At 40.3% G+C, this 144,179-nt stretch overlaps 1 long non-coding RNA gene across 1 annotated transcript; it reads right to left on the reverse strand.

Annotated features, from left to right (window-relative positions):
• Window positions 1-1,852: 1,852 nt before the first annotated feature.
• On the reverse strand, window positions 1,853-115,252 carry LOC134141635 (uncharacterized). Its single transcript, XR_009958683.1, has 7 exons — window positions 115,234-115,252; window positions 112,292-112,407; window positions 72,422-72,532; window positions 22,633-22,674; window positions 14,150-14,243; window positions 13,869-13,895; window positions 1,853-1,915 (listed from the first exon to the last, which is right to left on the reverse strand). It is a non-coding gene; the product is annotated as an uncharacterized LOC134141635 (long non-coding RNA).
• Window positions 115,253-144,179: the final 28,927 nt, after the last annotated feature.

Consider the following 144,179-nt stretch of genomic DNA (forward strand, 5'->3'; position numbering starts at 1 on the left):
TCATTAGAATCATTATTTCACCTCCCAGGACCACAGATATAGGCAAAATCACAGCGTGTGAATTAGTTCACTTAAGTCTAAGATTCCTGATATTTTTCTAACAAACATTTCAGACTCATTTTGAACAACACACCCAAGGCAGATTTTCTCTAGTGTCTGCCTGAATGGTACTTTTGCCTCTGCATAAGAACACTGCCCTGCTTTCAGATTCATTCTAATACTTTTCCCAGTGTTTCTCTTTGAACTGAAGAAAATGAGAATTCTGCAGGCGCACCCTTTTAAAAAACCGAGTCACATCAGGTCACAATGATTTGGCTTAGATGGCTACATAAAACAGTGCAGTTGGCACAGATCTATCATAAACAGCTTGGTAGTGATTTTAAATGAAAATGCGGATGCTGGGAAGCCTGCTGAAAGACAGAACATGGAGACATAGATTTCCATTTCTCAGTCCTAGTCTCCATGTTGGCAAAGCACCAGCATGTTGTTATAGGCAAATGCCAAACTCTTTGTTTTGAGGCAAGAGTTTACTCTCTCCTTCTTTTATACCTACTTTCATGAAATTATCATGCAGGCTTTCTTCTCTGTTGATTCTCAGTTTGAGTAGTGTGAGAGCCTCTGGTATTCTGTCCCAACAGCAAATCCTGTTTTCCAAGAGTCTTGCTTCCTGAGAACCACTCTGTAAGATTCATGTACTTCAGAAACTATTTTTAAGGATTAGCTGGCAAACGTGGGGTTCAGAAATTTATGCCAGTATCAGGATTATACCCCAACTTCTCCAAGCAACTCCTAAATGGCTTCCAGATCCCACCTTATGACAGATGGGTCCTGAAAAGGACTGGACCAAAAGTTCAGCGTAGCTCTGTATAAGCAACATATGCAGGAAGAAAGAGGGATGAGGCGCTGTTTTTCTCCAATCTACCCTAGGATAAATTCACTTGAATGGAGTCAATTTGGAGTAGAATTAATACAATATAGTGATAAATCAGGCCTACTGATTCACTGACAGTGCCCTAGTAGGACCTTCCTGAGCAGCCAGCCTACTGAATACTACTCACAGTATGGTCTTCCCAAGCACAGTGCCATGCCATTTCCACAGACAAATTGTTTCCTGACACAGCAGAGACTGGTCTCCATGCTTCTTGCTTCATTAATGCATTAGAACCTCATGCTTTTGCACTGGTCACTCTCCAATCTGTGCGCAAAAGGATTTTGGAGTCAAACACATAGCCCTCAGCTGTGGCAAATTCATGCGGAGTTTTGACTCCTGAAGCATTCAAAGATCACAGGATTTACAGATGCAAAATGTATTTCTCAAACTACTTTTATGATTTGATTATTTGAGAAGCCAGGAGAGAAAAGACTGATGAGACTAGGAGAGCCAAGAATGATTTCTAAGGAGGCAGTGATAGGCAAACTCCTGCTTTGAAATCCAAGGTAGCAAAGGATGCCCTAAGGAAATATTTTCACTTCTCTCGGACTTTCTTGAACTCCTCAAAAAATTTCCACCTTTTGTTTTCAGTCAGATCTTAAACTCAAGAGGCAGCTTCAGACAGTGGAAAATTATGTCTGGTCTTAATTGCTTAATAATTAGCAGTTCTTGGCAGCAGAAAGCCAAATAATAAACCTTTCTTCCAAGTGTATCTAGTCATTGTTTTGATGACACCTTTCCAACTCAAGACTTCTCGTTTCTGGCCAATGTCAAAAGTGCCACAGGGGTGGGACACCGAGAAAATAAAATCAGACTCCTCTTTGGAAATCAGATAGAAGAAAACATACCTTACTAAAAGAAAGTGAAAGAAGCAGGACTGTTTCAGTCTTCTTTCAACAATTTCAGAAGACCTTTGCTGTCGGAAACATTCCTTTATCCTAGAGTTGCAAGATGTCAGAAGAGTATGCGGTGTCCCAGGGAAAGCTACAATAGGAAAAATCAAAATTTATATTCAACAGACATACTTCATGCCTGCCCAGGGAAGTTTTGTCAAAATTCAGACAAAAGAAGGAATGCAACCTGAGAAGGAAGCTGAAATACTGAAAAGCACCTCTGTAAACTGTCTCACCACTGTGACAGAGAACAAGACAAAAAATCTGGGGGTATTCATCTCACCTAACTTCAAACATCTACTACTGATACAGCTACGTAAGTCTCCCACCTAGTCAATGAATAGATATAGGCACTGCCAGGGACAGAGTCCATCTGACATTTTAGATATCTGCTTTAGAATAATCAGAGTTGGCTCATAGAGTCTACTGGACTCCACTGTGGATACTGTCTGCATATCCACAGATTATGAAAGGAACCTTCTGTGACTACCGTAACTGTAGACTGCTACATTTTAGATGCACTTGTATTTAGTTAGATAAATTCGATCCAGATTCTGATCACATAGGCCTACTGATTTTGTAGGCTCAGATAGAGAAATCTCCTTCAGAAGAGAATATCTGCCAGTGAGGGAAAACAACACAGTTGTTTGTCAACAATCTACAGGAAACAGTCTAGGATGCCAGAGGCAGAGAACTATTTGTCAAAAACTCACAAGATACTCCATCTCAAAAAGACATCTCTTCTACAAAGGCAATAGCAGCTGTTACCATACAGACAACTGCCCCACCTTCTTTAATGGGGAGAAAATATCCCTTGCCTACTTTTCCCTTGCTAAGGAAAGGACATTTGATCCAATTGCAAAATGGCTCCTGAATTATTTGAGTATAGTCCAGATGTCCTTCCACAGGGCTAGCAAACCTCAACAAGAAGATAAGGAACGGAGTTAAGAGATGGGGGCAGGGACTTTCTCTTTAAGCATTTCCAGACTTTTCTAGAGCCCTCCACAAAGATGAACAGGATGTTTTCAAGGTTCCATTCGTCTTCTGGTATATACTTCCATTTGTTTGTAAAACAAAGAAACCTCTACAAAGGAGGAAAAAAGAAGGCTAGAGGAAAAGAGGGAAAAATAAGTTCAAAATAACTCAAGAACCTACGTATTTACTTCAGTGCCAGTCATGATCTCCATGTGACTAAAATAAACTAGCACATTGACAAATTAAGCAAGCTTGAAGGGGTAACAAGAATTGAAATTACTGTAATTACACTTCAGTGTGCATAAGAATGCCAAACTGGAAGTATTCTGAATTGTAAATGAGACCTGAAGGTCAGGTTCTGTCCCAGGGAACACAGTAAGCAACCTCATCCAAATAAGTGAAGTAGCACTGACAGTAACAGTGTGGGACTGTGTGTTGTCCCTTCTCCGGGGAACTCCTCCCTCTCTTTGGGCTCCGAATCTTTGACTTCAGAATTAGAAGTGCTGTCCTCTCATAAACTCAGTCATTAAACCTTCTTGCTCATCTACTGTTTGTTTCCTGGAATGAAAACAGAACCACAACAATAAGAACAGAGCAACTTGGAAAGCCTGACCTACCACCTACCGCCTGACTTCTTTACCCAGAGAGAGGTGCCTAAAACACCAAAGGTTTGCTCTGCTTTAAATAACCAGCGGTCTTCCTAGACAGCTCAAGATGGATGCACCTCATATTTTAGTCCAGAGTTTAAAAACAGGATTTAATTTCATTTCTGCTCAAACTGCAGAGTTGATAGGGAGGAGGAAGAATAAGTTACAATCTCCCTTTTCACATTGAAGCACACTTTCACTCTGTCAATGAGAGGGTAGGATTGCATCGCAGAGTGCCAACGGGAGCACAGGGATGCAGAGCAATAATTTCACCATCACATCTGCCATTGATCTGACCCCCAACTGTACCCAGAAAAGGCAACACATACTGGCTCAGCCTAAAGGCAAAACCCAGCCCATTTAGACACAGAAAATTTCCTGGGGTTACAGCACCTTAGGGAGGCTTTCTTGGGTGACTGTCAGTCTGAAATAACCAATGGGCACTTCACATACTCCCCTGTTTTCCCTCTGATTTCCTCTGCTGCTAACCTTTGGCCACTGGGCCATTCTGACATTACTACACACTCTGCACATCAGCAGCATGATGGAGAACAATCATTTCATCTACGTCTTACATCTGCCTGATATGAATGTCGTACAAATTAGAAATACTTATCAAAAAATATAAGTTGGCACAGAACTTACCTGCTGACCTTCCAATAAGGCTTCTTTTACTCCTAAGCTTCACATTAGGTGATAAATTTTGATTCTCTAGCACTTTTTGTGTAACTCACCTGCATTAATTAAGTCAATGGTGACAACATCCCATAGATTTGCAGGGAGACTGTACCTAGTTACACACGACCCTGGAAGCCTTTTTAATGGGATGTCATGTAGTATACTTTGGCAGGCCACTGAAAACAAGTTTATTTTACTTGCAAGATCACATAGCCAGCTCAGCAGTGCTGAAATGTGGCAATGAATTCCTCTCATCGCATAGAGATGATGATCAGCAATACTACCAATAGATGGGAAAAACTAACCAAGTCATCCTAGTCGGTGGATCTTTCTTACATTTACAACTGACACATACAGAGCAATTTGCCTCTGTTCCGCAGCAGCTGCAAACCATTAACTATGACAATGAAGTTGATTTTTAAACCAACAAATATGATAGCTATTATGAAAGTTTTACCATTGTCACATGGTGTGCAGTCTTTAAAGTCATTCCTTGCTGTGTAGCTGAACTTTTATTGATTTTTTTTTTGATTTAAAAGAAGGTTAAGCAAGGACAGAAAATCTTCTTGTCAATCACAGTGTAGCACACGAAACTCTTCAGAACTCATGTAAAAGCCAAGACCAGCATACTGTACTTAAAGCATAGTGTTGCAGAGTTTCTACAATTGTACCTGACAGCTAGAAAAGATAATCTCCCTTTGTCCCCACTGTTTTTCTTCACCTCCAAAATGCCATCACCTTTGCTGTGTTTCCACAGAATCTAGCACTGAATGATCTTGTTGCTGACTGAGTTCCCAATGTAGAAACCTTCAAAATGACACTCATGACCTGAAACATAACAGCTTCGCTATGGTGCACTGGTGGAAGCAAACCAGAAAAAAACAGCTGTCAATCTAAGAGCTATACAGAGAAGGGAAAGACAGATTTTAGATTCTTCTGAAAGCACAGACATTTGAGGAATTTGAGGTGTTATATAGAGTGCCTCTTATTATGAACAATTAAATCCTGGTGAAATTATCCTGTAAAAACAGAGATCTAACCATGAAATCCTTAGATAACATACATCTTTCCCCTATGATCCAAGTGACATAAGACAATAAATATTTGAATGCCAAAAGCCCTTATAACTATTCAGCTGAATATCTGATTCCCCCTGGTTTCTATTTCCATTCATCTTCTTTCTCACCTCATCATATGAGCAACCCTTCTCCTTCAAAAGAACTGTGCAGAAACCCACAAGAGGGCAGGATCATGCGGAGAAGGGGGTGAGCCTCACTATTTTATGTAACAAAATCATATGCACCCAACGCGCGCACACACACACACGCGTGCACACGCGCGCACACACACACACAAACTGCCCAAATATCTGAAGTTAGTTATCCTTCATGTCCTGACAAGTTACACCCACCTTTCCCAGAGGAACTAGCTCACTCAATAACAAGCACCAGACTTGTGTTAAAACAGCAAATAAAGTAGGACCACCCACCGCCCAATTCTGCAAACACTCGCTGGTAGACAATTCAGCATGACTACAGCCATAGAGAACCTCTGAGTCTCAGCAGGACTATCTGTTACCAAGTATTATACCTCCAGCAAATGTTCACAAAGTTATGCTGTATTGATAGGTCAAATCAATCCAATTCTTCCACCCGGGTTCACAGCAGGCCTCAGGCACTGATTTATGATGGAATATCTTACAGGAATTAAACATAAGTTTGAACTTCGGGATAAGGCCTTCAGTCAACTTGTGGGAGCACTCATGTCTCTGTGAGACCTACATTAAAAAATAACTTAAAAGACAGTGTTTCCCTAAGAGTGGCTTGTTTTTTCCATGTTCCAGTTCACACTTTCAAAAAGGCTGGTAAACTGAGATAACAGTCACTATGTAGAAATGACAACATTCAATTAAAACAATAGCAATTTGCAAGTGATGCTTTTTCTTCAATAGATGTATGACATTCCTAGACATTCTATTAATTAACAGGCCCCAGGCAACACATTTGGTAAATAGAACAATCTGGCCTTTGATTTTTAACCAGGCCTTACCCAAGATCACACTGAGGTAACCAGGCTGCTGATAGATCACCCACAAAGAGAATATACCCCCAGCAACCAGCTGTGCTAAGACCCATATGCACTCCACTTTGAAGAATTTTCAGTCTGCACAGAAAAGAGAAATTGATTTATTAATTAAAAAAAAAACTGCTTGTGTTGGACTAGGCAAGTAGAGTCTGTTGAATGGACTTTCCTAATCAGTCTCAAATTTGTTTCCATGTCCTTTTTCCAGTTACCTGTCTCAAACACACTTTAAATGCCATTCCGGTTAAAAATACATATCCTGAATGTTTCTTATATTTCAGACAGGGAATTCAAACAAACTCATTACTTTCAAAGTAAGAAGGCTATTAATATCCTGATGAGCAGTTGAAATTAACAGCTTCTCATGTTCTACACCTACATGATGGTTATCTAGGAAACTGGCATCCTTGTTACATCTCTTCTGGGCAGCTACAGTTACAACTCATCAGAACACTGGATGAAAAACACCGTCTGGATATAAGATGTTGTAAGATTCCAGTTGAAACACTCATGCTTTTGATACTCCCACCTGCATTAATAATTTCTGGTTGCATTGGATAAAGATCTGTGAGTTCCTTCATGTTTAGGAATTTATTAAGGTAACAAAAAATTTGGAATCTTTCTTTCTTGTTGTATTATTCATTTCATCTGTAGATGATAATGGTCCTGTTACATTAAAGATAATTAGAGCCTTAGATGGGCTTTCAGAGACATTTCCACATTTTTCAGTGATGCAGCTATAACTAAAACAGCATCCAAAACGAAAGAAGGAGGAGTGTTCGATCTTGAAAGCAGCCAGACTGTTTAGAGGAGATATAGTTTGAAGGTTTTATTGGTGGCCTTCTGAGAGAGGCAACTATGACCTAAGCTTGAAGGCTAGGAAGGACTATGTGGGTTTGTGTGGGAGGGGGTTAAATCTAATTCATAAATGGTGAGTTATTAGCCCTGACATTTGAGAATAGACATTGCGTTGTGTTGATGATGAGAGCAACCCTAGTTTTCTTATTAATGGCAGTGATTCATTCTATCCTACTCCACTATTGTTCTCATTTACCTGGCAAAGAGAATTGTTCAGATGAGCAAAAGCACGGAAGAAATGCACCAGATAGGCAGAGTTCTGAAAACAGCACTACTGGATCTGAGAAAAGCTATGCTACCAAATAGCCTTTCTTCCTCCTCCACTCCCATTTACACTCAAGGAAGCACTGTTTCTCTTCTGCTTTCCTCAGAGTTTTCAATCTTACTTCCTTTTACTTCAGGATTATTTCCTTAAATTCATGCTTTAGAAAATATTTAAAATATTCTGAGCTGGATAAAGGATCTGGAAGTCTTCACAAGCTTGATGAAGTGTCTATCCTCCAAATGTATGTTTTATCATACATTGGTAACACAGAGCAACCCACTTGGATGGTCCACTTCTGCCTTACCCAAACGCACAAAGCAGTTATACCCACGACTGGCCTCCTACGCTATGTAAGACCACACAGAAACCCCTCATGCAATCTCAGCCAATTACCCTCACAGAAGTCCATGTATTAAGTTTAAAGAAAACTCTCTTAAAGACATGGAATATTAGGATAATAACCAGGAGTAAATCAAGACTCAAGCCTTCACACAGAGCTGTCTTTCCAGCAGCCTGTTTTATAATGTGTCTGGCTACTGCAGTCAGACTCTCTGTCACTCTGCAAAGTGCAAATCCAACTCTTCTCAGACTGCCTCCCCTTTCCCCCAGCAGACTGTCACACTGGTAAACGGGTCTGATCCCTTGCAAATGTGAAGTGGCAAAGCTGCATTGACGTCAGTGGTGATGCTTCAAACAACCACCAATCTGGCCATCCCACTTTTACAAATGCCCCTAAGGGGACTACATGAAACACAAAGCTTGGAAAAGTACAGAGCTAGGACTTGGGAACAGCCCATGGCACAGATTAGGGGACATTAGCCATAAAGAGTTTGAATCCAGATGTGAAATTCCCCAAAGCTAAGACTATTCAGACCCTATCTCATATGTGAAGCAAACAAGTTAAATTAACTATTGGGTCAATTTTGCCCATAAGACACAGTTTTCTCAAAGCAACTCCTCCCAGATATCTTTGGGAGCTATTTACCGTTGGGGCATGCAAACAGTTGTATGTATCTGCCACATTCCAGTCTGCCTTCATGCAGCCAGCCAGGGACACTGCAGCAGGCAGGGCAGTCACACTGATTGACACACTGGGGCTTGGTATGTGCAAGCAATTCTTGTGTGCAGTGAGCACAGGAACTACAGCTGCAACCAACACACAGTGCAAGCCCCAGCGGAGCACAAGGTGTCATGTCCAGAGACAGCAGAGGGCACTCAGTTGACCTCAAACAAACAAAGCTTAAGTGGAATGTGGCATCTTCAGCTCCATCTTGGGTTTCAAATGACTAAGTGAAGAGATACATGAAATTTATATAGAGTTTTCCACCCACTAAGTGCCTGCTGCATGGAGTACCTCTCTCTCTCAGCTGCCATCGCCAGCTATAATGGCAGCTGGGCTTTGGCCATGGAGAATTCCCACAGATTCCAATAGGAATTTCAGTGTTCCAGTCTGGACTCCAAGAATGCAGTGCTGGACCCAGATCTCTGACGGCTGGAGCCGTATTCAATATCAGTGTCTGGCAACACACATTTGTAAAACAGTGACTCATTCACAGGCACAACTTTAGAGGGACAGACAGGATGACTTTAATCATACATTTCCATTTCGTTAACAAAGCTCAGTAAAACCAGATGATCATCCTGGATGATAATAGTTGGTATTAATCTAATGACTGCAGTGATCCACTGCCATAGTTAGGAATAGTTTTATATCCTACACAATATGTTGTTTTAATTTGCTTCAAGAACACAAAGCAACATAGCAATTAATGGACTCCAGAGGCTAAGGACAAAGTAATTGTTTGTCCATGAACTTTATAAAGAAACATTTTTTTTTTGAAAATAATAGACATAGAAATGAATTACAGAAAATCATTTGAAAAAGACACGTCCTCGAAAGGTACCTAAGTGATCTAGAAGTTTGGGACACCAGCTAAACAAGCTGGCATCAGTACTTTCCATTCATTGTAAGCAAGGGAGCAAGTGGTTTGTGCTATGGTCTGTACAGGCAGTGACACGTAATTCAGGGAGATATTGCTGCAAGCCACTCATTTGTCATGACTGCATAGTCCTTCTCACTGACGTGTTGGGTCTTCCATTGAAACATACAGTTTAAAGTCTTTCCCTCTAACATTAGCATGCATCAGGCCTCAAACCTGACATAAAGAATCTGAAAATCACAATTTGTTTGTTGAAACTGGAGTTTGGCACTGGATTTTTACTCAAGGGTGTTTTTCAAAAAGAATGTGCTGTCTTTTGGACACTTTTTCCAGATCACCATGTCCAGCTAGCCCTTCTAGCGTATTCAGGCATATTCCATGGCAGATTGCAGGCAGATGCAAGCTCTGCAAGTGCAGAAGTGCTTCAAGTGGCCCAGATAGAAGCTACCTCTGATCCTAAAGTCATGTAAATGCAGTCTTGTAATGTAGATCCCAAGCTAACATATTCTGCTTCCCAGCAGGACTCTTCAGTTTAGGCTCAGCCACACGCTAATCATGGTTGCACAGCTTCCCATTCTGAGCCAGCTTTCACCCAGACAGCTTGGAGTGCAGACAAAACGAGTGCATATCTGCCTGCCAAGACCTGAGTAGACAGACCTTCAGTGACTCAAGCATTTAAGAGTAGAAATGCACATGAGTCTTGTGCAATACACTCACAGTCCAGTAAAAGTCCAGCCTTTCTCACTACTTTGAAGAGTTAGACTCCATAGTTGTTTCCTTTCCGCTATGGATTGATATGACTATTTGTTACTTTGTGTCCCAAAACGCTTCCCTACCTCAGACTGAGTTTGCTCCACTAAGGCTGAGTACCCTCCTACCTGGAGACACTTGTTCCTCCAAGATTTGCAAACACATGAAAAATTAAACCAACACATGCCACACTGAACTCTTCCTACTAATTAAATCTCCCAAACTCTATAAGGTGACAACTGCCAGTCTAGGCCAAAAGGAAAACCCAGGTATTCACAAGTATTACTGAACTGATAAAATAGATTAAAACCCATAATCTCAGTTTGAAAACCCTTTGGTTAAGGTCATAGCAGTCAGCTGCTGAATGAGAATTTCTACAAATGCATCAGTCCTAGACATCAGATATTCTGACAGAATTCAACCTTCTACAGTTCACACAAATCCTATTGGTACATCTTTCTAAAATAAAAAGCGTAAGTGAGACCTACACACTATTTTACTTCTCTGCATCTAGTCCACCTTTACCTCGAACCATACCACCCTTTGCAGGTCCATGATGTCTCTTAGTTACTTAGGGCTTGGGCTACTTTCCCACCCATCATTTTTCTAGTAAAACATCTAATAGGAAGTTTGTTGACCATCTCCACCCAGTGGATAGCTAGATTAACGCACTAGATTTACTGAAAAATACATGCTTGCAGATCTGCAGCATTTCTGATCTCAACTTGCATCAGAAATGAAGTGTAACACATAAAAAAATTATACAAGCCAAGACTTCTACAACTCATCCATAACAGTGTTCTGTTTTCTCCTCAAACTGTTCACACACACCCAGCAAAAAAGCCCGGCCTTAATAATATAACATCATAGCTACATTATATGATCTGAAAAAATAATTTTTGACATTTAAACAACATAATTCATCTCATTTTGTTGTTTGATGACCCTAACAGACCATTCATTTACCAGATGATCTTTGTAAGCAAACCTTGAGTTTCCAGTAGTATATTCATCCATATTTATTATTATCCACACTATTATCTGTAGTTAATTTATTATTCATATTTTAAAGTTTTAGGGACAATTTCTCCAGGCTCATACAACACCTCCAGTCAGGAAACACCAATATAGCAACACATTCCTCTTCTTTGTGCAGAGACTCTTCCATCATGACTACAACCTCCACATACATTCTAGCTTTTGTATAACCTAGTCTACCAAATCTCCCATGTTCACTTCAATTTGAGTTTTCAATTTCCAGTTTCAATTTCCAGTTTACTTTAAACAGAGCCTGTAGCAGCCCATTCACTTCAGTAAAATCTCAGCAGCTTTTAGGACTAGTCATGGTTTTAAGACATTGTGATTTCCATACTCTTGCTTAATGTGTTTCCTGCCAGTTCTTGATAATGCTTTTCTATCAACCTAGGCAGCAATATGATATCATGTCTTGCTGTAGCAGCATAAAAACATAATTCACTCAGTCTCACACGATCACCATACACCAAGAGGAGGGAAAATCTAGGTGTGCATGCTATTCAAAGAAATTTTTATCTACTTACTTTCCACATTCTATAAGGAAGTCATTTAAGACCCCTAATCACTGTTCAAAAATGTAAAATAAATCCTATTATCCTACAAAATATGTACTTAATGCAGAGGAGATGGCAATACTCCTTACATCTTCACTTTCTTACTTAGTTCTTTCTTTGCTCCAGCTTCGTCCAATACTAAAAGACCCCAAAACATCAACGCATAGAGTTCATAACACCCTTGGCTGCGATCTAAATGCAATATGCACTGATCTCCTGCATGTGACCATGTCTTCCTCTGTTGCAAAGTCTGAGAAACCTTTGAGCCTATGACTACTTAGCCAAAGGAACTTTCTCTTTACTCAGCACCTTGCTTAATAACCATCTGTGATTACAGTTTGCTGTATGTGGTGTATTGTTTATGTGCAGTAAGGTGCTGTAAGGTGGGTGACACACAATGTCATCCACTTTTTTTATAATCTGAACCTAATTAATGGCATTTGGGATAATAAAACAACTGGAAACTATCAACGGGAAAACAGAGCAGTACATGAGCTGTTTTTTCAGTCAGCTGTTTCACTTCCCAAGGCACCATCATGCACAGTCTCTGTTTCCTCTCACAGGTCCAGTTCTACTCTCAAATCTACCACTGTCATTCAGAAGTCAATAGAATTATTCCAGCTTTACAGTGGTATAACAGAAAACAGTCTTTGGTCCATGTATCCTACTGGCACTTGACACATTCATATTTTATCAAAACTTTATACTTAAAGTCTTCTGGGGAGACACACATTCAGGATAAAATGCCAATTAATACAACACTAATTGCCTAAGACTATGTTCAGAAATCCCTTCCAGCTCACAAATAAAAGTCCACAGTCAAGCCACAGGTCTCAGCCTACAGATTCCATCAAAAGATGTATCTTTGTCGTATCTACTGGAGACCAAATACAAGATTTTCCCTAACGATAAAAAACAGAAACAGAGAATTAAGGTTCACTAAAAATGCCATCTTACTGGTCTTCATTTTCTGTGATGGTAATCAGGCCTGGGGACAATTAGCTAGAATATTTCTGCTGACTTAGTTTATGGGATAGCTCATCCTAGCCTAACCCTGAACCTTTCACATACATATGAAGATAAACACTCAAAAGTTCTAAATGCTAAGACTTATGCAAACACATTTGTGCCAGAGGGCATAGGCCAATAACCTGCAAAGATCCACACTCGCACGGAATTGCACAACAGACCACACATATTTTGGAGTATGGCATTTGCCTATCACTAAGAATTATCAAGCACCAGTCATTTCCAGAAACAGTTTGCTGGTCTCAACAGATCAGTTACACTGCATTTATTTTTGCTTTAAGCAATACCTTCTATGCCAGTCATTCATACAAACTTGAGAGCTCACCCAGATCCTTCCCCCACCCTTTTCCAGGTCCTCAAGTTCAGTAACATTAATTTCACCAAGTGGAATTCCTTTGGCTCCTCTCTGCAATCCCAATTTCAACTTTATCCTGAAGAGTTGCCATACACATTGAGAGCATACTCCACAAGGATCCCAAATTCCACAGTCCACCGCAGCCCATCACCACCTGACAGCAAATTTTTCAAAGGAAAAGAGAGACTCTGTAAAACACCGTCAGAGATCTAATGTTTCCAAACAGGAATTCATACCTTAGTCGTTACCTATTCAGCCCTGGACACTCTGCTAGCACACAGGTAGTGACAGCACATCCCACATCTTAGTGTGCTGCAAAGAGTGGGTAAGGAGTCACATCTTCTGAGTCAGTGCACCTCAAAGACTGATCACTTAGGCCTCCCCACTGCCCAAGGTCTGAGGTCAGATCCACTGAATGGCAAGTGGACTGAGTCCAGCAAGACCAGTGTTCCTCGCAGGAGCAACAGAAGAAGGTTTCTCCTAGTTCCACCTCTTGCACTGTAAGTAATACACCATTTCACTGATGTCCTAAATGATTCTTTCAGAATAGATACAAAGGATAGAAGTGAATTTCCAGGAAGTAGTTCTTGAACTCATCAAGAATGTTAAATTACAAGGTATTTTGTAGATTTCCAACTACTGTTGGAAAGGCCCAAATAACAAACCGATAAATCTCAAAACAATGACAGCCCTTATCTAACATATATCAGCAAATTCCTATTTCTCCCTTTTCTAACAAAAATACCAACACTGAAGTCGCCAGTGCATTAACAAGAGCCTATTTCTGCTCCAGAGACTGACTCAAACCTTTGTTCTTCACAGCAAAGGATTAAGAAGGTTGCTATTTTGGTAATGAGATGTGGTAGAGGTACTTACTTTGCAGCTGAGATCCAGGCTGGATGCCTGAGAAGAGAATAAACTCGGTTACCTCAGATGAACTTTATTCTTACAATCAGCATATCAAACTGAGTTAGTGTGATGCATATCATTAACAATAAAAGAGAGACTATTCACAAATAATTACCATTTGATTTACAAATATGCCCTATGTTGTTTCAGCTCATTCACAAAATGTGCCGTATGTTGTAGAGAAATTCATGCATGTAGATTATAAAATAACAACACATGCATAAGAGAAAAGAAGAAAAATCACTTACTTTCAAGGTAGTTTATTGGTCAGCTATTTCCCTTTTTTTTGTGCTATTCTTTCCCAGATATTTCACCTCTTTTAAAGCAAATGATGGAGATAGACTGCCATGAAGTGACACAAGAAAGCAAAAAAAGTGTCAGAAAAACAGTACGTAGACAGGGACAAATTAGAGAATACCCTGAAAAGAAGATCAAATCAAAGGACACAGATCCAAGTGCTGAGGCACCAACTTAGTGCCCAAGATGATTGAGAAAACTGTTTGTGAAGCTGGAAAAGGAAGCAGTGACCTGTGAAAATGAAAGCAACTTCATGAAAACATTAGTCATGTCAAAAATATGTTGTTTATAGTCATCATAACAACATTTTTATTAAACGAACATATCTGGTATATAAAGTTTTTGCAAGTAAAACATTTCCAAAGGACTATGGTAGGTAAGGCAGTGTGGTTAGAATCTGGCAACACTTTAAAATTACATACAGATTAACATTTTGCACTTAGAAATGGAAATATTTGGGGCCCCCACCAGAGGAGGTCCAAATTTCTAAATGAAAAGTGTTATTGTAACAAAATATAGGAGCATCTTCAGATAGAGTAAATGCAAATATAAGTGAATGTAAGCAGAGCCTGAATATTTTACTCACAAACTGCCTATTGGCTGTTGACATGACAAAAGACTCTGAAAATATGACAAAAATGAAACAATTTACTAACTTTCATTTCCAGTCTAACAGGGCAGTGCATTTTAAATGTATATTTTAAATTGTTATATTAAGTGCATATTTTTTAAAGACCCATCAGGATGAAAAGCAATCCTAGAAATTGGCAGGATGTCACAAGAAAATTAGGCTATTGGTCATTTATAATATCCTGTGGGAACACTGTTCTACATCTGCTGAAACTCTCTTATCTCTTCTTCTCTAATGCACAGTAAGAATAGAACAATAACAATCCACAGGGGCTCCAATATCTCAGGCAGTACAGGTGCCAGATTTCCTAGGGAAACAAACCTTCTGCAGTCAAGCTTTGCCTGTATGCATGTTCACACACACATTATTCCTTCAATAATTTTTTTGACTCAATGACCAATTCAGACCATATCTGATAGAAGCAGACGCCTCAAAAATAATTAAATTCCTAACACGTTTCAGGAAAATGGTTGGATGAGTGAATAGAATGACTTTATTACTCTTCCCACTAAATCAAAGGCTGCAGTGTGAACATACTCTACTAGACTTCAGAGAACCCACTAGTATTGAGCTGTTATGAATGTCCTAGCCACTGGAATAACTCCAATTGGAGCTTGTGTCTTGTAAAAAACCAGAAAATCCAGTGCCACAAGAAACCAGACTTTATTCATTCGTAGCTCAGGGAGCCACAGTTTTTCTAAATGAATCACAGTGGAAAAGAAATTGTGCTCACAAGTTTATATTTGCAGGTAACATTTTAATCAAACAGACAAGGAACTGGGCTCAATGCAGACGTAACAGAGTAATGTTTTTTGGTCTGTAGTATGTAGGAGGTCAGAATGTACAAATAAACAGTTCCCACTCTTTGAGTCTACAGAACATGTTGATTCCCTTTTAAATCCTCCAGCAGGTTAGGTAAACAAAATATCTATTTACAGCATAAAAGGGGATGGAGTTCTTCAAGGACAGCCAACTGAATATCAGTGCAAAGTTTGACAGGAGAACCTACTCACTGCATCTTCCCACATTTATTCTCTCCAGTAACACTAGTAATGAAGATACTTGCAGATTATAAAGTAAATTCCTCTTTGGGTACTTTAAGCATTTTTAGTGTGGTTTCATTTTCATATCATAAATAGAAACATTTTGTACTTCAAATGGTAACATTCTCTAAAAAATCCTAAAAGCCTTGACCCTGCAGTTCAATCCATGTAGGTGCAACTCTGAAATATCTCCAAGAGGGATACATTTGCAAAGAAAGGATCTCATCCACGCAAGACTGGGAATTCAAATTTCATTCCAACATGTCAGCAAGTACCAGGTCCCAGATTATGCATATGCATCCCTAGCACATAGATATTCAGCCACCTAAAGGACTGATCTCTAAGAGGAAAAGGCATTGAACAAAAAATTCTGGATGTGGCAGTTTCACACCAAAAAAAATGCATCTTTGAAAATTATTTGAAGAAAGTATGGCTGCAATTTTAATATGGAGAACTCCCACGGAAAATGATTCCTTCCATACTAAGGTATGTTAGCTTAGTACTGTTAACTAGTTAACTTAGCTGAGTTCTCTTTGATACTGAAACCCCAGCTGATAATGAATGCACAACTCCAAGAAGAAAGAAATGTTCAGTTGGATAAAGGCTGCAACATGTGGCTTCAATTTCTAAAAACACAGTCTGAGTTCTGATGGATGGATGGATGGATGTACACATGTACACACATTTTTTCTCAGTTTTATAATATAAAAGTCTTCTTACAGTTACTTGAATGATCTCTCTCACTCTATGCATAATATAGCTTTGGGCATAAGTGCTGAAAGAACACTCCTATGACAATAACCTCCTATGCTTTAATTATATATTAACTCAGGCTTGAATATTTTTCAGAAACTTAAAAAAATCAAGCTCTGGACTGAAATGAAAGAATTTATGCAACATCGGTAGCCGCACTACACAGCTAGGCAAATCTCTCAAGTCTCTTCTTCCGCAATGTACAGGACACTGCCATATTAAGTCATGAGTCAGGCAATATGCCTGCTGAGTCATTTCAAGGAAGAGTCAGGATGACAAGATGGTAGCTAGTGGTTATGCTACTTTAAGAACAACAAAACGCCAGTTGGTCATGCAACAACCATGGCCTTTCTCTGGCTTTGTGATCTGCCATAGGACCTGCAGAGAGGATGTAGTCATGCTCAGAGAGTCATTACAGAGGAAGAGAGACAGACCAAGGCACTTAGTACTCCCCACTCCGTCCACCATGTGCATTTATAGTATGTTGGAAGACTGGAAGGAGACAGACATCCTTCCCTTGAACAGCCACAGTAAAATCAACAGGTGCTAAGAGTGCCCAGACTTGCTGAAAATGGCTGTCTCCACTTGGGCAATCAGACCTAAAGCAATTTTTGAAAGCTGGAGCCTGCAGGGAAATGAGGGCTAGAACGAAGCTGTCCTAGCTCCCAGGCCTCACACGGAGGCAGCTCTTTGACTACAGGACTCCTTTTTCTCTCACTTCCCCTAGCCCTTTGCAATGAGCTGGGGCCAGAGGGAGGCATTTTCAGCCTTCAGAGGACCTTTATACTGTATTAAAAAATATGGTTTCTTTAATGTTTCCTTTTTCAAAAGTAGTAATATAAACTAACTGAGTGTGCTCTTAGGAGAGCTTTTGGCAAGGGTATGGGACAATCCCCTGCCAAACCTCATCTTTGGCATGAAGAAATAAACAGACTGTGGTTCTGCATAAAGACAAAACTTTTGGAAAGGCTTTAGAATATTTCTCATAATGAAACAGTGAGGGGGTAGTTTTCTTGAAATTCAGAATACTCTCCAGAATATGAATCCAACCTCGAAATGTTTTGGTCTCCTCAATTATGAACTGAGTTCCTTCATTAAAAAAAAATGAAATTGAAACAATTAAATGATGAATGATGGATATACTCTGATTTTGACCAATCCTCCGTAAAGCCATTTCCATACCATTTCATCTGTCTATAGGAAATAAATATGCCATGTCAGATAGGAATGTGATTATTATTATCATCCTATATTACAGAAAGGGAAACTGAGATTGAAAGATCATGTGTGCTGCCTAAAGCCACAAAAGATCCACTGCCCATAACAGCAGTGCCAGAATCAGCTTGCTCTAGATGCTGGCTGTTGAGCCCTATGCTCCTTGATCATGTTCCCTTTCAAGATATCAAAACAATAATATTGTCAAAGATATGGGAAAGAAAGGCTCAGTCTTTGGATTTTATTTCTGGATGCTCCCACTAGTGTTCCATAGAAATCTGAATGGCAATGCAGATTGCATAGAAGATTTAGAAGAAACGCAATCACAGTGTTTCAGAAACACTTCAGTAATAGAGTCCTGACACTGAAATTTCTCATTACCATTGCACTTCTGAGAAATGCAGCAAGGTAACTGGGAGCCAAGATGCCTGACAGCTTTATATCATTTTGTTTTACTACTTTATGGCCATGTTATAGAGCAAATCAACCTCCCACATTTAACAAATGAAGTTTATCACACATAGATTTGAAACATACTTAGATGCAGATTAAATATCCAAAAGGCTACTCTGCTTTGCCAATACACACAGAATGAGGTTTGACTGCTCAATGTATCATGAGTGTTATTAAAAGAAACTAAATACTTTAAGAACATTTTAATAGTGTTCTTTTTTGATTTTGGGTGGAAAGGGAGGTTGTTCTCTTCCTTTTCAGGATTATTTTTTCTAAGTACTTTTCTAAATCCTGCTTAGCTTTGTTTAACTCCAAACTTTTAAACCCTCTGTGTGTTTCCTCCTCTTTCAAGTCTCCTTAAGCATTCTTACATCAACCCTTCCAACAGGGATTTTGCTATAATATACCTTTCTGTTCTCTTGAGAAATAAAGTCGCTTTGCCCACAATTTGGAGAGCTTCTCCTGTACACACCCAAGTCCACTGCTATAGGCAGCACAAAGATTTCAGAATTAATAACTTATGAAAAATGTATGAGGCAATACTCAACTCACAAAGCTATTGAGTTCTCTGCTTACTCCAGCAGATATCTCGTTACTAGATTCACTCATGCCAAATCTTCAGCTTTTGTCTGTAGTTAAGAAGAAAAAATGTTTAAATCTGCATGCCAAAATTCTGATGTCACCATAGGACTGTTCAAGCTGCAGCCAAGTCCCTGCCTCAGTCTAAACCTTGACACCAGTCTGTCACTTTGAGGAAAAGGATGTACCTCAACTGCACTGCCCTCCAGTACAGCTACATAGTTGACATTTTTTCAAGTATATCACTGCAAGGAGCAGTGGTTAAACTCAAAGCTTCAAGAATTTCACTAAAGAATGTACCAGTATCTGGTTATGTAAAGTCCTTTGGTTAAAGAATACATAAACTCCAAATACCACTGGGGCTTGTGGGTTGGATTTTTGGGGGTTTTGAGTTTAGGAATTTAAGTTACATCTTACTGTGAGAAAAGAGAAAGCAAAAACAACTGAGAAATGGTATTAGTCCACTAAAAATTCAGAGCCATATGCTGTCACGTCACAGTAATAAATAGGAAGTTTGTGTAGGAAAGGCAGGCTGTGACCTCCTTTCCACTAATTACCAGAAAGCCATTTTCCTGCATTTTTATAAATACTTTCCATCTTCATATTTATCATGTTCTGTCCCAATGTAGCTCTCTCATTACCTAGGCCCAAGCCTGACAACTGACCAGTCCAAGTTCTGATGGTGTTTCCCATCAGACTTTTGTCTCATGTGCAAGAAGGTGAGATGCTTTTCTTTAAAAAAAATCCTCCTGATTTTCATCACAATTCACTGCATTGTCAATACAGGTGGTGCTAATATACAGAATAAGTCAGGATAGGGTCCTTTAAGTTCTAGATGCATATGGCAACCATTTACTCCAGAAATTATTCAGAGGCATTGCTGGAGAGCTACTTCCTGTAAGTAGCACCATAAAAGAAGAGGTTATTTAAAAGAGATTAACAAAACAACAGAATGGAAGTGGCTGGCCTACTGGGAGGTGTAACATGAAGATGGCACAAAGCCAGGAGCAGAAGACAGCTGCACAGCACACTAGGAAGCAGAAAACTGAGGAGCAAGCTGGGTTTATATAGCAGAGTAAAGGCTTAGTTGCAAAGAACTTCTACAGCATGGGTGAGAAAGCTCAACATAGTATGGAACTGAATACACAGTAGCTGAGGAATGCCAAGGCCTGATCCAATGCCCAGTAAGCTAAACCAGGCTCCGTGTGACAAGATGAAGAAACCAAGCCCTACAGTGAAACTCGACCCCAAAAGAATCAAGTAAACCCTGCTGATATTAATACAAGTGCTGCTATTGTTCAATTAAAATGGAAGTGAACACCTAAACATGCAAGGGATTTTCCTTTCACAAAAACTTCTTAAAGAAAGCCTCATGATCTATCATGCACATGCATGGAAATAAACAGGCAAATACAGACATCCAGAGGGTAAACTCCATGCATGCACATGGGGTATATCTTGCATTCACTCCACTGACCTCATTCCTATCCTTCTATGTTTAATTTCGCCCACCATAGCATTTCATTTTTTTAGGTGCTAAATAGACTACTCTGATAAATTTTGGCTTTTTCTAAACTGCTGCAGATGGTAAACACAAAATTTTACAAGAAGAAAAAACGTTTATTTCACGTAAACTTATTTTCTTAGCAGGGGATTGAAAACACATTTGAAATATCTTTGTCTTCTGTTTAAAAAAAATCAGCAGATGCTTTTTGAATGAGCTACACTGTTTGTTATTTTCCCAAGACGTCCAAAACATGAAATTCATTTAACCCCTAAAGGAGTGACATAAAAATGACATGATGTGCAGCACACATCAAATACATGGTCACTCCTGCTGCTCTTTAGACATCTGAGGCTTAATTTGCAGTTATTTGCATTAATAGAGCAAAGCTATACAATAGAAATGTGTAATTTAATGGGAACAAATCTCCTACTTTGATGAGGAATTAATTTTCAAAGGGTGATATGCACCATAAATCCTATTGCGTGATTACTGTAAACATGCAAACAAAAGAATGAGGAACAACGTTGTCTGCTAATGGATGTGCAGTTATGAATTTCAATTGTTACAACATGCAATTAATTTACACGTTCAAATTAAGTCTCCATTTTTGCATGTTTAATTATGAAGTATTTAAAAGGGTGGATGGGTGTGTTTGATCATAAGTAGCATTTAGAGAAGAGCATGGCATTTGCAATTTGGTTTTCCTGGTTTAAAGTGTTCTCATTACATCTTAGAATGAAAAAGTTAGAGAAAGGAATGTCTCTTTTCTCAGCTAACAATACACACAAGCCAAGAACTCTCCTCTTTCTAGCAGTTCGCATAAACATGTACATCAAAGGTATTTTTGACAAGCAAATGATAGACAGAACCTGTGAAAACAATAGAGCGTTTTTGAAGAGTCTGGTAGTAATACATACTGCAGATGCCATCATTTAGTCCTGTTTTAGAGCTCCTGCACTTCCAAAACTTCAGACATCCCCAAATTTTAGTGGGATTTCCATTTCATGCCCCTGTGCTATGGACAGGCAGCTCCAGGGACTAATGACTATGTCACAATTTTCCTAGTAAAATGCAGGGGCCAACAGCAAAGGAGCGCATAGGACTGTGAAAATAACTGTTTTTTTGGTTCAGCTCCCAAGCCTAACAGTTGAAAAAGAATGTTGGTTCAAATTGAACCAAATTCACAATTTTTGCAGATTTTCACACAAAAAGCACTACCACCCCTACCCAGCCCATTTCATGGCTTTTAACCTGAAATGTTCCATAAATCTTAGGGAAAAATATTTTTGGAAAATGCAAGTATTTGGCAAATGCAAACATAAAAGGCAAGGAAACACAGCGCTAGCTTTACAAAATCATTGCAAACATTGTTCCCCATGACACTTCATATACAATTAACTCCTTTGCTATGCTGAGGTACTCTCTTCCGGTGATATTATTCCACACTGTGTTGAGTATAACACAGACTGCCCTAGCTTCCCAAGTGAGAACCATTAACATCAGGCTGGAGAGTCATTCTTACCTTACTGCTCATGGACTTTCAACTATTACTGAAGTAGTTTATATGAAGTGTCTTACTGGAGCTGTTCCATTTTTGAATGATATGAAGAATAGTTGCTAGGAGATTCATATGAGAGTCAGAGACACAAATTTAAACCTCTGCCTTGATCAGACACAGTGTGGGTTTGAACTCTGATCCAGCATCCCTCACGTGACTGGGTACTAGCATATGGAGAGCTTGCATTGAAACTGGTCCACTTTGTATGCAGTGCTTAAGTGGCCACCATCCAGACTGAGAACAACTTTAAAGCTTGGCAATTAGCATTCTGACCTAGCTGAATGGGCATCTGCCCTACCAACTGCTCCTCTGGTTATCTGAAGTGAAAAAGTATCAAGAGGAACTATATCAAGAGGAACTACTGAGAGCCCACTGTGGTAGACCTCCCTGCTGCTGGTAGGCCAGCCTGGATTTAAATCTTCAAAGCAGAGGACAGAATTAAATCTCAGTCTCCTCCATTCCAGATGAACAGCTTTAACCATCAAGAGGAGGTAGAAGAGACACAGCCCTGGTGAGTCCTGCCTCCTTCCCATCACTATCAATATTCACCTCAGTTGATTTTTTTTTTTTTTTGGGGGGGGGGGGGTAAGTAAGGATCAAATTGCCCAAATAATTTGTTTCATGTCAGAAGTGATTTTTTTTGACACTACAATTTTTTCTCTTACTGTCCTAGGTACTAGAAGCTGTGTACATACCTTGAAGCCAGGAAGCTTCTTCAGATAGGAATATCTTGATATCTAGAAATGCAAAAAGTCTAGTAAATGTAATAGCAAATTCTTCTAGACAGAAAATATATTAGATATTATGAATGGAATTGATCACATGTACACTCACGGCAATATAAAGATTTGAAAATCTTTATATAATTGAAGGTTTAAGGCACCTCATCTCAGGAGACCAGCTTTCCAATTAGCAAAAAAGTCACAGAGAAAATCCTGGCATACAGCAGCCTTCAGGCCATTCTCATTTCTACTACATATATAGCATTTTCTGCATTTTGCCACTAGTTGTCCTTACGGAGCTGCAGGACAAGCCAAACCAAGTTTCAGATGTCTGAATTCACGAAGTTTTGTGAAGAAACGGTCTTTCTGTTTGGCAAGCATTATACTTCTATAGAGATGCCATAATGGCAATGAAAGCAAAAAGAAAATATATTCTAAATATATTTATCAGAAGCAATGATTTCTAATGTGATGTGTAAGCACTACAGAACATTGCTAAGTAATACTAGTAACTCATGCTTGCTGAATAACTGGATGAATCAAAGTAGTCCCTGCCCCAAAAGACACAGATCCTCACTTAGAAAAAGATGCAGAATGTAGGCATACAACTGAACTAGTTGCAATTTTAATTCCAGAACGTGTTTTATATATTCTGAGTCTCTGAAGGCATAAAGAAAAATTGATCATCTGAGAAACACTTAAAGACAGATGTCTTCTCCTATCTTGCTTTCCCCTGGTTGAGAAATCAAAATTGAAAAATATTTGGTTGATTGGGATTTGGGTCACAATTCTGGAGCATTTGCAAATTTTAGCAAAAGGAAAACCAGTTTAAAGACAGCACAAATAGCTATATATTTTGGCAATATTTTCTTTAATTATAACGTAACAATTAACTAGGAGGGGAGAGCCTACTGTAAGCATTGTAAGTTGGAAGTACAACAGATAGAAAACTTATGCATTAGAAAAGTTTTCTTAACAAAATAATTTTTTTAAACGAGAAACTGGATTAAACCAAAAGTGATATTTTTACCAGTCTTCTTTCTAGTCTAGCTTGAAGTGTAGTACATTCCTTCTCTTTTTTCTTTAACAAAAAAAATAGTAGAAAAATAAGAAGAAAATAAAATTACATAGGAGAGTAGGCAGGACAGAGGAGAAAGAAGATTATGAGAAAAAGAAAAAATGAAAATGGTGTTATATTTTGTTTGAAATTACTAATACACAAAATTGTTGCTTTTCAAATTGCACAGAATTAAAATTACTTTTAAAATGTTATTGAAGATACTTTACTTTTCTTTTTTTTCTCTTTTTGCCCAGGCTTAACGAAAATCTTCTGCAGTTACCATTATGGTTGATACCTGTATAGCATCTACAGCTCTAGGAAAAGTTGAAGCTTATTAGTTTTATTACTAAACAGTACCTGAATTAAAAAAAATCTATGGCTTTGAAAGAACAAGGCCTGGCATACAGATAACATTTAGGATTGAGTAAATTCCACTAATATTTCCCTAAATAATTGTTCTCTCCTCTGTCATGTTTTTGTGATTTATTAATGAACATTTCACTTCTTCTAAATATTGCTGCACTCAAGATTTACTAGGCATTTTCTTCACTGAGGATGAATTTTAATTTCCAGATTGTCCACAGGCAACTAGTATTCTCACCACCTTTTTACGTTACCCAGGAGCTCACCTATGGCTAAAAACACAGTTTACAGCAGCCAATACAAGACCAGGACTGTGCAGAACTTCAACCAAGCTATTGGGGTAACTGGCAACAGTAAATAGGCTTGTTGCAACACCACATTGATGAAGCTATATTAGTTCTTACTCCAGTGCTACCTTGTTGAGTGCCATCTGAGGACACTCTGCCTCTCATTCAGCTGTGACACACTGACCTGCCCAAAAAAACCAAACAGACTATTAGCATGGCTTGAAATGCAGCCGGATCCCTGAAAGGCAGAGTAAAACACTCACTAAGCATTACAAGATCTCTAGCTTGCAGTGTTACTGTGGGAGGGCTTTAGTAGGAGCTTTTAAATATTAGCTAAGGAAAAGGGCCATTTATATAATTGCAGCACAACTCTTCATTCATTCCATTTGGATTTTTAAAAGTTGTGTCGCTCTAGTTCAAGTAGGAGGTCATCAGAAATTTGCAATGTTCTGGACATTTTCAAACATTTCACATACTTTTGTGTCAGAACTGTGGTGGGTCACATGACATGCAGCTGTGTTAACATATTTAGGGTTTGGATACTTATAAACTCTTGCATTCTGGAGTATTATTTTTCTTCTTGTTTACATTTGAGGATTACTGGATTTTGTTGGGTTTTTTAACCACAAGGTTAGAATTTATTGGAAAAAATTAAGCAATAAATAGGCACAGTGTCTTACCTTCATTTTTTGTTTCCTGCCTGCCAGCAGAAGGATTAGGAGATAAAGCTGGTTTTCTTCTACAAAACTGCAACTAGTCCAGTTACAAGCTCACAAACACTCCCTTCCATGTCAGCTATACTTTGACCACACAAGTGTGGTTTACAGATTACTGGAGTCACAAAAACACATGGTAAAGAGCTCTAAGCAGCCTCACTTATGTATCAGCAGGAAGAGCTTCCAAGGGACCTCTCCATCCCTGCAGTGCTGAAAAATTTCCAGGGAAAATCTTCCTGGGTACTCATGATCCGCTTTAACTCAGACATCACTGTATTCATTATGGCAGTGTACCAGTTCACAGAAAAACTACTTGTAACACAGAGCTTTACCTACATAACTTCTGATAACAAAAACAAGTCTATACAAGCAGACTACAGACAATTTAATCATACAGACAGATGAAGAGACACCACAATTTTTTCTAAAGGTGCTTGACAGCAACCATAAATAAATTAAATGTGCAGCACTTTATTTGAGTCATCATTCAGTGCCTTGAACATTTTATTTGACTTTTGTTCTTTCCTAGCTCTGCAGCTTTTAAAAACTATCAACAGCCTCAATGGTAGAATGCAGTCCAAGGTATATCTGATATTATATGGTCTGGGTAACATGATCTTTACAGATAAATTTGCAATTAGACATATAAAGCAGACTGGATAAACTAATTTTGAAGAAAATATCTGAAATTATATATAACAGCACTTCATAATGAGAAACATAATATTGGAATCTGTTCATAAAGATTGTTGAAAATGATCTAATAAAAACAAGATGAGTCAGTCAGTTGGCTGCAGATGACTTAGTGGATAGTTCTTCATAGTCAGTGTTGAGAAGTTTGGAGAACTCGAAGTACAAGCCTTTAGCTTCAACATAGGGATGGTAAAGTCTATGATTGGAAGACTAGGAAGATAATTAGGTCACTTGCAGTTCTATAGCAGAAATGCTTCAGCACAGTTACAGTAAAGAAACATACTCCACCTGTTCTTCAGCCGCAGCTACAGAAAGTTATGTGTCTCTCATAGATGCTAGCTCATACCTTCACTAAACTTAACAGGATTGGCAGAAGTCATTGCTCTTAATACTGTCGCTTCACTGACAAGAAGCACATTTATATTATTGGATAAATCACCTGCATTAGTTAATCTGTTAATGAATACTTAGAGGTAAATTAGAGGAGGTATTAATTCTGAATTCACCTGGCTATTTGTAGGTATCTCAGATACTTTGTTTCCACTTGGGACACCACAGAAAGGTAATTATTGTACATTCATTATTTTGCCTTATAAAAGGAAAAAATATAATTTTAAAAACACAATCATGTCAAAGAACACCAACCTACAAGAAAGGCTGTGAGATGCTCTGCCTGAGTAATGTTGTGATGTCTGTCTCTGTTCCTTAAGATATTCATCTAACACGAAGTCTCCATTGTCAGAAAGTGCCACAGTTCTAAAATGGCTGATAAAAACTTGGACATTCTGTTCTGTGGAGAGGAAATTCCAACATTTCCAAACAAGTCTTCCTTCTAAACAGGAGCAAAAACATGGCATCTCAAAAAATTCATATAAGGAAATTTTTACACATTCAATTTTAGAAAAATAAGTTAATTTCATTGTTTTAGTTGGCTGGGTTTTTTTCCCAAACAAAATTGGGCAAAAAGCTGCTCCAAGGGAATCCTGAGACTGCCCCAAGCCCTAGAAGTGCTTCAGAAACACTGCTTGGGAGCAGGCTGTAATCAGTCAAGGCAGTTTTTCAACATCCATCTGGTTTCACATCGAGCCAGTTTTTATGTGCTTCACATCCTAAATATTATTTGTTTTCTCCTCATACATATTAAATAGAACCTGCATTTAGCTTTTTCCATAGATAGCCTTGCTTATCATTGTTTCCCATGTCCTAGAAAGCACCGTCTGTCTGCACAAAGCCATGTAAAATCTTCATCTTGACCAGATATCACCAACAGGTCTGTTTGGTTGTTTTTTTTTCTGAGCTGATGCAGAGGTCAGTCCAGTTTTTCCTTCAGTCTTGGTGATAACTGGTGACTTCTTTGAAAAGAAAACAGCCCTATATGTTCACATGCACCTAACGCTGAATGGGTTCCCTGACAAATAAAAAGTCTCCATCAGGATCAACACTTTTTCATCAATTGCCATATTGACACAGAATGAGATCGTGTATTCCTGTACTCTTCTCTACCAAGACCTATCCATTCCAAATTGTAGTACCTCAAAAGACCATTTAGTATCAGCTTGCAGCACATTCCTCACCCCAACCTAGAAAAATGAGGGAATGGTAACCTAAACCCCTTCAACATATATTTTCTGATCCTCTACCTGAATTTGTACCCCTTACTATTATTACAACTACCACATATCACAGATTAGGTTCTGGTGGTCACATACAGGTAGAATTCTCATTACATACTCAGCTATGCAGTTAGATTGAATTTGTATCTGCTTTGTACTGTTGCTTCATTGCCTGATGCCTTTTCTGCATCTGGGCAGAAAAGAAAACATCATCATCATCCAATAATAGCAGAAAGCTAATTAACAACAGGAAAAGAGCCAGGAGCTGCCACAGTAACTTAAGCAACTTCTCACTGAACTGGTGAGAAGCTTCATCACCAGAAGCACGGAACTAAGACAGACATACAGAAAGCAAGGAACAGAGAAGCATGAACACAAAAAGCAAGATGAACTCAGGAGAAAGCCAAATGAAAAGTAGCATTATCCAGAATGACTAGCTTCTGTTCAGAAAGAACAAAAGACTTGTCACAATAAAGACTCAGGAAAGACACATTAAATATTTGCTTCCCTAATAATTCTATCCAGTATTTGCCATTGAACGTGGAAAAGGAAACAACACAAGCGCAAATGGACAACAGGACCACAGATGGGAAACAATGATGGAAGCAGCTGCAAACAAAAGGGAGGTGTCCAAAAGAAAGTCTTTCTATTCAGAAAAGGGTCACTCTAAATCCTTACAAACTTTGCAGCAAACTGAAACAATTTCACCCATCCCAGGAATGTCTAACGGCCTGAACAAAACAAAACAATGAACTCCCTGTGGCTGTGGCAGGTCATATAATATCAGTCCTATCTACTTTGAATGGGGCAAGTTATAAAAAGCAGCCTTGATGATGCATTTGCCAGAAATACACTCTCTTGGATGGCAAGTGCCAAAACAAGTGACTAAGTGGGTGTTCAAACTCATCTTTTCCTATGCTATACAAAATTCTATATCCAATATTCATTTCTATACTATCCATTGGCCAACTAGAAGATAACTCAGTGTCAATATAGGTGAGAAACTTGGCACTACCCCCTATATACAGGTTGGAAGAACAGTCATGGCTTGCATAGTCAGTGTACAGACTTGAAGCAATTTGCTTTGCTTTCAGGAAAACAGCCTACTAGAGTCAGCCACCAGAAACAAATTAGTCTGAGTTTTGCAAGTCATTATCTTTACTGATGATTAAAAGTGTTTATGATGTAGTCAAGTCTGCCGATCAATATTCTCCTCTGTAATTTATCTTCACATAATTGCATAATCCTCACCTAGATTCACCATCTCCTGGAAAGCAAAGATTCCTTTTTCACCTGGAAGACATAGCTATTAATATAGCATCTACAATGAGGGAATACAGACAAGTCAGAAACTATAAAACACTATCTCATATTAACAGACACTCTAGTTCAGAGGCCAAATACTGAGCATTTCCATTGCATTAAATGAATCAAATATTCACAAGTCACAACAGCTGCTGAGGACATCAGCCAACACCCTAGCAAATATGCAACTGACATTGCATACTGCCTCAACATATCAGCTATACTGCAGCTTCCTCTCTTCATACCTATACTCTATGCCTCTAGGAGGCACTATACAACTGCAGTCCAGGGCACCTAAGACATTTAGAAAAGCAGCCACAGTCATAAATTCTCTTTTCACGTGTTGTTGTTCAATTGCTCTCCATGAGGAGATGATTTATTTCTGTGGTAGAGAGCTGCCCAAAGGAAAGCCTCAGAACATCCTAACAAGGATAAGTATGACATATGTGTTATGTCAGCCAGCACCCATTAGAAGGCCTGTTTCCTAGAACTGACATAGATGCAAGTATTTTCTGTAAAACAGTCGAAGTGCTGACACCTTCTCTGACATTATGAAGGTCATTGGGAACTAAGAAATGCAACTGCCACAGATCTCTCTGTTTAGTCCAATTTTTTCAGAACATTCTTCCTGAGACATGTGTCATAGCATGTCAGGATACATCATGTCACCTACATGATACACTTATTATGTGATATACATCCTCCATCTCAGTACTCTGGCCCAAGTTCTAATTCATAATCTTGATTCTTCAGGACATTCAGCCCACCTGGCCATAAAAAAGGACTCTCATGAATAGTAATTCTCTTTCCACACTGAAACAGCAGTGTTCACTCTGCTAACCAGAATCTCTTGGTCTATCTGAAGGGATTATGCTAAAGGGCATGTTAACACCTCTTCCCTTCAAACAATATGGGTTGTAGAGCCCTATCTTTGTTCAGTTTAACTGAACTGGTACAGAACTGGAGTAACATGATGGTTAGTCTAGCTCACTATGCTTGCCCATGGAGGATTTCATTGTGTTCTTTTTGTTTGTGGTTCATGCGCATAATCTAAAAGGTTGTTCTACACTGAAAGCATTTGTTTTACTTTTTTAATGGAAAAACAATTCCCCATCCCAAAATCCGTAACAATAAAAATAAGAACAACAAAACCCCACCCACATGAAAGTATCAGCCAGCAAGAACATCCTATTGCATAATATCTCCCAATCTCATAGAAGCCAACTCTTCCAAACTCTCCCTAAATATCTGTTTGAGAAGTTGGTTATAAAACATGCCCTAAAGGTGAACAACTCCAAGGATGCTCGGTCTTTCACTTGATCCAAGCAATTATAGTGACTCATTGTTCTTATCTTATTTGGTGAGTGACTCCAGTTTAAGCTCAATAGGACAATGAGTTCATCATGCTTGGACAATCACTCGAATATCAGCAAATGATATACAGAAAACAGATTTTAACAGGTGTCTGCATACTATTCCCAATTGCCACTAAGTTTTTGTGTTTATTGCACCAAAATTGGACTCTGTCATTGATTTGTCTTGGGAAGTTCCTCTTCAAAATCATTGTGTTGGATCTCCTAGTTCATTGAAACTGGTGATATTAACAAAACTTTAGGGCTTTTTGTAGAAAGGTCAAATAGCCACAAAACAATATACTTTAATTGAGTCTTGTGATGGAAAAAAGAAAGTTTCCCAGTAGATTTTTACAGAAATTTCTTTGTTTCTGACAGTTCTTTTGTAATTTTTCTCCTCTGTTTCGCTTTATTTTTTAACTAAAATTAGTCGCCATTTTTTCAAAAAGGAAAGGCACTAATATCTGGAGGAAAGATGGAAAGTTAAAAAAAAAAGCTCAAATTTCCAGTATTCTTTCTGGTCACCGTTAGCTGGAGACGCTCAAGAAAAAGTTCTAATATATTTTCACTTCTTTCCCTCTAGCCTTCCATTTATGACACTAATGGAGCTGAGATACAACACTGGCAGTCAAGCTTAAATCTCTGGTGAAACACCATGAGTCTTTACCAAAACACTGACAAAGTCAGCACTGTGCCTCCTGTGAGGGAACTCACAGGAGAGAGAGTCAAAGAGGAAGACCAAGCACAGCATGGAAATGACTTTGTGCTGGAAGGCTGAATTACTGTATGTTCACATAGATTTCTGCAGCTCCTTCATAGCATCTCTGTCTCCCTTTCCTCCATCAGGAAGTAACACAAATCAGGCTCCTGAACTCTTCATCGCAAATCAAAAATGAGGACAGCTTAAGGCATGCCATATAATTTAGGCTATGATTTGCAATATTCATTAAGAGAACGGCCAATTCTGGCAAAGAAAAAAAATGCCCTGAGCTACGATAATGAATACAGGGTTTGTTAAAGCCACAAGACGGATGGTCTCATCCATAATGATCTGACAGTGGCTGCCTTTATATGGTACCTTGTTTTGATTTTCATATCAATAATTACATTATGTGCTTCAAAACATCTGGCTGGCTGACTCCATGCATGCTAAAACCATCCTGTCTGTGGATATGCATTGAAATAGGGGCTATTAGAAGATCACATAACAGATGTAGGAGCAGTTATGATTCTTCAAAATTCTGCACTACACCAGGGCCAGAGCGCACTCACTGTGGTCCTTTCTGCCCTTAGACATTATGACTTGATTGTATGAACTGAGCCTCCCAATGCCAGAGGAAAACACTAATGCAAAAATTGTTCTTCATGCTTTTCCCAACAGCTCTCAAAGACAGAGAGTCAACATGTGAGTTAGCATTCAGAGTACTGTGATGCAGGACAGTGCCTGCCAAATGTGTCCCATTGTCACCCAGTACAAAGTAGAGAATGGATTTCTGCTGCACATTATCCTGGCTACTCCTAACCAGTATGGTCATGCTGGGTTTTAATTTCCAAATAAACTGCATGTGTCTCTGGGCTCCAAGGGTGCACATGGCTGCCTGCTTGCAGGAATGCTGCATTTACTGCTTCATGTGGAGCCTTAGACACATGCCAGCCAGTTTTTAACTAGGTTAGCCTGTTTAAAACCCTACCATGGATATGGGTGGCTTTTCTCCCAATGGCAATAAAATGGATTCAAACAGTTTGGGGGAGCTAATGGTTATTTCTCTGACTTGATTTGAAATTATGATACACTGTTTCCTCATACGTACAGCTACAGAATCTCACTGTGAGTTTATGCAAGGTAACTTTAAACAAACATTATGAAGAAAGTTTCTCCTTTCTCCCTTTCCCCTCTCCTTATTTGCTAGAATCCAACCTACTGTCACAAAACAGCCTTTTTTGTTTGACATTTCAGTATTTATCATGTATTTTATTTGCTAGTTCTAGGACCAAAGCACAGCTTTGTCTAAGACCAGCTTTAAGTGCTTCCTAACCTAGTGGTAAAAAAGCAAATTTACAAAACATGGGCCACAAGTGAATCTTTATGTTATTTGCTGCCAGTACCTGTTTCTTCTTAAAATTGTCAAACTGGCCAGACCAATAAGTCTAATTTTCTTAGCATTTTATAGAAGAGCTAGAAAGTGAATGGGGAAGGAGGAAGGAAAATCATCGCTGCCTACTCTAGAAGATACCTTTTAAAGTACCTTGTCTTCTACATTTACACCTAATGTACTCTGAATATGCAACCACATGTCCCTTCTAGCATCTCCACTAATACAAACACAAGTAATTACACAGTTCATTATAATGTATATGCTCATTTGTGTTTGGCCCATATTGTTGGAAAGTAGTTTTGTGGGTGTCTGGCATTCTGCAGCATCTAAGTTACCTTGTGTAAGACACTACCTCAGAGCAGATAATAGCTAGTTCTCTACATTCAAATACACCTTGTGAGACATCAGCCTCCCTGCATGCACAATCTACTTCAGGGACATGGGCAGGGGGAACATACCTTAGGCATCACAGAGGGGATAAGCAGAGGTTGAGGTTGAGTTTGAACTGTTAAGACTTGCAGGACTGAGTTGATACAACGGGTGAGGAGATAGTCTGACCAGCATGTATTCATTCTCTTCTGCAGCAAAAGCAAAATCAGGGCTAAAGACGTAACTTTGGGGATGAGAAATAAATCTCCATCCTGTTTTTTGGGACAATAGCACTGGGTACTCAGAGCATAATTCATTAGCCCTAAAAGGAAGTGAGATTTTTTTTGATTTTTTGTGTGTGTATTTTTAGGGAATTGTTTGGATACTCCATTCACCTGGCAGGTCAACACTCAGGTATCTTTCAAAATAAATGAATTGATAATGATAGGTACTGCTAACGCACCAAAATCTTTGCCTGAGCTATGATTTCCAGAATAACTTTATAACATAAGGCTTGACAAGTTAGTATTTTCTTAAAAGGCAGTTTGTAGCTCACAGATTAAGAAAATGGTTTATGGCCATCCGAGTCAAGATTCTTTCCACAGATTTTTTTTAAACAGACATGTGGGTTTTTGCAAATTCACAAGCTTCTGCCATAGCTCTCTGATCCAGAGCTCAACTACTCCTCTAGTACAGTATTTTCCACTGCCTATCTTCCACCTCTCCCTGTGCCCTAAGGCCAAATTATACAAATGAATGCATTGCTTTTATGACATGGACATTGTTGAGAAATGTTAACAACAAAATCCAAAGTCACATTAAGTTTATCTTCCTTCAAGTTCCCTTAGAAACTTGAAACATAGACTAAGCTTTTCAAAAGCTTTGTTGGGATACAAGGATCTTCCAAATAAACTGTAGTGCAAGTGTAAGGCAAAGCCAAAGCAATGGATGATTTTGTTTTGAGACCTGTGGAAGTTATGGCTTTATGATGACCATTTAATTTTGTATTTTATTATTTTTAATCCTGAAAGGCTCTGGTTGAGCACACTGAGGCAATAAAGATTTTTCATTTCAGCTTCTTGATCATGTCAAATTTGTTAATTGTCATGGATGAAGTCTCAGGGACCTGATTCACTAGTCCCTAAAGTTCTAGGGAAAAGGAAGGGCCTGAGCCAAGAAAGACTAAAAGCAAAAAAAATGGTAAGCCAGCACACTCTAAAGTGAAACTACAGGAGACCAGAGAACACATCATCTTATCAATATTTGCAGGGCTATGTGTTCTCACCTGACTTCATTGTGCAAGTCACCGACAGGCATGCACAACCCCCAGCAGACATCTGCATTTGAAGAAGTGTTTACACACTTACCTGTACATACATCTGCTCAAAAATAATCACACTTGCAGAGCTACAAGAGACTTGGGTATGAAATTTGACAGAAGCCAAACTGAATACACAAGTTATGATTGAACCTTGGCTTCTTCAGAGGCACAATGCTACTGAATTGAGCACTTGTACTGCCTACTGTAGCCCTCTTATTACCATGTTTTTAAATGTGGTTTTCTTTAAAAGGTAGTTTAACTTCCTGAAAGGACTTTCCTTTCCAGCTCTTATTCAGTGAGTAGCCCCACTGAAATTAGCTTGATCTGCATTTGCAGGATTTGGAGCAAGACTGTGTTTCAGTACTGAAATGTAACAAATACCCACACAGAGAACATGATCTTGCTCACCTTTTGAGTACAAGCAGCCTAGAGAGCAACAACAAAACCACAAACACAGCAGAGGCAAGAAGTTCTCACCTGAGTGGAATTAGCAGGAAATTACAGAGAAAAAAAAAAAATTTAGAAAATCCATTCCTAATGCTCAAGATACGAGGCTATTTATGACAATGTCATCAAGACCATTAAGAAAGCATCCAAAGACACCTGATATGCTCTAATTCAATCATAGATTACTGGAGTCCTCATAGGAATCACTGGGTAGTCTGTAATACAAGTCAGGAAAGAAGATCATAAAAGTTCTCTCTAATCTTAAATATAGCTGAACTCTATTGAAATGTTGTGGCCAGTTGTCTTTCTCACAATCTGTATTAGCAATAGCAAATATACTTCAGTTTAACCATTTCTCATGAACATTGTGCCAAATCCTACCTGACTACCTCACAGAAACTGTCTCCTCCTACTACTCTTTAGAGTGCACAAGTAAATAAGGTAAGTAGGAGCTGGCTACAGGTAAGATATCTTCCAATTTCAGGATGCCAAAGAAGGATTGTCACAGAATTTCAGTGATAGACTTAATGTCAAAGTAAATTTTAACTGTCATGTTGTTTCTGTCTGTTGTCTGTGATGGTCAATATTACTTTAATATTGCTTTCTGAAATAAATTTGTTAATATTCTTTCTGGTCACTGTCAGCTGGAGATGCTCAATTAACAGCACTGCTGTTACGGTAAAGCAAAAGCATTTATCACTCTTCCAGGATGAAGGAGGAGAGATTTTTTTATACTTTTTTGGCCTTTTCTAGTCAAATGAATTTGACCTATGATGTAAACACAAGTCAATAATAACAATTCTTTTCCTCATTAGTTCTTGAGTGTAATGTTTTCCGGGATACTCTACTTTGCTGCATTAGGGCAATTTTGTAGTTTTTCTAACGCCAAAGCAGAACAATAATGACAGTAGCATCCAAAAAAAGTTTCTTGTAATTACCTAAATTGTATAGCACCTTACTAGGATGTCAGAAAACAGCTAAAGTATTTCACTTTATACAACTGTGGCTATCATCTGATATAGCAATTTTAAGCACATTTTCAGACTAGCCAGAGTTTACAAACTTTCCTAACTCTAGTTTAGCCAAAAGTCTTCCACGGACCATCTGGATCTAATGAAACAAAACTAGAGTATTTGGCATCCTTTTCATTATGCTACATTAAATTAAAGTTTAAAACATCAGTAAAGCAAAATCCATTCTTTTTATGCTATGGTTTTTAAATTAAACATTAAGTATTTTGGCTAAGTTAATATGTTTATTTTTGTTAAATATACAGTATATACTATATGATACAGTCAGCTGAATCCTCAGTTCAGTTACTCTTACATGCTCCTGGTCCACAGCCCACTAAGGCAAAGGGATTGACATCAATGGGCTCTAAACGAGGCTCCCACTGTGAGTGACACCAGATCCTTACTCATCTTAAAACATGTACGAGGTTTCAATACTTCTCCCAAGGGAAAAGGTTTAAATTATGCTTACAGTAGTTATTCCTTAATTAAGCATTAAAAGGGCCAAACTCTGCATTCCATGCATGTTTACCAACCCAACTGAAATTCAGAGGAATCAAAATGTTAAGGATGTGATAAGAGAGATTTTACAGAAGATAGCCATTGTGAATTATACAGTCTTTGTACGCATGGTAGCTATCTATAGATTGTTTGAGTGTGATTTTCACAAGCACTTGTAAGACTTCATCTTCCAGCAGCTATTGAAAGGTAATGGGTGTTTTGAAAATCCCATACTAAATGTAGCTCATCACTTCTGAACTCAGCCCCAACAGGTTCCAAATTCATACATTCCACCACCATTCTTAACCTTTCCACCTTTTCCTACAGGTCAAGACTTCCAGAAATGTGTAGAAAAAGTCCATTTTTAATCAGAGAAATGCAAAATATCAGTGGGTCCAAGAAAGTCAAACCAGGAGGTCAGACCAATCAATTGGCTGGTCAGAGAGACACTATCTCAAGAAGCTATCATCACACACACGCAGGCAAAGGTCAATTAACAACAGATATTATTTCTTACTTATGACACCCGCATATGTTTTACTGTAGCAAGTAGCCATTTATCTTCATCTACCTGTTTTGGTTTTCTCTGTAGTTTTTAATTACTACAATCTTTACTGCAAAGTTTCATCCTTATCTTAGCAAGCACAACAGCAAAGCTCTCAGTTATTTCACTGAGGTTAACTGAGATACAAGTGTTGTCTGCGGGGGACATCACAGCCTGCTCTGTTCTACACTCTTCACAGATTCCAAATATGTTGATAGGTTAGGCTCCCTTTTGTTTCTCCTTTCTTTGTGCTTTTTTCTTCCCTCTCCATGGTAGCTTCCATTTTGTAGTAATAAAATAAAAAGTTAGAACACATAGTTCTAATTCTGAATTCCTTGCAAAGTACTCTAAACAGGAGTTTTGCTGGAGTAAGGAAAGGACTGAGAGAGGACGGCATGAATTGGCCCATACGGAGTTACATGGTAACTGTTGTTATTGTTCTCAGAGAGTGCATTTAAGGTTTTGGGAACAAACAATAAAACGAACAGCTGAACAATTTTAATCATGGCCCAGTTCCTAGTTACAATTATTTTTAAGCTGTCTCACCATTAGCTAGACTCTGATTTTTTCCCAACAAAAAAATATATTATGTAAACTTAAAGAAATACTGCTACAAAATTACAGTAAAAGTAAAAAAAAAAAAAAATCTCAAATGTGACATGCTATGACTTCTGTTCTTCACTAAGCAATTATGTATAAGTTTCACATAATTTTTTAAAAGTTCCATTCTCTATACACTTCATGTGCCAGCTAATTCTCTAGGAAAGTATACTTTCCTGGATAAGTGAAGAATGGCCTCTGAACTCTACATCCAGACAGAATATCAGATTTTGACCACAGACATGTCTGAGCAAAACCAAGATGCAGAACACATATGTCCCTGCATGGGTGCAGGGGACACATCGAATCAGGTAAGATGACAATTCACATAAGCAAATAAGAACAGGAGAGTAAGATGGCACCAGGATGGTAAGATGTTAGGAGAGACTATTGGCCAAAAATATCCCTTTAAGATCCTTTCTTCATGGATCTTCAAGGCCTGAATCAATTACTTCCACTGGAGTCAACAGGATGTCTTGTGGTCTTCAGTGTTGGTTACTGTAACTCATTACTTGTGTTACAGCAGCACACTGAAGATTCACCTAAGCTCAGGCGCCATCATGCTAGGCGCTATACAAACATGCACAATGTCATAATCCCTTCTTAACAGAGCCTGCATCAAGCAAGACCTTGAGTCACACTGACTAAACAAAGTATGGCAAGGAATCCAAAGGGAGCCCAAGGGATTTAAGCTGGGTTACAAAGACAATCAGTGGAAAGCAAGAAAGACTTTGGTTGTCTGGCTCTACTCAGTGTCCAATCTATTAAATGATGCTCCCTGCTGACAGATGTTGTGTTAAACCCTCACTATACATCATGAATGATATTGAGTGAATGAGGTTAAAAAAAACTACCTGCTAAATACTCTGAACAGCTGCTGCAGTATTTCTACCTCATGAAGCCTGTATGCACTGCAGTAAAATTCATTTGTGTGAGAAGGAAGAAATCACCAGCAATCCTTTTCAACTCTTTTTCTAGTAAGTTCAAAGTTCTACAAGAAAATGCCATACAGAAACACAGAATCACTCCAGAGGTTCCCCATTCCGCCCCCACTCTATGGCAGACTCAGTTATAACCATGTCATTCCTAACAGATGTTTGTTTAATCTGTTGATGGATGCTCCAAGCTATCATTAAGCAATCTCTTCCAGCACTTCACTCCTCTTGCCATTTTAACTGATTTCCTAACTTCTAATCAGAACCTTTCTTGCTGCAACATACGCTATTCTCTTCCTACACAATATGTCCTCTCCTCAGTTTTCTCTACTCTAGGTAATCAACTGCAACACATTCAGATCTCTCCTTAAGTCTTCTGGCTGACTGACCATCAGTTTGAGATCCACCGTAACCCTAGTACTTTTTCTACAGAATTGTTACTTGAGTTCTCCACCCAATATTTATATAGTTGATTATTCCTGCCTAAGTGCAGTAATTTACACTTGCCTTCCAAACACTGTTTGAACTTCATTTGTGACTGTAATTTTGAATTCTAGTGTTCTCCTTCAGTGCATATGCAGTTTGGTGTCAACTGTAAATTTTATAACCCTATTTTCTATACCATCATCAAGGACTACTTAAAATATTGAATCCTCCTTCATTACATCAAAGAGCTACTGAAAATGTTTAGATACAGTTAATCTATTTTTTACCCCATCTACAGTAGTTTCACTGAGTCTATGCTTGCCTCGATCTCCTGTTTGAATATCATGTAAGACAATATCAAAAATCTTACTAAAATCAATAGTTTTATTACTACTTTTCTATTCACAAAGCCTCCTCCTCTGTTGTAGAGGGGTGTTGGATTGGCCTCACACAATGTGACAATTGATGCAATTTGTTCCTGACTGTTATTCATAATATGTTGGCTGTTATTCATCTTTTTATACTCTATGAGTTTAAAAGTTACTTGTTTCCAGAATTTTGGGGGGAACTCTATTTAAACTGATCAGTCCCTTCTTTCTAATTATTCTTTTTTCTCCTTTTTAGAGATAAGCACTATGTTTTCTCTTTCTCCATCTACCTTCAGTGAAGTCTTATTTACTAACTATTCTGCATTTGCTTTTTAAAATCTCTCTAAATGTAGTACATGAAGTCCAGACAATTTGAAACAACTAACTTAGTTAAACAGCATGCAGTTAAAATCTGTACCTTAATGAAAGTGCATAGAGAAGCGTGAAGGTTCATTCTGCAATGTTAATTGCCCTTTCAATAAAATTTGTTTTTTTAAAATACAATTGTGGGAATAGGTTGTTTTTACAAAAACATGGGTTACTGCCTAGGAACAAATCAGGATCATGGAACTCCTCATATACATACTTGCATTCCATGGATAGCAGGAATAAACACTCTGTTTGGCTTCTCTGATTTCTAAAAAGGGATGAAATCACCTCTTTTCTCTCCACATAGTATAGCACTTTGTAGAAATAGTTGCTGGAGTTCTGGAAACATCAGTGAAATGCTGCATCTAAACAATTTAAACCTGTTGGGAGAGTTGGGTTTAGCTCAGTTGGTTAGAGAGTGGTGCTAATAATGCCAAAGGTTGCAGGTTCGATCCTTGTATGGGCCACTCATTTGAGGGTTGGGCTAGATGATCTCCAGAGGTCCCTTCCAACCTTACCAATTCTATGATTCTGTGATTATTCTGCAGAGCTAGTTATTCCAAGCACAAAACCATGTTACAAGAATCAAGGCTTCTAGCTGGATAACTAAGTCCTTCAAAAATAACTCAGGTTTTCTTGCACAATGCTACAGCACTGACTTCGGCCAGGGCCAGATCACACTCAAAAATGTAAATTTCCTACATCTACTGTCCTTCTCTCCAAGATTATATAATATAAAGCTCCAGTTCATCTGGGTTCACTCTTGAAGGCATGAAAATGTTATGTAGACTCTTTTATACAGCCTTCACACCAGATTAACATTAAATCCCATAACTATGCAACTATAAGAGTTCAAAAATTCCTATCCATCTTGTTAATACAACTCATATATTTAATCATGAAAAAAATTCAGTAGAAATACTCACAACCATCCTGATCTTCACCTTATAATCTGTCTGTTCCTTTCTTGCCATACGTTTAACATGGAGAGAGAAATTTGACAGGTCATTTCTAATTATTTATTAATGGCTTTACATTTCCAAGAATTTCAAGAAACAGAAATCGTATTTGGTGTGAAAATATAAATTACAGTCACCACACAGTAAGGATCTGAATGGAAATATTTAGGTAGAATTACCTAGTTTGCTATCTTTTTTTTACCTGTTGATAAACATGCCTTTAGTAGTTCTACGAATCTTTTGCCTACTAAACAACCTTTCAAGGCAAGGCCCAAATTATTTAATAATATCCCTGTAAATACAGTTATTTTGAAAATAAGAGATCATAGTCTAAACTCTGGCAGGAGGACAAACCTATAAACAATTCAAACAGTTCTTTATACAAAGATTGGTTGGAGTATCAAACAAATTGCCAAAAGTTATGCAGCCAGCACTTAAAGTGACTTGTGTACATTAATTCAAGAAAGAATTGGATTATGTTTTGGAAAAGAAGAAAATACTACAGTACAGCAGCCACTATTTGGGGTGGGGGGGGGGGGAGTCTGGGACTATGATGAAACTGTTTCACTAATTAACAAATACGAGTAAGCTTATAACAACTTTAATTTTTAACAATTAGCAAACTTTATCCTTTCATTTGCTGTGATCTGCAAGAAAGTTTCCCATGGGTATACAGGACTGACCACTTGGTTCCCTCTGCAAGACTGCAGTTGTATTTTTACTTGCTGAAGTATACCTGACTTTTTTTGACATAAGGATATTTATCCAGCAATTTAAAAAGAAACTGAAGACTTACAAAATCAATGACAAAGATGAGATAAAATAACTATGACATCTTAACATATACACAAAAGACCTAATGATTCAATGGATACCTGAAGAATAGGAAAACTGAAACAAAAAGCAGCTTTGTCTGTTACATGTTTTTGTCATGTCTGGCCCTTCTGTGGTCATCAAGATGTATTACACAGCAGAAAAGAACAATTAGATACAAGAGAAATAGTTCAGGGAAAAGAAAAACAACATGAAGAATCACATGCAAATTCATTTTTCACCAAACTTCTGTGTCATATGAAAACTGATAAAGAACGGTTTTTGTTGGGGGAAAGTAATTTTTACGGTTTGCCAGAAAAACTAAAATGCCAAGATAATCACCACGACTAAACAGAGGAAAGGAGCAAAAGGAAAAAATATACTACATAAAGCTTTAAGCATTTCATTGCAAATGGAAAGAATAAGAAGGCTCAAAGATTGCTGGTATCAGTAAAGTCCCCTCATTCACCCAAGCTGTCACCCAGCTGTTTTGCCTGGTGCCACAAACAGAAGCAGTAGCAATGATGAACACAGCTGTTGCAACAGAAAAAACAGCAGGGACAATGATGAGGAACTAGACATGGAAGAAAAACACTATAACCCACTCCCTTTCCTTGCGAAAGTATGCTTCTTTGCTGTGGTATATCTTCAAATAGTCTGTCCAGTATATTTTTTAATTTCTCAGAGGATCAAGTTTCTGCTGTCTCTCTTGAAAGATGCTTTCATGACATAGGAGAAACTAGAAATGATACAGCTATGAGATAACGGATAATGTTATCTCGGGTAGACAAACATGAGTAACGTGGATGTCTGTTACAGATCACTTTATCATGAGGAAGTAGTAGATGAGGGCCTCTTCAGACAACCAGAGGAAGCCTCAAGTTTGCAAGCCCTGGTCCTCATGGGGGACTTCAACCACCCTAACATTTGCTGAAAGGAGGACACAGGAGAGCACAAGCAATCCAGGAGGTTTACAGGGTACACTGATGATAGCTTCCTGATACAGGTGAGCAAGGAGCTGAGAGGGGAGATTCTCCACTGGACCTGATACTTACAAACAAGTAAGAACTGGTTGGGGATGTGATTGGCAGGGGGCAGCCTTGACTGCAGAGACCGTGAGATGGCGGAGACGGCTTTTCTCTTCAGGAGAGAAGAGCTTGGCCTGTACAAAGACCTGCTTGGAAGAATCCCATGGAATATGGTCCTGGAGAAAAGAGGGGTCCAGTAGAGCTGGTTTATTTTCAAAGATCATCTCCTCTAAACTCACAAATGGGTCCATCCTCACATGCAGGAAGTCAAGATAGGGAGCAGGAGACCTGTATGGATGAAAAAAAGAGTTCCTGACAAAATTTAAACACAAAAAGATATTATACAGGAAGTGGAAACAGGGTAGGTGAGCAAGGAGGAATACTGCAACACTGTCCAAGCATGTAGGGACGGGGTTAGGAAAGCCAAATCCCACCTGCAGTTGAATCTGTCAAGGGATGTGAAGGGCAACAAGAAGGGCTTCCACAAGTACTTCCACTGGAAAAGGAAAACTAGGGAAAATGTAGACCAGTTGTTGAATGCAGCTGGGGACCTGGTGACAAAGGATATGGAAAAGGACAAGGTACTAAGTGCCATTTTTGCCTCACTCTTTAGTGGTAGATATTTGCCTTCAGGAATCCCAGGCCCCTGAGACTCATGGGAAAGTCTGGAGCAAGGAAGCCTTACCCTTGATAGGGGAGGATCAAGTTATGGAACATTTAAACAAACTGGATACTCAGAAGTCCATGGGGCCTGATGTGATGCACGTTTGAGTGCTGAGGGAGCTGGCTGATGTTGTTACAAGTCTCTGCTCTATTATTTTTGAAAAGTTAGAAGGCCAACAGCCTCTTGGACTGCATTAGAAAGAGCACTGCCAGCACATCAAGAGAGGTGATCCTTTGGCTCTACTCAGCACTGCTAAGGCCACATCTGGAGTGCTGGGTCTTGCTCTGGGTCTCCCAGTGCAAGAAGGATATGGACGTATTGAAGCACGCCCAAGAAAGTGCCACTAAGATGATTAAGAGATGGGAATATCTGACATACCAGGAGAGGCTGAGAGATCTGGAATTACTTAGTCCTTAGAAGATAAGGCTCAGGAAAAATCTTATTAATGTGTATAAATACCTGATGAGAGGGTGTAAAGAAGATGGAGCCAGACTCTTGTCAGTGCTACCCAGTGAAAGAACAAGAGGCAATCAATGGGCACAGATCGAAATACAAGACACAGACAAGACAACATAAGGGAAAACTTTCTTATTTTGAGACCAGTGTTGGTCAAACATCAGAACAGGTTCCCTAGAGAGGCTTTGGAGTCTCCATTCTTGCAGATATTCAAAACTCAGCTGTACTGAACCACCTGCTCTGTTTAACTCTGCTTTCAGTAAGGGGGATGAACTAGATTATCTCCAGAAGTTCCTTCCAACCTCAACCTTTTGTGTTTTTCTGTTCCAGGTAAAGCTCTCGTGAAATTTCACTCAAAATTTAGTAAATAGGAAGATGAAAGTGAAACAAGTATAACCCTACATCAAAAATAGTAAATAATCCAGGATAAGAACAGAACAAAATCTATCATGCAGCTGTATTGCTATATCATCAAATTACATTCCACATGCTGGAGGTAAAATCCATGAGGTTTAAATTAAGACACCGAGCAGATTTACTAGAAAGCTTTTGTTTTCTTGATCCAAACATTTATCATCATTTTAGACTAACAGCTGAAATTCATCTTTTGTAATGAGAAATTATGGCTGGATGAAACTTGTCTGGGCCTGCCTTTTATTTCATTCTTAGATGCATTCCCTCGGTCTTTGAGGAACAACCAGTTGAATTAGGAAGCCCTCTTACAAAATGGTTTGAAAGAAAGCAGGACTATTTCTGTAAACAATGGGAACATTCAATTGTTGAACCTCTGTCCTTGAGACAGAAAAAGAAAATGGGGCTATTTGATCAAAAAAATATACAAAAGGTTTTCACAGTGATGGAGATGCCAGAGGTGACAAGTTGTGATCTCCTTTGGCATGAGGTAAAAAATTATACACTAAAATACCAGGGGGTAAAAGATTCATAGTTGTTCAGGACACTACTAGAAACAGTCTTGGAAGACAGTAAAGATCAAATACTAAACTGTAGACAAAGGTCACAGAGAGAGACAGTGCTTCTAAAAGAGAAAGCCTGAGATAACATATGTAAGCAGTGCTAGTTACAAGGGAGAAAGGGAGGAGAATGGTGCCTGTGCATATTTATTATTGCCAAATAGGCTGAAAAACTCCAAAATCACTGCTATGGTATTTTCTTCACTAGACCTAAAGGACAGCAGCAGTGGAATCTGCTGTTTGTGTTAAAGTGTCTGGAGGGGAAAGAACAAAGACATGGAAACATCTGCTTTTAGAAGCCACTTGAAAAATAATTATGCAATAGCATGTGAAAACCATCTGTTAAAGATGCTGTTCTCCACCCATCACATCAAAAGGAAGCACTTAGGGTAAATATAAGCAAGACCAGGAGAAGACCATGGCACATTTTTCTGTTGGCATACTCACTACCCCTAACCTAAGCTGAAACACAAGTGCAAGTTCAGCAAGAGAAATATGTGACAGAAGCAAGCAGAACGATACAACAGACCCACTGCCGAACAGATGGTAAAACCCACTGTTACATAATCAATACAAACTAAACCAGAAACCATGCTTAGCCTGTGCATTCTTTCTAAATACAAACAAATTGTTTCCTGGGAATTTGCGGCCCTCCCATTCACAGAATCCAAGGGTTTGTAAATAGTCATGGAGCTTTATGTTTTAGCAGAGTAAGGCTATTGCAGCACAGAGCCTCTCTGCCCATCATGCAGAGGAACTCCAGTTTTGTGTAAATCTATTCACAGAACAGGGTCTAAAGCCTGAAGAGTTCTGAGATGGAATATATACTGACACACTAACATAGATAAACTAGACATGTAATGCTGGTTCTCTGAAATCAATGGCAAAATTTCTGTAGATACCAAGGGGACTGGGTAGCAAGGGGAAGGTAAGATTGTATGTAGTGCTAGAGAGTCAGGTAAGAAAGTTTCAGAACTTTATCTTCCAGAGACTCCAGAACAACATGCCTCCATCTGTTAATACCTCCCAAAACTAGGCCCCAACACCCAAAACAACCTAGGTCCCAAATAGCCTACCACAGTGCATTGCCATTTGGGAGTGGGGGAAAAGGGAAAAAGTGCAGTTATAGTATAATACAAGTATTAGGAAACAAATGACATATCCACATGTGAAGTGGTATGCAAGCTTATAGGTGAGATGACTGGTTTAACTTCAAAACTTTTCAAGTGGTTTAGTAAGTCCAATGCAGTGTTGTGTTGACATGATGCAACCTGAACTCTAAAAACTACTATCTCACCTTACCATTGTGATAAGCACTTAATAGCTCATTCATTGCCGGTTTACACGTCCTCATGAAGGTGATTTCATCTAAAACATTTTAACCTGCAATTGAGGCAGATGGAGAGTGTGCATGGTTTGTTTCCATGGCCCTGCTTACAAGCAGAATCTTGTTGAACTACCATGTTTGATCCTATTCTATCTTGTGCCCACACCTTTAGCCATAGGCAAGTAGAGTTCATGTTTTAGGTCTCAAGAGGGCTTACAGGAGCAAAGACACAGCACTTGATGCTTTCCAATTTCTGAATTAAGTATTTAGTATTTAGCACAGCTAACTTCTCCCACAGTTCAAATTACATATTATTCATGAGATGCTATATGCTTGTGAGAGCAGAGGGCTGGATTTGAGGCCCTGCCTCTCCTTTATGTGCAAGTTCATGTTCAAATTCAGTTGCATAAGACATCCTTATTTTCCCATCAAACTACCTGATTCCTTAAGTTAATGGGAAACTCCCCTTAGAACAGGCCCCTTAAATGCACCTCTTCATTGCCAATGTATAGCTGCATTTTGCCTCACAATGAGGTATTTGTCAATAGGGAGCAAAATAATTGCTATAAATATGAAACAGTTAGTAAAATGCTTTGAGATCCTTGGAGGTAAAGGAAAAACTAGAGTAATTTAAGAGGATGTCATTTCTGTATCAGAAAACCAACGACTCTAAAAGACAGCCACCTTGTTGCTTAAGCTGTCACAAGAAAGTGTAATAAAGGGGAAACAATTTTAAGTGTTTCCAAAATAACTGTAAACCAGATTTAATCTCACTGAATATCCCAGGAATTGGCTTTTCAAAACAATGGCTTGTAATAAGCCTTATTTCAGTGTTTCCCCTGCTTATTTTTATAAATAAAAAACTCTTTATGAAACATTCTAGCCCTTGTTAGTCTCAGTCCTTTCCTGAACTATCAACAGTGATTAAAGCAGATGATTTACTAAACGTTTTCTTTTCTTTGTATATTTTTTTTAAAGGAACATTAAATGAGCTCAAAAACTCAACCCCAATCTTGAGAGTTTGGTAAAAGCTGTCCATTCTTTACTGCCTAAAGGGTTTGCAGATGAGGATTGATATCCACAGAATGTGACAGATTTAGGTATTTGTCATGAAATGGGTGGGCACAGGCAGAAAAAACCTATTAGTATGTCCTGGTCTCTTCAAGTGTGTGGTTTTTTTTTTTTGTTTGTTTGTTTTTTGTTTTGTTTTTTTGTTTGTTTTTTGTTTTGTTTTTTTGGTTTTTTTGGTTTTTTTTTGTTTGTTTTTTTTTTGTTTTTTGTTTTTTGTTTTTTTTGAAATCCATAGGCTCCCAGAAGTTTTTCAGAACAAAATCAGTAAGCCATATCTTAAACCTTTTCTTGCAGTAGCATAGAGCTGATCTCTCACTTAAGTCCCATGGAAGAATGTATGTTTTGCAGGTCTGGGTAGGGAATTTTCACAAATACAGCCACACAGCAAGAGCTTTGTATCCCACAGATTAAAATGACATAAAGAAGGAGCTCTGCCTATCACTTTGCTTCAAGTTCACTGGCAAGCACAGGAGATACTGAACTACACTGCTCTCTGAATATTTTGCTCAATTAAAGACTGCAAAATTTGGCTCAAGTAAACCATTTTCAAATTCCTGTCCCTGCAGCTGGAATGCAGTGCAGCCACCAGAATAGAGACCAAGCTAAATATTTTAACTGAGCAAGATACATTCTGGTTTTGTGCTCCAAACTACATGGAAGTCTATATTATGAAATGGGATTATGGGATTAGAGTAGGTTTGCCTCTGGCATCTGGGAAGTGTCGGAATTGGCTTGAATATAGAATTTCTCCAGCTAACACAGGTCATGTGGGTCAGACCGATTTCCATTTCAGTGCAGGACAAGCATACGCATGTAAACGCCATATGGTTGCTGCCTGACTGTAAATGATCTAGTAACAATTCATTACAACGTGCCATTTACTTCTATTGCCAGTTAGTTTAACATTCTACATAATTTAATCAAAACCTTGGGCACCAAAAAATCTGCACTAGAAATAGAAATTGCCCTCTTCAGTGACTATTTTCAAGTGCCTTGGATGGGCTGAAGGAAGAAAGACTATTCAGCTACTTGTAACTATGCTTACTAAAGCCATATATTTTTTAAAAAAGGGAAGTCAAACTAGAAAGAGAAATTCAAGATTCTTGAAAGACATGAAGACTCACTAACAGAGGGAAGATAATTTGGATTAAGATAGGATATGAATTTAAATGCAAATCTTCTTGAATAACCTGTTTTGTTGTTGAGATAGTACCTTCTGGTATCCTTTGTTCTGCATAGACTTACCTCGATAATTGACACAGGAAATTAATCAGGAACAATCTATCAGGAGGAGTCACTCAGGAATAATAGTCCATGAGACAATCCCTGAGACTGATTCAGATGCTGTGAGGCTGTACACTGAAGTCATCCTCTGCATCTGACTGTGCTGTTATCTGTATCAGCTGCTCAGATCTGGACTCTGTTCTGCAAGGTCTCTCATAAAACTCTCATAATGTAGGTTCTACTATTTTACTGTAAGAAAGGTTTCATTATTGCACTAAAGGCAAGCACTGCTGTTACATTCCTAGTCCTACTCATTAAATCGTAACATCCTGATGAACCAATATAAGCACTATCTCAGTATAACCCTGCCTCTCTCCTGCCTGCCTTTTTGTTTTCATACTAATTAGAACTTCAAAAGTCTCATGGATTGTATAGAAAATGCTTGCAAAAAAAAATATTTCTCATGTACATAATAAATGCATAGAGGGTTGAAATCCTGAAGTGTTTCCCTTTAAGTTTTGTAGTATATGTCCAATTTCCTGCAAATACATCTCCTGTCAGTGAGTGAAACACAGGCACCAGACCAGATATTTTTATGTAAGATTTATTTCCCAGACATATTTGTGCCAGCTTCTCCTCTAAACCACTGAAAATAGGCTGAATTTCTATAAAATACCAGCATTCAGAACAGTGAAAATATAATAAGCTGAGACTGCTCATAATACTGCAGAGCAGACTCAACTGGCATTTTGTCATTTATGAGACACATTACTAAAGTTCTGATTCTAAAAAGCAGTTAAAGTCTGATAGCAATCTGTATCTCTTAATTTATTCTAGCACTACATGATGTATTACAGGCTGCCTTACCCATCCCTGAAAAATTCTGCATGCTGAGCCGTCTGGATTGCATTCACTCCCTCTTCTTTGGAAAGCAGGAGATGGGAACACTACCTACTGAAGTTCTAGAATGCAGCAATAGCTTCACATCATTGCACTTTCAAGGATAGGTTGGAAGTGTGGAGGACCATTTCATTCCATTTAAAAAGATCTGAAAACATGGCTAAAAGAAGCAGAGGAACAGAAGGGAAGGGATTCACTATGTCTTTTTTTTTTTTTTTTTTTTTTTTTTTTTTTTTTTTTTTGAAAAGCAGTTGAACATTGCAAGTTAAATATAATCCCTATTGTAAGTGAAGAGGAGGTTCCCAAACCTTGATTAGGGAATTCATTTGGTCCTTCATCTGGTCAGTGGAGTAAAACATTTCATCACAATATTTCACTGTGATGTGCACAGTTCTTCAACCATCTCATGCCTACAGCTGGAAAAAAGGCATAAAAAGAAAAGGCCTTTCTGCAGAGAATTGGAAGTTAAACCAAAACAACAGAAGATAGAAATGGAAGTAAGAAATGATGGATTTATATGTTTTTTGTCAAAAATCAGCAGATAGATGGAATCTTCCATCAAGCTGGACTAGTTCCCATCTGATCTTATTTGCATTAATGAGGAGTAATTCAATTAATTAAACCAGCTAATTAAACCAGTAAAAATACCTGAATATAATCAGCAGATCAAGACAAATGTAGTGACTGGTAGCATACTAAAAATCTGCTACAACAACTTTTAACTGACAAATATTCATCACTGGTATAGCTGGACACTATAGTTCTTATTACTGTTACAGAGATACAGAACATAAATCAATAATAAATGAAGTTGGCAATCCTATTATATTGCTTCAGTGTCATTTTAAATTATTTGGCCATGTTGCTCTGTAGCAGGTGGATTTCTTGAACTAAGACTAGATCAGTTCCGGCAGCAGAATTTGAAGCACCAAATTAGAGGCCTCTATTCTGAATGAAAATGAAGAGGGTGATTGTGTTTTTTGACTTCAACACTACCAGTATGTAGTTGACACACTCGGTCCATAGCAGCTAGATATAGACTCCAGGACAATTAGTTTGTGAATACCGTGTTATTCTTATTATCTGAAATAGGGAAAAGTCAGCCCAGTGTTCAGGTCCACAAAGACAGCAGCTGACCCCTGAGCACATGCGTTACCACAACATTAGGTTCTCAGCAACCTCAGCAGTGCAGAGTCTCAATGACTACACAAGGGATTGGATCACTCACTTGGATTTAGGTACATAAATTCTGCCTAAGTTTCTCTTTAGGCATCTAAGTGCTTTTTTGGATCTCGCTCTAAATTCTTTCTTATTTAGCCTAGAATATTTTCCAAAAACTCCATTAATTTCCCCAGTAATTACCAGAAGACCATGAGATGATTCCACTAATCAACAAAATAAAGAAAGTATTAGATTGCTTTTCTGTTTTTAAATAAACTATAAAAGAAAACACATCTGCAAAATAAACCTTAAAACATTGGGTTATGTGGCTGAACTACTTTATAGTGAAATACATGTATAATCAGTTCTTAGGCCCTCCTGCTGCTGATCATAAAATCTATTGCATAATTATTAACAAAAATATAAATACACATTATTATCCAGTTAAAATGCACACACCTCATCTGTCCATACCAAGAAATAGAAACACTGCACAGAACTCCAAATCTCTGCAATGTCCTCCACACTACAGGGAGATTACTCAGCATCTGTGTGAACACACACTTCCTCTGCATGAGAACTCAGCATTAAATAAAGACTGTGTGATCTGGAAACGGCAGGACTGCTAATCCAGGCAAGTCTGATGACTTTGTTGTGTTATCTTGGGAAAGACAAATACTTAATTTCCCCGCTTTTAGAACTCCAAAATGGAGATAATCAGCATCACTTCACAGGGCTGGTGTAATGATCACAAAAGGAACTAAAAATGTTAAGAACTGCATGCTAATTTTAAATAAACCTGCATGTAGAAACCAGGAGGAATCCATATTCATGTGGTTTAAGTAGGCCAATTCTCTCCTCCTCTCTACTACGTAAAACAAGAGCACTCAAAAGGAAATTGCAATTCATCACCCTTATAGGAGGCGTTTTTTATTCCTCCTGGCAGACTTTTAGTATTCAAGTTGAAAGATGTGGGTTCTACTTTCATCTTCTTTTGATTTATATAATGATCCTGTTTGTTTGTGTAGAGCCCAGATTCTTTATGAGTTCAGTATACTGTCAACAACGATGGGACTCTCAGCTGGGCTCCTGGATGCTGATGCTGAGCTGCAGTAGAATTTATATGGACCTGAAGTGAAATTTGTCTGAATCACAACCTTCAGATTCATGACCAAACTTAGGATGGAATTAGACCCATATTCTGCCCCATCCTTCTTCCACATGATTTTTCTAATGCACTTGCAGCTCTAAGGATAATGGCCCACCGGGGACAGAGAGATACTGTAGTGGTTATCACATCTGCTTTACATGCTGAAGGTCCTGGGTTCAAGCACCAGTAGAACCAACACCAGGAAATCTTTGGGAGGTTGGACTAGATGACCTCCAGAGGTCCCTTCCAACCTTACTGATTCTGTGACTCTCAACCCCAGTCCTGTAAGCAGTAGGACTGACATGAGAGGCTCTCAAGTGCCTTGTATAGTTTACTATGTTCCGGGGTTAGGTTTAGCTCAGTTGGTTAGAGCATGATGCTAGTAATGCCAAGGCTGTGGGCTCAATCCCCATATGAGTCACTTGCTTGAGATGACCTCCAGAGGTCCCTCCCAACCTTACAAGTTCTATGATTCTATACGAATAAAGAGTCTTCAGCATCTTAGGCCTGTAGAGATTGTCATATAGACAATTAACTCTTGATAATATAACCCAAATGATAGCAAGAAAGCAGTCCAAAACGTCTGTAAAGAGAGAGAAGCTTCATTTCTGTCAGCAGCAAAAAGAACTGCTGGGGGAGAGATGCCCCCTGGAGTTCACAAAAGATAACTATATAGACAGTATCAGCCCCACCTCTGTAGGAAAGTAGCAGAGACATTTGAGCATATCAACCCTTTAACTATAAAGCTAATTTTCAATGTCAGCATTTTTTTATCAGTATTCTAACTAAAAGGATGCATAAAAAGGTAAATTTGGAAAGACTGACGGTCACATGCAAAGTTTATAGAACTGTTTTCTTAGAGGAAAATATCCATTAACTCTTTATCTGTTGTGGCTCAGGCAATAACTTTTTAAGATGAAGCTCTGCAAATGTAGAAATGATCTGGAAGAATACCACAGCATTTTGAAAACATACAACATTTGGGCACAGACTTCAGGAACTGTGGCCATAATAACACAGTTTTGCCAGCACAGCTAAACCACTGCTTTTAGTAACTTTCATAGAAGACTTTCAAACACCACATTTCTCACAGAATACTCCTATCAAGGAGATTCCTACACACATTTTAAATAAAATTACCATTGTAATTTAACCTAGTGATAAAGTCAAGGCAGACTTCACTGTGATGATATTAATGCCCGTGCTTAGATTTGTTAAAGGACGAAGCCAAAATACATTTTAAGAGCAAGTGAACCATCAGCAAATGGAGTTCAATACTCTTCCAAGATTGGCATCTGAATACCAAAAAGCTCTTCTCTTTTGCTAAAGGAAATTTCCTGAATAGGTTCAAGCTACATGTCTTTTTTTTAAATTAAGGACCAGTCCCAGAGCCTTCAATAACATCAAGAACCAGACCTTCAAAATGAAAAGAACAGGTTTATTTTTTTCATTACGAAAGACTTCAGTTCTCATAAGATGTTTATGCCCATGTGAAATATGGATCCCAATACCCCAAAACTTTTGTCTCCATTCCCCGTCCAGCTCTGCTATGTCTCTCACAGACTGTGCTTTTCCTCGGGTTCTAAAAAGTATTAATTTTTAAGGGAGAGGGGAAAGGTGTCAGAAAAACAGGGCAGCCAGGCCAAATTAAAATCATAAATCTATGCCCCATTTTCAGCAACAGGCTGATCTCTCATGAACCAGGGTTTCACGCTTTCTTTGGATTTCTTGATAAACAATTCCCAAAAGCTTTCTGTGTATGATGATAGGCAACATCCTTTCGTTTTAATGATTCTTCAGAAAGGGCACAAACTGATTCCTTGGAGAAATAGTGTTTTTTATTTACAGGGACTTTGTAAACAAATTGATCCAGATGTTTTGCTTTGGAAGTCTCCAGACATAGTAAATCATTCCTTACTACATCAACACTTCATTTCCTCTATTTGCAGCTACCATATCAAAACAGACCACTTTTCAAAAGGCAAATAATTGAAATGTTGCATTAGCATTCTGATGCTTTCTTAAATAAAATCTGTCTTCTCTATATGGATGCACTTGGTGCCATAAACAGTTTCCAGAAAGGATCAAGATCAAATATATTAAGAATGTATTTGGATCCTTTTCCTAAGCCACTGAAAATTTATCAAAGAAATCCTCAGATTTTCATTTTTTCTTTTCCTTTGTTACATGATTTGCTGCATTTATCTTTTAAAAACCCCTAGACATGTGGGATTGTAATGGATTCCAAAGTCTGAGTCAAAAACTCAGACAAAAAGTAATCATTTATCCTATTAGGATGAAAATAAAGTGGAGAAAAAAAGAAAAAAAAAGGATTAGGTCTGAGATCCAGGTAAAAGGGTATTTAACAATATTGGACAATACAAGCATTTACACATTCAAAAAATCAATGAAAAGAAATAAATCTGCTCCTTGAGTTTTTTACTGGCATGCCCAATAAACTATTCTCCAGAAATGCCTATATAGGTTTTTAAATAAAAAACAGTAGTATAAAGTGCTAATTGACTTTAAATATATACGGACTTTCAGAGATAAGAACAAGACAAATGCATTATCTGTAGAAAGAGCAGTTACTGACTACTATCAAATATATCCTAGCTAAATGTACTGTATCAAAATACATTTTAGATGATTTTCCTGATTTTCTTTAGCTATTTTACTTTCATTTTACAATTATGTGGCCAGTTTCTCTGTAGCATTGAAGTAATCTTTCATAATTACAGGCTTTCTGAAGGTTACATGCTGACAAATACAGCACCTAATTTTCCATTCTATGCTTCCTGAATTAGAATATTTGCTTTTAAATGAAATCATTGGTAGCTTTCCAGTTACTATAAGGACAGCAGGATCACCCGAGTGCACAACAACAGATTATGAAGCAGGTGGCCTAAGGTTAAATCTAAACAGTTTCCTGACTTAGCATTGTAAAGTGGGGTGCAGATAACCCCTAATGAGTTTTAAGGGCTGTCTGGTCACTTAGTTGCATATGAGGTTCAGACAGGTCAAGGTCTAGGATCAGAGCCTCTAATTACATTCTATTAAATACTTGTTAGTTATAAAAGATGTCACCGGAAGACTCACCAGAACTCTAGTCTCTAAATATTAAGCAGTGGTGCCCTTATAAGACCCTTAGGACTTGAAAAATTGTGATATGATACTGAAAGAGAAAAAGAGACAGCCAAAAAGAGGTGAATTTGAGGACACAGCAGAAATTTGAGGTCATTGTTCTGTATCACATTCCCCATGTAAAACAGGAATTTGAAACTCATCGCCTATTGAATCAGCTGGTATTTGGCAGCATCAATTCTAATGTCAAGTTAAACCATTCAGGAGGCAGATTTGGAGAGCCGTTCACTGCAAAATGAACAAATAATGAAATAAACCTATTTCATAACCTGTATTTGTTACAAACACATCTCACTGAGCTGTTACTCATTCCCTAAAAGCTAATAAAAAGGAAAAATTAATATGGCTAAAGCCAGGGCTTTCTTATTTCCTTTAAATAAAAGCCTCATATAAAAGCTCTTGCGGTTTGGTGATACTGTGCTGTTGCTGACTGACAGGGCAGGATTTGGCAATGCATCCACCTGGAGATTGTTATGCTATGTTTTTTTCTCCCAGTATGAATACTGGGAGAACACATCAAATCATACAGCTAAAAGATAAGCACCTGGTAAGTGTGAATTCTGCAATGACAGATCTTGAACCAGCAATAACCCAAGTGTTTAGTAAAGAGACAACAGGCTCAAGCTCTGGTTAACAGAGGATGGCCACCCACATACACACAGCCAAGAATGCTAGTGCTCAGCTGGGTCATAAGAAAAGGTAAGGCTTATGATTCAAGACAAGGAATGTTATAATGCAGTGTCTTGCCCAGCTGGGAGGAGAATCTCAGGAGGCAGAAGCATGCTCCCTGGAGTTAACAGACAAATTCCCGAGGTTCCTTCTAAAGGCAGCACAGCGGGGCTGGACTAACTCTAAAATATTCTGACATTTCCCTTCTTTTCTTTTATTCTCCTTAAGCACTCCAAAAGAGAGCATAATTCCAACTTTCTGGAACTAAAGAAGGCTTTGGAGAATGAAAGACTCCAGGTTTTTTCATGAACTTTCTGGTGCTTCTCAGCTGACAGCCCCTGAATTACCTGGACTGCAGCCTTCTGTGCAGCATCTTGGCTGCGCAGTTCCCAGTCTGCCTGGACCCAATTAATGCATTAGCAAAAAATGAAAAGGGAATTAATCATCCTTTTCTGAACCTCAAAAGATTCAAATTTTGGACAGGCCTTTATGGAGACATGGGGTAAGATTATCGGAACTGTGTTACACCTTCACAGCTGGCAGAAAGCCTTGTTATCTCCTTTCTTACCAGGTGCCATTCACAGTGAGACTGCATGCATGAGGCTTGCTTCCCTTGCCTCTTGTCTTCTTTAGGACAGTAGAAAAGACTGAAGAAGGGCACCATCTTCTATTCACCCTCTCCCTTCTCCTTTCCCAGCACACAAACCACACAGTTCAAGGTGGTAAAACCCACCCCTTTGTAATCTCATCTTCTGTTGGACCTCTTTGGCCCCACACCTCTACATACCACCACCAACAGGAATCCACAATCCTTTTTACCTCGCTCACGAAGTGATTACCTTCCTTCTGCCAGCCCAGATTCTGCCTATAATCCTAGCTATTCAGAGAAGCACGTTTTTGTCCAATTCTCTTCCTCTGCAACAGTTAACCCACCTTTGCACACTTGTCAAATGAGAGGTAGCACTCCATCCTCCCTGAGACTCAGAACCAATCCTCCTGCCCTGCCAACACTCTCAGACCCTTACCAGACCCTTCCCATAGGCTCAGGATATTCCCACTCCTGACAAGGCCCTGTCTTCTCCTCCCTCTCCTCCTCGTCTGCCTCTCTGGCCTTTGATGAGTAGAAATTGAGGCTGCAGGGAAAGAGTATAAGAGGATCTCAAATCAGGAATGCACCAAATGATACTTTTGCTCTACGAAATCAATCTGAACATGCTCAACAGGGCTGGCATCATTAATAAAGTCCCTTCAGGCCCACAGCAAGCACAGACCAAGCAGGCATGGCAGGATGAGATTCAGTCACACCTGGTGACAGAAATGGGTAGTTCAGCCTCAAACAGCTCTATCCTCCACGCCCTGCAATGCCAGAATGACCAGCTGGCCCTGATTCCAACTATACCTTTTTCTCATTTTTTCTCTATTTAGCAGCTTTCAATTTTGGTCCCCAAACACTTACGTATTTTCTTTTTATCCTTATAAACACTGGTTTTCAAAATTCCATGTAAGCAAGAATGGAGGGGAAATGACACATTAAAGGAGTAAAATGGAACTCTCAGTCCTCTAGCTCACTAATTATTACTGGAAAAATCCAATTCCTGACATCAGTGAGTTAATAAAGAAATGAAAAAAATGTCTGGAAAATTGGAAAAAATGGTATAATTGTCTAAGAAAACTAGCACATCTGCTCATTTCCCCACACATTGTCATTAGCATGGCAATTATTTCAGCAGGAGACAAGCTAGGGAAGAATACAGGACTACTGAAGGAAAGCAGTAGCAGGAAAACCTACCATTCAGATGCTGACTCCTCAGAGAAAGCAGACATGCTGCTGAACAGGCAAGCCTACTTTACCATGTACTTCTTTAAACTGTAATTTATAGTGTTTAAACTGGAGATAATTATTTCCACAAGGGGTAAGATAGCTGCAAAGCTACCCAATTCCTTCTGCACAGTCATTTACACTGGTTCGTAAATTGCTAACATTCCAATTTTTACATGCTTTTCCTATTGGTACGAACGGGAATACAACATTCTGGCAAGAGAAGTCTAATCTCCAGACAGCAATTCATACAGAATGCATGTGAATATGAAGAGGATTCATTTTTACGCTTTTGAGACTCAAATGTTCACCATAAAGATTTCCCAGAGCATACCAGAGAATCTGGTAAGCTATTTGTCCTTTTTTCATAAATGTTTTTATGAGAAAGGCAATAAAAAACTATCCCAGGAAGAATGCCAGTAACAGTTGTGTTTTCCGGATTCCACTTTGAGTTTTTGCTTCTATATTTTTGCATGGTGATATTTCAAGATACGAATATTTTGACAATTTAATGGGGTTCTCTGCACTTCTGCACTTTAATCCTGCAGGAATTTTATACAGAATGAGCCTCTTGCTAACATATCAATTACTATGAACTTTTTCTTTTATAAAATATGCACAAAAATTATTAGCTATGCATCATAATTAAAGTGTGCTAATTTGCACTGTACCTAAATTGGACCAGGATCAGTAAGAAATTTAGATGCTTCAGTGTCAGGCAGGATAACATATATCTTTCAGTCACTTAGACCCCACAGGGAAATCGAAAACGTGAGTGGAGTGTCAGGCTCTCCATACAACGCACAGGACACGTCAGCTCCTCAGAATGCAATTCATGGCAGCTGACACACCATGCAAGCAACTATCTTGTGACAATATGTTCAGTGGGCAACCATCTAGAACTAGCCAACAGCAAATGTTACAAAGAAGAGTATGTCTTAAATTCTGCTCATTCAGGGAGGCAGTTTGATTCACAGAGTATCCAAAGCTCAGAAGCCTCCATTCATACTATATATCTGTTCCAAAAAATGAGTATGGTTCAGTCTTTTCCATTAAAAACAGAGCAGAAAAGGAGATGGATTCCTGTCTTTATATCATCATCCAGTGGTTGCCCAGGCAGTAAAGGATCTCAGTTCTATTCTTCCCTTGGCCCACGAGAGCTTAGAGTCACATTTCCAAAGAAGGTGTCCCATCTTCAAACATGCTCTATGCCTTAAGTGTATTAAGAAGCTCTGGGTCCAAATCAGACATCAAAAACTGAAGCACAGCATGATCAGTAGGCAACTTACTTGGAGGTAAGGAGACACTTCTTTTTCCCCCTTCTCCCAGAACTTTTTCTGTACTGTATCCAGAAGCAATTTCATGTAAAATGCACACTACATCCTGGGAGTATAGACAAGAAATTCAGGCTTCCTCACCTCATCTGAGTGTCTAGGGAGTCCTTTTCCCCACTTGAGCATTTTTCCAGTGACAGAGTGAATATTCAACTACAACCTGCACAGTGGCATAGTTTCATGGGGTAAGATGAAGAATGCCCTGTCATACAAACCAAGACTAGTTTATAGCCTAAAGATTAGGTATAACTCAGTCACTGAAGATGTCAGATTTCATCCCAGTATACAGAGAGACTGAAGCTGCCTCACTCTTCCTAGACAAGTATTCTAAACAGCAGGCTGGATGGAACCACTTGCAGTGGCTTTTAGAAACAAATCAGCAGCTGCAACTCCATTTTGTGAAATGTTTGTTTCTCTCAACATGTGAACACTTCTAATGGATTAAGGCACTCATGAAATCCGCACATTTCCCAGTTCTGCTCTTTACCACACCAACGCATCACCTACTTCTTTAATTTAAATCTCTTCACTAACATTACTCAAATACCAAAGGCTTTATTTCAAAATGTGCTGCTTCAATCCGTTTGTTTCTATGCCTTGAAATTAGCAAAGCATCCATGCCCAAACCCAAGGACGCTCATCTCAACCAAACCCAACTACATTCATCTCAACCTTGCCAAAATTTCAAAGTTAAGCATACCACAGCAACACATTTTCGAGGAGAGGAAGAAACTTTCCTAACGGACTAGCTGTGCTTCAACTGGAAATGCAAAAGAGTAGTAGCTCAAGTTCTAACAACACTTACCTATTTGCTGTTTACATTTACAGCATAATATGTGTGCATAAAGAATGGATCTACTTATTTAATTTTAAATATTGCTATGCCAAGACATAAAGACAAAAATGCTCTGTTGCCAGAACCCAGTCAAGTCAGGATGAGAGTTATATATTGAGCAGCTTTGTTGTGTACAAATTAAGACACAGGTACAAAAGAGAGCTTTCAGACTCCTGGAATGCACTGCCAGAAGCTATGGGTGATGATCCCCAGATGATGGTGAGTTAAAGTGGAATTGCAGAAGCACTCTGTTATCACTGCTCCCTTCTACTCACCTCATTCTTAATTCATGGCTGAACTACCCATGAAGCAGCTCCTCAACTACCACCATTTACTGCCTGGCATGTTTAAGTAACTTGAAGTTTCTGCATGTTTGCTTTGCCAATGACCTTTGGCTCCTCAGCAGAAGTCATCTATGCACTTCAGACATCCCTGCCAGGAGGACAGCGACTTCCGTAAGAAATGTGGAGCATAGGGGGCAGCTGGAGGTGTCTAGCATGTCAACATCTCAGTTTAATTTGTTTTTGCTCATAAATCAACATTCATGAAATGTAGGACTCTCCAGTTTCAGCTGGGGACAGAGGGGAGGACATAGTTAAAAATCTCAGCTTTTGATTTAGCTGTTTCTTACCTAATACTAATTTAAGAACCACAATCCTTTTCTTATAGTACCTAGTCTATTTTAATTACAGTGGGTTTAACTGTTTTTATTTTAATAAAGATCATAAAACAATACAGCATCATTTACCTTAATGTTGGCAGTGCTTATAATTAACTTTTAGTCTCAAATGTAATATAATGTTTTTTGAAGTCCTGAGGCACTAATTACATGATAGTTATGCTACAATTAGTTTGAAATTAAGCTCTTTGAGACACTTAAATACTACAGAATGCTGCCAATAGAGAGTATCCATACAGCTGAATCAACACATTTTAGAGAGAAATTTTTGTTGTTTAGCCTCACAGATGAATGCTGTCCCATTCTGATAAATGTTCACAGAGTCTCATCAACTTATACTAAAAAAACAGCATCACCAATGGTCAGAAATGCACTTTGCCATGCACCCCCTCCTACCATGCCTGCTCTCTGGTTATGGACTGGTTATGGGCCAAGATTTCCAAAACAGATCAGTGATACCTGCTTTCTCAGGAAGCAGATGCGCAACTGATGATATTTCATTTACAAGGTCCTTTAGCAGTCTTTGAAAAGGGGATGTTTTACAGAGACAAGATACTGGTTAGATATCCAGAGCTTCTTATTTGTGTTACTAATAATAAGACAGATTACATAACAGACATCATTTTAAAGTATCAAATTTGCTTTTCCATATCATACCATTTGTTTACTCTGTATTTCACATGCCAGAGAAGGGTAACTGGACAGTGTTGCTTTCACATACAAACAGAGCCAAATACCACTTCTCTGATACACATGAAAAATAACTCAGGAGCCCTATATCTCAGAGCACCCTGAAAAAAAAGTGCAAGTGTTCTCATCCATGCTTTACCTACTGAGAAACTGAGGTGCAAAAGGGTAAAGCGTTCCACAAAGGTCACATGAAAACTTACATGCAGAGCTGGAAGCACAAAAAAACAGCTCCTTTCTCAATGTTAGCCCTCCCTGACTCCTCTCCCCTTTTTTTCCTTTAGTATTAGAAAGTCTGCATCAATGACTCTCTTATGATTGACCACTATATTACAAAAGTCAAGCGAGTGAAAACTAAACAACTGGAAAAAAGCAACTGCAAAGTGAGAAAATTCTATAAAGTCTTTGTTTCTTTTTTTAAATAAATTACTCTTTATTTTCAGCAACTAACAAAGGCTCTGATGAAGATTTTCTTTGTTGAAGAATCAACATTTTCACTCCTGCTGTTCTGTTGAAAAGAAATCAATACCTACCCTCTGAGATATGCAGGAAGTCACCAGGATAATTGTAACAGAGCAAACTTGGCATTTTTTAAATTTCTAAGTAAAAATCAAGCAAGAAAAGTATCATTGAATATTGTTTATAGAACATAAAGCAACAAAAAAGTCCGATGCCAAAGCTTAAAAAAATTCTTTCAAATCTTCCTTAAAAAAGTATGTATGAGGGGAGCATCATTAAGTTGGAATCCATGGAAAGAGAGTTGTTATGCTTTGGGGTTTTTTTGGTTTGGGCTTTTCTTTTTAAGAGCTAAAAGAAATTTCAAGGCTTACACTTGCCTTGGAGCCTTATTGCCAATTTTTGTGGTTTTACAACCACATTTTCTTACTGCTTTTTTTTCTTTCTTTCTTTCTTTTCTTTTTTGGAGAGGAGAGGTTGTTTGTTTGTTTTTCCAAATTATTTCCCTCTTCCCTATTGTCACGTATGATATCCACACACTAAACAAGGGAAACTAACACCAAAGGGAGCGCAGAGAAGCTGGCTATTCAAACCAAATGACATTTTATTTTCCATATCACTGGAGTATACAGGTTCTACAAAGCCAGCCTACAAAAGTGAAATGGAGATGTCATCACTCTTCCCAACTTGATACCCAAATCCTGCAGTACTTTAACTCCTCCACCAGTTTCTTTTCTAGCCCATAGGTTGAGACAGCAACTGTGCCCAGTATTAAGGCCTTAGAAGCCAGTGGTCAAGCTCAAGATTTTGGGCACAGCTTGCTCTGCCCAATAGCAAAGAATTGAGCACGTATATGTCTCCAGTGCAGTCAGGCCGGCAAGCGAGACCTCAAGTGTTTTGGCCTGTCTACCTCATGGAACCCTCAAAGTGCAGACAAGTCAAACACAAGCATCTTTTTAGGAGAACTCCAACACCTTTGGACGATATAGACTGTACAATAAAGCAAAAGCCTATGATGCTGAGAATATATGGTAAGCTGCCAAATCACAGCCAGAGGCATTGTAAGGCTGGCCTCTTGGACACATCAACTGATATTCTCTTCTGGGGCATCCACGGGGCATCCAATCCAGACTTAGGTCCTATTGCCTTGTATGCACAGATTCCTCTATTACATGTAGACGAAATGACTGCATGTCAATCCAGCCATGCCTTCTGCAGAATCCAGTCATTTCCCCCCATTGCTGCTTCATTGCCAGGAAGCAGCTCTACCCAAAATACAGGTAAATAAACAAAGCAAAGAGGTTAAGAGAAAAAAATAGAGTACAAGTTCCCTCTTCCTTCAGTTTCATTCGCGGTCAGTATTCCAGGTCAATGGTCACTACTACAATGGGGAATGGATAGATCATCAGTGCCCTGTTAGAATTCTGTTCACTATTGGCAGGTACTGAGTAAAACCAGACATTTCTGCACATACTTCTCTGGATTCAGCATGGAAAGTCTTCCTATGAGGGCAGTCAAGGAAAAGCCAGGTTCTGACACTGACACTATGAGGTGCTTCATCTACTGTCCTGGCTAGTTTCAGTATTTATGGATTTTATTCTTAAAAACCTCTGTGAAGAAAGAGCAAAGGTTTGAGATTTTCTGACTGCTGTAGGCCCTGCTAGTTTGTCATAGTGTGGTTTATGTTATGGTGAAGGGAAAGAGCATATCCTTGACTGATTTTTATGCTTATGATTTTATGATATAAAATAAACAGTAAATAAGTAACAGCTTCCTAACACTAGCTTGAAATAAACAGTGAGCTTGTCCCTAGCCTGTGTACAGTGTTTCTTTGGTTTTGTAGCAGGCTTTGGCAGAGGGAAGAAGGTGAAAGCAAGATGTTTCCCTCTGCTACGTTTCTTCTTGCACACTGCTAGCAACGCTAGCTCGTCTCATGCCTTATAATGTCAAGGTTGCACAGACTATGCCCAGCTATATTCTGATCATACTAGTGATTCCAAAGCAGGTAAAAAGAAACAGAGACCTAGAAAATAAGGCTTCTGCCATACGCTTACCTCAGATATGAGACCTACCTGGACTCATGCCCCATATTCTTTTTGGCTAAGGCCCTCTAAGACAACCGTCCTTCCCAAAGGCCAGTCAAGGGACAATGTGATTCCACACCACATCGTGTGGACTGTCTGTGATTCAGACTTGCGAGACACAGTCTGCACTGTTCTCACAAGCAACATACCACAAAGGAAAATTTGAATCGTTCCTGGTTTCTAGTGACTAATTTTTGACAACACTATCAAAGCATTTTACTTTTTTTTTTCCTAAGCATTTGACTTTTTATTGTTTAAAATAAATTCTAATACTCTCTATCACAGAAGACATTCAGGGTAATTCAAATGATGTTCACTACATCACAAATGGATAATCTGGTAGAGGTATTAGCTTTCCTCTGTATTGTGAGGACTGATCATGCTTTTCATAGCTTGCTCAAGGTGAGGATCACAGAAGAGTAACATTTACAAATTAGCTGGTTTAAGACTTGTTGTTTACTTCTTAAGACCACGAAGAAATTTACTGCTCTAATAAAAACTGAGTGAAAATAAATAAAAGGAGTTTTAAATTAAAGGATTTTAAGTGTGTTATAAACTAGAAAAAGATGCAAATGCTTTCAGAGTTCTGAGGAAAGGGTATTTTTCTTCTGTATTTTACAGTATTTTTAAATGTGTACAGTATTTTTAAATTCAAATGCTCAAATGTAAGCAATCTGTTGCTCTCCAACATTATATTCATTGTTCCACAATTTGGAAAAACAAATCCCCCTTTAAGCCATTGATTTTCCTGATCATAGGAAAATACAGACAGACAGTAAATTTAAGATTCATGTTTCTGAAGTGGTATACACGTTGTTATGATCTCAAACAGTATGCTACTGCTTGAGAGTTTGCCTATTTATTGTATGTGGAAACAGTGACAACCCCCTAAATTACCCCCTAAAAATAAGGATTTATTAAAAGTGAAAGGGGCTGATTTTCAATAGTTTACCCAAAACATAAGCTCATTATCACAGAATTGAGATGCTATAAATAGACACACTGGAACAGAAAATCTCTCTCATCATCACCCACTCTCCTCTTCAATAACATCTTGACATGTGTGTTCAGGTTTCTGTTTTGCTCCTTCTCTTCAGAAAATCAGTCTCTCAACCCACCAGCTTTCCTGAGTGATATCCTAAATCTTTGGTTTCTTCACCTCAGCATCCTTGGGAAATGCTTGCTGCTCTTAGAATCTCACTTTTTTTCTCCTCCAGATTCCTCCTGAAATCCTTTGCACTACATTTCTTGTATAATTGTCCTTGCATTTCAACTTTTTGAATCAGTTTCTCTCTTAATACTTAAAAGTGCTTTTATGCCTAGGTGATCATTTGTCTGGGTAGTGTAAAACCACCAAAGCTTGTCCTGGAAGCATCTCTTATTTACAAAAAAAAAAAAAAAAAAAAAAAAAAAAAAAGAAAAGAAAAGAAAGAAAAAAAAGAAAAAAAAAAGTTCTTGTACAGATAATATCCTCATTATAAAGTCCTGGAGTCTTTTTCTGCAATTAGGAATACGGAAAAAAAAAACAGAACAAAAGTGGCATCACGTATCTTTAAGGAAGAGACATTTTTCTAGGTTCACTGAAGCATAGCTTGATCTTGCAGCTTACCTTTGTTCTTTTCATGGCACAGATTGTTCATCAGCAAAGTAGTAGCACTCCACAACCATGCTGAGGCTTATCTAATTCTAATTGTAATCTGTTTTTCCTATAGCTGGAATACTTAGCTACACTGTTTTGCAAGATATCTCCAGCAGATCCTGCAGCTTCTGTGAATATTCACAGTATCTCTCTTTCTGAGATATTTTGTAATTTCAAACAGATGCATGTTAGAACCCACAACTCTGTTGTCAGCAGTTTTGTCACAGTATGCTTGCACAGTCCTTTTACATTTCTTTCTATATGTAATGTAAAAGCCTAGTGCTAAAGACAGCTTCCACATAAAACATGTTCAGTGACACACTTACTAATATCCTTCTGACAGAATTTGAGGCAGTAGATTCTTACTGGAGTTCTCTCCAAGCTGATGTGTTCTGTAGGAATATGTGCTCAGTACCAGTGAGGACTGGTACTTTGACACTTCTTCATATGCAGCAGCTTATCAGGAATGAAGACTCCTTCATGCTGGGTGCTGTGATAACATACTAAAAAAGATGTCCCTCTGCCCCCAAAACATTACAGTATGGGCATAGAAAGAGAAAGAGATACAAAAGGCAAAAATACAATACCGCATAGTCCCATTCATGGTGGTCTACCACTAGTAATCTAATGTTTGCCAAGGTTTTCTTTCTTATCACCAAAAAACAAAGAGTTTTTCAGTCTGGAATGAAATTATGGATTTGTTTAGAGGCTGTTTACAGGATATTCTTCTCAAGCATTAGGAGCAGCAGAAGGAAAAACACAAAGATAATTGCTCAAAACTAAAAAATGAGAAATGAAGATAACTGGCTGGCCAATTTACAGATGACATCTCAACAGTAAGACAGAGGAAGAAAATATGAAAGGTCCTGAAGCCAAAGACAAATAGTTCACATTTAATAGGATAAAAACATTGGGAGTTGGGGAGAGATACAAAAAAAAAAAAAAAAAATTATCAGTATACTCAAAACTCTGGAGAAAGATAATGATTTTTCAGAAGCATTCAGAATGAACCTTAAAAGGGTACAGTTGTATTCATTAAACACAGAAAAAAAGATCTTGCAATGTTAAGACACAAATCATTGATCTGGATGAATGCGGATAGACAAGAATGGCTCATCCTAGAGAAGTTACATAAAAAAAGACATCAAGATCTGGAAGTGATGACTTCAAAAAGATTTGAGTTGAATACATCTTCCAAGTCAAAGGCTTGAATAGTAGGCAAGATAGTGATCAAGCAAGGAAGGTAAGGGTTTTAAGAGTAAAGTTTTGGGTGAGAAGCTAAAAGCTCAGGTTTGCTCATACTGAATTTGTGCTGGTGGCCAATACCCATTAGGAATTGTCAGGTGCAGACTAACATCTTAGTTATCAGATTGGGTAGAGAAAAATAGGTACATTAATTGTCAGAATACAAATCAGAAGTCTAATTCACCAATGCTTAAGCAATATGCTCTTCTAATTTCAGTCTGATATATATTATCTTTTATATACTTTTATTTTTCATAACAATCTTTTCTTATGTAAATATATGTAAAGTATATACATTCTAAAATTCTCATTGTTACTACTTTAATTTCATGATAACCTCAAGAGGAAATCAAAAAGAAAAGAATAGTCAGTAAGGGAGATTTTGTAAGATAGGAGCCTGTGCTCTACTGGCATAAATTGGCAGAGCTCCACTGATTCCAAGGGAAATCTGCCAAGACTCATCCAGGCACTAACTTCTTTCAATTTTTCCAAATAAATGAAGTGTTTCTGACCCATAAGTTGACGCTGATCCTTGCAGCATTCATAAAAATGATTGATATCCTGGCTTTCTCCATGTCCAGACATGTATGAGAAATCACAGAAATGTATTACAGATAAGTGGACAGGCAGATAGCATTTGGAGAAACCTGACAGCCCCAGAAGCTTTCATTGGATTCTGTTCTTTATCTCTTTTCAAAATACCTGCCATAACGTATGGTAAGGAACAGAAGCTATTTAGTGTAATGTAGAATAATCTGGGAAAAATCTGGGAGGAGGTGGGGTGTTCCTCTTTAACATCTACAGCTTCAGAGACCAGTGTTCCATATAAATGGAAGAGAAGCAATTAACTTTGATTTTAGTGATGGCATTTCTCCCAACAGCTGTAAAGGTTAGTTTTCCCTGCAGTGTTGGCATTTTGAGGTTAATACCTTGTGAATGATTAATGGAAATTCTCTATATTATAGGGTTTAGGGAATTAAATAAAAATGAGAGATTCTTTTTCACCCATTGTATATTGAGTAGAGAACTGTGTTTCCCTTCAACTTACTTAAATAGAGTTCTTCTACTTAAATAATCCAACTGAACAAGGAGTTAACTGAGGTGTAAGTTTCATTCACCCCTCAGAATTAGTGGCCTAGCCTAGATAGTATCGTGCAGTGGTTGGAGAGTTTGGAAGAAGCACAGCTGAACTATATACATTACTAGCCAAACTCGAAAAGTTGTCAAAAGCATCTCCTAAATGGCAAGTATTATGACAAGGTGCTTTGCAAGACTTTATAAATAATGTGAGCAAGATACTCCACAACCTTGTATGTTCTACAATCGTATGCAAAAAGAAGGCAAAATGTTCAGAGATCATTTTGCACAGATGCCAATTACTATGCAGAAAGTAAAGCATATAATAAAATAATAAAATAAAGCAGAAAATCTAGCCTTCTCACTCCCAGTTATCTACTGTGGATGATCAGTTGATGTTTACTATTAGACTACTCTCCCTACAAGCTTAATACATTTGTAAGAGAATTATATGAAAAACACACTCCTGATGGCATTATATTTTAAAAGGCTTAAAAACAAATAAATAAATTTAGTATGTTATGAAAGAATTAAACAATACCAACATATTTTCACTGTTCCCATAAGGATTACTTTTTTCTTATGGGCCTGTTCTTTTCGTATGGGCCTGCTCTTTGCCTCTTGCCAAAATTCAAGACAGCCCCAGAGAATGGCATGATAAAGCTGCTAGTCATTTAAGTGAATAACCATTGCCATTTCTGAGCTTACATCTGGTACAGTCCACCTTCCTAAAAAGGAAAATATGAAGTGACATTTCTTATCACACAGAGTCCTCTGAGAGTTAACTGCAAACACATTTCCACCTTGTTTTAATACTGCTTTAACAATCAGAAGCAACACTTTAATCTTTTTTTTTAATATATTTATTTAATAAAACTAGAATTGTTTTATGATTGCTCTGGCACTTAAAATAATATCAGCAACTAAAATGAAGTATTTAGATCATCCTACAGGATTTTAAAGGATTTTGTTTCAAAGAACCATGCAACATAATAAAATACAACAGTATTTCTTTTAAAATGATGTAGTGACATGTCACTTAGTTAAGAGAATCTGCATATTCAGGAATATATTCTTAAATTGCTAATCAGCAATTGTAAGATATACCAGATAGCATGATGCATCTTCCTAATTTTATTCTCAGAAAGACCTGCCTGTTCCTATGATCCAGAAAGGAAGTTCCCAATGAGCTGCTCTTGGCCTCCAACAAACATCCTCACCCCAAAGTCCAGAGGGCTCCAGTGCTAGTGGAGAAGAGACCCATTTCCATGGAATATTCTGAGAAAGCAGATTCTAGGACAGTATTGAAGCAATTTTTACAAATGCTGAAGAGATCAGAGTCAACAGCAAAACCATCATTGACTTTAACAGGCTACAATTTTGTCTCATCAAAGTCTTGGCACTGCACAGCAACTTTTCTCATCATCAGAAGTGAATTCATTCTTCTGTTGAGATGGTCAACTTGACTATCATGATCATAAGGGCCTACCTCTTCAGCACTTTGCTCACAGCTGAGTGGACTTCTGGCCTTTCTGAACTATTTGAAACAAGGACAATTAGATTTAAAACAGGCCAGAATGAGTTGGCTTCAGTTGGCTCACTACTGTGTGCTGAAGGGCCTGTGAGTCAACCAGAGAAATATGTTACAATGCAACCTTTCCTGCCCCCCACCTCCTCCTTTCTGCTCAGCATACATACATCAACCAAGTCTCATCCTGGCCTTCCATAAGTACGTAGTAAAATGTGAATTATCTTATGGAAATACCGGTTGCAAACACATTTGTACTTTGTTCTCCAATTCACTTAAGTTTGTCTGTTGTGCTATTGAGAAGACAGCCTTGACATGGTAGTTAAACTTTTACCCAGTGCAATTCTGGTAAACAAAAGGCCTGAGATATACACACATGCACATACACACACACACACACACATATATATGTATCTATGTGTGCATGTGTATATGTATGTATACCTATTTTTTTTAAACTGAAGACAAGTTGGAGTTACATTTGTAATACACTTATTACAAACTAATTGCATTTTCACAGAACCACAGGAAATGAACTGTTCATTATTCATAATTTCAGTATGCCATAAATACTACTTTTTTTTTTTTTTTTTTAACTTTGATTAGAGACAACAGTTGCTTTTGTAGCCAAACACAAATCACAAAGGGAGGAGAGAGGTCAGAAAGGGAAGCATACTAGAAAAGTATATTAGTATGATTTGATACACATGTACTGTAGTTTTTATGAACAGGACTGGTAAAAAGTTGTATTAGATTAACTTTTTTAAGAGCTTTTGGCTTTCAATTGCACTGAGTATAACAATAATGATTAGAATTATGTACATGAATAAAAAGGCTATTACACAGAGACCTGGATTTCTACCAATTAAATTTGAAACATTCCTAAAAGATCATTTCAGTAATAGCAATAAATGTATTTCTTATTATTAAGAAATAAATGTAGTTCTTATACAGATACATATGATGCAGTTAGAAGCAAAACAAAAGCATATAGATACATCTATGTGTATATCTAAAACCAAAATAAGGATATTTACATTCAGAATAGAAATTAAGTACTTTGAGCTACATGCTCATTAAACAATTTCTTTTTACAACAGTAACTGCTACTTTCAGAAAAAAGTTAGAAAACAGATTATTTCTGCACGTTAGGCGCTGAGCTCACCTGAGCTTGTTGTTTTAGACCTTTTACATTTTGTCTCAGACACCATTTCTTCTGACTGATCCAAACCCCAGGGATCCAATTTAAATCCCAAACTGAAATTCCTTTATTTTTCTAGCTCATTACAATGCATAAACATGAAATAAATATTTGCTTTTCTCATTTCTGCAAAGCAAAAGTAGGGATGTCAGGATCTAGCTCAATGAATGCACTTTGCTTTAACCTGTTGTCCTGCTCTAAATACAGCATAGATAAAGCCTGTCCTACATTTGGTAAGTGCCTGCCATACTGGAGAACACACTAACCCAAGTCATAAAATAATAACACATTGATTTACCTGTGGATTCTTAACACAGTGGGAAGCATCAAAAGAAAACAAAGAGCCTGTTCTAATCATAATTTGGGCCAGAAATCCAGAACAATGCTGGTAAAATCAAGGAATAAACTCAGTAACTCATATACATTTGCAAATATGAAAGAACATAGAAATTGGCTAGACAGAGAAAGAAATTGAATGTAGTATATTAGAGTGTCACCTCCTCTCCCAGACATTCCTTCACTACAGAAACAGTAACAGAAAATAGAGAAAGTGCCCTGACTACAGCTGGAGAAAAGGCAGAAAATAGGATGTTTCAAAGATACAAACATCTTCCATCGACACAGGAGATGCAACGTATACCATGTGTTTGGAGACAAGCTTCTCAGATACCACAGATTATTTCTTGCCCAGAGGAAAAAAGAATCTTAACCAATACAACATCATGCTAATACACACAGTAGCAAGATCTGAGCACAAAAGACTTGATAAACACAGAATCAAGATGGATTACAGAGCTAGCATAACCTTTGTATTTGAAGCAAACATACAAGAGGTAACGATTGCACTTTAAGGAAAAACCTGGAGAAACTTTGTAGAACCGTGCAATATGCCAATGCTCAAAGAATTTTATAGAAAACTACTTTCTGAACGTTTTTCACCTGCAATTCTGGATAGCTACATTCATGGCTGCCTCACGAATAGACTCTGTATTGTCGCAACAGATGGTATAAAGCATAGCACAAAAGTGTGTGAAATATATTTTAATAAATTTCAATAATAACTGTAAGGATTCATCTCTGAAACTTCTGAAAATCGAGGTATTTCTGGCCTTTCTAATCTCTGAAAGATGTTACCATCAGAACACTTAATAAAGTTATATTGATTTATATCTTACTAGCTTTTATATATAACTTGAAATAATCCAGTGATAAAAAGTTGGTCACTGAATTAAACAGAAAGTCAATAACTAAACAGAAACAATAGTTTACACCAGCATTTATGTCACTTCCGAAAGAACTCTGCATTAAACTAATCTGGCAGTCTTTACATAGGCAAAATCTAAACTGGCAAAATCATAAATGAAAAAGAAATGTGCATTATGGTATAAAATCCAGGGTCCTGAGCAGGTGAATCCCCATTAAGACAAAGTTTATCATAAGGAGGAAATTTGACCAGCGGTTGGTTAGTAAACACAGAATTATATGTTCAGACAGTTATTGGAAGTCCGTTTTTTCCAACAGTTGCTAAACTTTTGTTACTAATTCAGCAATCCAACCACAGAAAAAGTAAACAATTTAAAGTTTTCTTTTGATAAAGCCATCAGAGATGAGAGATGTGCTAATTATTAAAGACTTCTGCCTCATCCACAGATATGGCTGCATGACTGAATCCAGAATAAGGAAAAATGAAGAATACAAATGAAAAATACACAGGGCTGGCTTCATGCCCACCATCATCATAGTCAAACCCCATTTCCAAGATCCACCACACCACTTTCCTCCTAGGTGTCCTCTGGGTCACTATGACCTTTGTTAAAAACTACAATAAGTGATAAAAATGGAGACTGTGAGTACATTTGCTGCACAGTTTAAATTAAGAGGAACCAGGGGATCTGAACCAGATTGCAGTTATATGTAATATATTGCTCAGCTACGTTCCTCTTTGTTCCAGATGTGTGATTCGTTACTTGTTATAACAATGCAAGCTGTAGAGGCTAAACACAGTACATTACAGAATGCAGAAGCACAATCTATCAATCTAAAAAGAAATTGCACCTGTCTGCAAACTTGTCCTCATTTGACTGAACCTTCATGGCCAGCACAACAGTTTAATGCAAAAGCCCTTCACATTTGAAGGGTATGTGTGGTTCAACTTTGGCTTCACAGAAATGAGTTTAATGGTCCAAATTTAGCAAGCAGTGAAAGTTTATCCATGTGAAAATAAAATGCATCTCCTTCACACAGTTGTGCACATAAATGTCATTTATATATTCTCCTCTGCCACTTCCCCGACACTGACCTGTACTGCTTTTGTTCCTCTTTTGTTCCATCCATTTGTACCTCTTCTGTTCCATCTAATCTCGGATGTCTCAGAGAGAGTGGGTGGCATACACAAGGTTTTGTGCCAATGCCATTCTTCCCTCACCTTCAGAAACACTGACCCCTAAGTTGTGAAAAGGGGTATGGGAGTTTAGCCAGGTAGCTGTAGCCCCAAGTACTGGCCCTGACCACTGCAAAGTAAACAGTCATTTAAAGTTTGTCTGTTAAAACGCTCCGTTTCATCTTAAAGCAAAAATGTAAAGCACAGCTTTGTTTTTATTTGCTTTTTTCAAAAGGCAAAGATAAAGAATGCAGTAAAAATAACAGGACTGCAGAAGGAAACCATGTCATTCACAACATCACTGATAAGAGGGTAACAGGAAGGCTGGAGACTTAGTGGGTAAAACGGTTTCAAATACGAGTGCTGCAGGTGCTGTTACTATTTTCGCTGTTACGTGGTCTCAGTTCCTGAACTACTTTTAGTGATTTAACACAGTCCTCAGTGACATTTTTGTCAGAATAAAATTAATTAAAACAAGTAAGGGCTAAATGGGCAGAGGACTGTACTCTGGTAAACAGGGTTAGTTAGAACAATCTACTGAAATGAATGGGGCTATTTCTGCAGTTCAGGGAGTTGGGTTGGCATATCACTCTGCATCCCCAAGGAAATTTCAAACATATACACTCAAAACACAGCAGGAACTACCTGAGACTCCATCACAGCTAGTTCCGACTCCCCACAGTTGCCCTCCTGCTCTGTGCAGTGCTCCCAACAGGACAGGACCTTCTATTCTGTGTCTCTGTGTGTTGACACTTCACTGGGAGAAGTGCTACATGAAAACACCTGCAGGAACTAAGCAGGAGCCTCTGTCTCGTGCAGTCAAGAGACAGGCTAACAGTGTTGTTTACTCAGTAATTACTTGTACAGTACTCTTGTAGCAGCCTACCTGGCACTTTCTACAGGTGGAGAGATTCAGGAGCAAATGTTCCGGAGCAAACTCAGAGTCAGAGTTTTAATTCCTGCTTTCTTCAGGTGCTGTTGTTTTCCACATGCTTTGCTGTAGGAAGAAACATAGAGCAGATCACATACAAGGACAAGCATTGTGCAGGAACACTATTGCAGATGTAGTTATCATATCAGGGAGCCCCGCTGACAATCCCCAAAGGCAGCTGTCAGAGGTAAAGACATGGAATTGCTTACATCCTACATCGGCCAAATGCTTGAACAGGAAAGAAGAAAAAACACATACACACAATGTGGAAGCCTGTCTTAACTACCAGAGATGCTGACTGGTAACGTCTTGCATTGGTATGAGCCAGGATCACCCAACTCTCATCAAATAAAAATCTCAGCAGGAACAGGCAGGCAGGAACTCCTACTTTGAAGCACAAGACATCATGTCCCATTAAGATCCCACAGGGAGAAGTGGCTGCCTTATATAAGAGCAACTCTGGCTCCTACCTCTGTGCATGATAGGGATTCTCAACTCCCAAGGAGTTCACAACTTGGAGGATCTGAGATGTTGCCTCTGGCCATGGGTGTGGCTTTAGTATTGCCATAATTTCCTGGCTCTACTGTTTCTGTTGCCCATGCCAAGCCCTTTGAAGCAGCATTGCTACGTTTTCCTAAGTGCAGTTGCCACTGACGCTGAACAGTGATCCATTGCTCCTATTGTTGTTTCCGCACTCAGTGGTTCATAAAAACAATGGTTAAGATGCAAGTTCAGCACAGGGAGTCCCAGAAGTGCTGACTGTAAGAAGCTGGGAACATATAAAAGCAGGAAGAATCATTCTGTTCTTGCCCTGTTTCTCATACTTCTCCTTAAGCATATTCCGCTGGCTACTGTGAGAGAGAAGATATTGGGACCTTTGGTATGACAGTGTATTGCTCCCCTTATGCTATTCCTCTAACATTACCCTGATCAACACTAATAGACAAGGCTCAGTCATTTATACTGACAATGCCAATGTCCTGCATACTGTTTTGTAAAAAACACTTTCAAAGTGTAATACTTTGATTTGCAGTGTCAATTTATACCACACCATGGGAGTGAAGCAATCCTTGCTTAACAACCAAGAAAAATGTGAAATACATAATGGGACATTGATATACTCTGTTTTGGCTATAACTACAAAAAAAAATCTATATTTCTATCACCTGGTCCTCACACAGATTTTAAATTTTATCAACATCGAGAATGTTTGGAGAAGGGGAGAAATAGAGATGATGAGGATTTAAATTTCACAAGTGTTTTCGAGTTTTTGATAAAATGTTAAGTTGATGTTTATGTAAGCAATTTTTTTTCCATTTTGAAAATCTAATTTTACCAGCTGTTTTATTTTACTATGAGAGAACATGAAATACATGGGTTTTTTAAATGTAAGAAAGTAGCATTGATTTCCACTAAAAGAATGGCCAAATTCATTAAGAAATTGTAAATCCAAGTGCTTTAAGAAAAAAAAAAACAATTATGTATTTAAAGAACAAGTAAACAGGCATTTTTTCAACACCTGTTACCAACTGAAAGTATGGTGTTCTATACGTGCAATAAAATAATTGCTCATCAAAACTCCACAGCAACTCTGAATTTTGCACACACAGCCGAAGAGTTCATAGATTCCAAAAAGAACTAAAATTTGCTAAAATGGCCTGTTAATTTTGAGGGGAGAGACTTAAGATGATAGAAATCAATACCCACAAGGCACAAACATGCACACCAGACACAGGGAGATCCATGGGAAAAAAGCCTGCACAGTTTTCTACAGGAACTGCTCTTTAAGGCATTAAATAAAAAATCTATTCATCAGATGCCCACATTTCTCTTAAGTAAAAAGTTATTCCTAAGGGAAACCAAGTTAAACAGGATTCAAAATACTCCTGGATTTATATGTTTTGGACATGTAGAGATGGTAAGTTTTCCAAAGAATGGGTAACTTATCTGTAAGAAGCAATTCATAAAATCACAGTATCATTTGTGATCACAATAGATAATGATACAGTATATTCAAATACTTTGTCATAATAATTTCAGTGATATGCCTATAAACTGAAAATAGCATAAAGCATTGGTGGGTTTTATAATTTATTTTATTAATAAAGTAGAAAAGAATGCTCGTTAAAAATATGTGAAGTTATTGACAAACTAAATCCTAAAACTTACATAAAGAAGGAATTCATAAATAGCCTACATTCAATTAGGATTTTTTAACAATAAATTTTGTAAAAAGGTATTTGCAAACAGATACTGCATCCAAGATTATATTTATGAAGCTGTTTCTACATCTTTAAATGCTTGCAGAGGTTTGTTCCTGGCCAACAATTCAAATCATACGTCATACTGGAGTTTTGGATAAACAATGATGGAAACAGGCTAGAAGCGCAATCAAGAAATGGCTAGGCAGAAAGAAAGGAGAATGGTGAAACGGCGATTTGCCCGTTTGTGGCCAGCTTAAGGAACCTGTACAGAGTGGATGTCACTTTTTTTTTTTTTTTTTTAAGCAATGCATGTACCCAAATTTGCTTTTGGCAAACATTGTTTAACTGCTGCTGTTTTTCATGAAGTCAATGAAGACTGAGTTAGATAATGAGCTGGCACACACTTCTGAAGTGTTTACTGTGTTCCTTAAAGTAAGGGGAACATGCTGGTTCTTAAACTAATTTGTTTTTTGGTTGTTGGCTTTCCCCTTCTCTCTCCCACTACTCTGTTCTCCCCATCTTTGGAATAAACACAAGATGCCTGAATCTTCCGACACATTTTTTTTGGGGGGGGGGGGCTTGGAGGGGTTGTTTTGGTTTTTTGTTTTATGTTTTTTTTTTTTTTTTTTTTTTTTTACAATTATATAACTGAAGAATCAGTAGTTTCCAAATGGCAAACAACTGAGCCATGTCAAGAGCCATGTTAATCTCGTGTGTTCAATCTGTTGTTAACAATGAAAGAAGGGGGGTGAGGAGGACAAAATAAAATCTGTCTGTTCTGGCCTAAATGCAGGACATGAACAAGGAAAGTTTCCACAATGTAGTCTTTTTCTTCCGAAGGGGGGGGAGGGAAGAGGGGGGAGAATGACTGCAGCAGCAATTTTGTGGAAGGAGGATCTGCACCCATCTTGCCAGTCAATACAGTATTCAGAAAGTTTACATGGTGGGAAGAATTTCCCACCCATTGTTAACTAGGAACTTGATTTGAAAATGCAGTTTTCTAATTAAAATTGGCACTTCCAGGCATCATGCTGGCATCCACCATCTTGCTAAACACTGAGCTCATTTGTGGTTCCAGCAAACCCACTGTCAGAGGTGACAAACCAATTCCCATCCTGCCACCCTTACTCAGTTCTCAGTCTCCATCCTATCATGAGCAAAAATGGGAAATTTACTCCAGTAAATACAAAGCAAGGACTGTAAGATTTGGCCTCATTTGGCTAGAATCCATAGGTCTCAGTCTTTATCACTTTTAAGGCATTATTAACGGACCAGAATTCTTCAGAAATGTTTGGAGGAAAACAGGGTCAGTTATTTTCGAGGCTTCTACATGCTTCAGTACACTCAGATATCCAAAACCATCATTACAGCGAGAGACCCCACTGCTCAGCTTAAATTTCATTCCCTTCCAACCTATACTCCCAAGAAAGTCATTCAAGCATAGAATTTTTAACATATTACCACAACAACAAATAGCTCTACATAGATAAGATGCAGAATTTGCCTGATCTATGTGAAAAGACAAAAATTACTTGCTTGTTTTGTTTTGTTTCATATTTAATGAATATACTAGCATTTGCAAGTCATTCTGATTTGAAGGAGCTCAAATGAAAAGCCCAGTTACAGCTCTGCTGAAGAAAGTGGCAAAATATCTTCACTGTTGGGAGATCACATTTTATTATTTAGAAACTTTTTCTGGAGATAGTCCTTTGGAAAAAAATGTCTATTTTTTCTAGTATTATATATTCTGAGATCTTGAAGGACAAGCTGGTAGGCTGATTTTTATGGTTTTTTGATTATATTAGGATTGATGCCTTTAAAATGTCTAACATTGTTAGGCTCACAACAAAGGATTTCACTTCATCTTTTCATAGGAGCAAAATATTATGCAAATTAAATAAAGATCTTCACAAGACTATCCAGTTCACATAAATACTAGCTAGCAAAGCATGCTGTTGTTGGCTTTGGAAAAATTTGTCAACAATTAAGCTCATCAAAAGGAAGTTCATAAGTTGATTTAGCAGAAATGTTGCACAAAGCCTCTGCTGTAAGGTACATTCATGTATTCAGTTCTATTCATGAATTAAAGTAATTACCAAAGATTCATATACATGTACGAAAAACTTGCAGAATGCACAAAATCCAAATATAGAAAGAAGCTCAAGATTTCTAAATGACTGCAATTTGGAGTAATTTGCAAAATAATCTTCCAACATGAATAAATCAATGTTCCTAACATTCTCACATTATTCTCAGAAATGTTTTTCAAAATGTAGCATGCAAAAAATAAATATATCCAACACCTACACTCGGTGTCCATTTGTTCACTTTAACCTTACATACAGATCTTACTGCATTTAGAGCATTCTTCATTTGAGGTCTTCATTTAAGCCAGAGGACACGGTCTTAAGAAAGGGATAATTCTATAGAGCACGAGAGTTCTCCAAGCCTTGACACTAAAGTAGGCAAATCAACAAGCAAGTTTAATAGAACATGCCTGTACAGCAGATTGTCTGCCCAACTCCCAAAATCCTGTTACTGGGCACACAAAGCCCCATGAAGAAATGGTATTTCATCCCATGATTTGTACAAACCATAATTAGCAACCTAGAGAAGTCTCCCCAGGAAATTACAGGCTGAATTAAGGAAATTCTCCCTTCACTGCCTGTTAATTTGATTAACAGAATCCAGTTTATTTAGAACTTTGCACGTATACACCACTTGAGCAGATTTGACTCACTACACATGCCCCACGTTGAAGACTTTATTCTGGCTTCTTCCAGTAATGAATTTGTGTTGATTTTGTAAGATCCTGTTCATGACCTTAGAACTAGTTCATAGGGTCAGATTCTTCATTTTAATTCATTTGGCTATTACTTTCTGCCACTGCTCTTTCATTATTCAAGTCTTGCAGGAACTGGAATTCTCTGATACTTATTTGCAAAATTCTTTGCCTTCTGATTTCAGGAATTTTGAAACTCTTTGCTTCAGAGGGTCTGATTACATCTGGATTAGGACTTTTATCTTTAGCCTAGCTTTCAGCAAATGTTTCAGTTTTGGTATGAGTTATCTTATAAAAACAGCACCAAATAAATTCATATTGCATTGGAAGAAATCAGTTGGGGAACTACCACATTACTCTCTCTCCATCTTTCAAGACGACACTCAGTGACTACTGCTTGCTTCCCTTTACATTTGAGCAAACAAAGGGTAGACATTGCCAGAAAAATCCAATGTTGAAATAAATTTAAAGTTGCAAGATGAATTAGCAGTTTTGTAGTGACTGTACTATTACTCCTAAAACAATTAGTTCTAATCTTAACTCTGGAGTATTCTGGGCCAAGTATATTAAAAAAAAAATCTTAATATTTGGGTAAAAACAATATAGGTGTAAAACAAGCTATTTCAACCCCACCCTGTAAAGATGCGACACATTAGCCATATAGCTACGATTAATCATAACATTGTTCATCAGCCCAAATCAGACTGAGTGATTTTAAAGACATCTGTTTTCTTTCACATTTACCACATACATAGATGTAGTGTCATTACAACAGAGATTTGACTCATCCAAAAACATCGTAATTCAACCATTAAATCAGGGAGGAATATGCAGCACACTGGAAGTCATAGAGAGTATAAGATCCATAAGGCCTCAGGGAAAAATACAGAAGTTCCCGGCCAATAAGTTCCGTGTGTACTGCCTTGCCAGAGATGAGGTGATGCTCAGCAAGCAAGCCTTCTGATCAGCGGGCAGTCACAAAGCCCATGGAAGCTGGTGGACATGACAACTATCTTCTACTTAGTCTAGAGGTGAGCAGAAAAACACTCCTTTTGTATAGCAATAAATGCAACAATAGAAGCTACAGGCTAAATCACAAATAAGCATGACAAGGCTGTAGGAGGAGCTGGGTGATGGAGCCTAAGGGATCTTCCCCAGAGCAAATGTAGAAGTGGCAGTTTGATTTTACTCAGTAAAACAACTACATCTTGTCAGAAGCAAAAGCCATGCAAGAGAGGTGGAAGAAAGCACTGAGATAAGTCTACAGAGGCCAGTGAAGACAACAGTATGGCCTTTAAAGAAAAGCAGAAAGCTTTTTGGGCAGAGTGCTGGCTGCTGAAAGACTTACAATTGAATGAAGAAACACTGATGGTGTTCAGAGAAATTGAGACGCATGGAATATTCTCTTAATCAAATAGAATTGTATCAGAAACATATCTAACAGTCCTCAGTTTCTTCCCTGTGGCTGCAACCTGCAAGGCTCCCTCTGAGCTACTAGGCCTACAGGGAAATAATCAGCAGGGTAAAACCATAGAGGTCTTTTCTGCAAAGTTCATAGCATCAGCAGTGGAACGGTGCTTCCTTGCCACATTTTCCTCTAAATGTCCTCTACTATGTTGGGTAAGGCACTCTCCTAGGAGTAGTATTACATGATTGTACCTGCTGTGGCTGAAGAAAACATAGAATGAAGAGGACATTTCGAACTGTTGCAGGAGAGGGCAGAGCACACTCATCCCCAGCCACTGACTTAGGACTCACTATTTTAATGAAGTAATTCCAGAAGGTGAGTAGAAGGCACAAGTGTACAAACTTCCAGAAAGGCAAGATTTAAACACCTACCTGTACTGAGAGTTTACCATCAGTAGCAATCCTACTGATTAGTGCACCCATGTTTGCGAAGTGGGTTGTGCCCACAACAGGACAAACCAGTGCCAAGACTTGAGGAACAAAGGCTGTTCTAATCTGAGCAAGTAACATACTATAGCCAATCCCTGCTGCAGATGGGGACTTTGAGGCTACCCTGGCAGTCACAACAGGGCCAGACTATTTGAGAGCCAGTGGTATAGCAGCTGCTGCTCCAGCCTCTACATTGTTAGCCATTCTCTCATTAGTAGAAAGGGCCTGAGCACCAAGAAAGGGCCACCAAAGATGGTAAATTCATGCCTGATTGCCCTGTCATCCTTCTCATCCTCATGATACCTCTCCATACCATTCTTCCTTATTCAAAACCGCTCTCACGGCAGGGAGGAGTAAGAGGAATCAAGCCTCTTACTGTGACTGCTCAGCTAGGCTCATACCTGAATTTGAAGAAAGGTGAACTCCACCTGTAAAGTACCTTCCTCTCCAGAGAGAGAACGTGGTTATTACAAGTTCAGAGGCAAACTGCCGACATGTAGCAGGTTGGGGTATAAGTATGAATCCCACTTTGGGGCACTGTATCACTTGAGTCTCTCTGTGTGTCTAGCTGTCATTTTGCAGTTTGTGAAACTGAAAGACTCTCAATGACTTTACTAGATTTAGACTAGCCTCTTAACAGAAATTTCATAATAAAAAATGACTAAAGGCTACCAGGATTTGCCAAGTAATTTTATGAGGGAATGTACATTGCTGCCTGCTGCACACCTGAACGCACAACTGAGGTGCTTAAAAGCAGCAAAACAACTTCTAGCTCCAGATCTCTATTTCACCTTTGAATTTAGGTACCTTACCCAAGTGAGAGAAAGCAAGCTTGAATTGCTCTTCTTGAGCTTTTCCTACTGCCTTTTCTCCACACCTCTCTACTATATAACCATGTTCCAGTATCCCTCTCTCTCTCTCCAGTCAGTGTAGAAAACTGAGGAGATGAATTCAGCATTACAAACTCCAGTTACAGAGCTGGATACCTAATATGAATTTGTTACCTGTTGTGCCACTTTAGTGTCATAAGTTTCTTTGCAAATGATTTAGGCTAACATGCTTACATTGGTACAACAGTATGCAATTTTCACAAAATACCTACTTGATATTTAAGCTGCATGCAATTGTTGGCAGCCTTCTGATATACTAGACACACCAGATTGGCAGGAAAATGGTTCTTCCTGTTAATTTTCTAAGAGATATCTCATGCTGAGCATGTTAAAAATCTCTAAACATATAAAAACTTATCACATATAAAGGAAGGGCAAAGAAGACTGAAATAACTAAAGGACACAGAAAAGGCAAGTAATTTGTGCTAAGGCAGTCAGGAAATCATAAGCCTAGAAAGAGCATGTAGAAAACTGGCTGTTTGCTACCACTACTGCTGAACAATACCCCCACTGCACAGCTTTTTAGATATTTTTTAACATTCAGCCCTTTTAAAACAAGTAATTGTGCTGTGGATACTAATTTCCTCAGATCCAAGTATAATTAATCTTCTGGATATTTGGTCCATCTCTATTGTAAGCTCTTCTTAAGAGAGCTACAAATATTGCTAATATTTTTGAGTTAATAGTGTGTTTAGAAGGTCATGTCAGGTTATTGCTGGGAGGATTAAAAGATTTTCTTTCCTCCAGAGCCCCTTTGTTATAAGAAACCAAGGAAATTTAAAACAGGATTTATTCCTTCAAACCAGGACAAACCAACAGAGTACCATGGCAAGAGCATAAAGCAAGAGCACACTGGGCCAGGAGATTTACAAAGAAAGCTTTCTCCAAACTCAAAAGTTAAGCTGAAGTTTTAAAACTCTCAGTGGTTCTACATTAAGGGTAGCAAAGACAACTGGGCTCATAGTTATTCACACCTAGTCCCCTTTCAGAAGTTCCTTTCAAGTCTCCTTTCTTCCCCTACACTTAGTCCCTTTTCAAAAGATCATGGGTAAGGTACAATACTTGGCAAGTTATTTCCTGTCATAACACAGGCAGACATTTTCTGGCACACACGTGCTTGATTTTGTACTTGTTATCTAACCAGAATTTATCCATACCCTGCTGGCTGCCCCACTGTCCCCAGGCAGGAAGAAGACATAGTGATGAGCCTCAGCAACAAACTGCAAGGTTTCCCAGTGGAGATATAGAGAAGACAGGCAGAGAGGGAAAAGAGGAAAAGGAAAACCCAGGAAAGATCGGTCCCAAACATCAAAACAGATCTTCTGCTTAGATATAATGGATTTTATTAATGAGTGTTACTTAGATACAAAGAAAACTCTTAGGTCTTAGGATCTTGACTGTGGAAAAGCTTTAAGTTAAGTCTGCATCTTTCCATGAGTGTTGTCATGGTGTCAGTCAAGGGTTAACATAGAGTAATGATGAGATTTGAGTGAACGGTACTTTGAGTCAAATGGACATGCCCTCCGAATTAGTCGGATCAAAATTGGAATGCCTCAGCTTTATGAAGTGATTGTGTACGTCCCAAAGTTTGTTGCTTAGAAAGCAACTTATTCAAAATATGTGAAAACCCAGTAAATCCTGTCTCTATCAAGGCATTAGATATCATAGTGTTCTGCATTAATTTTTCAGAGTGCTCTCTCAAACATACACAATATAGACCTTATTTTCTACATGCACCTGATCCTGCAGAACATTTACATGTAGAATTTTTTTTTTATGTCTCACAGTCATTCAAGTGGCCTCAACAAGGCATTCATTTCTAAATATTGCATCAAAGCTGCTTTTTGAGCAACTGAAAGCAACAGGACTGATCACACACACACACGCTCTGCTGGAACTGGGCCTGTAAATATTCTGACCCTTTCCAAATGTGAGTGTCATACCATAATGGATATCCTAAAAAAGAACTGATGCAACAGCATCCACAGAAACATTTATATACATTTAAAAAAGACTTCACCAACAGGTGGCTTTCATCTGCTACACAATATTACTAGCTTAGCTACTGCAACATTGTGAACAGATGTTTTTAAGCATCATCAATAAGATTACTGTAGAATTTACTCATCATAAATCAACATACTGCAATGTCCTTTCTGTTGGGCAGTTAATATATCCTGCTTCCATCAGTCCATCTATATAATAGTTCACGTGAGGATGAGTGAGCTCACTTCTATTTGAGAAGACAGCTTGATGCAGCATTTCAAGGCTTAGCCTAACATGCCCTTACTTGAGGTCAGGCAGCAACATGTTTGGAAAACATGTTTGTTAGATGTGACTGAAAATATCTTAGCACTTGTATTAAGGTAGTAATTAAACATGAACAGTTTGTCTTGATGTTGTTTAAATGAATGACACATTCCACGCCCTAAGGAGTTTTCAGCCCAGTTCTGTGACAGAAAAAAACATAACTGATGCAAGAAGAAATTAATGAAAAGAGCACTAAGAGGTTAAGTAGGTGATCGTTCTGATTGAACTGTATTTTAGAGTGCTACTGGGATAACGTACCTCAACAAAGAAGGTGGAGCTTGGTCTAATCCAACATGCTTCCACTAAAACAGCTGGCACAAAACAGCAGAAGGGCCTATTAGCAACTTCCTCTAGAGAACTGTTATATAATCAAAAGGAGAGTAAACAAGAAATAGAGAAAGAAATAGAAAATAGTAAGGTAGACTCTTTAAGAAAAATATTATTTGTACACATCTAACTTTGTAGTTCTAACTTGGACAGAACAAGGAACCTTGATTTTAGGTTGGAGTTCCTCTACGCTATGTAAACACTCTAATTTAAAATAGCTTTTCACAGCAGCTTTCTTTTCTCCACAGTTTTTATCAGCTAGACATTTCCTAGAAATTTAGAGCAATTGATACTGTTGACATCTCTATTCCAAAGTTTCTTTTCTCCCTCTAATTCTCCCTCATAATTTTTAGCAGAGAACCCTAAGCCAAGTGACTGGCACACCTCACAAAAAATGACTGAAGACTAGGTGAGCGCTTAGGGAATTCTAGCTTTTATTTGGATGTCTAAGAGGAGCAGACTCCTTTTCCATATGAACCTTTTATAGCAGGTCAGAAAGCAACCACAAAAATAATTCAGCGGGGCAGGAAGGTGCACATTAGGATGTCTAATTAGAGATTAAGAGTGCACTTCACATTGTGTGGCACTTAAAATATGGAGAGGAATGGGAAAGGTGGCACATCTTTATTCAGTTACCACATCCTAAAGACTCACAGTATGGACCCAAGCATAGGCAGAGACTCAGCAGATGTAAATTCCAGGACAGATGCAACACCCTTGCAATCCTTCTCTCCTGCAGCAGAGCAGGGAGCTGCCCTCCTCTACTGCCTCTGAAGACAAACACAGGCTGATACACGTGTTCTGGCACTCAGAGACATTATGCCTTCCTTACAGGTACTAGGTGTGAAGGCTCGGATACATGAAAAGAATTGTGCAGAGACAGAAGGGCCTAAACCCAAATTTGACCCACTGAATCTCCAGGTCAGCTCCTGCCTAACTCAATTTAGGTGTCTATAAGAGAAATCCATCTCATCTCACTCTGAGGATTTGCTATGTAATGTCTACAGCTGAGGTAGTCCCCTTGGCTCACTATAGGCACGCTGAAATGGGATACACATACAGCAGCAGACTAAGTGGGGAGCTCCATAAGCTAGCCAGTAGGAAACACAAAGACAAGTGCAATATAAGATCTTTGCATATCACAAACTTACAACCTGGGTTGGAAGCTCTACGTAACCTAAGTGTCAGGACATTCATCTATTGGGATCTCAGTTTCATGTTCTTGCTCAGAGAGATTTTTTACCAACATCTTCCAGCAGAATATCAGACCATCAAACTGTCAGGAGTTCTGATTTGGGTTTCTACTGCCCCTCCAAAACACACCTTTTTCTTTTCTTCTTTCTTTTCCCTCCCCTACTTTTTTTTTTTTTTTAATGTTCCACTTTCTAGGATTTTAGTCCTACTTGAAGGAGAACCTATTTATGTGATGAAGAACCTATTTATATGAAGGAGAACCTTCAGATCTATTTGAAGATCTCTTCCTCTCTGGCATATATCCTAAAATACATTTTATGAAAGTCATTCTTTTTCTTGCAAGGGATATAAAGTTGGAGCATCAGCAGGAGGGAGCCAAGTACAGAAAACTCCCAACCCCAACTAGTGTTACAGCATTCTTCTAAGCAAAATATTTTTTCACTCACCTAAGCAAAGGAAAGATCTGAACCCAGATCTCCTATCTGAAAGGTAAGAACCTTCATGACTGGATGATTCAATACCAGAAAACAGGCCTTTTTCCCATGACATTTTACATAGCATGAGATATTCTCTCCACATACTTTTTGGTACAACCACAAGTTAGACAGGAAAGAAATGGGATGAGGACACCTTTCTCTCAATCTTAAGCTGTGGACTAGAGACCCAGAACTTGATGTGGTCAGGACTGAGCTAGAGAGATCTTTAAGCACAAGAGATGCATTTAAAGACAATTCTCCCCAAAAATCTAGCCCACTAGCAGAGGTGGTGGAATTGCCTGTACAAACAAACGTGCTATGTTGCCAGGAAGCTGCATATCTATGGGAACAGGTGAAGAATTTCAGACATCTCTTTCTCAGCACTGAGCAATTATTTTCATGGGATGAAAGCAGCAGCTGCAATGGGCAAAAAAGCAAAAATATCTTGATTGATTCTTCTCATACAGTTGGAGAGCACTTGCCCTCTCCATTATGTTCAGTATTGGCAGATAATGCAACTTCCCTGTAGAACCACGTGTATACAGGTCGAGTCCAACAGTAACCTACAGAGCCATTCTATGTAAAAGAAAATGTTAAAGAGAAGTGTACTTAAAAACAGAGTTGTAATCATGTAGTGTACTCAGTGTGCTTAAATAGCGCACGTAATATTGTTCAGTGTAATAACTACTCAATACTCAGGTTTCTAACGTGTTTGGAAGATGTAGAATGGAATTACATTTCAGTCCTGGAACTAATTCTGGAGTACTGCCAGTCCCATGTGATCCATAAAAATTCCTGTGTCAAAATGATGTGTCCTGTTGTCTTGATGCCTTGATCAAGGTTCCTGAGGTTTTTGTTTCTCTGACATCCTCTGCATTAACAAACTTACACAGAAAATATGTTAATCTAACTGTACATTCACTCGAGTTTTGCTCAGGAATCTACTTCTTCACAATATTTATCATCAGCACATGCAGGAGCTAATGTTATTTCTGTATAACTAGTTGTCTTCTGTATAAACTGAAGAGTCATTTGAAAAAGTAGTGAAAACTTAAATATTGCTGTAAAAATTTCCCATTTGCCGACAACTACCTTATCAAGTTATATCATTAATTATAAAGCATTGATGAACTGAATACAACAAAGTAACTAATATTTAGTACACTTTCAAACAACCCTACATTACAGAATTCCTCAATAATAATATGGGCCTTCAGAAATTAAATTAGTATCCCTTTGTTATATAGTTAAGATTCTGGATTTTCATTCAGATTTCCGATTTGAACTGAACTGAGATCATCAACTTCTGTTGTTATTTAAGGGTTTTGGATTGGTTTGTTTTTTTTCCAGTTTCTTTCAATTATTCGCACAGGAGAATGAGAAAGACAACATGCCAGAGTGTACAGAATAAAGGTAAAAGTGTCCTGTAGTTTCATAAAGTCCTTCCTAATCTTCTGAAAAGCCACTGAAAGAATAAGAAAAACTAATCCACATAATAACAAAGTAAACCTTCTTAAGATTATTAAGTAGCCTCTGCACTCCTGGTGGAATACTGGTCCTGCTTCCTTCAGATGTAAGCTCTAGCCAGCATATGGTAGGTGCTCTAGGGCACAAAAAGCACCTGACCAGGGAGGAGTTTAAGAGAGGATATGTGTCTGCCTTCCCCTGGCTGGTGCACCAGCCAGTGGAGGACTTGATCCGGGAGGATAGGAATGCATGGTTAGAGACCTCCAGTGTTAGAGACTGAATACACGAGAGCTGAGATTTTTGAAGCCAAATTCCTATTAAAAACAATAGAAATCTGGGTGTACAAATCCCTTAGTCTTGTCCAGCCAAAGCAATTCCTCTCCCCCCAGCCTCTAGTTGCTACCCATTGGTTAGCACTGCTGGTACAATTTTTTAGAAGGATTTGTTGCACAAAGAGAGAGACTTATTAAAAACAGAAAAGAATGTGTTGTGCCTCTGTAGCCAGAATCACAGTTTAGAAATCTGCGGGCTGGATTTTCGTGAATGCTCAGAAGATACAAAACAGTTATAAACCCATCTGAACCACTTAAGCCCAAGTATACGGCTGTTTTTCATCTCCACTGATTCAAAGGAGGTATGTTTACTAATGCAACTGGCCTAGCAACTTTCCAGAAGAACAAAACAACAAAAAAATCATGTTTTCATTAATTTTTTTTCTCTTTTGAAACATTTCTTCTCCATTATTTATTGGTTCAGAGAAACTATGATTCATTTTGGGACACCTTAATCTTATGCAGGACTACAAAATATTTTCACCTGATTTTACGATTATTCTCTTTTGTTATAAACAGCCACAAGGCTAGCACTCTTGAGATCCCTATTTAACTTTCCCATTTCACTCTATAGCTAAACTGACCAAAATATGGGGACAGTTGCATTCTTTTGAGTGAACAAGGTGTAATTCTTGTCTCTGTCGAAGGTGAATTTTACTACTAGCAGCTTAGTGCATATTTGTGACCAAATCCTGAACTATTTGCACAAGCACCTCTTTTACTAGTTTCTATTTTAATAATGTGACTTCAGTTTGGTATTTGTGGATTCGCCAGGAATGAAAGTGGGGCAGAGGAGAAGCAACTCTTAAAAACCTTCTATAGTGGCTGGAGAACAAGTCAGCTGATGAGTATGTTTATTGCCATTAAATAATTTGGGAAGCAAAGATAGACCATTTCAGTGTTGGAAAACCTGTTACTGAATACATCATACTAAGTAAATTGCTGTGTTTTCATTTTTTATTCTATTTGGTTGATGAGTATTAGGCAAGATTAATTTTCTTTCTGTAACAAATCTTGTTGAGATGAACAGAGACATCTACTTGTCAACCCAACATCCTAGGCTGCCAGCCTCTGGGAAGCCCAAATCCATGGTATTGTTGACATACTGCCAAGCTCCAGCTAGCAATCCAGCCGTTGTCCAGTGCTGTTCATGAGCACTAATGAAACTGTCAGGTATGACCAGACCAGACTAGAAGTGACTACTGGCTCTAGGGAAGGGCTGAAGGAATCAAGGACACAGGTAGTGTTCTGGCCTATTTCCCTGATGAAGGTGAAAAATAGATAATGTCAGATTAGTCAAACCATTCTGTTTTGTTTCCTGTCTATGGCCTAAAAAGAAACAGAAGATAAAATACTGAGTTTAGGAAGGTTTTGACACACGCCGCATTCTTTGCCCCCAACATTATAATCAGTAAATGAATAGAAATGTGTTCTATAAATGATAATAACATGTAATGATTAATTGAAACTGCATTGTTATTCATAACTCACTGGAAAACACATACCAAGTTTATTTTTGCAAAAGACTGCTTAAAATCCAGTTCTACTCTGGCCCTTCATTAACAAGTAGATTGATGCATATTCAGGTACACTTCAGATTCGTAGGGAATCCAGCCACGAAAAGAAGCAAAACCTTCGATGAATGGAATTCAAAGAGTTCTTGATTAATTGCACTGGCTCTGAAATCAGTAAGATGAAATGGAAAGGTAAATTCTGCACCTAGGCAGAAAAATCAAATGCAAAAATCTAAAGTGAAGAACAACAACCTAGCTATAGAACTGCAAAAAGATTAGATGCAACTATGCACAAACTATGTTAGCAGTAAAACTCTCTCGCAAATAAAATGGTAGGTGGCATTTTGGGATGTGTCAAAAGGAGTGTCACTGGAAGTAATTATTCCACACTTCCTGGCACTAGTGATGTCTCAAATCAAAGATACAGTCTAGTTTTGGACAATATGCTTCAAGATTTATGCAGACAGTCTGAAGAGTCCAGAGAAGAGCAACAAAAAAACAGGTTAGAAAATATGACCTAAGAAAAAAAGCTGAAAGATTTGGGTTTGTTTAGTCTAGAAAAGAGACTGAGGGAAGACATAAGTCTTCAAATATGCAAGATGCTGTTGTAAACATGACAGTGATCAACTGTTTTACATGTCCAGCAAGGTTAGAACAGTTCTGCTTACCATGTGGCAAAAGATTTGTTAGCTATGAGAACAAAATAACTAACAAAAACAGCCATACACTGGAACAGCTCACTCAGGCTGGTCATGGAAACCTCATCACTGGAGTCTATTATGGAAAGGTTAGGCAAAACGCTGTCAAAAACAGTCCTTGGCTCTGCCTCAGGACAGTGAGATGGACTGGTCTCCTGAGGTCCCTTCCATTCCTACATTTCTATGATTTACTAGGGAATATGCAGTTTCTTGCACAAGCTACTCTTTTTAGGGGTTTAAAAAGTCACATTGACTAATATATTACATTTAAAAATCTCTGTCCTGATGCCAAATATTTCAAACTGTATTTAAAACTTTAATATTGTAAAAATTATTATGTTCTAGCAGGAAAATCCAGAAAATAGTATCCTGCAGTATTACCGTAACAAGGTAAAAGCCAAGTCTTTTAAAAAGGCTTTTCAAAACCTCATGTGTGACCACAGGACATGGTAAAAGAAGACCAATAACATTTCTCTGTCAGAAGATAAGAAAACCTCAGCACAGTTGGAGTTGTCACAGCCTGACAAAAGCCAATATCCAGCAGTGGTTGAAGGCTACTTGGAAGCTAATTCAACAAACTGTTACAGCAGGAACTCTCTGGAGGCTACCATATCTTGACTATAAAAACTAAAATCTAACAAGTTGATATGTTTCAGAAGATGTATTTTTCATTGATAGTGCCTGGAAGTGTTTGTAACTGATAAACGTGGTGACTTAAGTGAACACATCAGACAGTAAGTAAAGAACCCTTGAACACTTACAGCATCACACAAGAAAAGCAAAGATTTATCATCTGGGCCAAACTGCAGTTCAGGCCTTTGCACATGGGCATAGAAAGTATTCTCTAATTGTGAGTCCCACCAAAAAAAAAAAAAAAAAAACTGTTACAGCCCCTTTGACAAAGGAACTGCTTCATACCATCCGTGTGACATGTTTATTACAAAGGACCCAACTCCTATTACAGACCTAACATGACACTGAGCAAAAACAACTAAGAAAAAAAAAAGGGAAAAGAAGACTACTCCAAAGAGATTGACATGAATGAGAAGACATGCTAAAGACAGCAGAACTATTGGCTATGGCAGGAAATACAGGAAAGCCCTTTTTAAGGAGTACTGTGGTAACTTCACCCTACCCTACTGCAAGGAAATTCATGAAAGCATCAGGCCTCGTAGAAGCCTGGATAGACCCAACAGTGCATTGCCTCAGGTGCAAACTGCCACAGCAGGTTAAATTCTAAGTCAAAAATCAAATAAAGCTAAAAACATTTAACACTTGAGAGGCACTGTCATCTCCAGTGGGCCTCCATGAAAGATTCACTGAAATAGGTATGCCAATCTGACAATGCATAATTCAGAAAAGCACTTAAGCTTCTGACATCTCACCAACTTCAAAGGTATCCAAACAATTGGTGAATGCTGTCCTGGTCAGAAATATTCTTTCAAGTTATTTCCCCTTACAAACATTTCACAAAAGTACCTGAAGACAGCTACCTACAAGAATAATTCATAAAAACAATAGTCAAAGGACTGGAAGGAGTTCAGGTTTCTTGTTGAAATGTTTAATGAAAGTTTCTGCAGAAAATCTTTCTGTTTTAGGACGTTTCTACATGCAGATTCTATTTTTCAGAAATCCCATTCCTACATTCCTTGCAAACCCAAAACACCCGCTGACACCATTAGGCAATTCATTGGCATTAGAAATAGGGGACGTAGCCAACAGAGGTTGTGGGTAGCCAGAACTGTGCTGGAGACAGTTCGTCCCGGTTCGGTCAAACTAACTTTTGAAATCACAGCCTGTTCACAAACCACCTATAAAAACCTCCTAGGGTCTTAGCACACCCTGCTCCCCATTACTGCTGGCACCTCTTTGAGGAGCTGACCCACCCACGCGCAGCTCAGATGATAGTTGTTCTTCCTTCCTCAACCCTCTCAAGCTAGGACCCAAAAGTCCCTTCTCCTAAGCTTAGGGAAGTAGCTATTCCAGCTTCCTGGCCCAGCCCCATTCCCATGCTCTCTGGCCCCACTCCTGAAACCAATTCATATGCAAAGGGCTACACATCCTGCTGGTAGAGACGGGCTAGGAGGGACTGTCTTGAAAAGATTTTAAATCTTATTAATGAATACAATACTCAGAACTTCAAAGTCCTACTAGGGAGCAGTATATGTGTAATGGCAAGAAAGAAAAACAAATGTATCATCTTGAATCCTGACACTATTAAAGGCGGTGGAAGGAAACATCCAGGAAGCTAGGATTTCAATCAACAACTGATTTGAGTACCCATTCTTGCAGTGGATGGAAGGAATCTGCTCAAGAGAAACCTAGGAAAGGAAGCTACAGATGGAAGGAAAATAGAGATCACAAAGGCAGAGGGCAAGAGCTGAAAGAAAGCCAGAGTAAGTTACAACAAAAACAGCAAATAAATTTGAACCCATGTTAGTCAAAATGACAAAGAAACTTTTTAGTATTTAATACTAAACTGGAGGCCTATTTAACAGGCCTCCTATAAAGAGTCTATGAGCACTTCAATTTCTGTTATTTATACTTAGCTAAAAGAGCCTTTTTCCTCCCCTCACAACCCACACACATGACCACCATATAATCCAATGTATATAAAACACAAGAAGGTGCAGATTCAGAACCATTCTGCTCTCAATCTGGCAAAGGAATTTTGACCACTAGCCTTAAGCAGAGGGTGCAAATCCAGCCCTGGAAGCTAAAGTCTCTTCTTGACAAGATCAGTTGCATTCATACAGCTGACAAGATCTCGGGAAGGTTAACCACCTCTCTGGTCCTGAGCACATGTTATCACCTACTATGTCTCTGGATTCCTTGTTTTCCTGGATTTTACAGGTCTCAGCCAGATATTTATTACTGAAATTTGTGGATGGGTAATTCCTTGGACAGATCCTGAGGAAAAAGCAGTCTCAAGACTGTCTCTTCAGAAAATCCTCTTCATATGCCTTTATGCTGAGGCATAAACCATGTCACCACATGTTTATATAATGCCTTCCATGTAGAGAGTCACTATGCTGCCACACGTTTCATGGTAGCACTGCAAACCAAATGATGAAAAGCTTTTCTTCTCTTTTCAAATTAGAGCTGTCAGTTCAAGATTACATTGTAGAATTGGTGTCTTTAGGCAGAGTACTGCACCAGTCTTTCCACGATGACATACTATTAGATCCAGTGAACCAGACAGATAGAACCATGATTATTATTTTCTTTAATTTTCAGGCAATAATGTTACATAGAGGACAAAAGAGAAGAGAATAAAACAACGTAAGTAAGGCTAATAGCTTTAAATTAATCTGTAACAGTCTTACTTCTGCAGAACTGCCACTGAAGTTCAAAGGCCAATTCTTGATACTACTTGTAATTTTCCCAGACAGCATAGCACTGGGAAAAACCCTCCCTCCGTCTTCCTGTCAGTCTCATCAGATGTTGGATGAAGGTCAGAGACTGAACCCTCTGAACTATGGACGTGTCTCGCTGAGGGAAAACCTTCTGTGTCCTTTCTTCTCCTATCCAATGGCTCTGTAATTCAACATCCTCTGCTCCTCATTCTGTCTCCCACCTCCTTAAGAGTATTAGTTTCCTACTTCAGTATAGCCAGTGTACAGATATTCCAAAGAAAGGAGCCAAGAACTCTAAACACTCCTGAAACTTCTCCATTGTACTATTTGGCACATAAGGACTTCTGACATTATGAGTGTTTTTCATTATGACAAGGAGAAAAGATTTGAAACTACATATCCCATCAAGTATCACAACCTGATTTTGACAGTTCTGAAGGCAGTATCATTAGCTAGCCACTACATCACTTTGACTTATGTCATCATAATCACTACTTCAAGTGGATCAAAAATAAATGAATAATCTTAAAATGATTTAAATACAAGATCTCCACAAAATAAGCAAAGGTATCATTGTACTTCAGTAGCTTTGTTTTCTGTGAATGCACTTTATGCTTGATTTCCCATTTCCTGAAAAATTACTTTTGAATATGCTTTTCTTCATTATAACTATTTATTCACTTACAACTGGGAGAATGTGAAACAGTTCTTTGAGTCGCCTTACACTTAAAGTCTACAATCAACTGTGCAACTAGATCAGACTGTCTCTAGCTTAGCTTCTAATTTTATATTTGGTTTTGAAAAAAAAAAAAAGTGTTTGCTTCAATGTTTTGGTGCATTTCTCAGAATTTCCAGGGCTATGTAAGCAACATTCTGAAACTTTGTAATTTAAAGCCCCATTTGGGGATCTTCAAAGGATTAAAGTTAATATTCATTGCATTTATAATACTTCATCATGCAGCAAAATCTATGTTCAATGACATTAGAACCTGGGTTTATTCTATGAGCACTCCTACACAGGCTAAGACAAAATACTCAAAAAGAACTTAACGGTTGGAGAAAAAAAGTGCTTGAATGAAACAATAGTGTAGAATTTCACAATCTCGACAGCAGATCTAATTCACCTTTTACATCTTTTGATCAAATCTGAAACAATCCGACTGATGTCAATGGAATTAAATTGCTCTAGAAAACAGTTGGTGAAGTCCTACCCCTTCTGAAATCGATGGCAAAACTCCCACTGACTTCAGATCCTATATGTGTAACTCGCAGGCACAGCACTGCTCTTGGTTGGCCTACTAACCTTCGTGACTTAACACATGCTTCGCTTCCCGTTTGCAGTCTCTGAGGTAAGCCCTGTGTGCTGTTGAAGGTTCTTGGCCTAAGGGATCATTTTCTTTGTTTACTGTCTGGCTGCATAGATGTCTGGCACAGATTTCAAAGTACAGTAGCTCAAAAATATGCTCGGTGCATATGTGCATAAATCCCGTAACGGATTGCATCACATATTCTGCATCTGAAATTAAAATCAGGTACCCACTGCTCTCTGTATTATTCATGGTTCACATGAAGCAAGTAAAAAAATGCAACCATATCAACAGTAATGCTAGTAGTATAACACCATTGACTAAAGTGGATTTATTCCAGATGACACCATGTAAATGAGTTCAGGATATTTTTGTGTGTGCTATAAAGAAACATAAGAAATACTCAAAGAGATCAGTATGGTTCACCTAATCCGGTTCCCATGTGTGCCAGTATTCACAGCACAGGCAAGAAATTCTATACTGTACAGTTACTAAATTATATTTCCTCTAGTTTTGAAAGTCTTGGCACAGTTAAATACTTCAAACAAATTCAAAAGTATATTAAAAAGTACTAACTTAGTCTCAACAAAACAAGTGTCTCAAAGCAAGGAGAAAATTGAAGTTCTATAAGCTTCCAGGAAGGTCACTTACTGTATCTGCTGGATTGGATTATACTGAATTTGCTGAAGTCAGGCATTTAAGCTATATTTAGTTTACACAAGCCAGTGATACATATTCACAGTTAAACTGCCCAGGCGAACAAATTCATGAACAGAGAAACACAGTGAACTAGATTCCAGCCTCTTTGATACATCCTTCTCTGCTCAGGTTCAATGGAACGTTACAGTTATTCCTGCCAGCACGTACATAGTCTGTCCCTTGTTTGGATTTTACTGCTGATTTTGAACTCCAGGCTACCATTACTTTATGATGACTGCTAATCGCATGGAGTAAAATAGTTTGGTTATTGAGATAATAAATACTCTCTTGCTCTACTCTGTGCTGCCTGTACTGTATCACAGGCCCAAGGCAGAAAGAATACATGACAGAAAGAAACACATTGAGTCCCACCCCCTGTCCAGCAGATAACCACTATTATTTTTCCTGCAATCACCATTGTTCTATGAGGAAGCCCTCTTACTGCCTTTTTCAGACCAGGACCAAATCCTTTCTATAAGGAGATGACACAGCCATGGCACACTAGCAGTACTGCCAGATGGAGTCATAGTGAATCCCAAGCTGTGATATACTCCCAAAAGTGATGCCTTGAATTTCTTATAGGTCATGGAGGCTAGCCACTCAGACACAATGCGACACAAGTTATTGTTTGTCCTAGGCTAAACAGCACAAACAGAGAAACATCAAGGTCTTGGGAGGAATAAGCAATCTACTCTAGAAAGTAGATGTTGCTTCAACATGAAGAACCTTGTCTGACCAACAAGGCTGAAATCTGCCTTTTGTCTACTCCTAGTGGAATCAAACTCAAAACCATTATGCAGTCTAAATAGCATAATAAATCTTATCCAAGTCAGTCAATCCCTGATCTAGAAGTATCACCTCCTCACAAGTTAATACTACTATCATTCAAGGACAGGAAAAAGACTGCTTCAATCTTCAATAACCTCTACTAGACATCTTAAGTCTGATAAAAACACTGTATTTGTACATGAGTGTGCACACAAACATGGATTTCTACAGATGAGAGGGTTAATCACAAAGTGCTCAGTTTCTCATATTTTTTGATCAGCTGACTCTAGCGATGATTTCTAAAGCCTGCAGACCAACCCTGGCTCAAAAACAGAGCCAGCTTGCCCTTGCTGTTTGGAAAGAAACAGCGAAGTTGTGTTAACAGTTTCTTTCAAGAATACATGTGAGTAACTGCCAAATGACAGTTGTAATGACCCTGATGCATTTCTTCCCTTAGGCTTTTTTGGTTAAGAACCCAGTTTCCACCTGAGCATAAGAACTCATCCTTTGCTATCAACTCTCCATTCACACTGAGCTTTCCCCACTGCCATCAGCAGAGTATCTTGTAAAAGTAAAGTAAGAAGCCACCTTCCATCTAACAAAAAGCTACTCCCACCTAGGATTAGATACACCAGAGCATGCATTAAGATCTTGAATCTGAGCCTGCTGAAATCAAAGTCTTTCAAATCAAAGTCTTCAATAGGCTTTTGGTCAAGTCATGAGAGTCTATTTTTATACATTGACTCATTTTTTCCCTTATTTAAGAACTGCTTCCATGAAATCCATGCAGAAAAATTCTAGTATTTTTGGTATTGTATAAGGGCAAGGGTTTAATCGCAATTTAAATTAAGAAGTGCCACTCTTCGCAGCCAAAAGAAAGAGGCTAACTCTGACATACCATCTTTGTACTGCCTCTCTCAGCACTGACCCTGGTTGACAGGAACATGTGCCTGAAAATTACACTCGAGAGGAAACTCCTCACAACTGAACAATCACAGTAGAATGATAAACACCCACACTGCACAAGAAAGCTGCCAAACCCTCACAGGAGCCAGGACTCCAACTGCATCTGGAAAGAAATATGCATGCACCAAAAGAAAGGTATGTGTGTATACATGAACATGTACATATGTGTTTACACACAATCTCTTGCTCTGCTTCATGCCTAGATCTCCATGTTTCAGGATGTAATAAAACATATGTGTAAAGATATATCTGTTTTTTTATAACAGAGACAAATAACATTATCAGGTTCTCTACATGCAATAGCAACAGAAAGTTACGATTTCCTGTTGTGATTGAATCCTACTGATCCATTCACATATTTTCCCCCAACAACACAGCTGATGTGTCTAGCTTTGAATATCCTGGATTCCCTTTTAATAATTTACAATTACATGCTCCCATAAGATCATCAAAGCTGTGAAAAGGCCATAAAAAAAAAAAAAACATATTCTGTAAGAAACCAGTCTAACTACACTTCCTCTTAACTAATGGAAGAAACAACAGATAAATGTAACAGGGCTGACTTTCTTGCACATGTGGTCTTATGCAAGATTCCTGCTTGTGGAAGTTTAAAGTTGCCAATCATTTTCAAATATGAACTACAGAGCCAAAACTATCTGCATGGCCTCAAATCTGTTCATAGGCACAGGTAATTGCACAAGAACACAATGAATTCATGCAGAAACACTTAAACCATGAAAGATTTGATACATTCAGTGTTAACACTCCCAGGGCAAGCTTTTCTGCTAAAAGGCTTGAAACAAAGAGGAATAACCTGATCAGTAACACTGGAAACAATTTTCCCTTGCTTCTTTTATCTAAAATATTTGCTATCTCCTGCCACTTCTGAACATCCACAGGCCAAGACTTGTGAAGTGGAAGTCATGGGGCAAGAAAGGCATTAACGGCACCCTGTTCCTCAGCATTAAGTATACTTGTACTAATGCAAGTTAAACTGCAAGAAATTCATTTTTCTGTGCTTGCATATCAATCACAAGACATATGTACCATGCATGTACAAAGGAAGTAAGGAAAGGAGTTGCTGCTCCACTAGAATGTATGGATATGTATGGTTTAAGGATAAGTATGCTTGCAATCTGCCTGTAAAAACGTCTGATAAAACTCCTTCAATTTTGAATGCCAAAGCTAACACCTCTTAAGTAGCTTTCACACCACAACTGCCAACTCCTCTTAAAAGGTGTGAAACCCTCGATGAGGCTAGAAAAAGCTGCAGACCAGCTCAAGCAGCAGATCTTGCAGCACACCGAGCCCCTGTACTCCCTTTGCAGTCCCTGGCTGGGTGCATTCTTCTTGCTCTTACCCATATTTGTGCGTTGCTGCATTTAGTCATGTAAACAAGGGAAGAAACAGTGGTGAGGATGCATGGTTTTGTTTTTGTTTCAAAGACTCTCTGTGCCTGCAGACTTGCCAAAGCCAGACGCTGTAACTCTGCACAGTGTTACTTGGCAAGAGGGGCCAGAATCTTCCAGACGCTGGGTGTGGGTGCGAGGCCACCTCATTAGCTGTTTGAAGCTGCGTGGGTAGTTTCCATTGTGGTCTAGCAGCCATGCAGAACGCACCCAAAGAAGCTGGGTAAACTGCGTACAGGAATTAGTCCACACTATATTTCATGCTTCCACAGCTGGATTGATACCCATACCCCAGCTCACTAGCTGAAAGCAAGGTAGATACATCGCCAGCAAGAGCAGATGGTTGAAATGTTCAGATAAGAGGTGCTTCTTTCTGCATGCAACTGCACCAAACGCTGCCTCGATGCTAATGAAGAGGTAAAAATGGTTCTCTTGAAACAAAGGCATGTTTGCCATGGAATCAGAAGAAAAAGCAGGAAAAACATCAAGCTTCCATGGTTTCAACCACGAATCAAAAAGTCCTGGAAACTCTAGACTCAAGAACAGCTCAACTCCCCACCTACAGAAACAGAAAATATGGAAATCCTACTAACTTCCAGCATTTCCAGACCTTCCAAACACCTACTAGCAGATACCAACTGAGACCCTGGAAGTCCTGTGATAGCCTTCCAAACAACAGGGCTGTCCAAGAACCACCAGTCTTGGCCATCTCCACAACTGGTCAATGAATCTAATAGTCAGTTATCAGTCAAATGCCATTTTCACCAAGAAGTTGCAATATCCAGCGAGCACATTTCAATCCAGAAATATAATGTTTGTTGTTTCCAAAATGAAATTATCTCAGAATTTCTAGTTGGCAGAAAATTCTCATTTTTTCTCAGACTAATTTGGACCAAAACCTCACAAAAAGATTAAGGAAAACAAAGTTTCCCATGAACCAGAAATTCTGCTCTTCAACCAGCTCTAAATGGTAAAGAGTGGTAGGAAGAAAAAGAGGGAGGAATACTGTAAACCAATATAAATCTTCTTGAGATCTTTATACTGCCAAACTTGTTTTCATGTAATCACAGATGTTGATACCAGAAGGAAAAAACACAATTTCTTATCTGAACCTCTACACAAGCCCAGTTCAAATTACCAAAGCTTAACAAGTTACCACATGTCAGCTGAGCCAATGCAGGCTTTGTACATCCTCAACCCTTAATGAATACATGATAATGCAGCTTAACATAATCATTTTTGTTACAGCTTCATTGCCTATCCTATGACACAGCCTAAAAGTATACACAGTTACTACATTTCAGCTGATATACAGTACCTCATCAATCTGCAGAAATTTGAATGTATAGCTACAGGCAATAACTGACTTCCACTACCATTACTTTGCTGTCCAGTTGCCGTGCTGTTTGAGAACACTACATGAGACCAAGGGTCACAACTCTCTTACACAAGAAAAAGCAACAGCTGTTACTCTGCTAGTTACTAATTAACTGATCTAATTAACTAATAATTAGCTCACTACTAGTACTATTTACCCTACTCTTCCAGACTGAGCCAGTGCTCAGAGAAACCCTTCCCAACAACAAAAGGGTTGAGAAAACCTTTCCAACAACAAAATATATCACAAACCACTTTATCTGAGCATGTTATTCAGTAATATAAGGAAAAGCTGTTATTCCCAGTTTACAGATTCAGAAGTGAACCATACTAACTAGCTTAGAGTCATACAGGCTATTGGAAGTCTAACAAAGTCTTAAATACAATACACCTCTACATCCCTTTTACACATCCCTAACTCCTCAACTATGTGTGCTTTGATAATACTCTTTCTCTCAGTTTCCTATGTCAGCTGTCTGGAGAACTGGCTTATGATCATCAAGAATAATGAGTCTGTTCCTTCTGATACCAACTCAAGCCTTGCAATTCATTTCAACAAAAGGAGGAACAGGCCTGTCATCTACTGAGAAACTTAAAGATACTGTCTCTCTTCTCTTATACTGCAAAAAGAGCTGTTAGTGATATAAGTAGCCCATTATGGAGAATGTATATATATGTAAGTATATATAAATATAAGTATATATAAATACATAGATATTTACACCACATATGTTGTCAAAACAACAACCAAATTAAGTTTTATTTCTCTATCCATAGAATAATCTACAGACACATGAAACAGCATATCTAACTTCTGCCTCTTGCCTCCTCTCAATTCTGTTAACTTATCTCTTAGTCTCTAACATTTCAAGTCTGCCAAAGATTTGAAACTGCTGCCATGTAAAAGGATCAAATAACCCACATTACAGAAATGATTGTATCATTTAACCCTAAAATAGGGATCAGGGGAAAAGGTACATGTTTCAACACTGATGTCAATATACAAGAGCACTAGTTGTCCCTCCTACACCACTGTCAAACTTAGGGATCAAATATCCCATAATTTGCCATGATTAAAGACATGTTCTCTTCCCAGCATTTGCTGCTAGTCCTGGCAAGTAATGAGACAGCAAACTTTAAATCCATAGTATGACTGATAGAAATGTTGCTTTTAAAGGTTTTTAATGTTTTAGCACTAAGTATTAAGTCACTCAGAGATTGGAGTATGTATGGGATCAATTTTTCACCACATTTCATCAGTCTTTTTATACTGCAAAAAGCAGTGGGGTTACTCTGGCATAAAATCACTGCAATGGAATGAAGACTCATGCCTGTGGTCGCTAACGTGAGCTAGTTGTATATACAAAAGGAGATGGGAAAACAATATTAACAAAGGGTGTCAAAGCCCAAACATGTTCTAAAATGACTTTCCAGTGTGACACTAAGCAATATCCACATTGCTTTTTGATAAATATTTTGCTAGCATTTGTTGGACTTGGTCTAGAGTGTCTCTTTTCACTCATCATTTGGATTATAGAATTTATGTCCAAATCAGGAATAGAAAGTTACACCATCTTGTCACCAAACTGTGCTTGTGCCTACAGCAGGCAAAACTGTATGGCACAAAGAGGTCACGTGCCATCCAAAGTTACAGATGGAAACAGATTCCAGCAGAAAGTCTGACTTCATTCTAGCCATTAGGCTACGCTGTCTTCATTTCAATACCTCTCTCAGACAGTTTCTTTCTGCAACTAGTGCTATGAATTTTGCTTTTGGTTTATGTTCTCACAATGATTATACACAGTAAATGTCAGAGAAGATTCATGGAGACCATGAAGAGATAGGCCAAATAGTACAGAAGTTTTTTCTGTGCTAGACAAAAGGTATGAGGCACAACTCACAAAATGCTGTAGTCTGGAGAAAAATGGCTTGGCAAGTAAAAATGAAGGCCATAAGGCCACAGCCTTCACTGAGAGAACTCATTTAAATCAACCAAACATGAGAAGATCCATCCTTTGGGCTTGTTTTTTCTCAGTTCAGAATCAGATCTGCCTTTGGACTCTTTCTGACAACTCTTGACAAGTTTCATTTTGAAAACTGACAAACCACCAGGAAGTTTTTAACTGTTTTTATATTAATCTACTTCAAACTCATTTTTATCTAGCTAGAGGCAGGGTTTAATCAATTACAGGTTTGCTCTCTAAAGCAGGCCTCAGCTCAACCACAGTTTACACTGTGGCCTACATTACTGAATTCCAATGGCATTTAATTTTTCAGGGTCTTTCTTTAGAGTGGTAACTCTGAACTTTACATGATATACAGACAAGGGTTTAAGAAATGCTAGTTGGTTACTCCTGAAAGGATTCACTGATGGAAGCCACCAGCACTAATGGAAAACTGCAGAACACACTTAGCCCAGAACAATGTCAGAGATCAGGATATTCTCGCTACCCAACACTCACACACACAATACACACATACAACCCTTTCATGCTTACTGGGAAGCTCCTGGAAGAGCCCAATTTTGCATTCCCTGCAAACCTCCAAATTTCCTTGGATGTCACTGACAATTTTGAGTTGCACAAGCATAATTTCCTCTCCAATAAGCATCTTCTGCCAGAGCCACAAAAGACATGACTCTCCTACAACTGTTAGCCAGAAAATTTAGCCTTCTTCAGCTCAAGTTTTTAAGCTATCCTCTGACTCTGGTAGTTCCAGGTTCAATTCCTGGTAACGATTAGGATGACAGTTATTACATTAAGAATGCAGAATCCATCTCCAAGTATTTTCAAAATTCTTAATACAGTGGAACACCTTTCATTTGATTTTAATAGGCACAAATATATAGAGCCACATGGTACTTTAAGATATGATCAAAAAAAAAGCATTGAAAAATGATTTGTAATAGGAGATGCAGATTAATAATAAATGGTTATATAACACAAAATGGCATATAATATTAGGAATCTTTAACTGCAATAAAAAACAGATGTCACTGTCTGTAACAACTACACAAAATCTACTTGTCTGTTATCTCTGGGATTTTTTTATATATATATTTAATATGCATGTTAAAAATTGTAATTTCCATGGCAAAGACTAGTCAAAGAAATCTTGTGTCTGAGCTTGTAAGGTTTGATAATTTTCTAAAGTTGCCTAAGACAGAGTAAATGAGAGCTGCAAGCAGCTGATTCAAAGGCTCACATAATATTATGTATGTATTTACAGAATGTGTTTAAGAGGAAAAACATATTCAGTGAGAGAATGACATCTCTTCAAGGATTAAAAAAAAAAAAAAAAAAAAAAAAAAAAAAGAACAAGAATTAAGGATGCCTTACACACAAGAGGATACACAGCAATAATTGCATAACCACCCTGCAAGGCTTTCTCTTTGCCACCCTCTAAAAGGCATGCTGGGAAAAGTACATCAGGTCACTCCTAAATACGATTTGGTTAGTAAATCAATGCTGGTAGGAAAAAAGCACAGTGGCTACTGGCCTGTACCACAACAGGTTTAATTATTACCTTTTCTCTTGAAGTTTACAGTTTTTCTGGTATTATATTCTGATTATTACTATAAAAATCCTGACTCTACTTAGGTATAATATTAAACCAAATTTATCTGATTCATTGCATTGACTAGAGGGAGGTCACATATTCTTTCCTGCACTGAGCCTAATATAAAAACTGGTTAAAATCCCAACTCTGAAAAAAAAATGTAGAAGAGCTTAATTTGAATCCCCCCCATAGTCAATGGCACACGCTTATCCATACGTGTATGTCTTGCAGATCAGGACCCAAAACCAAGAGCTTCCTCTCTCCCCACAGACACTGAGGTCTTTTTAAATCCCACTGAGCATTAGGGAGCTCCAGTTCTCAGTTTAAACAAAATATTTAAAATAAAGTATATTATCTAAACATGCATCACCACTACCACCATCAACTCCCGTGAACATCTTTACTACCAGAGGACACAAAATGTCTTTGAAATATTGTAAATAAGTGGAGAATTTCCTTCCCCTTTGCAAGTGAGGAAGGTCACTGCACAAGCTGATTTGGAGTCATGTTATCCGTTACTTTCTCCTGCCCCCACAAAAATGCATTCAACATTGTACACAAGGATGTAATATCACCCTTGTAGGTCCAAGCATCCCCCTCCATTTCTGTAATGACAAACTTCTGCAGATAGATAAATTAACAGATCTTAGCATGTAAACTGGTTACAGTCTTTGTTGTTAGGAACAGTAAAAGTCAACTTTTTTAATTAAGCTTAAAATGATAATCTAAAGCAATAGAATGACTTGACTTCTGTCTGCACAGAGAAGAAAGTGCAAGCTGTTGCAGAAAAAATAACGTTTACCAGTGATATACAAATTTTAAGAGAGACAAGTGTGAACAAACAAAAGCTGTTTCACAAAATACTGTAATAGGAATATGGAAAGGAAATGCCAACATTACATTAATAAGATGCAGTTACTGGCAGGAAATTAACTCTTTCAAAATTGGTGATGCTGAAAACCATGAGACTGGATTTCCTCATTTCCCTGCACGGTATCTTCTGTTTGATCGATTATGGGAAAATCCCCTTTGTTTTAGTCAACTTCAAAGTTTATTTTGGTGTAAAATTCCCCCTAGATATAGCTATGTGACCACATGACCTAAGCTGTAGTGTGGTAATGCACATTCTAGAGTGTCTTTTGCAATGTATGCTATCTGCGTGCCAAAAGCACTTTCACTGATAGGCTGTTTATTGGGAAATGAAGTAAGCTGGCCAACCATGTGTACCAATTAAAGGTAAAACCAATAAAAGGCAACTAGAAGAGCAGACAAGCAGGGGTTTATAACAAGAGAGAGAAAGTAAACTTGATTGACAGAAGAGCAGGAAAAAGATAAAAACATTCTCTCTAAATTAGATCCATTTAATCTAATTAGTGTATATGTAAATCTTGTATTTACATGTCACCACGATAATCATAGGATCCAGTTTCCACACAGGAGCAAAGGCCCACACAATGCAACAGTTTTGTACGGGGCTCTGCTAGAAGACTGGCAAAGAAATTTCTTACCCAAGACTCTACCAAAACCACGTGGTAGTTTGTACCATGCCCCCCGGTAAAGCCAGGACACTTACAAAGTTAGATGACCACCAGGCAGGGTTTTTTGGAGTTGAGCATGGCCCACACAGGACAGTTCTATGCCAATATCTCTCTGCAGATCTATCTGCTAGAATTTTACTCAAATTCACTTAGGCCATCTGAGTGTGTCACCACCTACATCAGCAACTCAGCCCTTTTCGGCCACCTTCTGCTACAGTTCTCTTCACTACAAGCCATTGATTCAGAGACAAAAATTTGTGCCGGGCCATTTCTAGTCAACAGCAGATTTAAATGTTCTGGGTGCCAAGCAGTAAGGAGATGGGGATTTGAGAGGCAGAAGGCCTAGCATGAGCAAATCTGCTACTGGTTAGAAAGTCAGTGCGTCAAATGCATTTTGAAATGCTTACATATTGTATTGTTCCTTAGCTACTCCACACTGTGCTTCTGTACACTGCACTATATAATCTCTCAATGATGTAGGTGGGCTGGCTATTTTTAACATATTCTAGATGAGTTCAGGCTGGTAATCATTCCTCTTTGATGTTCCTTGTTTTTTCAAGAGACCTGAGTTCCAACTCAGAAACAAGTACTTGTGACTCAAAAAAAACAAAGTCAAGGTTTATATAAAATTTACACTGAATATAAAATCAAGTCTAAGTACAAGACAAACACATTTTTATAAGTGGTTAATAAGTTAATAAATATATTATTCCTCAACCCACTGGAGTTGCACATTATGGTGATTTATAATTCTCTGGAATGGCTTTTACTTTTATATATACTTATTTAAAGTATGTATATACACTTATATTTACATTATATAAAGAGTTACATTTATAACTGTTTATACCATGTAATCCTCATATGTGTAACAAACTCTGCAAGAGGTGTTTTTATTTAAGAAAAGCACATTAATGAAATCTGAACAAAAAGTGAGTGACTGAATACATTTTAGAATCCAAGCATGACTTAAGGTATTTACCATACCATTCTTTAAATAATAGTCAACATACTAAGCCTGCAGCAATGATTCATGTGTATCAAATAAACACGTGTAGGTTTGCAATGGAAAACTATCTTTCATTGCTGTGAAAAGTGAACATAGTGAGCTGCGTGTCACTACTACATGCTGCTAAACCCTTTTTCAGGTCAAAGAGTTTCCAGCTCAGCCTCAAAAACTGTTTGGATAACAAGATGTTCCATTAATTCTTGCTGGCAATGGTAAGAGGAGGATGTTGTTTGCAGTACCTGTATCCTTTGTCCTGCTAAATCCCAGCAAATTTCTCCTGATTGGGGCAGATGCCTCAGTGCTTCTTTCTCCTAGGGCTCAGCCAAAGTAGCTATGGAAGACCTCAGCATCCTTCCCCAGCCAAAGTAGCTATGGAAGACCTCAGCATCCTTCCCCAAGTCAAGTTCTCTCAGTATTCAGAATCCACTGGCTGAGCTACTGCAAGAGAAAGGTTATGAACTCTTGCACTCCCAGAACTCAATTTCAAATAGACTTTTAGTGCCAGGAGTCTTGCACAAAAGCTTGTTTAGAGAATAGGAAAATGAACAGAGGAAAAAAAATGCAGTTGCTGCTCCTGCATCAAAATTTAACTGAACTCTACGTATATCCCCAAAGTCCAACAATTCATATCCAAATACAGACTTAGGCTCATAAGAATAAGGCAATTTTAATACGAAGAGAATTTCCAGAAGAGTTCAGGAACCTACTTGGAGGAATCCCAGGGATTAGCACCCTAGAAGGAAGTGAGATCCAAGAGAACTGGCTAGTATTCAAGCATCACTTCCTCCAAGCTCAAAAGCGGTGCATCCCAGGGAGAAAGAAGCCCAGCAAAGGGGCAGGAGACCTGTATGGATAAGCAAGGAGCCCCTGGCAAAACTCAGGCAGAAGAAGAAAGTACGGAGAATGTGCAAGAGCGGACAGGCCACTTGGGAGGAATGTAAGAATGTGATCAGAGACTGTAGGGACGTAACAAGGAAGGCTAAGGCCCATTTGGAATTAAATCTGGCAAGGGATGTCAAGGACAACAAGAAGGGCTTCTTCAAATACATCAGTAGCAAAAGGAAGACTTGGGAAAATGTGGGCCTGCTGTGGGGTGGGGGCCCTGGTGACAAAGGATACAGAGAAGGCAGGTTTACCGAATGCCTTCTTTGCTTCAGTCTTCACTGCTAAGGCCAGCCCTCAGGAATCCTGTAGCCTGGAGACAAGAGAGAAAGTCTGGAAAAAGGAACACTTCCTTTGGTTGAGGAAGATCAGGTTAGAGATCTTTTAGGCAAGTCTGACATCCACAAATCCATGGGCCCCAATGGGATGCACCCACGAGTACCGAGGCAGCTGGAAGATGATGTTGCTAGGACCACTCTCCATCATCTTTGAAAGGTCATGGAGAACTGGAGAGGTGCCTGAGGACTGGGAGAAAACTAATGTTACTCCAGTCTTTAAAAAAGGCAAGAAAGAGGACCCAGTAAACTACACACCAGCCAGCCTCGCCTCCATTCCTGGAAAGGCGACGGAACAGCTCATCCTGGATGTCATCTCTAAGCATGTGGAGGAAAGGAAGGTGATCAGGAGTAGTCAGCATGGATTCACCAAGGGGAAATCCTGCTTAACCAATCTGATAGCCTTCTGTGAAGGAATGACTTGCTGGGTAGATGAGGGGAGAGCAATGGATGTTGCCTACCTTGACCTCAGCAAGGCTTTCGACACTGTCTCCCATAACATCCTCATAGATAAGCTGAGGAAGTGCGGGCTAGATGAGTGGACAGTGAGGCGGACTGAGAACTGGCTGAAAGGCAGAGCTCAGAGAGTTGTGATCAGCAGCACAGTCTAGTTGGAGGCCTATAACTAGTGGTGTCCCCCAGGGGTCAGTACTGGGTCCCATCCTGTTCAACTTACTCATCAATGACCTGGATGAAGGGACAGACTGCACAGTCAGCAAGTTTGCTGATGATATCAAATTGAGAGGAGTGGCTGACACACCTGAGGGCTGTGCTGCCATTCAGAGAGACCTGGACAGGCTGGAGAACTGGGTGGAGAGAAACCTCATGAAGTTCAGCAAGGGCAAGTGCGGGGCCCTGCACCCAGAGAGAAATAACCATAGGCACCACTACAGGCTAGGGGCTGACCTGCTGGGAAAGAAGCTCTGCAGAGAAGACCTGGGAGTCCTGGCACACAACAGGTCAACCATGAGCCAGCAATGTCCCCTTGTAGCCAAGGCCAATAGTATCCTGGGATGCATTAGGAAGAGTGTTGCCAGCAGGTCGAGGGAGGTGATCCTGCCCCTCTACTCAGGCCTGGTGAGGCCTCATCTCGAGTATTGTGTCCAGTTCTGGGCTCCCCAGTACAAGAGAGATATGGTGCTACTGAAGAGAGTCTAGTGTAGGGCTACAAAGATGATCAGAGGACTGGTGCATCTCTCTTACAAGGAAAGGCTGAAAGAGCTGGGCCTGTTTAGCTGGAGAAAAGACTGAGGGGGGATCTTACCAATGTGTGTAAGTACCTGAAGGGAGGGTGTCAAGGGGACGGGGCTGAACTCTTTTCAGTGCTTCCAAGCGACAGGACAAGAGGCAACGGGCACAAACTGAGACACTGGAATTTCCACCTGAATATGAGGAAGAGTTTCATTACTGTGAGAGTGACAGAGCACTGGAACAGGTTGCCCAAAGAGGTTGTAGAGTCTCCTTTTCTGGAGATACTCAAAGCCCACCTGGACACAGAGTCTCCTTTTCTGGAGATACTCAAATCCCACCTGGACACAATCCTCTCTAACATGCTCTAGATGACCCTGCTTGAGCAGGGGTGTTGAACTAGATGATCTCCAGAGGTCCCTTGTCCCTTCCAACCTCAACCATTCTGTGAGCTTTACTGACTAGTTAGAAACACAAGCTGCATGGCCAACTTATCCTGTAAAGCATCAGACCCTCTTTCACAACCGACTGTGATCTGATTAACAAGATACAAGACTGAGCACAAACACATCTATACTGCATATGCTGTCCAGGTCTGAACTCTGGATTTGACCCAACAGACTTGTCATTCCTGCATAAGATTAAGATGCTTGCCTTTCTCATTGTCACTCCTCCTCTTCTTCTGAGATCAAATACCTGTTAACTGTTTTCCCCAGTTTAATCTAACTGGCTTGATTTTGAACTGAAACAGGGCAGGGAATTGCTCATATTGCAGGCCCTAACCTTACCTAAGAGGCAACAATTTACAGCACCATCAATCTCTGTACTGAATAAAGATTCATGGACAAACCCACCTTTGTACTCTCATTCTCCCATGCTCCCAGGAACTCTGGAAGGCTGTAGTCTCCTCAACAAGAAAACACACGGCTCTGATACTAACTGTGTGGACAGACAGTAAGTGACAGTGCAAACACAGCCTGAAACTTGAGCAAATCCATGGGCCCCAATGGGGTGCTACAGACACTCTCTCCATTCTGTTTCTAGATCGGATAATGAGTTGCTTGTGATTTGGGACAAATCTTTTTAATTTGCGTTTCTTTCCACAACTCTCTCTGTCTGACCTGCTCATACTCCCAACAGTTGTATTTGGACTAGGACTATTTCTGACTGAGTGCTGCATCAGTAATTCAGTGCACTGAAGAGGTTCTTTTTAGGTGCAAATTTGCCCTGCATCTTTGCCCTGGACTTGGAGACCTGTGGCATGCACTTGAGAGCATCACTGGTGTATGGAAAGTAGCTTTTGTCCTGGTGGACTCAGGAGTGATCTTGAAACCAGGACATGACCTAAGGCACCCTACTTGCAATGTGAACAGTCCAGCACTGGTTCTCCTCTACACACATATGGTGTACACCTAAGACCTACAGCTGGTGCAAAGTTTGCTGCTGGTAAAGATGCAATATAGACATACAAGCCTAGAACTATATGTGATCTTGCCTTGACAAACCCAGGTCTTTCCCTCTTTACATCACAAATACACCCTATATGTTTATACAGTGGTTGGAGCATTTTGATACCATTCTCTATCATTTTTCAAAGCTGTAAAAGCCTTCCAGGATTACACAAAATCTCTGGAAAGGGGGAAAAGAGTGGGGAGAGGAGACAGAAATACAGAAAAAATTACTAGTTGTAGTGTATGACCTTCTTGAACCCACTGTAAAACAAAATATGATACTGAGTTAAATTCCAGCACCCATTACTCATCCCACTTTTGCAACATTAATGCATGGAATAAGATACTACTCTGCATGAGATATTCAGCATGACCTGGCCCACACTGCATGAGGGATTTTGTGTCCCAAAAGCAAAGAAGAAAAATTGAACAAGAAAGAAAGTAGAAAAAGAAGAGAATGACTGTGTGGAAGCTCTAAGTCAACATATTATTAGAAAAACAAAATTATGAGTTCCATTTACGTGTACACTGAACTCTGAATTTCTTGATTTCCAAAGTAGGTATAAATACCACGTTCTATTCAGGCATTTGCTTAGAGACAGATGATTTTGCTGGATATTCAGTATTTTCTTTGGGGAGGGGGAGGGACAGATATATTGCTTTCTTTATCATCTTTAAGCTTACTAGAATTTCTTTCCAGCTTTGTTCTAGCTCTAGCTTGGTTTTGTCCAAGATTTTCTGTAATAAGTGTATCCTATCCAAAGTGTAGGCAAGCAAACTTTAAAAATATGAAAGAAACAAATAAAAATACCTCTTGCTTTTTCATTCTCTCCTTACTTTTTCAATGCCTCACTGTTGCACTTACATTTGCAACTTGCATCTCCACTGAGAAATGCTGGGCACATTAATTAAGAGGTAGCTCAACCAAACCAAGATCCCAGGACACAGTTTTCTGGACTGGCATAAACTCCTCCAGTCCCTTTCCATTACAGTCACCAGCTTCACATTTTCTATTTTCCTTCTTTGCTCTCCAAACACCCTCTCCTTCTCCTTTTTCTCTTTCCCTTGCTTCTTTTGCTCCTATACAGACAAGAATGTAATTCTGCACTATCTTACTCAATCTCAATAATAAAACAGACACTTAAAAAGCTAAATAACCATGACTAATGATAAAGGAGGTAAAACTGTAAGAACAATGCACCGTGGATGCCAAAATGTCTATACTGTCATAACATAGTCCCTCTGTGGTAGCCAGAAGTGAACATTTACCAAAAAAATAAAAAATAAAATAAAATAAAATAAAAAGGAGAGAACAGGGCATGAGGGCATGCTTGGTGCAATCTCTACCCTGGTAACCTCTCATCAGTTAGTGGTTTGGGGAATTCCTGCATGGAAGTTGGCACCTGGACTATCATACTCCATAGCCATCCATCTGATCCTTTTATGAATTCTTTATATTTTCGGCATCCACAATATTCTATAAAAAGAGAGTGCTGCTATTTGCTGCCTTTGTTGATTTAATTCTCAATTTGATCATTTCAATTGATGACCTCTCACTATTGTATTGGGAGAAATAGGGAGTAATTGTTGTTTGAAACTTTCCTTGCAGAACTGATACGCTGTGTGTCCACTAGCACCCTGTTTGACTGGTGATGTGTGATATCTAGTTCATACGTCCATGAACTTTTGCTGTGTATCCAGTCAGTCATCACAGGCAGGTATTATCTTCTACAACCAAAAGAGAACTATCGTTGTATCAGTATCTGTTTTCTAGTTTCAAACAAGAGTTTAAGAGCTCTGGGATTTTCCACATTTTTCAAAACATCTTTTCCCAACTAGTCATTCTGTAGTGCCAATGGCTGTATAATGCAAGTTAACTCATACATTTTTGGATTTTCGCCTGATGATGAATGCCAACCACCCAATTTCCCGCAGTCCAGAGGACACACATTCACAAATGGTGGTAATATTTATAATAACACTTTGTTAAATGGCAAAACTAAAAAGAGGGTTAATGTGCCTTAAGCAGATCAGATGAACAAGGTAGTCACTGTAGTAGTTTTAGCCTACTTTTCAAGAGTTACTGGACAACATGTGATTTATTTATAAGCAGAACAGAGCTTGTATGTAACTCAGGAAGCATGATTTTCAAGAAATTTCAACAAATCTGAATAAAAAGCCTTAGGGTTCTTTCAGGTTTTGTTGACTATTTTTCAAGAACTTGTGTATTTTATGCAGCTGCGTATCATAGGATTTCCAAAACTGGTTGATTCAGACACACCCATGTATTCCTGTAGGGTTCTGTTATTTACAAAGTGCTCTGTTAAACTGACAGTTATGATTTGGCCACATTCATTTCTTGCTTTAACTATCTTCACATGTTTTAGTTATTATCTTGGTCTTGATGCTGTTGAGCTTCCTAATAATGTCAAGAAACTTAAGACTTGAGTCTGCAAAGAATCCTTGGCTCTGGTCCAAAGATTCCCATTGACCTCAGTGAATTTAGGATCAGGCTAAATGCCAGGAACTCCATCAAGATCAAAGCAAAAACCATACCTGACCTAGACGGATAACAGGGTCTATCCTATGTATGTTTGCAATTTTCTGCAACAATACTATATTCACATTGGATGAACTTCTGACCCCACCAACATAACTGACTAACCTTCTATAGAAGACTTCATTGATAAGGTTTCACTAATATATATGCCTTTAAAGTTAATCTCACTTATGCTATGTTTGTAATTTGAGAATGAGCTGTCTGGACAATTATCAGAATGTATACCCCTTAAAAGAAATTATCCCCCAAAAAAAGATGCATGCTGAATATTTATACTCAAAAACTTAAGCGATCACATCCAATTGTTCATATATCTGATGCAATTTTCTTAATACTTGCAGCATAATTCTAAATTACTAACAGGGCATTTGTCTTTTCAATTTCTTTTCTTTCTTCTTTTTCCTTTAAATTTGCAGCTGCAAATCAACGCAAACTCATTGAACAATTACCCAGGAGAAAACTTCTATTTTGTGAAGTGAACATTGTGCTTTCGGGATTTCTCTGAAAACTTTTAACAATGTTCCACCCTTGGGCCTTTCCATCCTGCAATCCCTCACTAGCTGTCCCTTTTTAAATATGCTTTTGTAAAATTGCACTGAAGTGAAAAATGTACGAGAACTCTCTTTTATTATTTTAAATACCAAAGGTAGCTCTCCTGCGTTGATCCTAGCATCTTATAGATTTTTTTTCTTTTTTGCCAAAAAATAGCAATAACATAGACCAATTCCCAGTTCCCTATGTTACAGCCAACAAACTGATTACATTATTACTGGATAACATCACCTCTTTGGAATTAGGCTGCTAGATGAGATCTTATTATAGTAGTGAATTCACACCACCACGGTTAGCAATGTCAGCATTTCTATTATAATAGTCTCTTCCTCCTCCTACTCTTTTTTTCTCAAAGGACTGAAATTTGGACATAAAAACGAACTTAAATTGAAACACTGACAAGATGATCCCTCTCCAGGAGTCCAAGGTTATCATTTTAGTATATTTCTAACGAGTAGCAAGTACAGGCCCTATTTGCATTCTTCCTACATTCAGAACTTGAACGTGTATCCAGAGAACACAGCACTTTCTCCCAATACCTTAAGGGCTTGAGACTCTTAATAATCATCTTTTTAATAACCGCTTCATTTTCAGGAGCCACTGCATTTGGAGTTGTGCATACAACTGATACAGCGTGGACCTGAAGACGTAATTTGCGAAGTCTTCACTTTGGAAATAATCACAGCAGAAATGCTGCACACAAAGCATGCTTCTTAGAGGCACTGCAGGTGTTGAACTACACACTGTAAAGGATCTCACAAGCTATCACCCAGATGCTACCTGGATCTCTGCGAGCAGGGGCGGGAAACCAGCCAAGCAGAGGCTTCTGCAGCATGTTCTGGCTGGGATGTGCCACCACGACTCCGTGGAAACCATGTGTGGTTAAAACTCAGCACCTGGCTCGCGAAAAGAGACAGACCATCAGAAGTGCTGCACCCAGCCGTGCTCACCCTCTCCGCGGCACTCTGACCCCAGCCCCCCCAGATCTCACCCCTTCCTCCCCCTCTCCTTTCTTAACGTGTTTTTGACTGTTTTATCTGAACGAAGAGGTGCTTCTTGCGCCCAGCAGGTGTGCCGAGGCCGCAGCGGCGCCGCGGCGGGGCCCAGCGCGGCGCGGGCCGCGTCCTGCCCGCCGCCCCGGGCCCTGGCCGCCCGGCCGCCCGACGGGGTCGGCGGCGGAGCACTGGCCAGGGGGCATTTGGGCTCCGGCGGCGCTTCGTTTCCCCCCCTGCCGCCGCCCCGAAAGGCCGCCGCCGCCGCAGGACGCGGCCATTTCCAGTCAGCGTCGAGAGGACACCCGAAGGCGCCAAGTGGCTTCGCCCGCGGCGCCGCCGCCCGGCCCGCGGCAGCGCCGCGCCCTCACAAGATGGCCACCCGCGGCAGGCACTTACGTTGGAGGCGGCGGGAGCGGGAGCGGGAGCGGGGCGCGGCGGGGCTCCCGCCCGGCGGGCCGCGGGGGCGCCTTGTCGGTGCTTACGGGGTGAACATCTGCCCCGGGGAACGCGGGCGTTTATTGCCGAGGCAGTTTGCAGGAGAGGGGAGGGAAGGAGCTCGTGTGACCGGCGGCGGCCCGGCCCGGGCAGGCGGCGGGGTGCGGCGGCGGCGAGCCCGCTGCCCGCTCCGCGCCTGACTCGCCGATCCGCTAATCGGCGGCTGCCGCGGGCCGCCGTGAGTCACCCCGCGGCCGCGGGAGCGGCGGCAGCAGCGGCAGCCTGGCCGCGGCGCTGGCAGCCGGACGAGGCGAGCCGAGGCGCGGCGCGGAGCCGCCGCTGTCCTCGGATGAACCCGGCGGCGCTGCCAGCGCCGGCGGAGCGCGCGCCAGGCGAGAGCCGGGTCGGTGGCTGCGCGGCGGCGTGCGACACCCCGGCGGCGGCGGGGCGGGGGCGGGCGGGGAGGCAGGGAGGGAGGGTGAATGCCCTCGGCGGAGAGGCCGGGAAGGTAAGCGAGAGGCAGGGGCGGCAAAGGGGGCGGCGGGGGCACGGGCACGGCGGGGAGGGCGCTGCCCCCCGCCGCGGGGGAGGCGGGAGCGGGCCGGCGGCAGAGAGGACGGGGGTCGGGGGGAGCCGCTGCCGGCACCGCGGGTGCTCGTGTAGGGCAGCCCCTCTCGGCCCCCCAGCCATGCCATGTTTAAAAATGCACTACAATAATTAAAAAATAAAGGCCGGCGGCCCTCTGCCGCGCGGTGCGGCGGTGCGGCTCTTGGGCGAGAGGTGGGTCGTTGCCCGACGGCGTTATCTCCCAGGGCCGGCGGGCAGCTCCTGGCAGCGGCCGGCGATGTCTCGAAAGCCGCGGGCAGGGGCAGCCGCTCCGCTGCGCCCGCCGCCGCCGCCCGAGCCCCCGGCGGGGCATCGCCGCCGCTCGCGTTTCACCGTCGTTGCAGCTCCCTCCGTGTCCTTGCCCTTGTTTCCTTGCCCTCCCGTCCCGCGTCCCCGACGGCCGTCGCGGGCGGCTCCGGCGGGGCAGGACAGGCGGCCGGCGCTGAAGCAGGGCGGGGGAGCGCGGAGGGTCCGTGAGCCGCGGGCAGAAGCCCTCCTGCCCCGGGGGGGCTCCAGCGCCGCGCCGCCCGCCGCGGCCGGGGCACCGGCGGGGGCGGCTGCCGGCGGGACGCCGCTCCGGAGCCGGGGGTGTCCTCGGCATCACGGCGGAGCGAGCTGGGCGAGGGCTTTTCCGGGGTTTCTCCCCCGGGGGAGCGGTGGGGCGAGCGTGGAGCCCCTCGCTGCACCGGCGCGGCAGGTGCCTCCTGGCCGCTTCGCCGCTTCCCCGGCAGCAGCGCCCGAGGGAGCCCGGAGACAACACCTTAATAACCGTAATAATTAAAAACAGCAACAACAACAACAAAAACCTCCTTCTGCTTGGCCTTAATGATCCTTTACACACATTCCCCGCCCGCTCCCTCCCCCGTCCCCCCAGTGAAGGGCACTGATTATTCGCACTCCTCTGCTTGCCGAGAGCGCAGCCTGATGAAAAGACTTTATCCTCGAGTGACTCCAGCGCTCGCTCCTCCTCCTCCCCCCTCCTCCTCCTCTCCCCAACCCGCCGGCCGCCTCGCTTCGCTCTCAGCCCTAATTGGGCTCTTGCTAATATGATTAAAGCCCAGTTAAATGTTTCTTGATAAATCTTGTCAAGAGAGGATCCCCGCGCCCCCTCCCCTCTCTCTGTTGCTTGTCAGAAGCCCGGTTGCAGACAGGACATGCCCGGCTCCTGCTGTTCGTGCTCCGGTGGGAAGCTGGCATTTCACAATTGTTCCTTTAACGCGGTTGTTTTGGAGCCGCTCCTGGCGATTGTTCCTCTTCAGGCCGGGCTTGCTGATAAGAACCTCCCGTGGCTTTTATGTAACACGTTAGGATTTGGTCCCGATCCCAAAATCGCGCTGTTTCTTTAGCCTTTTATTTCATCCCCCCGCCCGCTCCCGCCTCCCCCTCGCCTTCCCCTTTGGTGAGCTGTTAGTAGCCTGTTCCCGGAACGGCTCGATCCGAGCCGGCCGGGCGCGATCGCCCATGCAAAAGCCGCGCAGGTCCCGGCGGAGCTGCGCAGCGGCGGAAGGTGCGCGCCCGGCCAGGCGGGCAGCACTGCGGCCCCGGCCGCCCCCTCGTTGGAAATGCCCCTTCCCCTGCGCCTCTCACGTCTCCGAGAGCCCGCGGGAGATGCTCTCTCCTTCCTCCCCTGCCCGCGCACCCGCAGTTTTTGCGGCAGCCCGCGCGGCTGCGAGCGCTCTCCCTTACCTCCACCTGCGTCTATTCCTGGTAGTTTCATGTAATTGGGTTTGGGGTTTAACCCTCCTTCCCCCACTCAGCCACCGGTTTGGGAATGGTGGTGAAATTCGAAGGAATTCAGGAACCAGCCATAGGCGGCGGAAAGCGAGGGTGATGGCCGGGAGCGGGGGAACCCGGGCCCCTCCGCCCGCCGCGGGCTGGGTGCGCGGCGCTCGCCCCGCCGCTGCGAAGCTGCTCCGGGGCGGTGCCGTTGACTCGCTCAATTTTTTGGTTTTATGTTTGTCTTGAGGGCGCCGAGCTTCCACCGGGGCTTTTCGAGGGACTTTGATGCCTGTTGCTGAAGGGTTACTAGGTTTGGGGACTGGAGGCTCTGTTGGTCTGGTTGTTGGGGGGAGGATGTTTGCTCCCCTCCAGAGCCAAGTGCCGCCACGGGCTCGAAGCGCACCGGTCCGGGGACCGGTGGTGGCAGTTCCCGGTGGCCCGTCGGGTCCCAGCTCCGTCCGGCTCCGCTCGCCCCCGCGGTGCTGCCCGTGCCCCGCGGCGGGGGCAGGGAGCTGCTGTCCGCAGCGCGATTCCTCGACGGGCAGGCGCTGTTGTCACCCGTGGGAACCGAGGGCGCAGGCCATGGGCCACCGGCTGCCGCTGCCCCCTACCCTGGCGAGGGGAAATCCCCACACTCGCTCCCGTTTCAGCCCCACTGGTGGCTCCGGTTCGCGCCCGGGGCTCCCCCGCCCCCGCCGCGGCACCCCGCCGCCCCGCCGCCAGCCTTCGGGGCTGCCATTGCGAGGGGAAAGGAGCGGTGCGGGAAAGCGCGGAGGACAAAACCAGAGAAACGAAAACTCGGCCCCAGTCCCCGGGAGCTCAGCTCCAGGAACGACGCCTGCTCCTCGGGCAGGGGGAGACCCGAGCCAAGGGTCAAAGCGCGGATCTGCCTCCCCGCCGAGCCGCTGCGCCCCGCGTCCGAGCCCGGCGGCGGCAGCCGGGAGTGGCGGCGGCGCGGGGCAGAGCCGCGCCGGGGCGAGCGGGGAGCAGGCAAAGCCCCGCCGGGACGGACGGGGAGCGGGACAGAGCCTCGTCGGGGCGGATGGGGAGCAGGCAAAGCCCCGCCGGGGTGGACGGAGAGAGAGGCGACAGAGCCCCGCCGGGGCAGACAGTGAGCAGGCAAAGCTCCGCCGGGGCGGGTAGGGATCGCAGGGCAGAGCCCCGCCGGGGCGGACGGGGACCTGCATCCGGGACGGAGGGAGTTTTCCTCTGCTCTAGTTCGCCCCAGCAAGGCGAACTCGCCCCCCTCGACCGAGGTCTCAGCAGTGGTCTGAGGCTGGTTCCCTCTCCTCTCCCCTTTCCTCCCTCCCCCGCCCCGTCCAAGGGTCTGGGTTTGTGCAAGACCACAAGAGTTGCGGCCCCCTCGCCCCGGGGCTGTTGATTTACCCGAGGAGAGTCCCAAATAAGAAGCTGTTTGTGCTCAAGCTGGAAAGCTGGAGGCTTTCTAAGAATGGTGCTTTTCTTACTCGGACTTTTTTTCATTTTATTTTATTTTTATTGGTACGTCAAACCAGTCTACAGCATTGCTGGCGTCTTTCCACCAGGTGCCTGGGGCTCAGAGGAAAATTCAGATGAGTCCTAAAATGATGAGACAATTTCCCTCCCCTCCTCTCAAATAAAAATAATAATAAAAGAAAGAATTGGTACAAAGGGATTAGAAAGGGATTCAAACTGGAAACAGAAAATCAGCTTCACCCTATCAGGGCAATGAGGACCCAGAAAGGCCTTCCACGGAAGGGAAGGAATCAAAGAGGCTGGAAGATGGAACTTGACTGGTTTGGGAGCCAGCTTCTGAGATGTGGTTACCACCCATGGCAAGGGACTTGACCCAGTGATCCAAAACATCCCTTCTAATCCTGTTCCTATAAAATAATAAGTTGCCTCTCTATGCATCAAAAGAATCTCAAAGGCTGTTACCCACATTAAATTATCATGCTTCATAACACTCTTGTAGGTATGGCTCCTTGTTCCTATCCTGGAGTAGAATTAACAGATCTGCTCCAAGGTCCAGGTGTCACGTTTGGAGCTATGAGGACTTACTCCAGACACCAAGGACGAATCACTCAGCACTGTCCTGCTTCCTTAATTCTTGAAGGAGACTGATGATTTTATAATCTATGAAACAGTTACCTGCAAACACAAGAGGCTGCTTTTTCAAGATCCAGGAAATACCAATTCTGGATGTTATTTTAAAGCTAGGTGCACAGTATCAGGAAACATACCCAGAATTAGAAGTTTTTAGGTTTTAGACTCTAGATGTTTGACTACTACAATTATTTAACTAAACTGCATTTAGCCCTAAATAAGTACCCCCTGTTACTCTCGGAAGAATCTAGGTGAGCTTGCTGAAGGATTTCCTGCTCACCTGACTTATGAAAGCAATCGTTTTCTTTCTGAGTAAACAGAGAGTACTGTCTGATATTCGTGCTTTCGATGTAGACAGAAAAACCTAGACTCAAATCTACTTGCTTTTCTTATGCAAATCTTCTCATAGGATTAGAAGGGAAAGTAAACAGCAGTTCCAACCTTAAGATCTTTTTCTTTTTAGAGGCAGCTTGTTGTATAAATCTGAAACAGAAACTGTTTTCATTTGAAGATCAAATAGAAGTTATCTAGCGAAGCTGACAAACAGGAGCAGAATAATCTGTTTGCATTTTTGGGAAATGGATAGCTCTGTTTTTGTTTCAAGGCAAGTAACTTTTAAATAATATTTAACGAAATAATTGACCTTGATGTTTAAACTACAACTTCCTTCACGTCATTAAGCCCTCTGTTTTTTTAAAAAAATGTTTAGTATCTGAACTCTGGCGTTCATTCTGCTAATCTCCTAATAACATTTGTTTCTTGTGGAATTTTGTTTAATGAACTCATCGGTGAAAGGAGGGAGAGTTCAGAACAACATGAGCTTTACAGCTCATTAATATTTTCTTCTTTCTGAAAAAAATAGCAAAAATCATATGCAGAATAACTTTTCAGGAATAACTTTTTAGAAGGAAGTTTAGAAGGAAGGAACAAGGAGAAGGTTTGTAGTCTGAACCATAGGAGCCTTAGGACAAACTGTGGTCTTTTAAAATATATTCTGACTTTTAAAATACATTACTGTCCTTCACTACAAAAAAAAAAATGATTTTATGGAATTTGTCCTCATGATAATTAGGGTCTGAGTCTGCTTTTGAAATGTGAGAAAAATGGAAATAACTCCATAAAGTGTGTCTATCACATAAAGCTTTTTAGGGCACACTGTATCCTGCTCTTTGTTCAACTGACAGATTTTCAACTGCAGAAAGAGGCACATATCTGGGGGCTGCTATTATCTAAGCTAAATATGTACATTTTGGATCAGTTCTACTTTATTTGAATACTCACAACTTCTGCTTGGGGACCTTAAGCGTGAAAGGATTGCAGAGATGTGCATTTTATTAGCTATCCGTCAGTCTTTGTACGTGGACAAAGATACATTTACTAGCCTCTCTGCTCTGTAAGAGATCAGAAAATTGCATGCAATATGACTTCAAGTAAAAACAAACAAGCAACCAGCAACATATGCTTTCCCTTGCAAGAAAGCAGGCAAACAAACAAGGTAGGGGAAAACAAAAGCAACAAATGAACATGCAGAGTTTGGTCTGATCTTTATTTGGCTGTAAATGAAAAACATTGCCGCAACACTGTTACACTGTTTTTTTTTTTTTTTTTTTTTTTTTTTTTTTTTTTTTTTCCCAAGTTACATGACCCTTGAGTTACAAAACACTAGCATCTACCTGAACACTGTTGTGTACCCTGCAGGTCATGTGCTCATATACAGATGAAAGCTTTTCCTTTATCCCTTCTGGCACATATTTTGTCTCTCCACAGAGTTACTCCTTTCAATACGTGACCATATGAGGCACCAAGTTGCATTACTCTTAACAAATGACACGTAGCTAACATTTCTAGTGCTTAACAATATTTGGACTCCCTCTCCAGTGCACAAACACTTAGCTCAATAATGACTGAAGGCCCAGGACCTAGCGAACACGACAGTGTTACACAACCAGAGATGTGATGCTATCTGGCAATCTCAGCAGGGTTACTCTGATCATGGGACAATACGATTTCTGCGTCCGGCATCATGGTGATAGAGATTGTCTCTCAATCTTTGCATGAATGTCAGAAGTGTAGGTAGGCATTTTCCTCTGTCTTTTGCTTCCCTATTGCAGATTTGGCACCTTCAGCATCCTGGTGCAACCCTGAAGCTCCTGTCCTTGACCCCATATACTAGGCACTGACTTGCAAACCAACTGTACCTAACACAGGCACAACACCCATATCAGGAGAGATGTGCCTGTGCAGGGGGTGTAGCTGCTCGGTGGTTACTTACTATAGCTCCATGTTGTGGCTTAGTGCTGGCAGGTGAAGGGAGGAGGCGCTCCCATCCTTACATGGCTGTCGTGCCATTCCCCCGTTGGCATGGGCTGCCTCTACACCTGTCAAGCTGTATTTTTAGCCACTCAATGCATGTGCCTAGAGTAAACCATTGCAACTACTGTTCCTGAGTTTTACAGGGAACCGGGACATGGCAACCAGGGATTGCAGTTCTGACCTGAGATGCTGCAGGAGGTGCTACAGCAGAGCAGTCATGGTTGACCTATAGTTACAGAGTAGCTGCTGCCTTTTTTTTTTTTTTTTTTTAAGATTTGTGAACTACAAGAAAAACAGTGCAATTTCTCTTCCCAATGAATTGAGTACAGTCCCTGCTCTAACTCCTATCAGCTCTGCAACCTATGTGTTTTGTAGCACGCAATTGACACCTAGCTTTTTCCCCAACAGTGTGTCCCGGTGTGTTTTCCCCCAACAACCAAACACAGCCTGCAAACTACTGGTAGTGACAGGAGATGGCATTTCAGTCATGCAGGGTAAACATGGTTATTCTAGCTTCTGCTATGCCTGTGGTGATCTGTGAAGAATCCACCTGGTGTTGCCTCGGCCCCTGGGCTGACCTGCAGCTCCTCAGCACAGACTTCAGCAGGGAGCTGTGCGAGACTAGACTTTTCTGTGAGAAGGAATACACTGTTCTTCTTTTTTCCCGTGAGAATGATATATCTTGTGGTTGTGCTGGGCCTTGGAGAATGCTCTCTCCCCCAGTTCTCCTATCAACTCCCCTCGCATCAGTTCAGGGAGCCAGCAACACTCACTGTGTCCTGAATTCCATTAGTCTCTTGTTGTCTTAGAATCTTGTCTTAAAAACCTCATAGCACCTGCAGGTACTCTTTGTACCTTCTGCTGAGCGGTTATGTAGTATTTCTCCACAGTGCAAAAAAACTCCACCCTTTCCCCCCCTATATTCCAGCAAGTCAGTGGAGTCAGTGGTTCTTACAGAGATCATGACAGCTAACTTGTAAAGCTTGTTGGGGTCTGTCTGCAGTTAATGTGTTGTGCAAATTCCTCTGTCCCCACTACTTCCCTGAATTTAAACACTAGCTATCAGGGTACATTTCCTTGTCCTCTCCTCCAAACACATCTGCGCCTCTGACGGAGAGCCCTGGGGAAGCTGAAACCAGGATGCAAGCCCAAGCAGTGTGGATACATTTAGGATTAAGGCTGCTAACGGCTGCAGCATGTCACTTCTGCCTGCTCTTTACAAAAGCAGTAAAGTCTTGTGGCTGACATGTCCTCCTCTTCACTGGGTTACATGACACATGCCAGAAAATGTGTCAGCCCACTCCCCATCTCCTCGGCATTATTAGCCCAGGGAAGGAAACACAGCCGGAGAGCGCGCACACAACTTTGACAGGTCCTGCCTAATCCACCCACATAATGACATTTCTTATGCTAAGTGCCAGGGCGGTTGAGGGAGGCCACTGCCGGTATCAGCTGCTGGCAAGTCAAAGTTAGTTTCATGGTTACGTTTAAGAGAGAGCCTGACTTTACATTAAGAAGTCTTTGTCTCCTGTGGTGTGGCACTCAGAGAATGACATCAAAAGCCTTCCTGATTCACCCTGGGGCCGCTTGAGTATAGGCATGGCACCGAGCCCTGCCGCGCTGCTGGGAGAGCTGAGTCACAGCGACACCCATGACTATCCGCCTATTCGCGGGAGGAAGTAACGTGCTCCAAGCATAAAACAACCAGTAGTAGATTACATCCTTCCTCGTGTCAGCTTAGCCCTGCTGGCTACCGGAGGATGCGCTGGGGAGGCCGGAGCAGGCTGCTCGTTTCCCAGCCTGGCTCCTCCACAGCCCTGCCTCGGGGCAGCCGCTCTTCCCCGCGCTGCACTGCGCTGGGCCGTGCGGGCAAACCACATGAGAGGGTTTTACTCAGCCGGGCCCAGAAGAGGACTTCTGGCTCGCTTGCGTGTGCGCAGGCAGAGTTGCACCGCGTGCTGAGCCACCGGACTCTCCTCCAGCAGGGCAGGCACGTCTGATCGCGAGGATGCTGTGTGCTCTCCGTCCCTTGGCGTCCCTCCCTGTAATTAGCCTGTTTCTGATTTATTTATTTTCAGGCAGTCTTCTGCACCCTTGCTCCCTCACTTGGGCACATGGGGCAAACCACAGACTTGCCCTTAAACTACACAGAGAAGAAAAATCAGAAACAGACTAACCACATGAGTCAGCGGCAGGGGACAGAAAACACATGACTGGACACCGAATTTCCCTCCGGGCTTGAGGTGTGATGTAACCGGGCTCACGCACCGCCTCTGCAAAGCGGGTAATGCATCCCTCTGCATTACCCAACTCCCGGGTTATGCTCGCTCTGAGAAACCAAGGCATATTTAAAAATCATTCCTAGGCAAGAAACAAGGATTTGGTCCATGTTCACATAGCCAGAGTAATCACTTTCTAGTCTACAGTGATTCCTGTCAGTGTTATTGTAGCTTCCCAGAATTTGGGTTTGAATGCGGCAAAGTCTAGAAGCGAAGGACTACGCAGAGCCATTTATGAGACTCCGCGTTTCCGTGTGCATGGGCCGGTTCACTCCCTCACAGAGCCCGGATAGACCCCTGCCACTGAGCTGCCGGGTAAGGTGGCAGTGCAAGACAGCAGTCAGACACTTCCTACAGATAAACACAAGCGGGTTGATCCTCCCTGTGCCATTAAAATACATTTATTCTATTCCATAACAGTCCCTTGTTTGTCTCCCAAGGGTAACAGCCTTGCCCGAGATGGATTATCAGGACACTAATCAAAAATAGACAAGCCACGCAAAAAAACGAGGTCCAAGCAGAGTAATATAAATAGCTTCCTGCGAATCCCAAATGCGAAAGCTGTACACTTGCTGTCACCACACAGCCAGGTCATTCCTGTTCTGAACAGAAATTTTGCACTCTGTGGTTCTGCAGGCCTTCAGCAGGTGAATGATATGGAGCCGTCGTTCGTGCGATGGATCAGACAACAGAGAAGGTCTCCAGACAGAACCTCTGCTCGCTTCCGGCGAGGAGGAATGAATTGTCCCTTCTTTTGGGATCAACAGAAATACAGATGCAAAAGCAGGGCATGGACAAATGACAGAAGATAAGATACTGCTCCAGCAAGCAGAACATCCTGTCTTCTGGACGGGTGAGTATTTCCAAACTTTCCAAATGTTTCATTGCCCTCCAGATGGATCATAGATCTGCCCCAAGTGAATGTCTCCCTGTGCCTACTCCTTCCCCTCCTTCCCAGCAACTTTCCAGCAGTTGAGCCACAACAAAAGTGAGCAGAATTTAGTCTTAAAAAAAGAGATAAGACAAAGGAAGGGAAAAAAAAAAAAAAAACAAAACAGAGGATGCTGTGATTTCCATGGTCAGCCTCCCAGACACTGCCATAGCATTTTGTGTATCTGCACAAAGACTTGGCCTCTACTGGTTGATCATTAGCAGAACTTGGTGCAGCTGTATAAACAGCACATTTCTACACCTACAGGCCTTCATTCATTTCCTCCAGTGAGGTTTTTAATTTGACTGGCAGCTAGCCTATCTGGGCAGCTGATAAGAGAAGAAAAAAAATCACTCTCCAGTCTTTACATCTCCATTGCCTTTCCTCTGGTTCTCATCATAGATGTGTGTAAAGAATTCAAGAGCTCTCAATACATTTGTAGCCAAATATTTACCCTAAGTGAGGTGGATTATATTTGCTTACTGTATCCATTGCCATGCTGGCATATATTCAAGACTGTCTAACTCCTTGGAGTACTATTGAATACATTGAAAAAAACCCAACTTTGTTTATAACGAACTGTTTGCCAACGACTGCGCAGGCTGCGTTGTGCAGGGTGTCCTAGCTCTTGAGCTCACAGACCTGCCGTTTGGGACCGCGCTTTGCCTGTCTCCACAACCGCAGCCGCAGCGACCGTCCTGGGACGGGGCTGCTTTACCTTAGTCTTCTGCAGGATTAATAAGAGTAGAGTCACATTCTCTCAGGCATCTCACCGAGAGAAAAATCTAAATGAACAACCTTCAGAAGAAACATATTCCTTCAGAAAATGCAACATGCTTTTTTTTGAGAGCATACTTTTTTGACATTTTTAATAGAGACAAATTAAAATAGCATTTACATTCAGGAACATTAGAAGTATTGTTTTACATAAAGGGAAAACATTTAAGTTTCCCATAGGTGTTCCTTGTTTCATTTCATTTTGCTTTGAACTTTATAATATTCATATAATTAATATTTTTCTATTAAATTGAATATTTTAATGTATTTATAATTTTGAGGCTTTTCAGTGTGAGAATGACTTGACATTTATGGAATGCTATCATCATTCCAAACCTTTTTTTTTTCTGAATTTTCATTCTGTGAAAACTTCAGCATTTTTGCCTTTTTCCTTAACAGTTGGAATTTCCCATAGAATGGAAATTCTGTTTTCTGACCAACTGTGCTAAAGTTTCTTGCTCTATCAAAAAGAAAGGGGGAAGGGCTTCACAAATATACAACTGTAAACTTGTCAGAATATATTTCTCATTGTTGGCTCATATGTTGCCCTCTTTTGGTAGCTTTTGTACTGTACTACACATAACAATTTTAACATCTGCTGTAGCAATTCTGCTTGCAAAGAGAACTGCGTGCTGAATGTTACTAAGTGACTGTGTGAGAAGCGCAATAGGCTGTGAGTTAGTTAGTCGCTTGAACTAACTTATAGAGACATCCTATCTGGAGAGAAAAAGCAATAGGGAATGCATGAAGCAATGCAATATGAAACTAGATTGCAAAGGAAAATGAGAAAGAAGCAAAAGGAGAAGGAGCTGTAGATACTCATTCAAGTGGACGATTTAACCCCATATCTTGGCTTCCAAATGAGAGGACAAATTTGACACTCAAGCATTCGGTCAACTGAGATTTAGCAAGAGAAGTTCTACCCTAGTCATCATTCATTTGTTACTCCCGCTTGCTTTCTTAATAAACTATGCAGTGATTTTATTAAATTCTTATAGATATGCACTAGTCAAGCCCAGAGCAGTGCCTGCTAACTTTCCAAGAATAAGGCCCTGCCAATGTCAACACCTCCATTTTCAGTATTACATTTTTGAAAGATAAAATAAAGTAATAGTTGTTTTTTTAAAACAAAGTGAATTGCTAATACTAATAACAAAATAGTGTGATACTAATTGCATTATAATTCCAGAATCATTATTTAAATGAAGCACTGAAGTGTTAATTTTTCCAGAAGAGAGTTACTGTTTTCTACTATTTCTGAGCAAAATTTAAACATTGCTTCAGGCTTTTTTTTTTTTTTTTTTTTTTAGGAGTTTAAGGAGCTGGGTATTCACTTTCTCTTGACTTTCAGTAGGAATCAAGTACTAACTCCCTCCCAATGCCATTCTTAGAAAACAAACTGCCCTCTACTTCAGATAATTCTGTTATAAGCATAATAAATGTTTGTGCAGAAGAGAGATTCCCAGCATATATGTGATCCCAGTTCATCATTTCATAACCCTGTTCTTTAAAGATTAATTTGCCTTGGTTTGAAAATAAGCAAAAGGATTTCAGTTGCATGGGAATTCTTTTAGAAAAAGTTGCAGAGATGACTGCAGAGCTTGCAGTGGAATAGTTCATCCCACCTTGAATTATGGAGTTTTTGTGGCAGCTCCATATAATCAGGGATTCCTGAGATAAGAAAGAGCTCCTAACCTTTCCCACGTAAAGGTATAAAGCTCTACTTCAGGGGCCTTCTGCCATGCTTTATTCAATCCTATCCTAAAACCCCAGCAATACGAATTCCCCTTGAAAGACTATCTGACTGCCTTCCAATTTTTACTTTTAAAAAAAATAACCAAAAAGGCTTGATTTTTTGCAGACCCTCGCTGAATGTGTAAGCATGCAGCACAGCCTTACAGAAATGCACACATGACCACGGGCTGATCTTGGTGTGGCCAACACGCACCTTTCAGTGCTCCGGGGCCTGTAGACTTTTACCACCTTTCCCCGCGCACGCAGCCCAGCCCCTCCAGCTCCGCTCTAACCCCGTGCTTGCACGTGCACCCTTTGGCTCATGTGTAGTTCCTCTGTCAAAGCCACCTAACAGGGCAATAAAGGGAGTCGTAAGTCAACACTACAGCTCACGCACATTAAGGTCAGTTTATGCTTAAATGAGATGCTGGGTTTGAGCCTCGGCTGTTCCTCCGAAGAGATTTTTCCAGCCTTTGAATCATTATGGGATTTCTTCCAGCTCCTTCCAGTCAGTCGGTGGCTAGCAGTGTTGAGCACACAGTTGAATGTAGTTTCACAGAGTTTTACAAGTGGACTATTACCTCTGTGCTTCATGATATATGTCTCTGTGTACACAGCCTTTACTGCAATGCAAATTCATATCTCATTTCTATCTCGTCTGCTGCCCGCTATACCTTGAAACGCTATCAGCCGGGACATGTGCATACCAGCGTATCTTCTTTTCTGTTTGTTTTTTGTTTGTGAGTTGTTTGGAGGGTTTTGTACCCAGCTTTCTAATATCTGCAGGTCCTTTGATATCATTTATCTGCTGTCTGCTGTTTGCATTCCTTCCTGGTTTAGTACCATCAGCACATTTCGCTATTGTGCTGTTTACCTCTGCTTTGAGATCACCAATAGAGATATTAAATAGAACGATGTCCGTCAAAAGTCCCTGCCGTGACCCACAACACATTTCCACACGCCGTGATAACCCAGCAGCTGATCATTGCCCTTTGTTTGCAGTCTTTCTCCCGTTTCAGTCCACACAGCAGTGCTCGCCTCCAAAACAGTCACAGTGCTGCTTCCCCGCTCGAATATCTGAACCTGTAGCAAACTGCGTACTCGGGGTACTCGGTACCCGCTGTTCTGCGCTCCCGCCCGATCTCCTCCTCTCTCCGTCACTTACACGCGCGCTACCTTGCCTCCCGAGGGCTGATTCAGATCAGCCTGACTGTGGCTTGCAGGCGGGATCCCCAAACCTGTGGCAGATAGAGGCACAATACTGTGTATGAACACCGAAGGTACATTTAACGAGCCTCGTTCTTTCCAAGCCCATACTGCTTACCGCTCCCGATACTATTGCCTCAGTCTTTCCTTGGGATCAGTGGATGACTTAGCTGTATGAAATACGAAGAATTTGGCCTAAAATGTTTAAGGCATTTTCCTTGATTTATGGCTTTTGAGGCCAGAAAGGACCATTAACTCATCTCCTCGAACGCCTTCTGTGTCACAGACCATAGCAGCGCACCATTCCCCACATCCTGAGCCCAATCATTTCTGTTTGACTAACAAGTATTTTCCAGCAACGCGTCCAGTTTTGGTACATACGCTATCACTTTCTTAGGCAGTTTGTTTCAGCAGTTTGTCGTGCTGCCTGCTGAAAATCCAGGCCTCATGGCTCACTTAAATTAGCCTGGCTTAAATTTCTACCCACTGATTTTTGTAATACAGTCTTCTGATTCAGGCCACTCTCTTTTCTTGTTGTAATTACGTGCTGTAATCAAGTCATCTCATTTAGAAAAAACAAGTTGAAGCATATTCTGCAGCCTGCAAGGAGCGCTTACGCCTCTTCTCTGACCCTTCTTTGGCTTTTCTTGCACGCTCCGGCGGGATAACACATCACTGCCGCACAGGCAGTACCACGCTCGACCCGGACTTCTCTGCGAACTCACTTAAAGGCGACGCTAATCCCCGTTAGCACCCCGTCGGACTGGCGCCAAGGCCCAGTTGCGTCCCCTCGTTGACAGGGATGCGTTTCCAGCCCCTCTCCAGGGAGACCATCCCCAGGGCATCAGTGCGGCCGCCTGACTTAAAGCTCCCGGTGCTGGCGGATTGCAGCCTTCCACATTTCAGCTGCTCCGTCCTCAGCACGTATTTAGCACTCCAGCAATTCTGTTTCTCCCTCCCCCAATTTGCCAGTGCTCTCTTACTAGCGGCACACTCATTTCTAGACCGGTTAGGATCATCTTCTAGACTAGCAGGCTTGCAGACTGCCTCCAAAGCTTTCCGTCAGGAGCGAGTCGACGTCTATCAGGCGGCCAGTTCTTAATCTGCTCAGCGGTCACTTGAACGCTATCGTACAGCACTCGTTTTTTAAGTGCCTAAACGGAAAAGGCAAACAATTGTATTTGAATACTGAAAAAAATTGACTAGAACTTAAATCCCGCAAAGTGCTCAAGAGACTAATCCCCGCTGTTGCCTAAACACTTACAAGCATGTGGATTTACGTGACTGGTTTTAGGCCCACAGTTATGAAACCTTAAACTTTGTATATTTTTCTGTTAATATTAGTTTCTCTAAGGACAAGACTGAGACACCATGGTAGTTGGAAGGACTGCGTATTTTCCTTTCTAGATAGTCATACAGAGCTTTCCTCTTGTTTCTCTGTGTGTCTCCAGGTAACTACATTTTTTCAAAAATAATTCAAAAATAATTGGCAATGGTGGTGTAAATCTGCTACACAATGCTTGTAATATCCTAGGGTGCAGATTATGTGGCTTTTTTGACTTTAATACATATATTCAGATACTCCTAAATATTCCCTCATCTGTTTCTATCAATAGGATTTATTTATTTGTGTCACAGTGTTTTTTTCTTGTTAATTGCTTCAAGATATTTAATGTAATTAAAGACAGATGGCAAAGCATAGTTCAATATCTTGAACTTCATCATTTGTTATCAAATATTCTCTTGAATTTATCATTTGTTAATGAGTGGCTTATGTAGCTCTATGAATGTAGCAAGAATGTTATGATTTTGGTTTTTACGTGCTGTGCTTTAAATTAAATCCTGGGATCAGTTCCTAGTTATGCTGAAGCCAATGACAAAAGCTGCCATTGACCAGGATCCCACAGTGGGAGACCACGGATGGGGAAAGCTGCAAGCCAGCTCCGTTTGGTGTCCGCACTTCACGGAGGCACCCAGCTCTCCATCCCTCAGCCCAGGGCTCACCATGGGCCTGGACCTCAGTGGGGTCAGTGGCAGGTCCATGCGGGAAACCCACGGCCAAGTCAGGACCATAACAGAGAGGTTTGTTCCCTCGTCTTGGTGGGAACCCATCTCCGATGTCAGCATTGTTTGGGTTTATGCTATTTGGGGGAGATGTTTTTTCCCCTCCCATATGCAAGAGAGCAAAACATCTGTTTCCATTAAGGACATCTTGTTCTTCAGATTGGAGAAAATCACCAAGGAAGGGAGAACAAATAAAAAGCTCCAGAGGAGAAAGACGCCCACCAAGTGCTCCCCCTGTGCAGCCACACTGATGTGATTCGCAGCGTTGCCGGCAGCCGGCGCGCAGCCCGGTCACCCCACTCCCTCTCTCACCTAGAGCTACGTACACTGCCCGCTCCTACCTCTCCTAACTCACGAACGGGCCAGTTCCCCCCCCCAGCTATTTTTTCCTCCAGATCTCTCTGTAAGTGCTGTCCTTACTCTGAAATGCATCTGCAGGCTGTGGCGTGCTGGTATATTTTGATGTCCTTATCTTTCCTCTCTCATGAAGAAGAGGCTAATGACATGCCTGCCTTCTTTGCCAGCTGCCCCCTCTCCCAACGCTAAGGGGGGCAGCAAAGGCACCGTAATTCACATAGCCGTCAGCAGCGACAACGGGTTTCTGAACTAGCTCGTTCCTCCGCTCCCATGTTTCAGTCCAACAAGCAATTTTGCTTTATCTGTTTTGACTCAGTCCTCGCCTGCGCCTATTGTTCCTCACATTCTTGCATCTCCACCAGCGTCTGTGACCGACAGAAATGCAATTCCTCAATTAGACTCCAAGGGGTGTGCTGGGAATCGCAAGTCGGCCTAAAGATTTAAGTGCTAAACGAAATGATCGTAACTGACACAATACTTCCAGCAAGCAAGTTTGGAAATATCAGAACCTTCCCCTTCCCCTCTTCTCCCCCTTTCCCGAGAAGGCCAAATTAGAGAGCGTGAGGCTTTCTCATTGCTAACATGAGTCATGCTCACACTGTGCACATGTCTGGTGAGGTCAGCGCCAAGGGTTACTGCATTTGGACTATAGCAAAAAATGGATTCTGCTAAATGACAGAGCAGTCAGAGGAACGTGAAAAAAAGAGGAGGAATGCAGAAGCCACGAAGGCCCCCAAACCACAGGCGGAGGAAGCGGAGATACACTCATGCTTCTCGGAAGAGACAGGTGGCATGGGACACTTTGCTCTCTTATTCACCTAACCTTTTGGCTCCGAAAATAAGCGGCTTTCCCCTCCTCCCCCCATGAATGTTCAGAAAAACAACAAAATCACCTATTTTATTCAGCCTCAAGTAGGATTTTTAAAAACATTAGGATCAGTTATCACTCCCAGGAACATACAATGAGGCATATTTTAAAATAAATGGGCATTTTCTGCCAAACAGATGTCATGTACAATCCCCACTTAAAGTGCTGATACTCATCTTTAAGCACATGTTTAAGTCCCAATAAAGTCAGTACAACTTAAGCAAACTATGGTTTAGCATGTGCTTTGTTGAGCGCTTGAATCAGGTCACAACCAGCAAAGGATTACTAACAGCAGTTTTTTAGGATGGTTCATAGCATTGCTGAGTCTACTACAGCAGGTGCTTTTTTTCTTTTTCTTTTTTCATTACTGTAAAACAAGTTTCATCCTTCAAGAAAACAGCTGTATTTGGCACCTCTTATAAGAAATGACAACTGAAACTTCCAAACTGCTTTAACCACAGGAAAAAAATAAAAAATAAAATCTAATGCTGATGTTGAAACACAACTTTTGATTTTAAAGGTTGATTATCCTTTTTTTTTTCAGTTGTTAAATGTTAAAGCAGCAAGCAGACACCACTTTACAGTCTATTACTATTACTATTGCATTGGGCTGTTTTTCAGTAGGATGACTCCTGTCAACAGCAGGTTCAGAACTGCCAGTTCTAATTAAAAACTTTATTTTAAAGATACATTCAGAATTTATTTATGGCCGTAAGTGCTTCTCACCCTCAGAAATTTAAATTGCTGGATTGAGCAGCTGGATATAGTTTCTTTTCTAACGCTTCCCACGTAATGTCTTTAGCTAACTGTTTCAGCGAGTCAGGACCAATGCGCTGTGCCCGTTCAAGTCACTTTCACCAGTCACCTAGAGCAGACTCTGAGTTGTGCCTATTTCTTTGCCCAGGGTTTAACTGCATTTTATTTTTTCTTTCTATGGTCACAATGCATCAATTTAAAAATGGCCAAAGATTATTCTCACTTCAAAAATGTCAGTGACAAATCCTTTTAGTAATCCCAGTTGTACTAAACATTCAGCTCAGACAATTGCCATCGTAAACTCTATACAAGAAGCATTGTGCAGTCTGTGATTTATAAGCATATTCCATAGCAAAAAATATTTTGATAAGCAATGCTTCCCCCTGCTGTGGCCAGCTGTCTGCCTCAGAAAGAAAAGATGAGTGAAACTCTTATCTGTCTTCTACATTCAGTATGAAAATATCAGCTCCAACAGTAAAATCCTTCCTGAACACCAGCCTGCACAAGTGTCTAAATTTTACTTTGGGTTATACCTGTGCCACCTAAGGCACCCATTGAACAGAATTTGAAAGCAGCAGAATATAGCTTAACCTTTTGACTCAGCATGTATTTACAATTATTAATCAAAGAGCCACTATGCAGAGCATATATTTGCATCATAAAAGGATAGTAAGACAGCTAGCACTTGCGATCTTGTGTCCTTTATAAGCTTTTAAGATTTGAAAAATAGATTGGGTATTCTATTAAGTGATGGAATAATAGATCATATCTTTATTTTATTCTTTGGTTATTCAGAGTTAAAGGAATAGATAGCTTTACTTGTCCAGTTCAGTATACAGATTATTAGCTATTGTAAGGCATGTTACAAACAGCAAATCTTTTGAATAACTTTTATATTGATGGCATCATATCAAAAAAAGTCATTGCAATTCATTAGAGCCCTATTTGCATTCTCACATTGGTATAAATACACCTCAGTCACTTAGTGAAGTCAGCTGTTTGCATTTACCAACGGGTTTTGAAGTATGATAACGGCTTGAGATTCCTAAAGAGTCTCAGACTACAGCAGCATCTTAATAGATTTGTCCTTAAGACTCACTCCCACTTTCTGATCACACAGGCCACCTCATGGTTTTGATGGTTGAATAACAGCCCCGAGGCAAATACAACTGTTAACATTTAGAAGTGCTAGCTGGAAAGTATTGAATGCATTTTTAGCTACTTGTAACACCATTACGCTCTTGGGAGAATAAAAAAAAAAAAAAAAAAAGTCAATCCTATCTGACCAGTCAGCTCTCCACAGACCTCCAGCAGACTCTCCCCAAGTCTTTGGTGGTCTATCAGACCACAGCTTGAGATCCACTGGAATACAGAACACTGTAATACTTAAGGCATCTAAAAGTTCATCATACCTGTATTTTTTTTCCAGTAAAGAGAAGGATCTGGCTGTAATTCCAAGATAAAGAAAGAGGTATAATTTTGTCTGAGAGACATTTAACTAAACCACCAATATGTTCTCTTAATTCAAAGCAGGAATAGGGGGAACATCTCCAAATCCAAGGAATGTATTATATCATCAACTCCTTGTTTTTAAGTGGTTCCAAATCATCACAAAGATTGTGTAAGACCAGCTGATTCCCAATATAGATATCCTTTTCTTGGGCACTAAGTCATGCCAAGACCCTGGCTGAAATTTTACAAGGAGCCTCTCTGATTATACTTTAAATAACGGCTATTAGTCATAAGGATTGGCTACCTTTCTTTTCTTTCAAAATATGTTATAAATATACCATCATTTATTCATTTCTGAAATCATCATATTCTCCTCCAAAAGAGTTAGCTCCTTGGTTAAATTTTCATTATTTAGTAGTATAGTTGTGGGTCATATGTTTAGGTATAAAAGTTTAGAAGTATATGGCCCATTAGCTGCCAATGATATAAAGAGTATGTTCACATAGAATTAAGTACTTAAGTCCTTTCTGCAGACTCCTGAAGGTGGGAATTCCTCCCCATTTATTTTTAAAAAAATTGATCTTGGATAAAGATAATCTGATAATTACTTTTAGTCTTGCATTGGTGTAGCAGTTCCAAGGTCCAATCCTCAATTAGATCCCCAAGGTGGTAAGTGCAGCTCGGACATGGAGGAAAACAATTTTCCCTGCCCCAAAGGGTTCCCAATGTAAATGTCTAATTTAAAATTCATTAGTTTTACACATCACCTTACATAACAATCACAATGCCATAAAAGAGTGAACACATGCTCGTAATTAAAACCATGGCAGTCTCATCCCATTGTATGAAAAATAGCTCTATCCTAATGGTCCTGAGTCCGTGCCAGAATAGCAGCTAATCATGGGGGAAAGATGATCTAACACTTACAGAACATGAAAATAGAAATGCAATGTTTCTGGTTCCAGCCTATTTTCTCTAGACTTGCTGGGTGATCTTGTGCGTGCTACTTAAGCTTTCATTCCCTCAATCTACCCATCTGCAGAACAGCAACAACAGCATTTATCTGCCTCAGAAGAGTTTTGTAAGACTAAATCCATAAATCATTTAGTCTCTTACATACTCTTAACTAGCTTTCTATGCAGCACCCATCATAGATACAGTTGAGGAACACTCATGGATTAATGATTTTAGCCCCATTATATGCCTGAAAAGTAGAGTCCAGTGAATATGTTGCAGAAGGAAAAGAACCATCGTGTTCAAATCATTCCTATTCCTGTGCTATTTGTATTTTACCCCTAATATGCAATAAAGGCAATTTTTAAATTCTCACTTTATAAGAGTTTAGCAAATACATATTCAGAGAGCCAGACTGATTATTTTCTATGTAAAACTTGTGGAAAAAACCCTTTTATTTTTTATTTGTATATTATTTTCACAAGAGCCATCAAATTATTTGTAAACGAACAAGGTCACAAAAATACCTTAAATGCAGAGAAATTCTGGGAAATGCTGTGGATGATTTTTTATCTGAAAAGAATGCAGGAATAATGTGTGATATTCGTAGTATCATTCTGTGCTTGTACCTAGCAGAAAATGCTGGTATCAGACCACCAAGTCCTGTTCATTGATAAAATCGTTCACAATATAGGAATGAATGAAGTGTCTTGACAGTTAGTACTCTGATTCTCTGAGCAAGTTTCACAGTTCAGGGCACAACCAGACAGTCTATCAGTGGCATTCTTTCAGCCTGTAATCATCTGTAAAGTCCTAACAGAGATAATGAGGTCCCATTCATTATTTGCCCAAGTGCAGCAGTTTAAGTCTTGCCTCTCTTTCTCTCCTCTGATGGAAAATTAAATGTTTGAAGTTTGGACCTGATCCTACCTTCACTGAAGTCAATGCTAAGACACCACCTGATTTTAAGGAAGCAGCAGCAGACGGTTTGTAACTTGGAGATTGCATTAAATTCTCTTATCCCACTGTTACAGAGTGGAAAGCAGGTCACGGGTCTGATGTTTGCAGTAATAATGAGGGGGCTTTAGAAACTAAATGGGATGTAGCTGATGATTTTAGCACAAATTGAACTGAAGTACTAATGACTTACCAAGCATTATTCTTATCTGTTGCACAACCAGCACATGGTGATGTCCAGAAATAGCGTAACATCATCCTTCAGTAAAAGGCTCAGGGGCTGATACTCTGTTCACTCGCACTAATGTAAACCAGGAGTAACTTCACCTAAGTATTATAGTGTAAATTACGTAAGACTAATTTTAGTGAGGGAAAAATTATGCTTACATGAGGGCAGCCCCGGCCAGCCGTGCTCATGGGGAGCCTGGCCCCAGGAGGGACCGCAGCAGCACCTCGTCACATACCCTGGCACAGCTTTAGCCAGGGACAGCTTTATCCTGAAAAAAGCTGGAGGATGGGAGGTCAGATAAAAAGTAGGTGCTTAGGGCCGTCTCAGGAGGAAACCACAGTGGAGATCAGGTCCTTGAATTTTACTGTGACACAAACTCCACTCGTCTGGCCAGGGTACAGGGCTGCTCTCAGCCCATTGACCTTGCCGGTGAGGTGACACAGGCTGCAGTAAATATCCTGGAGATATCGTCTCTTTTTGAGACTTGTCCTATCTCGCTGACAAACATAGCCGCCCTCAGCAGAGGGGCATCATCTGCTTGTGGAATCAGACCTTAATCCTCTGTATTCAGTGCAGAGTATTAAGGTAGCTTTTACTTCAGCGTGTTACCTCAGATATTAACCTTTGGTAAACATGCATCATTCTTAGACCAGGAACAGCTCCGCTCCTTTCTGGGCATGTCATATGCTTGCTATGATGCTCAATGAATGCTCAGAAGCATATGCACTGCCTCACCACATCCTCCCTCACAGGACACGGCCATGGGTCACCAGTTGTCCAGATGAGGTGGAAGTGTCTCGTAAGGGCATCCCTTTGCAGGGGGACACACAGCAAGGTCAGAGATGAGCATGCAAGGTCCCCTCCGGACACCATCTGTCGGTAAGTCAGGGAGACCTGGTCTTACACTGGGAACCAGAAACTGATCTTTGAGCCAAACTCAGGGGCTTTACCAACATTGGGTAATATCCTACCCTGTTCAATGAGCACTTCTCCTTGCTGAGCTCATGGAGGCTACCGGTATTGCCATCTGGCCCTTTCATATCTTTTTGCACTAAACCAAGACCTTGTTCTATTGAGATAGCTGCAGTATTTCAAAAGTGTAGCATGCTCCGCAGAAGACTCTTAACTCACTCTTCCTTTTATATGTAGTAAATGTCAATACTTCTGCAGTTGTGGGCATGCTCTCTTATGTACTAATAGCTGAAATTAAAGATGAAGGGCCACTGTGCAAACATTGAAGTTATTGTAATGAGCAACTCTGGTTTGTAAAGTTAAGGGTTCTTTTACATTGTGAATAAACTGTTCACAAGCACTTTAAGTGGTATTTTAGCTATTTTATAAGTATATGCAAATCAGCATCCCATATATCTTAGAACAACCAACTCAATCAAAGAAATGCTCAGCAAAATTGCAGCCTTATTTTCTAATGCCAGTTCACACTATAAAAAACTGTGTTAGAAAGTAGACTTTCTTGTAAAGAGAATGCTGTTTTTCAGCTAACATTGAAGAGCAAATACAAGATGACAAATTCTCATTTAGTAGTTTAGGTTAGGAACAATACTGATAAAACTTTCTATCTTTTTCTATAGTGCCTTAAACCAAAGAATCTTTAAATATATTACAATAATTAAGCCTGAAAACATCACCATAATACATGGCTTAATTTACAGATGGGTAAACTGAGGCTGAAAGTGGTTACTTGTGCCTATTTGTGCCTCACCCAATCAATCAAAGAACAAAACAGCAAGAAGTTATGATGGCCTGGCCTCCACTTCACTGGTCAAACATTTACCAGATCACATCTCACGCCAGGAGAACCTCATGTTAACAACCTCATTGTATTTGAGAGTAAGATCCAGGGCTCTAGGCTCCATTACTGCAGTAACACCTGATCACTTGTATTCCTGCCTATTAGTTTAGCATATATAATTATTTTTACAGCAAAATAAAATAAGATCAGGAATTCATATATCTTTATTATAATTATTAATCATATTATTTTCCAAGCACTTCAGTTAAAATACCATTGAAAGTCTTTCTCTCATTTGTCAAAAGCCCCAGTAAGTTTATTTCCCTTTTATGTGATACTGGATTATTTACTCCTCATTTTGTACATGCAACAAGCCCTGACTAGTAACTACATGGCAGATACAACATGTCTAGATCTCAGAAACCTGCTCATTTCACTTGTTTGTCTGTTGGAGGTTTGGCTCTTCTCCTGATATTGCACAGGTTATCTCCATCTTTCTTTTAACGCATCAGCCAGCCTGCCTGAGCTAGTCCATAGGCAGGTTTAGTAAAAATAGATATCCACAGATGTTAGAGTACCAAAAATGAACACCAATGCTCTTAAAATGTTTTAGGGGGTTCATTCTGTGAGGAATGATAGGCTTTTACCAAGGTGAAGGGCCTTCTGCCCCAGCTCCAGTGCAGAAGATGCAGAGACTGGCAAAGACTAGCCCTGGGGAGACTCCTTCTCCACAGTGCACCTGAGCAAAACAAAACTGGAAGCTTTATAGGAGTTAGAAAGCACCTGGCTAATGTGGACAGAGCCACCTGATCCATGGAAGTGCTGAGCAGTCACAGCCCCCATCTCCTTCTGCACTCTTGCAGATCAGCTCTCCAGGGTTATTTCCTTTTTGGAATAGGCCAGTTGTGGTCTACATCAGCCTGTCCTCTTGGCCGTAATGGCCCAAAGCATTCCTCACAGGCCTTTGCCAGCTATGATCAGCATGTCTCCTGATATATCGTGACATACAGTTGTTTTTAGTGTAACAAATACTCAGCAAGACTAAGAGCCCAGTTTTTGCAAAGCAATTGAAATTCCTCTTCCCCCCCCCCCACCCCAAAGCACTTCTTTCCCCAGGCTCAGTAGACTGCTGTTTCTGACAAACTACAGTTCCCCAATTGCCACTGTGCTGCCTGTGCTTGGGAAAAAAAAGGATCAGCTCCATTTTAAATGCTTTAGCGGATTTGTTCATTTTATCACTTTGTTTATCTTTTTGTTGTTATTGTTCTGTCAAGTAATCAAGAGAGGAAGAAGGGCTACACCACAATTACACTTTGGCTTGACTCACACAGACGGAGAAAGATGGGTCAATGGTAGCTGTCATCTGCTGCACCCATTCTACTTGCTGTCCTTTAGAAGGAGCCTTTCTTCATTTTTCCTCAGTTCTGGCCCATCACCAGGATGGCCAATGGGTTGGGAATCTCTTTCAAGATGATGTTTTGCATTGTTTTTCCTTTTGCATCAATAGGAAAGAAAAATAACTAAGCAACCCAATATAGGTTTTTTTCATCTAACTTACAAAATACCATTTTTATTTCCATAGACTTTCTGACTGCCCTATACCATTGCCATGAATTTATCTATTTCACTCTGTGAAAAGCTCATCCTCAACCAGCCTGATTTACTGAGACATCATATAGTGTACCATTCATACACTTACCCAAAGAGTTTGCCCTGCAAGTTTATCATAAGGCAAGAAAATAACCTAAGATAGCTGCAACTGGATTCATTTTTCAAAAATTCTTGTTTTCTAAAAAATCTTCCTAGGACTCATTGAAATAAGTTGAAACTTTTCTACAAAAAAATGAGACACAGAGGGATCTACACAAGTAAATCCAATTGCACTGCAGCTAGGATACCCACCTTGGTACAAATCCCTCCTCTGTCTGATTTAGTATATAGGTGTAGACACGGGGCTGCCACACGAATTCCTTGGTTGCTGGGTTTTCTACAGAATTTCTGTCCCTCTCTAGCTCTCCTTCCCCATTTTCTGCCCATCTTTACCCTATCTCCACTCCTATCCGCCCCCTTCAACCAGGTCTAGGGTTAAAAAAGTGGAATTTCAACAATTCCCGACCAGTTCTAAGGACCCATACAGTGACAAGGAATATCTCACTGCCAGAGGTCTATCCATCATACACATTAAACTTAGCTCAAAGTCACATTAGTTCCTCATACTGAGCTTCAAGGATATTTGGGATAGGCTGTGAACCTGTCTTAACCCAAGTTAACTCATACTCACTTGGAGAGTGAGGAGGTGGTGCCAGTAACATTACAAGATTCACAAATGCAACAAAGCTTTTCATAACAAGCTGCTCCTGCAACATCTATTAACAACCCACAGAACTGTGTAGCACTTAAGCCAGATGTAGCCATAATATATATTTTTTTGCACAGAGCTGTAGCTATTTGTACCTCTCACAGCAACATATACTATATGCTCCTGGTCTCAGGAAACTCTGTCATTTATCTCAGAGAACATTTCCCGTTTTCTGGCGTTAGGCCACAACGCTATGCCAGGTACTCTGAAGAATGGCCTCTTTTGGAGCGGTCAAGCTCAAAATAGTATCTAATTCCTTCAGACACTCCTGCCAATGCTCAGCCATCAACTGATCCCAAATATCATTGCTTCTAAAGCAATAGAGCTAATTTCTTACACTAGCTCCTCCCATTTTCACCATCACTTCAAATCCTTAACAACCTAGCATCCAATTTCATATATTATAATCAGCAGCAGGAAAGCTGGCCTGGAACCACCAGGCAAGGCTATGTAAATGCATTTTTAGCTTCTTATTTCATCATTTCGGTGCCTCATTGCCTCATCTGTGCCACTGGTGGATTGGCACAGATGAACCTAGTCTCACACAGGCAGTGAGGTAGTATCAGCACTGCTACTCTACCACAAATGGAGTCTATTATAAAGATGGGAAAGATCAAAAATTCTGTTTTCTTGTGCACCATCAACATCCTATCATAAATGACAATTCTTTTACACCTTTAGCTCCTTGGAAGATCAGTGGATGAAGGAGATGAGTGAAAAGACAATTTTCAAAGTGAAAATTGCTTGAGAATATTCCTTTGGGGATAAGGGAGCCATGCTGGAGGTCTACCAAGGCAAAAGAATCAACAGAGGTTAATGCATGCCACAGCTTTCCATGCCCTTCCTCTGGCTGTGGTAAGCCTGTGGGGTTTTCCACTGAAACAGCAAGGGATTTTCCTATCAGAAGGCAATTGGTATCAGCAAATCTCCCAGCTTATCTAGATGTTGTATCTCCTCCAATTTAAATGCTACATCAGTGGTTATTAAGCTGCATTGCAAAGAAATAAAACTAAGGAAAACATTCTGGACGGTGCTCTGGATTCTATTAAAGGATTGAATTTCTCACTATGTTACACTTTTTCCATATGGCTGAAATCTGGAGCCACATAATACTCTGAGTACGCTCATATACAGCATGCTAGTGGTACAATCACAGATGGTGGCAAATGACCCTGTTCCAACAGCAACATGTAGATCTTTAAGACACTGCCACTCAGCCTCCACTCAGGATATTGCCTCCAAACAATGACTGACAGAAAACATAACGTTTAACTTCTGCCTTTACTTTTGTACATGTTGTATGGCTAAAGCTGCAGAGCTACTTGTTTATTAAATACTCAGCAATGTAACAGCATACAGATGACATAAGATATTCCCTTAGCCACCACCTGATGGTCTCCATCGGTCCATGGAGGTCAGCTGTGGTGCAAACAGGGTGTCGCTATCTGCGCATGAGGATATGCTCTGGCCCACTAAAAGTGAGCTGATAACGTCTTATCCCTGCTTGGGCCCTTCAGCTGCCTCTTGGGGAAGCGTGAAAGGCTGCCAAGCTCAAGATGTGCTGCATCCTGCAATTTGGCTTTCCTGAGATGAACAAACCCTCCCCCCAATCTCACCCACGCAGTTCTTTACCCCAAGAAGAGGTCATCACACAAGGAGTAGATAGGAGGGAAAGAGTCTGCGCACTAGACTGTAACTGCAAAAGAGAAAAGTATAGAGTCCTCTTGAGATGTTGTGTAAAGAGAAAGCAATCTGGGCTGTCTCCATTTTACAGAAAAGACCTCTGTGCTCTTGTGGACTTCGTGGCCTGCCAGATGGAGACAGCTCCAAGTAACACTGAGCTCTTATTGCCGCAGAAAACCAAGGAGAACTATAACCCCAAGTACTGCAGGTGTAGGAGGGAATACTTGCTCAGATGATGATTCATGTCAGCATCTGAATAAATAAGGTCAGACAGCCCAGAGATTATTCCAGGGGAGGGGAGCTGGTTTATCTGGGGGGCAGAAAGGAGGGGCCGTTTGTTTCGTATCGTTACAGTAAAACCCTGCTGCTCTAAGTTTTTGCAAGAAGTAGTTCCCAGTTATTTTAATTAAGACCTTGGTTCAGCAAAACATTTAACTGAGTGTAGCCTACCTGCACTAGAACAGTTGTATTGAATACAGAAACTCTAAGGTTAGCATATGCTGCATAGTCAGTATTATGTAGCCCTTATATAACTATCTGCAGTAGTTTTAAGCAAGATATCTCTATAATATGTCATTAAAAATAAAAAATAAAAAAATGCTTGCCTCAGAGGAGTGAGAAAGGATTAATTAATTAGTACTTGTGCAGCACTGTGAAGATACAAATCGTGAGACAGTGTTATTAATAAGCAGAAGATGCCAATAGGAAGCAGCATTGTTAAAGGCACGAGGACTAACAATAGTTCTGTTCTCACATTTGTAAATGATTCTTCTCCTATTGAAAGGTGTTGGCCTTTCTGCCCAGGAGACTGAAACCCTCTTTCTTCACCCAAAAGAGTCTTCATGGGCAGCGCACTCTTTCTCACACTCTCTCTCCAGTGTTCCCCACTATTAGCTTATAGACGCTAGACAGTAGCCCATTCTCCGTAGCCCTTTTATTGCTCAGCCTCTACTGCGGCTGCCAGGACGGGTGCCATTTAGACTCGATTGTTACAGTAGCTTTTATGATCTAGCCATGGTGTCTAGGATCGGAGACTTCCTAGCAATTCTGCATATGCTGCTGAGCTGCCATCAGAGGAGAACGGCTCCTGGGTGCCAACGATGTGGGCAGAATTCAAAGCAGTGACCTCCAGATGAAAGGCGCCCCATCCCCAAACCAGCCAGCTAAGCCATCCAGCCCCCGAATGCCAGCTCCTCGCTGAATGAAACTGTATTGTGATGCGTTGCTCAGAGGGGAAAAGAAAAAGGCAGTTTTAAAATATCTGTGGACAACGGCTGTCTAGAGCTGGTGCTGCAGACATTCAGACCTTGCTTACATAATATTTCTATCATGCACGGTCCTCCCATCCAACTCCCTACCCCATGCCAAGGTGCTGGAGGGAGGTCCTGTTCTTATTTATGCAACATGAATACAAAATCAGAGAGGGCCGCAGAAACTTTACACAAAAAAAGGTACGGTGACTTTGGCATGTGGAGGAAAACAACGGAGCAAGAACAGCTTATAAATTAGGGTGGGATTAAAGAAATCAGGATCACTATATCTAAGCACTTCTTCAAAAAGAAGGATGACTGCAGCCCTTTAAACTCAAGACTCACAGAGCAAAAAGGCTTCACCAGAGCAAAGCATCTTTTCTCCTTGTTTATTTTATTGTTCACTTGGATAAGCAAGATCCTGTCTTTACGCTATTGCCCTCTGCTCCTGCCACACTTAAGCCCCCTTTCCTCCCTCCTCTCCGCATGGAGGCCAACTAAGGAAGGTGACTGTGTCACCTGGAGTTAATTTATGCTGGTCTGCACGCTGCTGTGCCGCTGCGCTGGGGTGGGACCTTTTCAGATGTCGGGATGATAGGAAAAAGAACAATAAAACAGCAGAGTATGTGTGGCGGGTGGCCGAGTCATCCTATCACCATGTATTTGTGCAGTTTCTTTTAGTGCCATCCAATCTTTCCTTCTGTCCCTAAATGGCCTGTGTTGAAAATGTCCCTACTTGCAATTGCTCAACTGGAATGAGGACAAATTGTTTGCAGTGGCCCCCTTCCAAATGTTTGTGCTGTAACTTTTGTCTTGACTAGTCTCTGGAGATATCTCTAAAGTGAGTTTCCTACGACTCCTCTGCACTACCCCGAAGTCGTGCCGCAGTTTCTTCCTCTGCAGTTTCAACTTTGCAGCAGGAGTCTTGTTTAAAGCTCCCCCACCACATAAAAAGTGGAGCAGGCAGTGCCTTAATGCTGTTATGTCACAAGTTCTCCAGTGAATTAAAAGTAAGGGGGATGGGTCCCGAGGGTGCATGAGGTTACGAAGTGGTGCTAGCAGGAGGCGAGGCACACAAGGCAGAAAAAGGAGAGCCACACCAAGCAGCCTTCGGTTATTAGGTACGAGCATTACTAGGAATGCATTACTCTCTATGCGAATCCAGCGGCCGCTTTTGTAGGCAGAAATTCTTGGCTCCTTCGTCCTCCAGACTGCTTAAATTCAGCACTGGAGCAGGGGTAAAGGTACTCTTCCCCTTCACATACACTTGTGGATTAGTCCAGGGTGAGAAGGCAGCAAAAATATGAGTTAACATAGCCTGAAGAACTAAGCCAAGAAAAGAAGGGTTTATAGTTCCAAAAACCATTGGACGAAGTTTTGCACGTAGACTCATTAATAGATATTACAGAAGAAAGGGTTCGTTTCTTCTCTTTTGAAATGCATGACCCATTAGATATATATGTATCAATAATATTTGCCGAGCATAATTAAATTCAAAGACTATCACCTGCTTGTTTCTAACACCTACGACGTATTAGTTATTCATCAGAAGTACGATATGCTTTTAGGAAAGCAGTGCAGAGTTAATGCTATGAAACAGTCTCCTTTGACTCTGTTCTGCAAGACCCGGAGAATGGGGCCACGTAAAACCTTCTCCCTTTCTCTTCCTGTGCTGCACAGATGAATAGAGCATCCCAGAAGCAAGCAAAGGCTGGAGACAAGGTCGCTGCTGGTCCTTGCAGAGTCCCAGGCTTACGAGGTCCATGACAGGGCAGGGATACGGGTTGCCATGGGCCCTCTGGGCAACAACCAGCCATGCAAGGCCCAGCACCCGTCTGCCACCCCAAGGGGCTTTTCCAGCTCAGCCTTCCCGGGCTCCCACACTGCCCCCTCAGAGGGTCCCAGCACTGTTTGCTTTACCTAGGGAGAAACGGTGTAAAAACAGGATGGAGGCGCTAAGTAAGGGCTTCTCACACTCAAGGTAGTTCAGTTTTAGAGGTTGTACATCACATTGCAATGGCATCTCCCGCTCCATAACCGTTTTACATTTTCTTGATTTGGCAAAGAGAGGTAATCTCCATGGCAGATACTCCTCTGTTTTGCCGAGATAGTATTGTGGTTTGGAAGCGGACAGAGCAGGGTTACGTAGGACGTTCCAGACACAAGGGGTTACTCAGCATTTTCAGGCTTAACAAACATAGGAATTTCGTTTGACTTCGCCATTATTCTAGGGATTTTAAGTATTTACCGCTCTCTTTTTAAAAATAAATAAATAAATATTTTTTAAAAAAGGCAGTGACACACCGTGCCTCTGCCTTCCAGTCAGCCGAATGTTTGCTTGTGTTGCATTTTGGAACTCACAAAACACTAAAACTACTTTGTTTTTCATTAGCACTAGAGGGAAAAAATAAACAGGCTAGGCTCATGGTTTATAATTGCATATGTAATTACCACTTTAAGACCACTATTAGCAATACAAATTAGCTCACTGTCCTTTTTATCATCTCTGCAGTGCCTCATAGAGTACATGTAAACTGTCTCATTTTAATTCATCAGCCGACCAGATTTTAATCTCAGATGTACAGAAAACAGTGCAATGTACCTCCAAAAGTGATCTGCTCTGCTTGCAAATACAGTGGCCAACGCTTGGAGCTATGCCTTGACATTCACTGTTCAGCTGGAGGCAGAATCCATCCCGTCCAATCTTCAGGCCAAATCTTGCTAGCATCCCACGAGCAGCTTTACCACAAATCAGGGACCTGATGTGAGTTTTGTACCAGAGTAACTTCATGTCAAGTTACTCCAAGTTAGCATTGCTTTAAGTACCTCAAAGGATCAGTGGGAGGAGGTCTGTTGACACGAGGAGGACAAAGTTTGCATGTGGTGTGGTTGTTTCTTCCATACAAGTA

The sequence above is a fragment of the Rhea pennata genome, chromosome 5 (assembly GCF_028389875.1).
Source record: "Rhea pennata isolate bPtePen1 chromosome 5, bPtePen1.pri, whole genome shotgun sequence".
Taxonomy (NCBI): Eukaryota; Metazoa; Chordata; class Aves; order Rheiformes; family Rheidae; genus Rhea; species Rhea pennata.